The sequence below is a fragment of the Passer domesticus genome, chromosome 13 (assembly GCF_036417665.1).
Source record: "Passer domesticus isolate bPasDom1 chromosome 13, bPasDom1.hap1, whole genome shotgun sequence".
Classification (NCBI taxonomy): domain Eukaryota; kingdom Metazoa; phylum Chordata; class Aves; order Passeriformes; family Passeridae; genus Passer; species Passer domesticus.
The window spans coordinates 20488654-20628569 of NC_087486.1; the positions used below are offsets into that span (position 1 = coordinate 20488654).

The following is a 139916-nucleotide window of genomic DNA, read 5'->3' on the forward strand; positions in this document are numbered from 1 at the left end:
ACAGTCAGCTGTCCGAGGCTGCAGGGACCTCCTTTGATCTTTGATGGGATCCCTGCCCACACTCTGTCACTGCAGATAAGAAACACGCCTCTCGGTGACACTCTGGGAACACCACTGGACTCAGATGGTGTGCTAGAGGTATAGTTGCACCATGTGGCTGAATTATACTTTCTGCTATTGGGTGTTACATCTTTCTGAGTTATTGTGCCTGAGACTGCAGAGTCATGCCAAATGGGTGTGTTTTGTAGATAGAAAAACCTAACACAGTATGTAGCTGGAGCAGAGCCCAAGAGATCTAACTCCTGAGGCTTTGTCTGGCATGTGGTAAAATCTTTGTCCAGGTGTCCCAGGTATCAACCGGGTTTGGTTTCTTCCCCGCATATGGATAATCTTTTTGTGACAGAGGCATTCCCACCAGGCACGTAGATAGAGGTGTGATGGGGATTTCCCCAAGCTGAGAGAAAATTTTGAAATGCTTTGGAGGTGTAACTTGGTTCATTATCTGTCTTAATCTTTTTTGGAATTCCTAGGGTAGCAAAGGCCATGTAAAAGTGCTTGGTGACATCTTTGGCTTTCTCTCCTACATGCAGAGATGCAAAGATTGTGCCAGAAAATGTATCTATAGATACGTGAATATATTTTAATTTCCCAAAAGGTGGATAATGAGTAATGTCTGACTGCCACAGCTCAAGAGCATTCAGTCCCCTAGGACTGACACCTGTAGCTACTGTTGGAAGGGCATGGGATTGGCAATTTGGACATGTGGCTACAATGGCACGGGCTTGTTCTTGTGACAATTTCAACTGATGTGCCAGGGCTGGTGTTTTGGAGGTACAACATGTGGCTCAATTGTGCTTGTTTAAAAATGTCAGGTAAAGTTGGTGAAGTAATTGTGGTGGTGACTGTCATTGCCAATGCATCTGCCCTCTGGTTCCCCTCAGTAAGGAAGCCAGGCATGTCAGTTTGGGATCTTACATGTAGAATATGATAGGGTTGCTCTCCATGAGAGATGCGCCAGATTAATTCTGAAAGCAAGGAAAACAGCTGTTTGTCTTGCACGTCTTTGAGCAGAGCATGCTCTGCTCCATCAGCAATCCTGGCAACATAAGATGAATCAGTCACTAAGTTAAATGGTTGCTGGAATTTCCTGAAGGCCCTCACAACGGCAAAAAGCTCCACAATCTGGGGAGAACCATCAATGGTCTGAACATCAGCTTCCCACTTTTGAGTGTTCAGGTCTTTCCAGGTAAATACCAATCTGTGGGACCTGCCAGCCCCATCAGTGAACACTGTGACAGCGCCTTTAATAGGAAGATGACTTTGGAAAGTTTTTGGAACTGAATGGAATGAATCTTTGAATAATTTGTGCTTTGGGTAGTGAATTGAGACTTTCCCGGGATAGCTTTCTAAAGCAATTTGGATGTTTTCATTTGTTTTTAATAAGGCGTCCAATTGATCTAACTTCAAAGGCAGGTAGATGCATGAGGGATCACAGCCTGCGGGGCTTCAGAGGCGATGGTGACTTTTGGCAATTAATTTTGCTAGCAACTCTGATGGTGTGGACACTGTTTTCACAGGCTGATGTGGGAGAAACAACCACTCGAGTATGATGAGTGGGTCTTTCTGTGTCGTGTCCCACTGAAACAGGAGCCCATGAAAGTGTGGCTTACCCAGAATGACAAATTCAATCGTAAGGTTTTTTCTGACTCGATGAGCTTGTCGTGTCCTCATTGCCTCTGCTACTTTCTGCAATGTTTCCTCTGCCTCTGGTGTCAGGGTCCATGGGGCTGTGGGGTCGGTGTCTTTCTTCAGCAAGGAGAACAGTGGAGCCAGCTCTTGCGTTGTCAAGCCGAGCAAAGGCCAGACCCAAGTGATGATCCCACAAATGCGTTGAATGTCCTCTAGGGTCTGTGGCTGTTCATTAATAGAAAAAATCTGTGGTGTTACAGTTCTCCCAGTGATGAGATATCCAAGGTATCTCCACAGTGCTGACATTTCTATTTTGTCCTCAGCAATTATAAAACCTGCTTTCTCAGCAGTAGAAACAGTCTTTTCGAGAGGGGCACTAAGGTAACTTTTGGTGGCAACACAAATAAGTATGTCATCCATGTAATGGAGTATAATTGCGTCAGGAAACTGTTTCCTGACAGGTGATAAAATCTGAGCAACATACATTTGGCATAACACGGGGGAAATTCTCAATCCTTGAGGATTGATACCCATTGATACCTTTTAAAAGGCTCACTTCTGCTCAGAGATGGTGCTGAAAATGCAAATCTGGGGGCATCTCCTGGGTAGAGTGGGATGTCAAAGAAGCAGTCCTTGATATCAAGGACAGCAAGCTGCCAATCTTGGGGAAGCATAGAAGGGGAGGGGAGGCCAGGCTGAAGGGGGCCATATCCTCAATAACCTCATTAATTTTTTCAAGGTCTTGGAGCAGATGCCAACTGCTTTTGCCAAGCTTTCGGATGACAAAAACTGAGGTATTCCACGGGCTAGTTGATGTAACTAATTGCCCGAGTTATACTTGCTCCTCAACTGATTCGATGAGCACATTTAATTTGTCTGATGGGATGGGCCACTGATCCACCCACATTGGAACATTGGTTTTCCAATTCAATGGTGGGGAAGTGCGCTCTGCAGTGGCCCATGCTAAAAATCCCACTTGGCGTCAGGGATATCAAGGCGGGCACCCCAGTGGGATAAAACATCCCTGCCTAATAGAGAGATATTGGATGACACGACAAATGGTCGGATGATGGAGACTTGCCCCTCAGGCCCCTCTACACTTACTAGATGAGGACTTTGCATGGAATTGACAGCTCCACCAACACTGGAGATTGTGCCACAAGGGGACACCAGCGCCCAGTCGCAGGGCCACTTTCCTCTGGGGAGGATAGTAACGTCCAATCCTGTGTCAGCCATGAGACAAAGTTCAATGGATTTCCCATTTTTGGAAATACAAGAATCAATCAGGGGTTTGTCTTTACAATTCTAGTGACATGCAAACACATCAAAATTTTAATCAGGGTCAACCTCTGAATCCTGGCCGGGTAAAATTAACATTTGTGCAAAAGGTGAGAATTTGAACAGTGGAAATAGTGGATTGTAACAAACAACTGCCACAGTAATTTCATTGCCTGGATTTACAGTCACAACTTCTGGTAATATACTTATCTGATCTGGAGTGTGTTCACTGTCCCCAAACAGCAGGACTGTAGTTGGTTGATCGTGGAAAGGGGGCTCAAGGTACCCAGCTGGAACTCAAACTAGATCTTTGTCGGGGAAAAGCAGATGGACACAACTTACTAACACTCGTTGGAGGCTTTGGGGAAAGTTCCGGGTTCTGCGGAACAACTGGAGTCCGTCCTCATGACTGCGGTCCTCTGCGAGGAGCCTGTTGAGGCGGGGACTCCTGGATGGCTGGCAGCTGAGGTGGGCTTTGCAGGCAAGGCTGGTAATTTGCTGTTGTCGCGCGGCGTGGCCCCGCGCTCCATCAAGCGTTTCCCTGGATCGGCTGATAATATTGCTGCTGAAAGTTGTATGTGGGCTGATAGGGCTGTTGGAAAGGAGGAGGCCTAGGAGGTGGAACATAGTTAATAAATTGCCCAACAGGAATGTGAGGACAGTCTTTCTGGAAATGTCCAAGTTGGGCACAGTAAAAGCAACGGACATTGCTAATGTTTGTCATGGCTTCCCTCACTCCCTTGCTCACTGCAAAAGACACCAGGGCCAGCACCTTTGGGGACAGAGGCTCCTGTTCAGGGTGGTGGCAGTATGTCCCTAGCAACAAGCTGATAATGCAGCTGTGGCAGGGATGTTGGACATGGCTTGGGGATGGCTGATGAGAGGCGCAGGTACAGGTACAGGTCTCCCTGATGGAACTCTTTGGCCGGTTTTGTGAAGCTGCAGAGGCGCTCCTGTGGAGAGAGGAGGTGGCTGAGGCCCCAGCTGCCAGTGGCACACAGGGACCCTCGTGCACAGCAGGGCCCAGAGCTGGCAAGGCTCCCCAGCACAGCTGGAGCTGCTGGCACAGCTGGGCCCAGCTGGACAGCTGCCCCTCAAGGCCCCGGCCAGCAGGGACGGCTTTGGGCAGGGTCCCTGGCCAGGAGCGGGCCCCAGAGCACCTCTGCCTTTCAAGGGCAATCTCGGCCCTGCTCTTTCTCCTCCCCACCTTGCTCTGCCTCTGCCCCGTGCCCCTGAGGCTGCTTTTGGCCACAACTGCTAATACGTGATTGTTCTCTCAGGAAAGGGACATGGAGAAGTTGCCTCCAGTATGCAGCATGATCTTCACACTGTGACTGGCCAGGACTTCCAGTCAATCTATCTCTCAATCCCAGTGTCCATGGGAGCACAGTTCAGAAGCAGTTTCCATGCCATGCTGGCTTGCCCACGTGCTTTAGGAACTGGGCATTGCAAGGAGCTCCTTCCTCAGTGGGAGCAGGCACGGCCTCAGCTGCAGCCCCGGTGCCGCCTGTGGCACAGGGAGCGGCCGTGGCTGTCCCTGTGCTGGGCTGCAGCACAGGGCCAGGCCGGAGCAGGGCCCTTGTTGTGCCTCCGCTGCTGCTCAGCAGTGCTGCCGGAGCCCGGGGCTGCGGCCCTTCCCCGCCGGGGCCGGGACCTGCCCGACAAGGGCGCGGCGGCTCCAGAGGCCCCGCCCGACCCCCAAGGATGGGCTCCGCCCGCCCGCTGGCCACAGGGCTTGGCAGGAAGCTTTTTGCCCACTTTGCACAGCCTCCACCCAGAGTGGCCCTTTGCTGCGCTGAGGAGACTGAAAAACCCTGCTGCACATCTCATGAGGGATCCCTGCACACCTTAGTAGAGACCATCAATACTCCTTTGTGCCTCCTGAGGGATCCCTGCACCCCTCAGCAGAGACCCCAAGATAGCCCTGTGTGCCTGGCAGGGAATCCGTGTTCACCAATGCAGAGACCCCAGGACAGCCTCATGTGCCTCACAAAAGAGCCCAGCCTCCTGCCCATCTTAGGAAGGACTCAGCTCCTCTCCAGGCCTTGACGGCAAGCACTAAAGCGTCACGTTAATCATGAGGTACTCAAGCCCCTGCCAGCCTTACAGATGTCTCCAGTCACCTGTACGCCACAGAAGAGATCTCAAATCCCCTAAGAACCTCACGAGGAACCCCAGCCCCATGCACCACTTACAAAGGACGCAAAGCCCTGCATGCCTTACTGCAAAACCCAACACCTACAAAACCCCCCCTCCAGTTCGTGTGCCACATGAGGGACCCCGGCCAAGTGCCATCCTTACAGGGGTCCCCCAATGCCCTGCATGCCATAGAAAAGCCAGGCTTGGCATTAACTCTAGCCAGCAGTGTGTTCCCTGGCAGAAACCAATTCCCTTCTGGGCATCGGGAAGACATCTTGTGGTGCCGGCTGCATCTGTGGGAGCGATGGAGAGCGTGAGCCTGTGCTGAGATGCACTGCTGAGCTGGCAGCACGGTGGATACGGGCAGGACGTTCTCTGTTTCCCCCAGAGCTGGGGCCTGCAGGCACCTTGCCGGCCCTTGGCACAGGCTGTGCCAGCCAACAAAGGCCAGCAGGCTGGGAGGAGAGCCCGGGGGCAGCAGGAAGCTGAGAGAAGCCCCTGCTCTGGAACTGAGGCCGTTCTTGCACAAGCAAACAAAGATGGTGACTTGAAGAGATTCCCACTGTGCTCAATGTTTGCCTCTGAAGACTAAGAGGTGAGCTTGTCAAGAATCCCAGGAAATATCTGGGAACAGGTTTTAAGTAACGTGGTTGTGACTAGGTACAAAGTTCTTGTGGGAAAAGATCTTTGCCTCTGCAGCAGGCTGGGTGTCTTAGGGTGCCTTACGTCTTTGCAGAGTAAAGATTACCACTGAAATGCCACTTTATTTTTTATTGTATAAGTGCAAAAAATTTTCCAGAACTGTAAAATTACTTTCAAAAATAGAAACATATTGTGGAAAAATGGGTGAACAATGTGGTGAACTGTCTCTACAAGAAGTACTTCTAAATATTTCTAAAAATTAGAAGTGAAGATAAAATAGGGTTGCTTTTTCAGGATTCTAAAACTGCTTTAGGAGTGAAGTCCTTAGTCCTTGAAAAATCCTGAACTACTGCAGTACACAGGAAGAAATATTTAGGGATGTCTCTCTACAGTAAATACATTTTAAAATATTTCTAAAACTTTCTCATTTCTAAAAATTAAAAACAAAGGCAAAATGGGGTCGCTTGTTCTTAGGAGCCCCATGCTGCTGCCTGCCCCCTGGGCTCCCCCATCCCCTCGGGGCCCCGCCGCTGGGCACAACAGCCCCTGCCTGGCTCCTGCCTGCCCACACCGTGGCCATCCATAGCTGCTCCTGGGCATGGAGCTCAGCCAGTGCTGCTGCCAGGTGGGCTTTGCTGCTGCTACCACCCAGACACTGGGGTGACAGCTCCATCTCTCTATTGCAACAGAAGAAGGGGCCATCACCTACCGATTCATAGAATCACAGAATCACAGAATTTCTAGGTTGGAAGAGACCTTTAAGATCATCAAGTCCAACCCATGTTCTAGCACCTCAACTAGATCATGGCACCAAAGTGCCACATCCAGTCTTTTTTTAAACACATCCAGGGATGGTGACTCCACCACCTCCCTGGGCAGATGATTCCAGTGTTTGACCACTCTTGCTGTGAAAAACTCCCTCCTTAAGTCTAGCCTGTATCTCCCTTGGTGCAGCTTGAGACTGTATCCTCTTGTTCTATCTGTTGTTGCCCGGAGAAAGAGACCAACCCCCAGCTCACCACAGCCACCCTTCAGGAAGTTGAAGAGAGTGGTAAGGTCACCTCTGAGTCTCCTTTTCTCCAGGCTAAACAATCCCAGCTCCCTCAGCCGTTCCTCACATGGCTTGTGTTCCAAGCCCCTCACCAGCCTCGTTGCACTTCTTTGGACACACTCAAGCATCTCAACATCCCTCCTAAACTGAGGGGCCCAGAACTGGACACAGTACTCAAGGTGTGGCCTCACCAGTGCCGAGTACAGGGGAAGAATGACCTCCCTGCTCCTGCTGGCCACACTATTCCTGATACTGGCCAGGATGCCATTGGCCTTCTTGGCCACCTGGGCACACTGGTGGCTCATGTTCAGCCGACTGTCAACCAGCACCCCCAGGTCCCTTTCCACCTGAGCACTGTCCAGCCACACTGTCCCCAGCCTATAACGTTGCAGGGGGTTATTGTGGCCAAAGTGCAAGACTCGGTACTTGGATTTATTGAACTTCATCCCATTAGATTCTGCCCATCCATCCAACCGTTCCAAGTCCCTTTGCAAAGCCCTCTGTCCCTCTAACAGATCCACACATGCTCCCAGCTTAGTGTCATCTGCAAATTTACTAATAAAAGACTTTAAACCCTGATCCATATCATCAATAAAAATATTAAACAGAACTGGCCCCAGCACAGACCCCTGAGGGACACCACTGGTGGCTGGCCGCCAGCTGGATGCAGCACCATTCACAACCACTCTCTGGGCCCGGCCATGCAGCCAGTTCCTCACCCAGCACAGAGTGTTCTTGTCCAAGGCACGGGCTGCCAGTTTATCAAGGAGTATGCTGTGGGAGACGGTGTCAAAGGCCTTGCTGAAATCCAAATAAACAACATCTACAGCCTTCCCTGCATCCACTAGGTGGGTTACCTGGTCATAGAAGGTGACCAGGTTGGTTAAACATGACCTACTCCTCCTAAACCCATGCTGACTGGGCCTGATACCCTGGCCATCCTGTAAATTCTGTGTGATGGCACTTAATATAAACTGTTCCATTATTTTGCCAGGTACTGAGGTCAGGCTGACCGGTCTATAATTACCAGGATCCTCCTTTGCACCCTTTTTGTGAATGGGTGTCACATTGGCCAGCTTCCTGTCATCTGGAACCTCACCAGTGAGCCAGGACTGTTGGTAAATGATGGAGAGTGGCTTTATAAGCTCATCTGCCAGCTCTCCCATTACCCTGGGCTGGATCCCGTCAGGTCCCATAGATTTATGAACATCCAAGCATTTCAGTAGTTCTTTGACTGCCTCCTCTTGGATAATGGGAGGGACCATTCTGCTCCCTGACACCATCAACCAGCCCAGGCGGACAGGTGTCTTGAAGGCAAGTCCTCTTCCCACTAAAAACTGAGGTAAAGTAGGCATTAAGCACTTCTGCCCTCTCCTCATCTGCAGATACTGAGTTCCCTCCCTTGTCCAATAAAGAACAAAGGCTGGTTTTACCCTTCCTTTTAGCATTAATGTATTTGTAAAAATATTTTTTATTATCCTTTACGGAAGTCGCCATTCTAAGTTCCAACTGAGCTTTGGCCTCCCTAATTTTTTTCCTTCATGCTCTAGCAGCCCTCTTGAATACTTCCTTAGAGACCTGACCCTCCTTCCAAAGCTGATACATGCTCTTTTTATTCTTAAGTTCCTCCTAAACCTCCTTGCCCAGCCAGGCTGGACGTTTACCCCACTGACTTATCTTTCGGCACACAGGGACAGTCTGTTCCTGTGCCCTCAAGATCTCTGTTTTGAGGCATGCCCACACTTCCTGGACTCCTTTGTTTTTAAGGGCTGCCTCCCAAGGGACGCTCTGAATCAGTCTCCTAAACAGGCCAAAGTCTGTCCTCTGGAAGTCCAATGCAAGAGTCTTACTGGTGCTCCTCCTGACTTCACCAAATATTGAGAACTCTATTATGTCATGATCACTCTGCCCCAAGTGACCTCCAACCACCACATCTCCCACCAGTCCATCTCTATTTGCAAACAGCAGATCTAGCATAGACCTTCCCCTGGTGGGTTCACCCACCAGCTGTGACAAAAAGTTGTCCTCCATACACTCTAAGAATTTCCTGGACTGCCTCTTTACTGCTCTATTAAGTTCCCAGCAGATGTCTGGTAGGTTGAAGTCACCCACAAGAACAAGGGCTGATGATCCTGAAACATTACCTAGCTGCTTATAGAATAAGTCATCTACCTCTTCTTCCTGCTTGGGTGGACGATAACAGACTCCCAGTAGGGTGTCAGCCTTGTTGGCCTTCCCCTTAATTCTTACCCATAGACATTCAACTCCAGCTTCCTTAGTTTCAATTTCTATGGCATCAAAAGTCTGCTCAATATAAAGGGCCACCCCTCCACCTCTTCTTCCTTTCCCGTCTCTTCTGAAGAGCTTGTAGCCATCCAGTGCAGCGCTCCAGCCATGTGAGGCATCCCACCATGTTTCCGTGATGGCAGCTACATCCTAGCTCTGCAACTGCACCATGGCCTCCAGCTCTTCATCTTTGTTGCCCAAGCTGCGTGCATTGGTATACACGCATCTCAGCTGGGCTACTGACTTTACCCCTAACTTAGCCTTGTAACCCTTGGGCCTGCTTCCAGACAGCCCAGCTGCATCCCCTTCCCCTTTCAAACCTAGTTCAAAGCCCTCTCAATGAGCTCTGCCAGTTCATGAGCTAAAAACCTTTTGCCCTTAACAGAGAGATGTACCCCATCTGGTTCCAGCAGAGCAGATGCTGTAAAAGTTTCCCCATCATCAAAGAATCCAAATGTTGCCGATGACACCAACCCTTAAGCCATTTGTTGGTGATGCGGATTCTCCTGTTTCTTTCATCATTTTCCTCCGCCACCAAAGGGACTGAGCAGAACACTACCTGTGCTCCTGCCCTATCAACTACCTGACCCAGTACCCTAAAGTCCTTTCTAATTGCCTTGACACTCCTCTTTTCAATCTCATCATTGCCAGCCTGGAGTATCAGCAGTGGATAATAATCAGAGGGCTGAATCAGCCCAGGAAGTCTCTCAGTGATATTTTGTACCCGGGCCCTGGGGAGGCAACAGACCTCCCTGTGGGATGGGTCTGGTCGACATATGGGGCCCTCAGTTCCCTTCAGAAGGGAATCACCTACTACGATTACCCTTCTTTTCTTCTTGATGTTAGAGGTAGTGATCCATCTTACAGATGAATCATAATTGGGGGGCTCACTGGGCAGACAGTTTTCTTCTAAATCATCTAGTTGGGTCTTTAGTTCCAGGACCTCATACCTATTCTGTAGTGGGACCTGCCAGGATGATGGGGATGGGGAGGAGTTTTTGTTATTACCTCCCCAAATGGGGACCCATTTCCACTCCCCTTCATCCACCAGGTGCCCTTCTATTGCCTGACAGCGGGAGGCATACAAGTCCTCAGTCTCTCGGTCAGAGGCCTCCCTTAAAGATGGAAGGGCCGAGCTCCACCAATCTATTTCCCTTTCACTTTCCCTGATACTCCTTAACCTTTCAACTTCCTCCCTAAGCTCAGCCACCAGTGAAAGGAAGTCGTTCACCTGTTCACACCGCAGGCGGGTCTCCTCCACAACACTCCCTGAAGCCACCAATAAGCTCAAACATTCTGGGCTTGGATGGATCTGTACAGACACATCCTTTTTGGAGGACTCAACTCACTCACTTACACTTATACCAGACACAGTTTTTGACCGTGTAGAAACCATTACTAACAGACACCTCAAACACAACCAGGCAGCAGAAAAACCTCAAACAACACAGAGGACTCCTTACTAGCAAGAAAGTTGGCAACCCTGTCTGTTTGCCCTGCCTGCACGAACTGCCGCGCAAACTGCCTTGTATAAGCCCCAGAGACTCACCACACCCCTGTTTGCTCGCTCCTGTTCGTCCCGCTCCCCAGAGACCTCTCATAATCAGCCACTGAGCAGCAACTCAGATAGCTGCACCCCTTGCTCCTCACTGACTCAGAATGGCCCAATGGCGGGGCAGCAGGGCTTAACTCCAGTGTTGTTTAGAGGGCAAGTCCAGGGAGCTCAGGGGCAGAGGAAGGGATGCGTTGGTCTCAGGAGGGGCTGGAGGCTGCTCGGCTAGTCTTGGAGTCTCTAGAAGAACTTGAGAAATGGCTGGGACAGGATACAGGGAGACCAAAAAAGGGATGAAGGCATCTTGGGGAGACCCATGGGGAGAGCAGCTGGCAGTGGGACTTACAGGGTAGGAGGAGGTTTCCTTGCAGATGGCTGTTCTGGGGGCCGTTCACAGAGCACTTGAGAGGGCTGTCCAGGCCCTCATTACTGCTGGAGGAACTGCTCATGCTGTCTGGGTGTGAGGTGCTGCCACCGTCTTCCAACTCCTGTCCAGAGCTGCCCCTGTGGAGAGAGGAGGTGGCTGAGGCCCCAGCTGCCAGTGGCACACAGGGACCCTCCTGTACAGCAGGGCCCAGGGCTGGTAAGGCTCCCCAGCACGGCTGGAGCTGCTGGCACAGCTGGGCCCAGCTGGACAGCTGCCCCTTATTGCTGGCTGGGGATCTATGTAGAAATCACAAACAGGACAGTACTACTCAGGAATGTGCCTTGAGCCATTTCATTTTCCAGCATCAGTCTCATTATATGGTTATGACAATGGGAAGAGGCAAGCATCTCACATCCCAAGCAGCAGACCAAGAACTTAATGTTGCAACTTACTTTAAAAGTTTCCTGGCCAATCACAAAACCCAAAACCTATTGACAGTAGTTCCATCCAATTACTATAAGTACACATTCCTTTGGTTAAAATAATGCTTGCTTATTTCAAATACAATATCTGCTTAAAATACAACGCACAGAGCTTCATTATGAAGCTTAGAACTTCCTCATGTTCACCTAGATAGACTTTTCTGCTGGTTAGGGAGTTGTTTTAGTCAAGTGTTAATACATAGACCATTGCTCTCTAAGTCTTTGCTTGCCTACTTCTTATACAATTTTTCTGCTGATAAATCTTATGATTACTTTTTAGCTCTAATTGCAGTTCTGCTGTCACTGAGGCTTGCCTTTTGCAGCTTTCCCAAAACCCTCAGATTTTATGGATTCCCACAATTCCCCCTCTTGGTTCAACTAAAAAGAAACTTTCCTAACTGTCTCCTTTATTAACTCCCTTGCGTTTTGTAGCTTTCCTATAATATATCTGCTTGTTACTTGCTTAAAGCTTCCTTTTTGCTCACATTAAGTATTGCTATATTACAACACAGCAATTTCAATGCTGTGAAAGTCCAGTCAGTTCACGGGGCATAAGTCATGTCTGATAACAATTACAAGTCATTGTTCAAAAAATCTCGCCTGTTCTAAGGTTTTAATTCAAAACCTTTTTCTATGGCTATACCTTCATCTACCATCTCTGTAAGATTTGGAGAACTTTCTGTGAATCTATTTCCTACTTTTCTCTCTTGTATGATAAAAACTTCTTTGATAGTTTTGTCCATCATTTGTCGCACAGAAGTCTGCAAGGTGTCACTACTAGTATGGCCACCAAAACACTCCGCACATATAGACCTATCTTACAGAGTTCCCTTAGCCAAGGTGCAAAGCTCCATTCTTGGAACAAATCATCTAACTATGACAGACCATCTTCTTTACCTTGAGCTGTCAAATCTTTCAGCTTTTGTATGCTGTTTGGATGGATTCAGAATGCTCTGACAGGATCATGCAACAGAATCCTTCAAATTCCTCACAACCGTGTCCATGTGCCAGTAAAAGAAAATCTACTGCTGCCCTGTTTTGAAGGGTAGCATGTCTAACACTATTAACATCTGTCAGCATATCACTGATTGCAGTGGATGTGGCATTAGTTTCTTTACTCAGCCAATATCCAACTCAATCTCATTGTTTCAATGCCTTTGCTGAAGCCAGTTGGGGTAAAAACAAACCTGGCAGCCTGGGCAGCCCTGGCAGGCAGGGCCACGGCCAGGTGGAGCAGGAGGAAGAGGCACAGAGCAAGGGCCATGGTGCCTTGCCCTCTGCCAGTCCCGCAGCTCTTGCTGCTACCGCTGTCCTGACACCGTTGTCCCAATGTCAGCACCGCTGCTGCCACCGCCGCTGCTGCCGCAACAGTTGTGCTCAGGGACTGACTGCTGGCTCCTTGTGCTGCTGTGCAACCACGGGGTCTGGGACCTCTGGCACCTCAGAGCCTGCTCTGACATCATGGCCAGGGTGGAATTGTTTGGGAAGGTGGATCTGCCTTCTTCGGGAGCGAGCTCATCCTGCCCAGCTGCTCTGCCCAAGGGGTGTGACACAGTCCCAGCCCAGCTGATCTCACAGGCTGGGACATGAAGGGATGCAGAGCAGCTCTGCCAGGATGGACTTGGGGTTGCTGCTAGAAGAGAGGCTGGACGTGAGGCAGCCATGTGCATCCAAAGGAGAGTGCCCAGCAGGTTGAAGGAGGTGATTCCACCTCTCTGCTCTGGTGAGACCCCACCTGGAATACTGTGGAGGAGGTTTTACAGTGGCCTCTGTGAGCCATCAAGAAGTTTGATAAGAGGATCCATGTTAACCCTGGAAATAATTTTCTGCCAATTTTCTATGTCATTGACATAGAAACCAAGAAAGAAAGAAGGATAAATAAGAGAAACCTGCAATGGCCTATTCCAAGAAGAGCTTTGTAAGAATGTAGAAAAGGCATGCAGGCTAGAATAAAAACAGGGTTTGAAGCCTTCTGGAAATGGAGTGTGTTTCTTGTAGTGTCTCGGTCTCTACCACGACAGAGTATTGCATCCTGCTGTGGGTCCCCAAGACAGGAAGGATCAAGTCCAGAGGAGGGACAAAATGCTCTGAGGGCTGGAGCCCTTCTGCTTTGGCAACAGGCTAGGAGAGCTGGCAGTGTTCAGCCTGGAAGAGAGAAGACTCCAGGGAGACCCGATTGCTGCCTTTCAGGGCCTTCTGGGGGCTTGTAAAGAAATGGGACAGAATTTTGAGTAGAGCCTTTTGTGACCAGACCGAGGGTCTTTTAATCTAAAAGATGGTCAATTCAGACTAGATGAATGAAGCACATATTTTACACTATTGCTTTTGAAACCCTGGCACAGGTTGCCCAGAGAGGTAGACACCCATCCCTGCAGACATTCAAGCTCCTGCTCTGAGCAACCTGACCTAGTTCAAGGTGTCCCTGCTCACTGCAGGCCATTGGGACTAGATGGCCTTTAAATGTCCCTTCCAACCCAAGCCATTCCGTGCTCCCGTGCACCATCAAAGCAGTGCTGCATTAGTGCTGGGCTGATTATGCTGGCACCTGTATTTTGGTACTTGTGCCATTTAGCAATTGGCCATGAGAGGATTGATGGGTTGGGCAGTGAAGTCTGCAAATAACACACAGTGTGCTCAAGGAGAAACAGGAGAGGAACACGCCTTCCAGTTCAGATAAATGCCAGCATTTTGCTGCCCATTTCCAGTTAAGAAATATAGGAATGTCCTGAAGATCCCTTCATGTGGGTGCATTATTGGCCATATCAGTACTTGTGTTCTGTAAAACAGGTAAGTTGTTACAGCTTCTTGCCACATTTATCCCTGGATAAAACCCAAATACTGCATTGCTCCTTGTATACTTTCTTCCAAGTCAAGGCAAATTTTGTTCATTACTGTGTGGGACATATTCATCTTTTCACAAGCAAATTCCTCTTGCCATTCACACAATGGCAAGACTGCTTTGTTGATTTGCTCTAATCAGACTGTAATTAAGGCCTACCTCTCACTAGAATTAAAGCTGATGCATTGGGAGGCAAAGTGTTCAGTCATTTCTCCTGGAGTCTGGCACTGTAGAGAGTTGTTCTGTAAGTAAAAGACATTTGAATACAGGTGTAGTCTACCATACTTCTGGCATACTAAAAGTGAGAAAAAACCCTTTGAATCAGGATTTTATCCTTTCTTCCTCCACCTCCTCCTCCCAGGAATTTTAATCTCTGACGTCTAAGCTCTTCAGCTGCCTCACAAACATTGTTTTAATTCAGACAGTCATCCATGCAGTGAGCCACAAATCAGGACCGTGGTGTGAACCTTGAAGCAATGTAGGTTTATAGCACTGAAAATAATAATCCAATACCCAGGTTAAGCCAAGCCAATTGGTTATTTCCCAAATAACTCTACCTATCCTCAGTGATGTTTCAAAAACGATCATTGTAAAAGCTAGGAGCGTGGAGAGTGAATGTTATCAAAATTAAAAATAGAGCTTTCTGAGATCTTTATATTCCTATAAAAAGAGAGTCCAAACTGTTCATCTATGGAACATTAAGTAAGAAGTGAACAAAAGACTGTCAAAATAATTGCTTGGGGACCAAAAATAACCATAAATAAAAACAAGTTTAAATGTAGATAATAAGTAAACCATCATGCTGAGAAAAAAAGCAGACCTGCCAAAACTAAAACCAATAAGGCTGTTTCATCTGTCTCAATTTAAAAAAAAATAAAAAGAAAATAAAACCTGAAAATAATCAGAGATTCTCAAGGGCATTACTATATATAGAAACTTCCTGGTATTGGGAAAAACATGAAGGAAAGTGTAGCATGCAATTCACAGATGTAACCTAGAATTTGTTAGGGAGGGCCAGGGGTGGCAGTGGCTGCTCAGGGATGGCTTTGGCCCGTGTCCCTGGCAGCAGCCACTGCCCAAGCAGCTGCGCTGCCCCCGGGCTCTCCTCCCGGCCTGCTGGGCTTTGTTGGCTGGCACAGCCTGTGCCAAGGGCCGGCAAGGTGCCTGCAGGCCCCAGCTCTGGGGGAAACAGAGAACGTCCTGCCCGTATCCACCGTGCTGCCAGCTCAGCAGTGCAGCACAGCACGGGCTCACGCTCCCCATCGCTCCCATAGATGCGGCCGACCCCACAACACGTGTTTCCCATTCCCAGAAGAGCCTCAGAGTGGGTTGCTGTTGGGGAACCCTCTGTTTGCATGCAATAAGGGCAAGTCTGGCTATCTGTTTCTGCCAGGAAATTATTTGGAAGTGCTCAGCTGAACTTCAACTCAGAGCTTCGGCACTGCAGTTCATGTCTTTGATTGTAATTCGGTCCTAGCAGTCAGTTTTATACCTCTCCCCTTATTTTCTATTGTTATAACATATTTTATTACCAAGGGGTTGCTCCTTTACCCCATGTGTTGGTTTTGCCCCACTTGTCCATCTCTCCAAAGACCTGCCCTTTTGTTCACTGTTCCTCCTCCCATTGCATGTCAGTCCCTCTCCAAGCCTGCCCCTTGCTCTAGAAACTCCCTATCAATTTTGTATCCTTCGGAACCCCATTGGTTTGTTTAAGTTCTTCCCCTCCCCTGTAATCCCCAATTGGTTTAAACATTGTATTCCCCGCCTGGTGTTCCACCCTCAGTTTCTCCCAATTGGCTAAAGATTGGATCCTGCCCTGGGACCCTGCCAAGTTTGTAAGTTGGTGTATGCCTTTAATGCAGTGTTGGTCTGGCCCTGATCGTCTGTAGAATAATCACCTTCGGAAAACATAGAGCAGACCTCACCCCGTTCCTTGTCCCTACCCTCAGTGCAGTCCTACCCCCAAGGCAGTCCACCTGTGCTGTAGAGCAGCTGTGCCCTGAAGCCACAGCCCAGATTCGACAGTTTTCTGGGGGCGGCCCAGTGCCACTGTGGGTGTGGGCAGCTAGTAGGGCTGAAGAAATGGGGCAGCACAGCACTTCCCAAATCAGCTCTTCTGCTGCAATAAAGAGCTGCAGCTGTCACGCGAGTGCCTGGGAGGTAGCAGAGCAAAGCCCACCTGGCAGCAGCACTGGCTGAGCTCCATGTCCAGGAGCAGCCGTGGAGGCCAGGACTGGGCCCAGCTGTGCAGGAGGGTCCCTGTGTGCCACTGGCAGCTGGGGCCTCAGCCACCTCCTCTCTTCACAGGTGCTCCTCTCCATCTCCAGAAGACCAGCCTAACAACGCAGGCAGCGAGAATTTGAGCCATGACCTCAGCTCTCCACTTCTGCCCCTATCTGCCCTGCCATGGCTGCAGCAGTGTCACGAGGCCATCCCAAAACGCACCGCTCCTCAACGAGAACCTCTGCCCCCGAGCCCCCTGGTCCTGTTCCCCGGCCAGGACTGAAGGTGTGCAGCCCTTGCCTGGCAGGGCAGGGCGTGGCCCACATTTTATATTCAAATAAAGAGTTGGAGTTTTCACAGTTATGTCCGGGTGGTAGCAGCAGCAAAGCCCACCCGGCAGCAGCACTGGCTGAGCTCCGTGCCCAGGAGCAGCCATGGATGGCCACGGTGTGGGCAGGCAGGAGCCAGGCAGGGGCTGCTGTGCCCAGCGGCCGGGCCCCGAGGGGATGGGGGAGCCCATGCTGAGCATCCCTGGGCTGAGGGCACATTTCCTTCTGTGGGATCATCTGGGCCTGGACCTGAAGAAACACAAAGGGATATTTTGGGGTGCCTGATGAGGGTCCCAGGAGTCCCGCATGTTTTAAATGAATTAGCTTTTTTTGATTAATAAGGAGAATGTATTCCATAATTAAATTCAGTCATAGAAAATCTAGAAGCAAATATCAGATTGGCCCTGAACCAGGCTAACAGCGTCATGTGAGACAGGTGGGGCATTTCTCTCCCCTCTGCATCACGAAGGGACAGCTCTCTCAAAGTCTTTTTTGTCCATTTCCAAGCTCCAAGCGGTGTGGAGGGCAGGAGTTTTTCTGCTTTCTTATGGTTGTTTTTATCCTTTTTGCATATTCATGTATTTTTTCCTTTCTTGCTGCAGCTCTTGCTGAGAGTTTCCCCAAAACTGGTAAAAAATTCACTTTGTTAGAGGAAAATCTCCTGCAATATGCATTCTAGGAGGCACACATTTATCTTATAGATGATGCAAATCGAATGCACATTGCTGAGGTTTGGTCAGAGAAATAATCTTCTGGAATCAGCATTTCTGGGGACAAATATTCAGGCTAGGATTTTGGTGCATGTTGATTGCCCTGAACCCTCCTTTGTTATGCTAGGATTTTCATTAGGCAAGATTACTGTAGTCTCAGCATGAATTTGTGCATACAATCTATCAGAATCCCTCCCTTTCTCTACTAATTTATTAAATTTGTACTTTTAGGATACACTTTGACAAAGCTTACTTATTTTCTAATTTTATGTTTAGTATTTATAAAACTTAACAAGTACACTTTCATACTACTAGTCAGGGTATAAAATTAACAGCTCTTCTCATTAGGTAGATTATTTTAAATCTTTAATTTCTTTTCTTTGGATTGTCAATTATATTTTTTTATATCAATGCATGTGCTTATTGTAATTTAGATATATTTTGACTCCATAGTCATTCAAGGCTGGTAATATTTGTAAAATAAGTTTTTCATGTTTTTTTATGTTGCCTGCTAAAATGTGTCTTTATAACTGTCTCATGTTCTTGTTTTCTAATGCTTGAGAAATTTGCTTTATTCTACTCTCAGGATTTATTTCTTCTCTATCTCTTCCAGAACAAAAAAGTTCTAATATATTGCTTACAAATTTTGCCATTTTATTCTTTTTGCTATATTTCACATTTTCTTTATTCCAGTGTCTTTTACTACTCATAGTGCACATTCTGAATTTGTTAAAATTATAGTGTACTACACTAACTTGGGAGTGTGCATATGGCTCATTCTTTTTAGGCTTGGATGACTAATACAGTGACAATAATCCTCTGCAGTTTTAACTCTCTAGCTCTCTCAAATCCCCTTCGGGTTGCAGCCAAAGGGCCAAGATGTGTATCTTCTTGGTAGCAGAGCTTACACCTTGGGATCTAGTCACTGATGTCATTCGTCTCATTCTCAGTATTTACTTCATAAGATTTATAAGAGCCTTTTAAATTGTTTTTCAGGATTTAGGATAGCATCTGCTTATTTCTAATTGTTATAGTTTTATTTCTTTGACATTTTAGCTCTAAAGTTGTAATTAGTCTGTACACTTCTCTTTCTTTCAGCTATACTTGGCTTTTTTCCTTTATTTTAATTTGATCCTTATTAAATATCTAACGGCTTTTGTTATATCCTATCTGATTTAATGTTACTTTTAGTGTTTCTTGGAACGTAAATCTGGTTTGTATCTTATATACTTAATTTTTTTCCAATTTTTCACGAGTCATATTGTTCTAATATATTCTTTACAGTGTTTCATTAGCTTTTACTTCTATTTCTTTTCTCTGTTATAACAAAAGCACTAAAATATTTTATTTTTTGAAATAAATTTGCATATCACACTCTAAATATTCAGTTCACTTAAAACAACCTCATGAATAATACAGTTTAAAATAAAATATTTTACTTCTCATAACAATGGGTTTTACAGCTTACAAGCTTAGGTATTAACATGCATCATTCTATTTTACTTCAAGGAGTAGTGGTGACTTTTTAGTGAGGTTTGGCTGGTGTTTCTGTTGGTGGATTTACAGGTCTTCTGTCCTGCCTTTCTTTGCAGCTGAACCTGCTGGTGAAGGTGGTGCAGCTTCCCAAGCCATGTCCAGGACAGAGCCTCTGGGAGATGCTGAGGGTAGGTCAAGGCCTTTCCCCTGGGAGAGCTGCCAGCTCAGAGCCCAAAGCTGGGCCAGAGGGGCATCGCTGCAGGTGCCAGCACAGAACCATGCACGTGTGTGCCCTCGCCCTGCACGATCCCCTCACACCTCCTGCGGCTCAGTGGTGCCTGTGCAGATCAGCAGAGATGGCAGAAGCTTCTGTGGCTGTTGTGTTACAGGTGTGTCTGCAGGGAGGACTTCTCCAGCTCCTTTGCTGATTCCTACACAGAAGCCTGGCAACCATCGCAGAGGTGAGTAGTGTGTCCCTGATGACCCCACAGGCTGAGCCCTGCTTTTGTGGGATCCGTTCCTGGGAAATGGAATTCTGTTGCTCGAAGGTCCTCCGAGGGGGAAGGACCTAGCTACAGGACACCAGAAACCCCATGATCCATCCGAAAACATGAGGCAAATGCTGAAGGAAATGCAGCAGGCAGGAGAAGGTGGGTGCATTTCTCTCATGCTTCCCCTGGGTCTCAGCATCTGGGGGCTTTGGCTGCACGTCTGGACATGCCGTGCCTGGCACAGTGGGAAGGGATCCATGGCAGCCTCGCTGCCCTGCTGCTGCTTTCACACCCTGCAGAGCTGTTTCCCAGCCTGGCCTGGCTGCAGCTTCTGCCCAGCCCCTGCAGGAAGGCATTTGGCATCAGCTGACAGGCCGCCTAATTGCACCACAGGCCTGAGATCCCCTGCAGTTTTCCAGTCGCCGAGTAGAACAGAAAGGGCACCAGTTTGGAGAAGGGAGGGCCCTGGCCTTCCCAAAATGTTTATAGGGATTTCCTGATTCTTAGCCATGTCTTTGACAAGCATTCCCTCCTAAAGGCGCCACCTCCCCAGTGGGGAACAGCCCCACCTGATCCAGCTGTCCCTCTTCCTCTCTCCAGAAGTGGATGGAGAGGCTGGGCATAAGGCGGCATTTCCTGGAGGAAGCAGCGGTTCCGTGCCAACCTTTGCTGTAGGAAGAGAGGCGATGCCAGGCACAGGCACAGGAGGTAATTGCTGTGCCTCTGGGCCTGAGCCCTGCTGAGGCTTGAGCTGCTCTCTCTGCTGCCTGGCAGTGCAGGGACAGCCTGGACTAGAGCGGCACAGCCCAGGGGAATTATCCTGAGCAGGCTCAGGGCACTCGGGTACTGAGCAGTCCTGCTGGGGTCCCTCTGTGGGAGACACTTCCTGAAACCTGGGAGCGACTGCATGGGGTGCCCATGGTGGGGAAAGGGCCGAGGGGGAGAGCAAGGCTCCAGTGTGTCCTGAGAGAGCTTGACTATGTGCCCTTGGGCTATAGGATTTGTCCCAAGGGAAAAAGAGAGATGGAGAGACAGAAGAAGATAGAAAGGGAGGGAGAAAGAGGCCGGAGGGATGGAGGGATAGAGGGTTAGTTGTGGCACTGCCTGCTGCAGTTTTCCCCAGTGCTTTAGCAAGAATTTCAGGTGTGGGAGTGGGAGAGAGCTCCAGGGCCCTGGGCTGCTCCAGCAGCCCCTCCAGGGATGTTGCAAAGGGCAGGGAAAGAGGCACCAGGAGCCAGCCCAGAGTTCCTAAGGCCCCTGTGCAGCTTTGGCCATGTCCATTCATATCCGGCTCGCACGGCCTTACCCGGCCCCCTTGCAGTGCCCAGTTCCCTGAGGCAGAAGGGGATCCCAGCACACCCTGAAAAATGTTCTCATCTGTGCTCCGATCTAGCTAAAGGTTGCTCGGAAGGCTTCTCCATTAGCTTGGCTGCATAAAGTTTTGAAGCCCTTGGAGTCTCCTGCAGGTATGTTCTCAGTGTGCCACCAAGGAATAATTGTTGACAACCTGTGAGGAAGCTGGTGACAGAAGCTTCTGTGTCTCTTGTGTTGCAGATGTGTCTGCAGAGAGGACTTTTCCTGCTCCTTTGCTGACTCCTATACGGAAGCCCGGCTCCCATGACAGGGGTGAGTAGTGTGCTCCTTCTGACCCCACAGGATGAGCCCTGCTTTTGTGGGATCCACTCCTGGGAAACAGAACTACTTTCTCTTAAGGTCCTCTGAGAGGGAAGAACAAAGGCAAAGGACAGAAGAAACCCCACGAGCCAAACAACATCCTGAAACAAATCGTGACAGAACTGCACAAAGGGCATGGTGAAAGCATTTCCATTTCCTTCTGCCTTCCCCTGGGACTCAGCAGCCAGGGGCTTTGGCTGCACATCTGGACATGCCGTGCCTGGCACAGTGGGAAGGGATCCATGGCAGCCTCGCTGCCCCGCTGCTGCTTTCACGCCCTGCAGGGCTGTTTCCCAGCCTGGCCTGGCTGCAGCTTCTGCCCAGCCTCTGCAGGAAGGCATTTGGCATCAGCTGACAGGCAGCCCAAACTGCACCACTGGCCTGAAATCCTCTGCAATTTCCCAATTCCCAGGCCCATCCGGAGGGGTGGCTGCTTGGAGGGGGAGGGCCATAGCCAGCCCCAAGGCATTGGAGGGATCAGGATTTTCCTGATCCTTCTCCATGACTGGGACGTGTGTTGCCTCCTGAAGAGGCCACCTCCCCGGTGCATAATGATTCCATCTGATCCAGCTGTGCCTCTTCCTTTCTCAAGGGATGGACAGAGAGGCTCTGTGGAAGGTGGCATTTCCTGAAGGAAGGGAGGCCATGCCAGGCACAGGCCCAGGAGGTAATTGCTGTGCCTCTGGGCCTGAGCCCTGCTGAGGCTTGAGCTGCCTACCATCTGTGCTGCCTGGCAGTGCAGGCACAGCCCGGACAAGACAGACACAGCCCAGGGGAATTATCCCGAGCAGGCTCAGGGCACTTGGGTACTGAGCAGTCCTGCTGGACTCCCTCCATGGGAGACACTTCCTGAAACCTTGGAGCGACTGCACGGGGTACCCATGATGAGAAAAGGGCAGAGGAGGGGAGCAAGGCTCCAGTGTGTCCTGAGAGAGCTCGGATATGTGCCCTTGGGCTGTGGGAGCTGTTCCATGAGCAGGTGGGCAAGCAGGAGGGAGGGACAAAGGTTGGGAGGGATAGTTGTGGCACTGCCTGCTGCAGTTTTCCCCAAGCATTTAGTGAGGGGTTCCTGTGTAGGAATGAGGGAGGACCAGGACCCTGAGCTGCTCCAGCAGCTCCTCCAGGGATGTTGCAAAAGGCATGGGAAGAGTGTGGAGAGTGACCAGGAGCCACAGGCTCCCACAGCCTTACCCAACCCCCTTGCAGTGCCCCATTCCTTAAGGCAGAAAGGGATCCCAGCACACCATGGAAATGGTTCTGATCTCTGCTCCCTTATAGATTGGGATCACGGCTTAGATTACTTGGAAACACTGGTGAATGGTGGTTTGAAGTCCTTGCCAGATGTTGGAGGCAAGTTCTCAATGTACATTTCCTGACAGAATAATCAGTGTCAATGTGGCAAGAGCTCAGTCAAGTGGCATTTCCCTTAAGTTCCTCTGAAGGTTGATCCGTTCAAGAAATCTTGCCCTGCTCCATTCTGGAGCTCTGAAGGATCCCACAGGATTGCTGTGAGTGGGAGCATTTAGCTGTCCATCTTCCTCTTGTGTGCAATGACAGTGTGTCCTTCCATGTGCTCTGTGCAGCCAGGGAGAAGGGCAGAGAGGGAAGGGGCCAGGCCCAGGGCCCTGCCCTGGGGCTGAGCCTTTGGCAGCTCCTTTGCCAGCCCCAGGGAGCCTGAGCTGCTCCTGCTGCCACTGCCAAGCCCTGGCCCTGCCTGGGGCTGGCTTTAGAGCTGCTGGCAGCTCCAGGGAGTCCTTTCTGCCCCGACTGCCCCGCAAGGGGCTCCTTCCATCCCAGTGTGGGGCCACTGCAGGCACATCCTCCCCCTGCCCCTGAGTGGAAGGCAGAGATGAGGGAGTGCCTTGGAGGGCACCAATCACAAAGGTGCCCTCACTGCCACTCGGGCCTGAAGGAGAAATTCAATCACTCTCCATTAAGGTCTTCCTAGATGGAAGAACCAAGACGCAGGAGACAGCAAGTCGCTGGAGGGAGCCAGACTTCTGGACAAGATGCTGAGTGACCTGGAGAGACGTAGTGGTGGGTGCATTTCCTTCATGCTTCCCCTTGGACTCAGCAGCCGGGGGCTCTGGCTGCACATCTGGACACGCCGTGCCCGGCACAGCTGCCCCACTGCTGCTGCTGCTGCTTTCATGCCCTTCAGGGCTGTTTCCCAGCCTGGCCTGGCTGCAGCTTCTGCCCAGCCCCTGCAGGAAGGCATTTGGCATCAGCTGACAGGCTGCCCAAACTGCACCATTGGGTTGAGATGCCCTGCAAATTCCCGGTCACCAGGCAGATCAGGAATGGCAGCTGTTTGGACAAGAGAGTGCCCTGTCCAATCCCAAAAGTTTTTATGATTTCCAGATCCTTATCCATCAGTTTGACCAGTATTGTCTCCTGAAGATTCCAACTCCCAGAAAGGGGAACATCTGCACCTAATCCAACTGTTCCTTTTTCTTTCTGCAGAGATGAAACAAAAGGCTCTGCTGAAGACTGAGTTTCCTGGAGGAAGCAGTGGCTCATTGCCAGCCTCTGCTGCAGGAAGGGAGGCGATGCCAGGCACAGGCCCAGGAGGTAATTGCTGTGCCTCTGGGCCTGAGCCCTGCTGAGGCTTCAGCTGCCCTCTCTACTGCTTTGTGTCAGTGCCTGCCCCTCCAGGGATGTTTCACAGGGCCTGCAAAGTGGGTGGAGAGTGACAAGGAACCAGTCCAGAGCTCCCCAGGCCCCTGTGCAGCGTTGGCCTTGTCCATTGACATCTGGCTCCCACAGCCTTACCCAACCCGCTTGCATTGCCCAGTTCCCAAAGGCAGAGGGGGACCCCAGCACACCATGGAAATGGGTTCTGATCTCTGCTCCCTTTCTAGGTGAGGGTGCTGAAATAGGTTCTCCAGCAGCTGGGATGAAAGTTGGTTTGGAACCCTTGGGAGCCTCTGCAGGTAAGTTCTCAACTTCCCCTCAGAGAATAATGATTGACAAACTGTCAGGAACCAGGTGACAGGAGCTTCTGTGGCTGTTGAGTTACGGATGTGTCTGCAGGGAGGACTTTTCAAGCTCCAGGGCTGGTTGCTGCACACAAGCCCAGCTCCCATCGCAGGGGTGAGTAGTGTTTCCCTGCTGATGCCTCAGGCTGAGCCCTGGTTCTGTGGAATCCATTTCTGGAGAAATGGAAATACTTTCTCTTAAGGTCCTCTGAGAGGGAGGAAAAATACTACCAAACAGAGTAAGTCCCTGGAGGAATCCAAACAAGCAGACCAAATCTTGACTGAACTGGAGAGACAACAGGGTGGGTACATTTTCTTCAGCCTTCCCCTGGGACTCAGCAGCCGGGGGCTTTGGCTGCACATCTGGACACGCCGTTCCTGGCACAGTGGGAAGGGATCCATGGCAGCCTTGCTGCCCCGCTCCTGCTGCTTTGACACCCTGCAGGGCTGCTTCCCAGCCTGGCCTGGCTGCAGCATCTGCCCAGCCTCTGCAGGAAGGCATTTGGCATCAGCTGACAGGCAGCCCAAACTGCACCAAAGGGCATGCCCACCCTGAGATCCCCTGCAATTTCCTGGTCTCTGGGTAGATCTGGAAAGGCAACTATTTGGAGAAGGGAGGGCCCTGGAGCAGCCCCAAGGGCCTTGGCCTTTCCCTGATACTTATCCATATCTTTGACAAGTACTGTTTCCTGAAGATGCCACCACCCTAATGGGGAATGGTTCCACCAGATCCAGCTGTCCTTTTTCCTTTCTCCAGACGTGGACCAAAAACCTTTGCGGAAGGCAGCACTTCCTGGAGGAAGCGATGGCTCAGTGCCAGCCACCGATGCACAAAGGGAGGAGATGCCAGACAGTGCCACAGAAGGTGATTGCTGTGCCAGGCTCAGCCAGGCTCAGCATTCCTGCTGGGCTCCTTCCATGGGAGACACGTCCCAAAACCTGGGAGCAGCTGCACAGGGTGGCCATGGTGGGGAAAGGGCAGAGGGGGAGTGCAAGGCTCCCATGCCTCCTGACGGGGTCTGAGCCTGTCCCCTGGGGATGGGGGAGCTGTCACGGGGCAGGGAGGGCCAGGGGTGGCAGTGGCTGCTCAGGGATGGCTTTGGCCTGTGTCCCTGGCAGCAGCCACTGCCCAAGCAGCTGCCCCCGGGCTCTCCTCCCGGCCTGCTGGGCTTTGTTGGCTGGCACAGCCTGTGCCAAGGGCCGGCAAGGTGCCTGCAGGCCCCAGCTCTGGGGGAAACAGAGGACGTACTGCCCGTATCCACCATGCTGCCAGCTCAGCAGTGCAGCACAGCACGAGCTCACGCTCCCCATTGCTCCCACAGACGTTATCAATGAAACAGGAATATATGCCCCAGATCCAGTGTGCCTCCCAAGAGCTATTTGTCCCCAGGATGTGCGCAGGTCTTGCATGATAGGCACGGTGGTGACAGTGTTCACTGTGCCACTTGTGCTGATAGGCTGCTATCTTGGCATTCGCAAGCTGTACGAGCTCAGACGGTCAGTTGTTGATTTTTCTCCACAGTTTTCTTATAATTCTGCTCTTGGCACTGGTAGCCTGACTGGGAATCATGCTGCTGTGGCGTTGTGGCCAGTCCATGCTTTTCCAAATAAGTCTGCTGAGGGTTCTGCTGCTGCCCAGTGCTTCCATTGGCCTCTTAATTACTGGGCCTTGTCCTGGGGCCCCGCTGGGGCTGCAGCCAGTGCTGGCTTCCTCTGAGGCTGCCTGGCCAAGAGCAGCCCAAGGGGCACAGGGTAGGGGCAGAGCAAATTCTCAACAGTATTTGGGCAGCACAGCTCAGGACAGGACAGGACAGTGCTTATTTAGTAGCTCATGTAAATATTCCTGGTAACAGTGGTGTTGCAGGGGAAGCAAATTTGCTCCAGATCAGTGTTAAAACAAATCCAACATGATGAAGGTTTGGCTTTGGCCTTGAGACTTTGCTCTTTGTGTGAGCCCTGCTCTGGATTGATTCCAAATCAGTCTTGGAGCCGCTTTTGGACAAAGGCTCATCCCAGCCCTGAGCCTTGGCAGTTCTCTGGCCTCAAATGGAGAGCTGAGGCTGCACTGCACATGACTGGGGTTCAGGGCTCCATCATCAAAGAGCTTTGAGATGTTTAAATTACTGTATTCTTACTGCATGGTTTTCTTGATGAAATTCATTCAATATTTTTTAAAACTTAGTTGTAATAAAACTTCTTTTCCAGTGCTTTTTCCAGTTATTTGATATAGTCAGTGATGGCCTAATTATCCCATGGCTAAATTAAAAGACTGTAAATATTATAAAATGAAATAATGTTGACACTCTTAGGTCTTTCACAGATTCCTGAAACTTATGTTGGTTTGATGTGACCAACAGAAGAGTTTGGCTCTGTTTTTAACTGAAACAAGCAGCAGAGCTGGAACCTGTTGAAAAGAGTCTCTTCGCTTCATAGCTAAAGCCAACTGCCAGGATTCTTTGTTGAGGAATATAATATCTATATTTCATGTATATACTCCCGACAAGTAGCTGATAGAAATGAGGGACTTGGACTCTTTGGGAAGTACTGACCAGTTGGGCATTGGCTCTCTGAAGATCAGTCTGTAATAACCAATCTTTTTCAATAGAGAATGTTCAGTTTCTTCCTGGCCCTCACACTCTTTCATTTGTGTTCAAAAACACTTCTTGAAAGAAATTTACAACAGCTCTTTGTGGTCCCTTAGTTGACTTTTCTCTCTTTCTCCACAGATGCCAATGAAAACCTGGATCATTCCATTAAAAAAGCTGGAAAGCAGATCCTGGAGAAGAGGGCATAAATCTGCTCTCACCCTCTGGACAGGCCCTTCTGATTCCTCCCTGAGAGCAGGCAGTCATGAATGTCAGTCAGGGAGGAATTTGCTGCAGTTCCAGAATGTGGCATCTTAAAAGCATCTGCTATTTAATGTATTTGCTAAATATAACTGTAAAAAATAAAATCTCTTTCTAATCAAAACTTCATACAAGAAGGATAAAAAAAGAGATTTTTTTTTTAAAGCTGCTTATTCATTGAGCAAGGCTGAAAGACTTGGGGAATGCGAACAGTTCTGTTTGGGAGGCACCTCCAGCTTTCTTGTCCAGCAGCACCATCAGGACATTGAGTTCCCAGTGTCCAGGGATGGTTTTGCTGTCGCCCTGAGAGACACCACTGGTCACTGACATCCATTGGGCCTCTGAGCCATTGTCCTCAACCCCGTGGATGTGACCAGCCAGGCAATGCCTCATTTTCCAAACTGTGCCTCCGTCAGATCCACAGCTCATCAGATGCGGGACAAGGATGCTGGGCAGGGCTGATGTGTCCAGGGCATTACAGAAGTGCAGAGTGGTGGCATCTGTAGCTCTTCCCTTGTGCACTGAGGCAGCCACTCCATCATGGAAGGCCTCTGGCTTGGTCAGGCAGCACAGACCCACCGTGTGCTCCTCAAGGTTTCCTTTGCCATTTCAAAGCCTTGAAGAGCTCGGATGGTTTCCCCCGCTGTGTTATTGACTGACTGTGTCCTTTGAGGACCACAAGAGGAAGCAGAGCCTTCCATTGCACATGAAGAGCAAATGGTGAAGAAAAGGCTTCACCCTTTCCTATGAAACAAAAGGGCTGTGTGAGCCAGGGTCCTCCCAAGGTGCCAAACTTCCAGCTGGGAAGCTGCTGACAGGAGGGAATGTGGCACTCATCTCCAGCCAGAGATCATTCGCTCCTCAGCATTGTGGGCTGTGACTGACAGTGCCTGAGGAGCTCAGAAATCCTTGGATGTGATCTGCTGGGCCAGTGTGCAGAACACAGAGCAGTGAGCATGACTGGGGGAACTGGCCCAGCCCTTGGACACAACTGCCAGGCAGGACAAGCTCCCTCCCAGAAAGGAAAAGTCCAGCCCTGAGATCCATCCCAAGCCAGGCCATGAAGTGACAGGAGGATTGTGAGGTCACAGCAGGATTGTGAGGTCACAGCAGGCTCTGGGGTCACAGAGCCCTGTGGTTCTACAGCATCACAATGTCCAGCCCCTCCGTCCTTAACAAGTGGTGCTGACGTTGGGACAGCGGTGACAGGACAGCAGTGGCAGCAAGAGCTGCGGGACTGGCAGAGGGCAAGGCACCATGGCCCTTGCTCTGCACCTCTTCCTCCTGCTCCTCCTGGCCGTGGCCCTGCCTGCCAGGGCTGCCCAGGCTGCTCCGCTGCAAGCGCGGCGAGCAGGTGAGCCAGCAGCCTGGCTCCCCTTTCCCGGCACAGCGCTCCATGCTCCCCGGGAAGCGCTGGGGATGGTTTTGCCCAGGGCTTTTGGGAGGGTTTCCTCTGTGGGAGGGAGAGAGCCCCCACGGGCCCTGGGCTCCTCCAGCCACCCCTCCCAGGATGTTTCACAGGCCTGCAAAGAGGATGGAGAGTGGCCAGAGCCATTCCAGAGCTCCCCAGGCCCCTGTGCGGCTTTGACCTTGTCCACTGACATCTGGCAGCCAAGGCCTTACCCGACCCCCTTGCAGTGCCCAGTTCCCTAAGGGAGCAACGGATCCCAGCACACCATGGAAATGGGTCTGGTCTGTGCTCCCTTCTAGACTGTGGTCATGACATTGGTTATATCAGAAAGCTGGTGAATGACACTTGGAAAATTCTACATCATGCTGAGGCAAGTTCTATGTGTGAACTTCCCGACTAAATAATCGATGTCCATGTGGCAAGAGCTCACTCATGTGCCCTTTCCCTTAACATCAGCTCCCACTGAGGCTGCCTGGCCAAGAGCAGGCCAAGGGGCACAGGGCAGAGGCAGAGCAAATTCTCAACAGTATTTGGGCAGCACGGCTCAGGACAGGACAGGACAGTGCTTATTTAGTAGCTCATGTAAATATTCCTGGTAACAGTGGTGTTGCAGGGGAAGCAAATTTGCTCCAGATCAGTGTTAAAACAAATCCAACGTGATGAAGGTTTGGCTTTGGCCTTGAGACTTTGCACTTTGTGTGAGCCCTGCTCTGGATTGATTCCCAATCAGTCTTGGAGCCGCTTTTGGACAAAGGCTCATCCCAGCCCTGAGCCTTGGCAGTTCTCTGGCCTCAAATAGAGAGCTGAGGCTGCACTGCACATGACTGGGGTTCAGGGCTCCATCATCAAAGAGCTTTGAGATGTTTAAATTACTGTATTCTTACTACATGGTTTTTGTTATGAAATTCATTCATTAGTTTTTAAAACTTCGTTGTAATAAAACTTCTTTTCCAGAGCTTTTTCCAGTTATTTGATATAGTCAGTGATGGCCTAAGTATCTCATGGCTGAATTAGAAGACGGTAACTATAATAAAATAAAATAATGGTGATGCTTTAATGTCTTTCACAGACTCCTGAAACTTATGTTGGTTTCATGTGACCAACAGAAGAATTTGGCTCTGCTTTTAATTGAAACAAGCAGCAGAGCTGGAACCTGTTGAAGAGAGTCTCTTCACAGCTAAAGCAAACTGCCAGGCTTCTTTTTTTCCAGCTCTGGGCAGCAAGATAAAAATCTCTCCACAGTAAATCCTCCTGACCAGTAACTGATATAAACTAGGCATTTGGGCTGTTTGCTGCCTAACCCCTGAGTTCCTCAGAGCTGCAGCTCCCTGTTCTCTTGGCAGACAGGGGCTGGCTATGGATGACAGTCACGTCTCTGGCCTGGTACACACCAGGTCTACACATGAGCTGAGGGATCATCCTTGCACACCCCATCCTGGAAGAGCCCAGGTCAGTGATGAGTCTGACACAGTTTGATGCATGGACGCAAAAGAAGGCAAAATAAAGGCTAGAATTGGTACCATTCTTTTGCCATTGGTACCATGCTTTTGCCACCAACATTATCCAAGTTCCTGTGCTTGTTTTCCTGGAGAATTTACACTCAACAGAGCTTCAGTGCCTTTGATTAAAACAGTCTTAAGAGCAGCTTGGGGCTGGTCAGTCATTTAGATGTGAGCACTGCCTGGGGTCCAGGCAACAAAAGAACATTAGCTGCTGGCCACCCATACAGCTTTTCATCTTAACGAGCACAAAGCCTTTATTTTTGCAATCTGAGGGATGTTGGAGGGATTTTTGCACCATTGGGCCAAGGCACAAGGCTCTGGATCTACACAGCATTTTGGTAAGGAGGGGAACACAGGTGGGGACAATCCAGGCTGTTAGCAGTGCCCCCACCCCCTGATTAGGGACAGCACAATTGCTTTTAGAGCTTCTTAACCAGCTGGTGAAACACTGATCTTCTTTTCTTGCCCCCTGCACACTCACAGGCAAGTTGAACAGAAAATCTGCCTTTTCCTCCATGATTTCTGAGCGCCAAAGCAAAGAAGCAGGAAAAAAAAAAAAACCAAAAACAAAACAAAACAAAAAAAAACAACAACAACAACAAAAAAAACAAACCCAAAAAACCCATAACCCCCAAACAACAAAAATACAAATAATTTTTTGCCCAGTCGGAGCTTTTTTTAGAACTTTATAAGACTGACTAAGCCAGTGCTGAATTAAGAGTGGCACATGTTTTGTGCCTTGCACAAAGTGTGGGACAGCTGCTGCCATGCAAAGGTGGGTGCAGGGTCAGACCCTTCACTTCAGACCCAGCCCCGCCTTCCTGAGGGACAGAAATTCATCTGTTAGAATCCCTTGGAGCATCTGGAGCAGCTCTTGGCCCTCCTGTGGAAACTGGGCTGCTGTGGAGCACTGGAGAACTTTCAGCTTGGTTCCTGTTATGTATATTATGGTAATTCATACTGATAGAACACAAATATATATATATATAAGAATAAAATATCAAACCTTGAAATCACAGTAGCAAGGGAAGAGGGGATTGCTTCACAGGCTGAGGAAACCGCAGCTGGCAGTCGGGTAGGAGGAGTGTCATTAACATAGGAAGTGAACCCAGCTGGCACAGGAGATTGTCGTTCTCACTGGTGTGAACAGGAGGAGGCCCAGCGATGGTGGCCCATGGAGATGTTCATCTTAGACAGAGGGGACCATCGAGGACATACATCTGCATACGGGATTCCGGTAACCGAAGAGTGGATACACATCAGTTCCCGGACAAGGTTCTGTCCAGCACAGGACGGAGAATAGAGACATCATGAATATGAAGAACCCTGAGGAAAGACAAAGGGACTCTGCCACGGGCTAGAAAAAGAGTATAAGAACGGACTCTGTCAAGCGGCATTGGTGAACAGAGGGGATTGGGTGCGATAGAAGGCGGATCTGTGTTCACCCAGCTTCCATCCCGGGGTCGGTGCTGTTCTTGATTGTTGGCTGTTGGGACTGTATATCGGTTGTGAATAAATTTTTTTTTTTTTTTATTAAATTGGCTGGATCGATTTTTACCTATAACAGTATCCATGTATGGGGGCCTGCAGAATCTAAGCAGCATCTTCCTTGGCCAATAACAGACTGGAAAGGAAAAACCAGCATCAGAAACCTGAGAGATGGAAAACTTTGGGCTGTTAGAGATCAAAAATGTCACTAAAAATCTCAATGGCGAAGAACAACCTTTCTCACAAGGATTCCAGTAGAACAAATGACACAGGTGTTGGAATAACAGCCAGTGCTCACAGCAATGACAATTCCTTGGTGAGGAGGGTCCCACAGAGAGTCGGCCAAGTAACGACACTCACAGCCAATGTGGCTACACGTCGTCCTCCTTTATTAAGCAACATTGGCATATTTATCCTTCTCTATACACTGTCGCACGCCACTGGTGCTTAATGCTGATTGGTTAAGTAGCTATATTCACACATACATCTTAATTACTGATTGGTTGTCACACTATAAGCATCTTTAGCTAAGGTGTGCCAAATGAGCAGTTCCCACGATGAGCTTGGCGCATTTGGTTTCATCCTGGCACAATGCTCATTCTTCCTTGTTGTACCTATTTGAGGACAGTACATGGTCTATCTTGTTCCTGTTCGAGGACGGTACATGGTTTTCAGAGTAACTCTGTAATCTGCAGGCCAGGGCTCTCCAATTCCCACAGGAGAATATCATGGCCTTGTTCAGCCAAGAATCCTTCTACACCTTGGAATAAAAGGCAGTGCCCACTGCAAAGACATTTCCCTGTCCTGTGGGCTCCATAAACCACACAAGAACATGGCACTTTTCCTGAGTGCTTCCCAAAGCTTCTCTGCAAGAAGCACTGGAGAAGTGCATGGGGCAAGAGTTCTGCAAGTGCCAGGCTCTTGTGCAGCAGAAACGTCGTAAAATATGAAAGATTCTAGTAACCCCAATAAATCCATCCTTTATGGCTTGTAAATACTCCAGGGAATCTCAGTTACTTCAGGGCAAAAAGAAACACAGGGCAAACTTTCCCAAGTATGGTTTCATGACAAAATTCCTGTTTGTCTGCTCATGTTTTTGGGAGAACACGAGGTTACAAGCTGCCCAGCTCAAGAAGAAAAGGAGGGTCTACACTTCCCTGTCATATTTTCCTACTGACAAAGGAATTAAGACAGAGGATTTGGGTAAATGGAGTGATAAGACTGGAGTATGGATGAGGGTTTACATCCTAAGATACTTCATTTGCTAAAATAGAAGAACTTTTGTTGTACATGGATCTCCTTGCTAAACCTCTTTGTCTTCAAACTCCCTTCCTCCATGGCAGAACTGAACAAGCTGCATGTGTCAGAGCTTCGAGTTAAAACCTCTGTGATGAGTTAGTTTTAATGGACCCATTACCAGTCCGTGGGGTTGCTGTCATGAGGAGCTCAGGTGGCTTTTTGTTGAGATCAAAATCAATGTGCCATTTGTCCCAGCTCCACCTGTCCTGAGGCAGCACTGGCTCCACTGTGCCATTTCTAAATGAAAATTGAATCTCCTAAAGAAGCCAGGCCAAAATCACGAAAGAGTAGTCACGAAAATTAATTTCAGCAGTTTGCTGGGTATTGATCTAACAGCTACCACCTTCCCAAAGTCCAGGCTACACTAAACAAGGCTCGTTGCTCTTTAAGCAGCCTTTGAATTGGTAGTGTTTCATACCCATGCAGAAGAACAAAAGGCTACTTCCACTGTAGAAACATGAGTGGCAGCTATGCAGTCAGCTGTGCTCAGTAGCTGACCTGCTGCTTTAGTTTTGAGGCAGTTTTAGGCAGGAGATACTGCTATAAAATTTCACAACAAAACTATCAAGTATCTAAACTATGCAGTATTATATTATTTTCTACCTCCAATATTACCAGCACATAGCTTAATGAAGAAAGGTATTTACCAGCAACCATAGATGAAAAAAATTAAAATGAAAAAAGGGCTTTCAAGGATATCAGAGTTGTGGCCAGCAGTCATTTTCCAGCTTTGCAGGATTTTGGTTCAAAGTCAATCTAAATAATCCAGGATATGTCTAGCAAGAAGGAAATCACAGCTCAGGTTTGCTCCTACACCCAAGCTTTGATATATCAAAGATGGGTGGTATTCTTTTCCAGCTCTCAAGAGATGTCATAATTTCCAAATAAACAAAATATCATGCATAGAAATATTTCATAGATTGTAGCAGTTCCTTTGAGGGGAGCTCCCCGGGGAATCCCCAGAGGGCCCCCTGGGCTGTGAGTTCGCTGGCAGCAGCAGGCACACAGGGAGACTCCACACGGCTTCTGAGGGTGCTGATTAGATGAGGGTTTATTGGGGGTCCCAGCCCTGGGTGTAACATGGTTTGTGAGGGAGAAGGGGGAACGGGAAAGGGAGGGGGAGAGAGGGGGAGCCTAGGGGAGAGATGGGCTATGAGAGAATCTGGTCTTCCTCGCACAGCTTGAGGGAAATTCAAAGTGGGTGTGAAATAAGATTTGGGCCAACGGGATTGCAGATTGATGAGACTTCAGGGGAGGAACACAGCTTGGAATAAATCATATATTTTCAAGAGGTGCATTTTCGAGATAGAGCATACTAATTGAATAAAATGCAACACCACAATAGATTAGTAAGATAGATGATAGATAGATAGATAGATAGATAGATAGATAGATAGATAGATAGACAGATTGAGAAGGAAGATAGAGATATATGAATGCACTTGCCTGTATCCCTTTATATAGAAAGGGATGGGGAAGTGACAGGTTATTCTTTTCCACACATGGGAAACAATCTTTTTCCCAGAAAAATCAGCCTCCTTCTTCGGTGACCACCAGGGTATCTGAAGACCCCACCAAGAAGGCCCTGTGATGCCAATGGCCTGTGCATCCAGCAATCCAAGAAAGTAAGGCCTGCCTCTTAATATTACAGTGGTGTTAAAGAGGTTTATTCTCGGTTTTTGGTACCAAGAGGAACAAACTGAAGCCAGTTACTGTAAAATGCCTGCACAAGCACCAGTGCACATCACAGCCAAAGAAAGGATGAAGCCAAGGTGTCCCACAACCATGGCCCAAGCGGCCAGAGATCCTCCTTCAACTGCGGCTGCATTGAAGCCCCACTGACTGCCAAGAAGAAAAGCGCCCTATTGAGAGCAAGCAAACTAATCCCTCTGCCAGGACACAAATTTAGAGGGAAAAAATTTAAAATCCCTACACCACCAGACACACTTCCCAGTGAGAAGGGTTGGAACACTCTGCCCCCCAGCACTTCCCCAGCAGGCAGGTTCACAAAGGTGCTGGGAGCTAAGCTGTGCCCTCCGAGGGAACAGAGCCAGCCTCCCTTCAGTGGGAGAAGGCGCGGCCTCAGCTGTAGCCCCGGGTGCCTGCGGTGGTCCAGGGCACGGCCATGGCTGTCAATGTGTTGGGCTGCAGCACAGGGCAGGCCGGAGCTCAGCAGCCTCAGCAGAGCCCAGGGCCGTGGCCCTTCCCTGCCGGGGCCTGAGCCTGGCCTGGCCCGGCCCGGCCTGAGCAGCCCGGACTGGCCCAGGGGATGGGCTGCGCCCGCCCGCTGTGCCCACAGGCTGGGCCCAAGGCGTTGCAAGAGGCTTTCTCCCAGCTTGGCAAAACCTCGGCCAAGTGTCCCTGTGCTGTGCTGAGAAGAGTAAAAGACCCCCTCAAATTTAACCCTGCTGCCCAACGCATGAGGGATCCCTGCACACCTTAGGAGAGGCCAACAATACTCCTTTGTGCCTCATGAGGGATCCCTGAACCCCTCAGCCGGGACACGAAAATATCCCTTTGTGCCTCTTCAGATCCAGTCCCAGATGATCCCCCAGAAGGAAATGTGCCCTCAGCCCAGGGACGCTCAGCATGGGCTCCCCCATCCCCTTGGGGCCCCACCGCTGGGCACAGCAGCCCCTGCCTGGCTCCTGCCTGCCCACACCGTGGCCATCCATGGCTGCTCCTGGGCATGGAGCTCAGCCAGTGCTGGTGCCGGGTGGGCTTTGCTGGCGCTACCACCTGGACATAGCTGCGAAAACTCTAATTCTTTATTTAAACATAAAATGTGGGACAAGCCCTGCCCTGGAAGACAAGGGTTGCCCAGCTTCAGTCCTGGCCGGGGAACAGGACCAGGGAGCTCAGGGGCAGAGGGTCTCGTTGAGGAGGGGTGGGTTTTGGGACGGCCTCATGGCGGGGATGCAGCCATGGCAGGGCAGATAGGGGCAGAAGTGAAAAGCTGGGGTAAACTGCCAGGTTGTCATTGCCTCTGTTTTTATGTTTGTCTTCTGAAGATGCACAGGAGCACCTGTGAAGAGAGGAGGTGGCTGAGGCCCCAGCTGCCAGTGGCACACAGGGACCCTCGTGCACAGCAGGGCCCAGAGCTGGCAAGGCTCCCCAGCACGGCTGGAGCTGCTGGCACAGCTGGGCCCAGCTGGACAGCTGCCCCTCAAGGCCCCGGCCAGCAGGGACGGCTCTGGGCAGGGTCCCTGGCCAGGAGCGGGCCCCAGAGCACCTCTGCCTTTCAAGGGCAATCTCGGCCCTGCTCTTTCTCCTCCCCACCTCGCTCTGCCTCTGCCCCGTGCCCCTGGTACTGCTTTTGGCCAGGCAGCCTCAGTGGGAGCCAGCACTGGCTGCAGCCCCAGCGGGCCCCCCAGGACAAGGCCCAGCAATTGAGAGGCCAATGGAAGCACTGGGCAGCAGCAGAACCCTCAGCAGAGATATCTCGACAACCATGAACTGGCCACAGCTCCACTTCAGAGTCTCTGGGAAGGTTCCCTGAGTATGAGCAGCCTTTAAAGGAAGCTGTTTGAGGCAGAGAATCGCAAAACACTCACCGTTTTGTCTTCCAGCAATACCAGATTCCGGCAGAGCACAAAAGCAGGCACAGTGCTGCACCAGCCACAATGGCCATCAACTTAATTAAACAAGCTGTTCCCCAGCAGAAAACTCTTCTCATGCTTTTCCAAGTGTTGTCAGAATGTGTTGAGGTCTCGGCTGCATCTGTGGGAGCGATGGGGAGCATGAGCCCATGCTGAGCTGCACTGCTGAGCTGGCAGCATGGTGGATACGGGCAGGACGTTCTCGCTCCCTGTTTCTCCCAGAGCTGGGGCCTGCAGGCACTTTGCTGCCCTTTGGCACAGGCCTGCTCAGTACCCAAACCCCTGAGCCTGCACGCCATAATTCCTCTGTGCTGTGCCATTCTGTTCAGGTAACACTTGTCAAAGACATGGATAAGGACAAGGAAAATGGCCAGGATTTTGAAGCTGCTCCAGGGCCCTCCTTCCTGCAAAGGCTGGCCCCTCCAGATGTGCTCAGAGACTGGGAAATTGCAGGGGATGTTAGTGTGTGCATGGCCTGTGGTGCATGGATGGTTTCCCACTGTGCTGGGCACGGCGTGTCCACATGTGCAGCCAAAGTCCCCGGCTGCTGAGTCCCAGGGGAAGGCTGAGGGAAATGCACCCACCAAGCTGGCTGTCCACACCACTTCGTTTTTGTTCCAGATGTTTGGAATCCTCCAGGGACTTACGAGCTCCTATAGGATTCTTCTTCCTTCTTGGAGGACCTTAAGAGAAATATTTCTGTTTCCCAGGAATGGATCCCACAGAACCAGGGCTCAGCCTGTGGGGTCAGCAGGGACACATTACTCACCCCTGCCATGGGAACTGGGCTTGCTTGCAACATCCACCAAAGGACCTGGGAAAGTCCTCCCTGCAGACACACCTGAAACTCAACAGCCACAGAAGCTTCTGCCATCTCTGCTGATCTGCACAGGCACCACTGAGCAGCAGGAGCGGTGAGGGGATCGCGCAGGGCGAGGGCACACACGTGCATGGTTCTGTGCTGGCACCTGCAGCGATGCCCCTCTGGCCCAGCTTTGGGCTCTGAGCTGGCAGCTCTCCCAGGGGCAAGGCCTTGACCTACCCTCAGCATCTCCCAGAGGCTCAGTAATGGGTACAGGCTGGGAATTCAGATCGTCCTCATCAAAAGTATTATCTTCGTCATCAGGATCGTCTTCATCATCAGGTTCATCTGCAAAGAAAAGCAGGACAGAACAGCTCCTGTTACACTGCAGAAGATCCTCCTTCAGGCCCGAATGGCACTGAGGGCACCTGGGTGATTGGTGCCCTCCAAGGCATTCCCTCAGCTCTGCCTCCAACTCAGGAGTAGGGGCAGGGGGACCTTGTGCCTGCAGTGGCCCCACACTGGGATGGAATGAGCCCCTTGCAGGGCAGTCAGGGCAGAAAGGACTCCCCGAAGCTGCCAGCAGCTCTAAAGCCAGCCCTGGGCAGGGCCAGGGCTTGGCAGTGGCAGCAGGAGTAGCTCAGGCTCCCTGGGGCTGGCAAAGGAGCTGCCAAAGGCTCAGCCCCGGAGCACAGCCCTGGGCCCGTCCCCTTCCCTCTCTGCTCTTCTCCCTGGCTGCACAGAGCACATGGAAGAACACACTGGCATTGCCCACAGGAGGAAGATGGACAGCTAAATGCTCCTTTCTTCCACGGACAGCAATCCTGTGGGATCACTGTTGGGTACAATAGTACAAATTTGGAGGCCAGGATTTTCAGAATCCATCAAACTTCAGAGGATCTTAAGGGAAATGACAGAGGAATATTACTCTGGACAATGATTACACTTGGACAATGATTGCTCTGTTAGCAAAGAGTTGCTGAAAACCTACCTTCACCAAGCTCCAACATCCTTAAACTGTGCTTTAACAGCGTTTCCCAGTGATGGAAGTCATGTTCCCAGTCTAGAAAGGAGCACAGATGGGAACTGTTCCATGCTGGGCTCGGATCCCCTTGTATAGGGAACCGAGCACTGCAAGGGGGTCAGGTAATGCTGTGTGCCTGCACTGCCAAGCAGCAGAGAGGGCAGCTGAAGCCTCAGCAGGGCTCAGGCCCAGAGGCACAGCAATTACCTCCTGGGCCTGTGCCTGGCAGTGCCTCCCTTCCTGCGGCAGAGGCTGCCATGGAGCCACTGCTTCCTCTGGGAAACTCAGCCTTCAGCACAGGCTCTCCTTCCATGTCTGCAGAAAGGAGAAGGGAATGCTGAATCAGGTGGGGTTGTTTCCCAATGGGAAGGCGGCATCCTCATGAGGCAATGCTTGTCTAAGTAATGGATAACATTAAGGAGAAAGACCAGGGCCCGCCCTCCTCCAAAGAGCAGCCCCTCCAGATGCGCTCAGAGACTGGGAAATTGCAGGGGATCTCAGGGTGGGCACAGCCCCGGGTGCAGTTTGGGCTGCCTGTCAGCTGATGCCAAATGCCTTCCTGCAGAGGCTGGGTAGAAGCTGCAGCCAGGCCAGGCTGGGAAACAGCCCTGCAGGGCATGAAAGCAGCAGCAGCAGCAGCTGTGGGGCAGCGAGGCTGCCATGGATCCCTTCCCACTGTGCCGGGCATGGCGTGTCCAGATGTGCAGCCAAAGCCCCCGGCTGCTGAGTCCCAGGGGAAGGCTGAGGGAAATGCACCCACCACGTTGTCTCTCCAGGTCACTCCAGATCCTGTCCATCTGTTTGGATGCCTCCAGGGACTTGCTGTCTCCTCTAGGTTTGTTCCTCCCTCTTGGAGGACCTTAAGAGAAGCATTTGCATTTCAGGTGAATGGATCCCACAGAACCAGGGCTCAGCCTGTGGGGTCAGCAGGCACACACTACTCACCCCTGCGATGGGAGCGGGGCTTGTGTGCAGCAACCAGGAAAGGAGCCTGAAAAGTCATTCCTGCAGACACACCTGTAATTCAACAGCCACAGAAGCTCCTGTCACCTGCTTCCTGCCAGGTTCTCAATGATTATTCTTTTAGGAACATTGACAACATACCTGCTGGAGGGTTAAGACCCTGGAAATCTTCATTAAGCCAAGCTGCTGGAGAAGCCTTCCTAGCATGCTCATCTAGAGGGGAGCACAGATCTGATCAGACCCATTTCCATGGTGTGCTGGGATTCCCCTCTCCCTTAGAGAACTGGGCACTGCAAGGGGGTTGGGTAAGGCCTTGGCTGCCAGATGTCAGTGGACAAGGCCAAAGCTGCACAGGGGCCTGGGGATCTCTGGACTGGCTCTGGTCAATCTCCACCCTCTTTGCAGGCCCTGTGCAACATCCCTGAAGGGGTGGCTGGAGGAGCCCAGGGACCATGGGGGCTCTCTCCCTCCCACAGAGGAAACCCTCCCGAAAGCCCTGGGCAAAACCATCCCCAGCACTTCCCGGGGAGCAGGGAGCGCTGTGCCGGGAAAGGGGAGCCAGGCTGCCGGCTCACCTGCTCGCCACACTTGGAGTGGAGCAGCCTGGGCAGCCCTGGCAGGCAGGGCCACGGCCAGGAGCAGCAGGAGGAAGAGGCGCAGAGCAAGGGCCATGGTGCCTTGCCCTCTACCAGTCCCACAGCTCTTGCTGCCACCGCTGTCCTGACACCGCTGTCCCAATGTCAGCACCGCTGCTGCCACCGCCGCTGCTGCCACAACAGTTGTGCTCAAGGACTGACTGCTGGCTCCTTGTGCTGCTGTGCAACCACGGGGTCTGGGACCTCTGTGATCTCAGAGCCTTCTGTGACCTCATGGCCAGGGTGGAATTGTTTTTGGAGCTGGATCTGCCTTCTTCGGAAGGGAGCTCATCCTGCCCAGCTGCTCTGCCCAAGGGCTGTGACACAGTCCCAGCTCAGCTGATCTCACTGGTTGGGGCATGAAGAGATGCAGAGCAGCCCTGCCGAGAAGGACTTGTTGTTGCAGCTAGATGAGAGGCTGGACATGAGGCAGCCATGTGCATCCAAAGGAGAGTGCTCAGCAGGTTGAAGGAGGTGATTCCCCACCTCTGCTCAGGTAAGACCCTCCTGGGAGTACTCTGGAAGACGTTTTAAAGTGATTTCTGTGAGCCATCGACTAGTTTGATAAGAGGATCCATGTTTACCCCTGAAAGAATTTCCTACCAATGTTTTTGACATGAAAACCAAGAAAGAAAGATAAATAAGAGAAACTTGCAACTCCCTATTCCAATGAGCATTTTGCTTGTCTCTCGTGACCAATGAATAAAGTGTAAACATAAGAGCTTTGTAAGAATGGAGAAAAAGCATGCAGGCTAGAATAAAAACAGGGTTTGAAGCCTTCTGAAAATGGAGTGTGTTTCTTTGTAGTGTCTTGGTCTCTCCCACGACAGAGTACTGCATCCTGCTGTGGGTCCCCAAGACAGGAAGGACATGGTCCTGTTAGATCTAGTCCAGAGGAGGGACAAAATGCTCTGAGGGCTGGAGCCCTTCTGCTTTGGAGACAGGCTGGGAGAGCTGAACACAGGCAGTGTTCAGCCGGGAAGAGAGAAGACTCCAGGGAGACCTGATTGCTGCCTTTCAGGGCCTTCTGGGGGCTTGTAAAGAAATGGGACAGAATTTTGAGTAGAGCCTTTTGTGACCAGACCGAGGGTCTTTTAAACTAAAAGATGGTCAATTCAGACTAGAAGAAAGAAACACATATTTTACACTATAGCTTTTGAAACCCTGGCACAGGTTGCCCAGAGAGGTGGACATCCATCCCTGCAGACATTCAAGCTCCTGCTCTGAGCAACCTGACCTAGTTCAAGGTGTCCCTGCTCACTGCAGGCCATTGGGACTAGATGGCCTTTAAATGTCCCTTCCAACCCAAGCCATTCTGTGCTCCTGTGCACCATCAAAGCAGTGCTGCATTAGTGCTGGGCTGATTATGCTGGCACCTGTATTTTGGTACTTGTGCCATTTAGCAATTGGCCATGAGAGGATTGATGGGCTGGGCAGTGAAGTCTGCAAATAACACACAGTATGCTCAAGGAGAAACAGGAGAGGAACACGCCTTCCAGTTCAGATAAATGCCAGCATTTTGCTGCCCATTTCCAGTTAAGAAATATAGGAATGTCCTGAAGATCCCTTCATGTGGGTGCATTATTGGCCATATCAGCACTTGTGTTCTGTAAAACAGGTAAGTTGTTACAACTTCTTGCCACATTTATCCCTGGATAAAACCCAAATACTGCATTGCTCCTTGTCTACTTTCATCCAAGTCAAGGCAAATTTTGTTCATTACTGTGTGGGACATATTCATCTGTTCACAAGCAAATTCCTCTTGCCATTCACACAATGGCAAGACTGCTTTGTTGATTTGCTCTAATCAGACTGTAATTAAGGCCTACCTCTCACTAGAATTAAAGCTGATGCATTGGGAGGCAAAGTGTTCAGTCATTTCTCCTGGAGTCTGGCACTGTAGAGAGTTGTTCTGTAAGTAAATGACATTTGAATACAGGTGTAGTCTACCATACTTCTGGCATACTAGAAGTGAGAAAAAACCCTTTGAATCAGGATTTTATCCTTTCTTCCTCCACCTCCTCCTCCCAGGAATTTAAATCTCTGACGTCTAAGCTCTTCAGCTGCCTCACAAACATTGTTTTAATTCAGACAGGCATCCATGCAGTGAGCCACAAATCAGGACCATGATATGAACCTTGAAGCAATGTAGTTTTATAGCACTGAAAATAATAATCCAATACCCAGGTTAAGCCAAGCCAATTGGTTATTTCCCAAATAACTCTACCTATCCTCAGTGATGTTTCAAAAACGATCATTGTAAAAGCTAGGAGTGGGGAGAGAGAATGTTACCAAAATTAAAAATAGAACTTTCTGAGATCTTTATATTCCTATAAAAAGAGAGTCCAAACTGTTCATCTATGGAACATTAAGTAAGAAGTGAACAAAAGACTGTCAAAATAATTGCTTGGGGAACAAAAAACCCATAAATAAAAAGAAGCTTAAATGTAGATAATAAGTAAACCATCATGCAGAGAAAAAAAGCAGACCTGCCAAAACTAAAACCAATAAGGTTGTTTCATCTGTCTCAATTAAAAAAAAAAAAAAACACCAAAAAAAACCCAGAAAAACAAAAACCAAAAAACCTAAAAAGAATCAGAGATTCTCAAGGGCATTATTATATATAGAAACTTCCTGGTATTGGGAAAAACATGAAGGAAACTGTAGCATACAATTCACAGATGTAACCTGGAATTTGTTAGTGGATTTGTTTCAGAATTTCTGAAAGCAGACTGGAAAAGCATAGGGGCTGATCAGACCACATGTGGACGTTTACAGCAGTCTGAGGGATTTACAACTGGAGGGAGGAAAAGCAGCACACAATTCCTGGGGCAATCTCTTTGCTGGCTGTGGACTTTTTGACAGTCTGTTGCCTGGGGCTGGGGGAGCTGTCACGGGGCAGGGAGGGCCAGGGGTGGCAGTGGCTGCTCAGGGATGGCTTTGGCCTGTGTCCCTGGCAGCAGCCACTGCCCAAGCAGCTGCGCTGCCCGCGGGCTCTCCTCCCGGCCTGCTGGGCTTTGTTGGCTGGCACAGCCTGTGCCAAGGGCCGGCAAGGTGCCTGCAGGCCCCAGCTCTGGGGGAAACAGAGAACGTCCTGCCCGTACCCACCATGCTGCCAGCTCAGCAGTGCAGCACAGCACGGGCTCACACTCCCCATTGCTCCCACAGATGCAGCCGGCACCACAACACGTCTTCCTGATGCCCAGAAGGGCCTCGGAAGGGGCTTCTGTAAGGGAGCAGGCTGCTGGGCAGGGTTAATGGCAGGCCTGCTTTTTTGGGAGTTAATTTCATCTTATGCTGGGTCCAAATTCATTTTTACTGGAAGACAAAATGGTGAGTGTTTTCTTCATCTTTCTCTGAAACAGCTTCTTATGAAAATCTAATGCAGACACGAAACATTCGCAGGGAGGCCGCGATGGAGTTGTGGCCAGTCCATGGTTGTCCAAATAACTCTGCTGAGGGTTCTGCTGCTGCCCAGTGCTTCCATTGGCCTCTCAATTGCTGGGCCTTGTCCTGGGTGCCCGCTGGGGCAGCAGCCAGTGCTGGCTCCCACTGGCTGCCTGGCTAAGAGCAGCCCCAGGGGCACAGGGCAGAGGCAGAGCGAGGTGGGAAGGAGAAAGAGCAGGGCCGAGATTGCCCTTGAAAGGCAGAGGCTCTCTGGGGCCTGCTCCTGGCCAGGGACCCTGCCCAGAGCCGTCCCTGCTGGCCGGGGCCTTGAGGGGCAGCTGTCCAGCTGGGCCCAGCTGTGCCAGCAGCTCCAGCTGTGCTGGGGAGCCTTGCCAGCTCTGGGCCCTGCTGTGCACAAGGGTCCCTGTTTGCCACTGGCAGCTGGGGCCTCAGCCACCTCCTCTCTTCACAGGTGCTCCTGTGCATCTTCAGAAGACAAACATAAAAACAGAGGCAATGACAACCTGGCAGTTTACCCCAGCTCTTCACTTCTGCCCCTATCTGCCCTGCCATGGCTGCATCCCCGCCATGAGGCCGTCCCAAAACCCACCCCTCCTCAACGAGACCCTCTGCCCCCGAGCCCCCTGGTCCTGTTCCCCGGCCAGGACTGAAGGTGGGCAGCCCTTGTCTGGCAGGACAGAGCTTGTCCCACATTTTATATATATTTAAATTTATATATATTTAAATAAAGAATTAGAGTTTTTGCAGCTATGTCCATGTGGTAGCAGCAACAAAGCCCACCCGGCACCAGCACTGGCTGAGCTCCGTGCCCAGGAGCAGCCATGGATGGCCACGGTGTGGGCAGGCAGGAGCCAGGCAGGGGCTGCTGTGCCCAGTGGCCGGGCCCCGAGGGGATGGGGGAGCCCATGCTGAGTGTCCCTGGGCTGAGGGCACATTTCCTTCTGGGGGATCATCTGGGACTGGATCTGAAGAGGCACAAAGGGATATTTTCGTGTCCCTGCTGAGGGGTTCAGGGATCCCTCATGAGGCACAAAGAAGTATTGTTGGCCTCTCCTAAGGTGTGCAGGGATCCCTCATGCGTTGGGCAGCAGGGTTAAATTTGAGGGGGTTTTTTACTCTTCTCAGCACAGCACAGGGACACTTGGCCGAGGTTTTGCCAAGCTGGGAGAAAGCCTCTTGCAACGCCTTGGGCCCAGCCTGTGGGCACAGCGGGCGGGCGCAGCCCATCCCCTGGGCCAGTCCGGGCTGCTCAGGCCGGGCCGGGCCGGGCGAGGCTCGGGCCCCGGCAGGGAAGGGCCACGGCCCTGGGCTCTGCTGAGGCTGCTGAGCTCCGGCCTGCCCTGTGCTGCAGCCCAACACATTGACAGCCATGGCCGTGCCCTGGACCACCGCAGGCACCCGGGGCTACAGCTGAGGCCGCGCCTTCTCCCACTGAAGGGAGGCTGGCTCTGTTCCCTCGGAGGGCACAGCTTAGCTCCCAGCACCTTTGTGAACCTGCCTGCTGGGGAAGTGCTGGGGGGCAGAGTGTTCCAACCCTTCTCACTGGGAAGTGTGTCTGGTGGTGTAGGGATTTTAAATTTTTTCCCTCTAAATTTGTGTCCTGGCAGAGGGATTAGTTTGCTTGCTCTCAATAGGGCGCTTTTCTTCTTGGCAGTCAGTGGGGCTTCAATGCAGCCGCAGTTGAAGGAGGATCTCTGGCCGCTTGGGCCATGGTTGTGGGACACCTTGGCTTCATCCTTTCTTTGGCTGTGATGTGCACTGGTGCTTGTGCAGGCATTTTACAGTAACTGGCTTCAGTTTGTTCCTCTTGGTACCAAAAACCGAGAATAAACCTCTTTAACACCACTGTAATATTAAGAGGCAGGCCTTACTTTCTTGGATTGCTGGATGCACAGGCCATTGGCATCACAGGGCCTTCTTGGTGGGGTCTTCAGATACCCTGGTGGTCACTGAAGAAGGAGGCTGATTTTTCTGGGAAAAAGATTGTTTCCCATGTGTGGAAAAGAATAACCTGTCACTTCCCCATCCCTTTCTATATAAAGGGATACAGGCAAGTGCATTCATATATCTCTATCTTCCTTGTCAATCTATCTATCTATCTATCTATCTATCTATCTATCTATCTATCTATCTATCTATCTATCATCTATCTTACTAATCTATTGTGGTGTTGCATTTTATTCAATTAGTATGCTCTATCTCGAAAATGTACCTCTTGAAAAGATATGATTTATTCCAAGCTGTGTTCCTCCCCTGAAGTCTCATCAATCTGCAATCCCGTTGGCCCAAATCTTATTTCACACCCACTTTGAATTTCCCTCAAGCTGTGCGAGGAAGACCAGATTCTCTCATGGCCCATCTCTCCCCTAGGCTCCCCCTCTCTCCCCCTCCCTTTCCCTTTCCCCCTTCTCCCTCACAAACCATGTTACTCCCGGGGCTGGGACCCCAATAAACCCTCATCTAATCAGCACCCTCAGAAGCCGTGTGGAGTCTCCCTGTGTGCCTGCTGCTGCCAGCGAACTCACAGCCCAGGGGGCCCTCCGGGGACTCCCTGGGGAGCTCCCCTCAAAGGAACTGCTACAATCTATGAAATATTTCTATGCATGATATTTTGTTTATTTGGAAATTATGACATCTCTTGAGAGCTGGAAAAGAATACCATCCATCTTTGATATATCAAAGCTTGGGTGGAGGAGCAGACATGATCTGTGATTTCCTTCTTGCTAGACATATCCTGGATTATTTAGATTGACTTTGAACCAAAATCCTGCAAAGCTGGAAAATGACTGCTGGCCACAACTCTGATATCCTTGAAAGCCCTTTTTTCATTTTAATTTTTTTCATCTATGGTGGCTGGTAAATACCTTTCTTCCTTAATCTATGTGCTGGCAATATTGGAGGTAGAAAATAACATAACACTGCATATTTTAGATACTTGATAGTTTTCTTGTGAAATTTTATGGCAGTATCTCCTGCCTCAAAACTAAAGCAGCAGGTCAGCTACTGAGCACAACTTACTACATAGTTGCAGCTCATGTTTCTACATGGAAGTGGCTTTTTGTTCTTCTGCATGGGTATGAAACACTACCAATTCAAAGGCTACTTACAGAGCAAAGAGCCTTGTTTAGTATAGCCTGGACTTTGGGAAGGTGGTAGCTGTTAGATCAATACCCAGCAAACTACCTAAATTATTTTTCGCGACTACTCCCTCGTGATTTTGGCCTGGCTTCTTTAGGAGATTCAATTTTCATTTAGAAATGGCACAGTGGAGCCAGTGCTGCCTCAGGACAGGTGGAGCTGGGACAAATGGCTCATTGATTTTGATCTCAACAAAAAGCCACCTGAGCTCCTCATGACAACAACCCCACAGACTGGAAATGGATCCATTAAAACTAACTCATCACAGAGCTTTTAACTTGAAGCTCTGACACATGCAGCTTGTTCAGTACTGCCATGGAAGAAGGGAGTTTGAAGACAAAGAGGTTTAGGAACAGATCCATGTATAACAAAAGTGTTTGTATTTTAGCAAATGAAGTATCTTAGATGTAAAACATCATCCGTACTGCACTCTTATCCCTCCATTTACCCAAATTCTCTGTCTTAATTCCATTGTCAGTAGGAAAATATGACAGGGAAGTGTACATCCTCCTTTACTTCTTGAGCTGGGCAGCTTGTAATCTCGTCTTCTTCCACAAATAGGAGCAGAGAAACGGGAATCGTGTCATGAAACCATACTTGGGAAAGTTTGCCCTGTGTTTGTTTTTGCCCTGAAGCAACTGAGATTCCCTGGAATATTGACAAGCCATAACGGATGGATTTATTTGGGTTGCTAGAATCTTTCATATTTTACGACTTTTCTGCTGCACAAGAGCCTGGCACTTGCAGAACTCTTGCCCCATGCACTTCTCCAGTGCTTCTTGCAGAGATGCTTTGGGAAGAACTCAGGAAAAGTACCATGTTCATGTGCGGGTTATGGAGCCCACAGGACAGGGAAATGTCTTTGCAGTGGGCACTGCCTTTTATTCCAAGGTGTAGAAGGATTCTTGGCTGAACAAGGCCGTGATATTCCCCTGTGGGAATTGGAGAGCCCCGGCCTGCAGATTACAGAGTTATTCTGAAAACTATGTACCGTCCTCGAACAGGAACAAGATAGACCATGTACTGTCCTCAAATAGGTACAACAAGGAAGAATGAGCATTGTGCCAGGATGAAACCAAATGCGCCAAGCTCATCGTGGGAACTGTAAATTTGGCACACCTTAGCTAAAGATGCTTATAGTGTGACAACCAATCAGTAATTAAGATGTATGTGTGAATATAGCTACTTAATCAATCAGCATTAAGCACCAGTGGTGTGAGACAGTGTATAGAGAAGGACAAATATGCCAATGTTGCTTAATAAAGGAGGACGACGTGTAGCCACATTGGCTGTGAGTGTTGTTACTTGGCCGACTCTCTGTGGGACCCTCCTCACCAAGGAATTGGCATTGCTGTGGGCACTGGCTGTTATTCCAACACCTGTGTCATTTGTTCTACTGGAATCCTTGTGAGAAAGGTTGTTCTTCGCCATTGAGGTTTTTAGGTGACATTTCTCAAACAGCCCAAAGTTTTCCATCTCTCAGGTTTCTGATGCTGGTTTTTCCTTTCCAGTCTGTTGTTGGCCAAGGAAGATGCTGCTTAGATTCTGCAGGCCCCCATACATGGATACTGTTATAGGTAAAAATCGATCCAGCCAATTTAATAAAAAAAAAAAAAAATTTATTCACAACCGATATGCAGTCCTGACAGCCATCAATCAAGAACAGCACCGACCCCGGGATGGAAGCTGGGTGAACACAGATCCGCCTTCTATCGCACCCAATCCCCCCTGTTCACCAATGCCGCTTGACAGAGTCCGTTCTTATACTCTTTTTCTAGCCCGTGGCAGAGTCCCTTTGTCTTTCCTCAGGGTTCTTCATATTCATGATGTCTCTATTCTCCGTCCTGTGCTGGACAGAACCTTGTCCGGGAACTGATGTGTATCCACTCTTCGGGTACTGGAATCCCGTATGCAGATGTATGTCCTTCATGGTCCCCTCTGTCTAAGATGAACATCTCCATGGGCCACCATCGCTGGGCCTCCTCCTGTTCACACCAGTGAGAACGACAATCTCCTGTGCCAGCTGGGTTCACTTCCTATGTTAATGACACTCCTCCTACCCAACTGCCAGCTGCGGTTTCCTCAGCCTGTGAAGCAATCCCCTCTTCCCTTGCTACTGTGATTTCAAGGTTTGATATTTTATTATTTTATATATATATTTGTGTTCTATCAGTACGAATTACCATAATATACATAACAGGAACCAAGCTGAAAGTTCTCCAGTGCTCCACAGCAGCCCAGTTATCCATAGGAGGGCCAAGAGCAGCTCCAGAAGCTCCAAGGGATTCTAACAGATGAATTTCTGTCCCTCAGGAAAGCAGGGCTGTGTCTGAAGGGTCTGACCCTGCACCCACATTTGCATGGCAGCAGCTGTCCCACTCTTTATGGAAGGCACATAACATGTGCCACTCTTAATTCAGCACTGGCTTAGTCAGTCTTATAAAGCTCTTTTAAAAAAAACAGACTGGTCAAAAAATTATTTGTATTTTAGTTGGTTGGGGTGTTTTCGGCTTTTTTTTTTCCTTGGTCTTTGCTTTGGTGCTCAGAGATCATGATGTAAAAGAGATTTTCTGTTCAACTTGCCTGTGAGTGTGCAGGGGGCAAGAAAAGAAGATCAGTGTTTCACCATCTGGTTAATGAGCTCTAAAAGCAATTGTGCTGTCCCTAATCAGGGGGTGGGGGCACTGCTAACAGCCTGGATTGTCCCCACCTGTGTTCCCCTCCTTACCAAAATGCTGTGTAGATCCAGAGCCTTGTACCTTGGCCCAATGGTGCAAAAATCCCTCCAACATCCCTCAGATTGCAAAAATAAAGGCTTCTTGCTCATTAATGTGAAAAGCTGTATTGGTGGCCTGCAGCTAATGTTCTTTTGTTGCCTGGACCCCAGGCAGTGCTCACATCTAAATGACTGACCAGCCCCAAGCTGCTCTTAAGACTGATTTGGTCAAAGGCACTGAAGCTCTGTTGAGTGTAAATTCTCCAGGAAAACAAGCACAGGAACTTGGATAATGTTGGTGGCAAAAGCATATTACAGAATGGTACCAATTCTAGCCTTTATTTTGCCTTCTTTTGCGTCCATGCATCAAACTGTGTCAGACTCATCAATGAACTGGTTCTTCCAGGATGGGGTGTGCAAGGATGATCCCTCAGCTCATGTGTAGACCTGGTGTGCACCAGGCCAGAGACGTGACTGTCATCCATAGCCAGCCCCTGTCTGCCAAGAGAACAGGGAGCTGCAGCTCTGAGGAACTCAGGGGTTAGGCAGCAAACAGCCCAAATGCCTAGTCTATATCAGTTACTGGTCAGGAGGATTTACTGTGGAGAGATTTTTATCTTGCTGCCCAGAGCTGGAAAAAAAGAACCCTGGCAGTTTGCTTTAGCTGTGAAGAGACTCTCTTCAACAGGTTCCAGCTCTGCTGCTTGTTTCAATTAAAAGCAGAGCCAAACTCTTCTGTTGGTCACATCAAACCAACATAAGTTTCAGGAGTCTGTGAAAGACATAAGAGCGTCAACATTATTTTATTTTATTATACTTACAGTCTTCTAATTCAGCCATGGGATAATTAGGCCATCACTGACTATATCAAATAACTGGAAAAAGCACTGGAAAAGAAGTTCTTTTACAACTAAGTTTTAAAAACTAATGAATGAATTTCATAAAGAAAACCATGTAGTAAGAATACAGTAATTTAAACTTCTCAAAGCTCTTTGATAATGGAGCCCTGAACCCCAGTCATGTGCAGTGCACCCTCAGCTCTCCCTTTGAGGCCAGAGAACTCAGGACTGGGATGAGCCTTCACCCAAAAGCGGCTCCAAGACTGATTGGGAATCAATCCAGAGCAGGGCTCACACAAAGAGCAAAGTCTCAAAGCCAAAGCCAAACCTTCATCACATTGGATTTGTTTTAACACGGATCTGGAGCATATTTGCTTCCCCTGCAACACCACTGTTACCAGGAATATTTACATGAGCTACTAAATAAGCACTGTCCTGTTCTGTCGTGAGCTGTGCTGACCAAATGATGTACAGAAGTTTCTCTGCCTCTGCCCTGTGCTTTTGGCCAGGCAGCCTCAGTGGGAGCTGATGTTAAGGGAAAGGGCACATGAGTGAGCTCTTGGCACATGGACCTCGATTATTTTGTCAGGAAATGCACACAGATCATTTGCCTCCAGCATGCTGTAGAATCTTCAAACTGTCATTCACCAGCTTTCTGATATAAGTAATGTCACGATCCCAATGCAGGAGGGAGCACAGACCAGACCCATTTCCATGGTGTGCTGGGATCCCCCTGTGTCTTGGGAAACTGGGCACTACAAGGGGGTTGGGTAAGGCCTTGGCTGCCAGATGTCAGTGGACAAGGCCAAAGCTGCACAGGGGCCTGGGGAGCTCTGGGTAAGCTCTTGTCACTCTCCACCCTCTTTGCAGACCCTGTGCAACATCCCTGGAGTGGTGGCTGGAGCAGCCCCAGGCCCGTGGGGGCTCTCTCTCTCCCACAGAGGAAACCCTCCCCAAAGCCCTGGGTAAAACCATCCCCAGCACTTCCCGGGGAGCAGGGAGCGCTGCGGGAGGCCAGACTAGCTTCCCCAGGCAGGTGCTGTCGGGGTGCCTGCAGCACCAAAAGCGTCTCCGCTTCGGGCAGCCTTGACAACTCCCCCAGCCCAGCAGACGCCTGAGCCCGGATGGAGTAATGACAGCCTCACCAGACAGACGAGGGCACTCTTGGCTTGGCAGATCCAGCAGGGTTTGTTTAGGGAAGATCCAGGGCTCCAGGTGGGGTGAGGGTGAGGAGAACAAACAGGAGCACAACCTCTGCTGAAGGGAACCAGGGGCCAAGAGCGAGCAGCAGGGGATGGGCCAGGGTACATCACTGGGGGAAGGTAGGAGGGGTCAGGGTACAAATCATCAATGGGGAAGGGAGTCAGGGGAGGAGTTGAAATGGGGTGACTGGGGGTCCACCAGAGGGAGAGCAGAGTGGGGGTGGTTTCCCAGGGAAAGCCAGCGGGGGGAGAGGGGGCACAGAACTCTCTAGAACAGGGAACAAACAGCCGTTGAGTGACAACAGCACATTAACGACCAGAGACTCCTGGGGATTTGTGCCAGTCTCTCACTCTAACTAAACAGCACTGTCCTCCCAGGGCATTCCAGCCCCATCATTCCCATGACTGTCACCCAAAGAGCACTGTCCCAGGAAAGGGCAGCCAGGCTGCCGGCTCACCTGTTCCCCGCGCCTGCAGCGGAGCAGCCTGGGCAGCCCTGGCAGGCAGGGCCACGGCCAGGAGGAGCAGGAGGAAGAGGTGCAGAGCAAGGGCCATGGTGCCTTGCCCTCTGCCAGTCCCGCAGCTCTTGCTGCCACTGCTGTCCCAACGTCAGCACCGCTTTTTAAGGACGGAGGGACTGGACATTGTGATGCTGTAGAACCACAGGGCTCTGTGACCCCAGAGCCTGCTGTGACCCCAGAGCCTGCTGTGACCTCACAATCCTGCTGTGACCTCACAATCCTCCTGTCACTTCATGGCCTGGGTGGAGATGGATCTCCGGGCTGGACTTTTCCTTTCTGGGAGGGAGCTTGTCCTGCCTGACAGCTGTGTCCAAGGGCTGGGCCAGTTCCCCCAGTCATGCTCACTGCTCTGTGTTCTGCACACTGGCCCAGGAGATAACATCCAAGGATTTCTGAGCTCCTCAGGCACTGTCAGCCACAGCCCACGATGCTGAGGAGTGAGTGATCTCTGGCTGGAGACAAGTACCCCACTCCCTCCTGTCAGCAGCTTCCCAGCTGGAAGTTTGGCACCTTGGGAGGACCCTGGCTCACACAGCCCTTTTATTTCATAGGAAAGGGTGAAGCCTTTTCTTCACCATTTGCTCTTCATGTGCAATGGAAGGCTCTGCTTCCTCTTGTGGTCCTCAAAGGACACAGTCAGTCAATAACACAGCGGGGGAAACCATCCGAGCTCTTCAAGGCTTTGAAATGGCAAAGGAAACCTTGAGGAGCACACGGTGGGTCTGTGCTGCCTGACCAAGCCAGAGGCCTTCCATGATGGAGTGGCTGCCTCAGTGCACAAGGGAAGAGCTACAGATGCCACCACTCTGCACTTCTGTAATGCCCTGGACACATCAGCCCTGCCCAGCATCCTTGTCCCGCATCTGATGAGCTGTGGATCTGACGGAGGCACAGTTTGGAAAATGAGGCATTGCCTGGCTGGTCACATCCACGGGGTTGAGGACAATGGCTCAGAGGCCCAATGGATGTCAGTGACCAGTGGTGTCTCTCAGGGCGACAGCAAAACCATCCCTGGACACTGGGAACTCAATGTCCTGATGGTGCTGCTGGACAAGAAAGCTGGAGGTGCCTCCCAAACAGAACTGTTCTCATTCCCCAAGTCTTTCAGCCCTGCTCAATGAATAAGCAGCTTTAAAAAAAAAAAATCTCTTTTTTTATCCTTCTTGTATGAAGTTTTGATTAGAAAGAGATTTTATTTTTTACAGTTATATTTAGCAAATACATTAAATAGCAGATGCTTTTAAGATGCCACATTCTGGAACTGCAGCAAATTCCTCCCTGACTGACATTCATGACTGCCTGCTCCTCAGGGAGGAATCAGAAGGGCCTGTCCAGAGGGTGGGAGCAGATTTATGCCCTCTTCTCCAGGATCTGCTTTCCAGCTTTTTTAATGGAATGATCCAGGTTTTCATTGGCATCTGTGGAGAAAGAGAGAAAAGTCAACTAAGGGACCACAAAGAGCTGTTGTAAATTTCTTTCAAGAAGTGTTTTTGAACACAAATGAAAGAGTGTGAGGGCCAGGAAGAAACTGAACATTCTCTATTGAAAAAGATTGGTTATTACAGACTGATCTTCAGAGAGCCAATGCCCAACTGGTCAGTACTTCCCAAAGAGTCCAAGTCCCTCATTTCTATCAGCTACATGTCAGGAGTATATACATGAAATACAGATATTATATTCCTCAATAAAGAACCCTGGCAGTTGGCTTTAGCTATGAAGCGAAGAGACTCTTTTCAACAGGTTCCAGCTCTGCTGCTTGTTTCAATTAAAAGCAGAGCCAAACTCTTCTGTTGGTCACATGAAACCAACATAAGTTTCAGGAGTCTGTGAAAGACATAAGAGTGTCAACATTGTTTCATTTTATAGTACTTAGAGTCTTTTAATTTAGCCATGGGATAATTAGGCCATCACTGACTATATCAAATAACTGGAAAAAGCACTGGAAAAGAAGTTTTATTACAACTCAGTTTTAAAATCTAATGAATGAACTTCATAATAAAAGCTATCTAGCAAGAATACAGTAATTTAAACATCTCAAAGCTCTTTGATAATGGAGCCCTGAACCCCAGTCATGTGCAGTGCACCCTCAGCTCTCCCTTTGAGGCCAGAGAACTGCCAAGGCTCAGGGCTGGGATGAGCCTTCACCCAAAAGCGGCTCCAAGACTGATTGGGAATCAATCCAGAGCAGGGCTCACACAAAGAGCAAAGTCTCAAAGCCAAAGCCAAACCTTCATCACATTGGATTTGTTTTAACACGGATCTGGAGCATATTTGCTTGATCTGCAACACCACTGTTACCATGAAACTTTACACGAGCTACTAAAAAAGCGCTGTCCTGTCCTGTCCTGAGCTGTGCTGCCCAAATGATGTACAGAAGTTTCTCTGCCTCTGCCCTGTGCTCTTGGCCAGGCAGCCTCAGTGGGAGCCAGCTCTGGCTGCAGCCCCAGCGGGCCCCCAGGACAAGACCCAGCAATTGAGAGGCCAATGGAAGCACTGGGCAGCAGCAGAACCCTCAGCAGAATTATTTGGACAACCATTGACTGGCTACAACTGCACAGCAGCATGACTCCCAGTCAGGCTACCTATGCAGGAGCAGAGTTATAAAGAAAACTGTGGAGAAAAATCAACAACTGACCGTCTGAGCTCGTGCAGCTTGCGAATGCCAAGATAGCAGCCTATCAGCACAAGTGGCACAGTGATCACTGTCACCACCGTGACTATCATGCAGGTCCTACGCACATCCTGGGGGCAGACAATTCTTGGGAGGCGCACTGGATCCGGGGCATATATTCCTGTTTCATTGATAACGTCTGTGGGAGCAATGGGGAGCGTGAGCTCGTGCTGTGCTGCACTGCTGAGCTGGCAGCATGGTGGATACGGGCAGTACGTCCTCTGTTTCCCCCAGAGCTGGGGCCTGCAGGCACCTTGCCGGCCCTTGGCACAGGCTGTGCCAGCCAACAAAGCCCAGCAGGCCAGCCAACAAAGCCCAGCAGGCCGGGAGGAGAGCCCGGGGGCAGCTGCTTGGGCAGTGGCTGCTGCCAGGGACACGGGCCAAAGCCATCCCTGAGCAGCCACTGCCACCCCTGGCCCTCCCTGCCCCGTGACAGCTCCCCCATCCCCAGGGGACAGGCTCAGACCCCGTCAGGAGGCATGGGAGCCTTGCACTCCCCCTCTGCCCTTTCCCCACCATGGCCACCCTGTGCAGCTGCTCCCAGGTTTTGGGACGTGTCTCCCATGGAAGGAGCCCAGCAGGAATGCTGAGCCTGGCTGAGCCTGGCACAGCAATCACCTTCTGTGGCACTGTCTGGCATCTCCTCCCTTTGTGCATCGGTGGCTGGCACTGAGCCATCGCTTCCTCCAGGAAGTGCTGCCTTCCGCAAAGGTTTTTGGTCCACGTCTGGAGAAAGGAAAAAGGACAGCTGGATCTGGTGGAACCATTCCCCATTAGGGTGGTGGCATCTTCAGGAAACAGTACTTGTCAAAGATATGGATAAGTATCAGGGAAAGGCCAAGGCCCTTGGGGCTGCTCCAGGGCCCTCCCTTCTCCAAATAGTTGCCTTTCCAGATCTACCCAGAGACCAGGAAATTGCAGGGGATCTCAGGGTGGGCATGCCCTTTGGTGCAGTTTGGGCTGCCTGTCAGCTGATGCCAAATGCCTTCCTGCAGAGGCTGGGCAGATGCTGCAGCCAGGCCAGGCTGGGAAGCAGCCCTGCAGGGTGTCAAAGCAGCAGGAGCGGGGCAGCAAGGCTGCCATGGATCCCTTCCCACTGTGCCAGGAACGGCGTGTCCAGATGTGCAGCCAAAGCCCCCGGCTGCTGAGTCCCAGGGGAAGGCTGAAGAAAATGTACCCACCCTGTTGTCTCTCCAGTTCAGTCAAGATTTGGTCTGCTTGTTTGGATTCCTCCAGGGACTTACTCTGTTTGGTAGTATTTTTCCTCCCTCTCAGAGGACCTTAAGAGAAAGTATTTCCATTTCTCCAGAAATGGATTCCACAGAACCAGGGCTCAGCCTGAGGCATCAGCAGGGAAACACTACTCACCCCTGCGATGGGAGCTGGGCTTGTGTGCAGCAACCAGCCCTGGAGCTTGAAAAGTCCTCCCTGCAGACACATCCGTAACTCAACAGCCACAGAAGCTCCTGTCACCTGGTTCCTGACAGTTTGTCAATCATTATTCTCTGAGGGGAAGTTGAGAACTTACCTGCAGAGGCTCCCAAGGGTTCCAAACCAACTTTCATCCCAGCTGCTGGAGAACCTATTTCAGCACCCTCACCTAGAAAGGGAGCAGAGATCAGAACCCATTTCCATGGTGTGCTGGGGTCCCCCTCTGCCTTTGGGAACTGGGCAATGCAAGCGGGTTGGGTAAGGCTGTGGGAGCCAGATGTCAATGGACAAGGCCAACGCTGCACAGGGGCCTGGGGAGCTCTGGACTGGTTCCTTGTCACTCTCCACCCACTTTGCAGGCCCTGTGAAACATCCCTGGAGGGGCAGGCACTGACACAAAGCAGTAGAGAGGGCAGCTGAAGCCTCAGCAGGGCTCAGGCCCAGAGGCACAGCAATTACCTCCTGGGCCTGTGCCTGGCATCGCCTCCCTTCCTGCAGCAGAGGCTGGCAATGAGCCACTGCTTCCTCCAGGAAACTCAGTCTTCAGCAGAGCCTTTTGTTTCATCTCTGCAGAAAGAAAAAGGAACAGTTGGATTAGGTGCAGATGTTCCCCTTTCTGGGAGTTGGAATCTTCAGGAGACAATACTGGTCAAACTGATGGATAAGGATCTGGAAATCATAAAAACTTTTGGGATTGGACAGGGCACTCTCTTGTCCAAACAGCTGCCATTCCTGATCTGCCTGGTGACCGGGAATTTGCAGGGCATCTCAACCCAATGGTGCAGTTTGGGCAGCCTGTCAGCTGATGCCAAATGCCTTCCTGCAGGGGCTGGGCAGAAGCTGCAGCCAGGCCAGGCTGGGAAACAGCCCTGAAGGGCATGAAAGCAGCAGCAGCAGCAGTGGGGCAGCTGTGCCGGGCACGGCGTGTCCAGATGTGCAGCCAGAGCCCCCGGCTGCTGAGTCCAAGGGGAAGCATGAAGGAAATGCACCCACCACTACGTCTCTCCAGGTCACTCAGCATCTTGTCCAGAAGTCTGGCTCCCTCCAGCGACTTGCTGTCTCCTGCGTCTTGGTTCTTCCATCTAGGAAGACCTTAATGGAGAGTGATTGAATTTCTCCTTCAGGCCCGAGTGGCAGTGAGGGCACCTTTGTGATTGGTGCCCTCCAAGGCACTCCCTCATCTCTGCCTTCCACTCAGGGGCAGGGGGAGGATGTGCCTGCAGTGGCCCCACACTGGGATGGAAGGAGCCCCTTGCGGGGCAGTCGGGGCAGAAAGGACTCCCTGGAGCTGCCAGCAGCTCTAAAGCCAGCCCCAGGCAGGGCCAGGGCTTGGCAGTGGCAGCAGGAGCAGCTCAGGCTCCCTGGGGCTGGCAAAGGAGCTGCCAAAGGCTCAGCCCCAGGGCAGGGCCCTGGGCCTGGCCCCTTCCCTCTCTGCCCTTCTCCCTGGCTGCACAGAGCACATGGAAGGACACACTGTCATTGCACACAAGAGGAAGATGGACAGCTAAATGCTCCCACTCACAGCAATCCTGTGGGATCCTTCAGAGCTCCAGAATGGAGCAGGGCAAGATTTCTTGAACGGATCAACCTTCAGAGGAACTTAAGGGAAATGCCACTTGACTGAGCTCTTGCCACATTGACACTGATTATTCTGTCAGGAAATGTACATTGAGAACTTGCCTCCAACATCTGGCAAGGACTTCAAACCACCATTCACCAGTGTTTCCAAGTAATCTAAGCCGTGATCCCAATCTATAAGGGAGCAGAGATCAGAACCATTTCCATGGTGTGCTGGGATCCCTTTCTGCCTTAAGGAATGGGGCACTGCAAGGGGGTTGGGTAAGGCTGTGGGAGCCTGTGGCTCCTGGTCACTCTCCACACTCTTCCCATGCCTTTTGCAACATCCCTGGAGGAGCTGCTGGAGCAGCTCAGGGTCCTGGTCCTCCCTCATTCCTACACAGGAACCCCTCACTAAATGCTTGGGGAAAACTGCAGCAGGCAGTGCCACAACTATCCCTCCCAACCTTTGTCCCTCCCTCCTGCTTGCCCACCTGCTCATGGAACAGCTCCCACAGCCCAAGGGCACATATCCGAGCTCTCTCAGGACACACTGGAGCCTTGCTCCCCTCCTCTGCCCTTTTCTCATCATGGGTACCCCGTGCAGTCGCTCCAAGGTTTCAGGAAGTGTCTCCCATGGAGGGAGTCCAGCAGGACTGCTCAGTACCCAAGTGCCCTGAGCCTGCTCGGGATAATTCCCCTGGGCTGTGTCTGTCTTGTCCGGGCTGTGCCTGCACTGCCAGGCAGCACAGATGGTAGGCAGCTCAAGCCTCAGCAGGGCTCAGGCCCAGAGGCACAGCAATTACCTCCTGGGCCTGTGCCTGGCATGGCCTCCCTTCCTTCAGGAAATGCCACCTTCCACAGAGCCTCTCTGTCCATCCCTTGAGAAAGGAAGAGGCACAGCTGGATCAGATGGAATCATTATGCACCGGGGAGGTGGCCTCTTCAGGAGGCAACACACGTCCCAGTCATGGAGAAGGATCAGGAAAATCCTGATCCCTCCAATGCCTTGGGGCTGGCTATGGCCCTCCCCCTCCAAGCAGCCACCCCTCCGGATGGGCCTGGGAATTGGGAAATTGCAGAGGATTTCAGGCCAGTGGTGCAGTTTGGGCTGCCTGTCAGCTGATGCCAAATGCCTTCCTGCAGAGGCTGGGCAGAAGCTGCAGCCAGGCCAGGCTGGGAAACAGCCCTGCAGGGCGTGAAAGCAGCAGCGGGGCAGCGAGGCTGCCATGGATCCCTTCCCACTGTGCCAGGCACGGCATGTCCAGATGTGCAGCCAAAGCCCCTGGCTGCTGAGTCCCAGGGGAAGGCAGAAGGAAATGGAAATGCTTTCACCATGCCCTTTGTGCAGTTCTGTCACGATTTGTTTCAGGATGTTGTTTGGCTCGTGGGGTTTCTTCTGTCCTTTGCCTTTGTTCTTCCCTCTCAGAGGACCTTAAGAGAAAGTAGTTCTGTTTCCCAGGAGTGGATCCCACAAAAGCAGGGCTCATCCTGTGGGGTCAGAAGGAGCACACTACTCACCCCTGTCATGGGAGCCGGGCTTCCGTATAGGAGTCAGCAAAGGAGCAGGAAAAGTCCTCTCTGCAGACACATCTGCAACACAAGAGACACAGAAGCTTCTGTCACCAGCTTCCTCACAGGTTGTCAACAATTATTCCTTGGTGGCACACTGAGAACATACCTGCAGGAGACTCCAAGGGCTTCAAAACTTTATGCAGCCAAGCTAATGGAGAAGCCTTCCGAGCAACCTTTAGCTAGATCGGAGCACAGATGAGAACATTTTTCAGGGTGTGCTGGGATCCCCTTCTGCCTCAGGGAACTGGGCACTGCAAGGGGGCCGGGTAAGGCCGTGCGAGCCGGATATGAATGGACATGGCCAAAGCTGCACAGGGGCCTTAGGAACTCTGGGCTGGCTCCTGGTGCCTCTTTCCCTGCCCTTTGCAACATCCCTGGAGGGGCTGCTGGAGCAGCCCAGGGCCCTGGAGCTCTCTCCCACTCCCACACCTGAAATTCTTGCTAAAGCACTGGGGAAAACTGCAGCAGGCAGTGCCACAACTAACCCTCTATCCCTCCATCCCTCCGGCCTCTTTCTCCCTCCCTTTCTATCTTCTTCTGTCTCTCCATCTCTCTTTTTCCCTTGGGACAAATCCTATAGCCCAAGGGCACATAGTCAAGCTCTCTCAGGACACACTGGAGCCTTGCTCTCCCCCTCGGCCCTTTCCCCACCATGGGCACCCCATGCAGTCGCTCCCAGGTTTCAGGAAGTGTCTCCCACAGAGGGACCCCAGCAGGACTGCTCAGTACCCGAGTGCCCTGAGCCTGCTCAGGATAATTCCCCTGGGCTGTGCCGCTCTAGTCCAGGCTGTCCCTGCACTGCCAGGCAGCAGAGAGAGCAGCTCAAGCCTCAGCAGGGCTCAGGCCCAGAGGCACAGCAATTACCTCCTGTGCCTGTGCCTGGCATCGCCTCTCTTCCTACAGCAAAGGTTGGCACGGAACCGCTGCTTCCTCCAGGAAATGCCGCCTTATGCCCAGCCTCTCCATCCACTTCTGGAGAGAGGAAGAGGGACAGCTGGATCAGGTGGGGCTGTTCCCCACTGGGGAGGTGGCGCCTTTAGGAGGGAATGCTTGTCAAAGACATGGCTAAGAATCAGGAAATCCCTATAAACATTTTGGGAAGGCCAGGGCCCTCCCTTCTCCAAACTGGTGCCCTTTCTGTTCTACTCGGCGACTGGAAAACTGCAGGGGATCTCAGGCCTGTGGTGCAATTAGGCGGCCTGTCAGCTGATGCCAAATGCCTTCCTGCAGGGGCTGGGCAGAAGCTGCAGCCAGGCCAGGCTGGGAAACAGCTCTGCAGGGTGTGAAAGCAGCAGCAGGGCAGTGAGGCTGCCATGGATCCCTTCCCACTGTGCCAGGCACGGCATGTCCAGACGTGCAGCCAAAGCCCCCAGATGCTGAGACCCAGGGGAAGCATGAGAGAAATGCACCCACCTTCTCCTGCCTGCTGCATTTCCTTCAGCATTTGCCTCATGTTTTCGGATGGATCATGGGGTTTCTGGTGTCCTGTAGCTAGGTCCTTCCCCCTCGGAGGACCTTCGAGCAACAGAATTCCATTTCCCAGGAATGGATCCCACAAAAGCAGGGCTCAGCCTGTGGGGTCATCAGGGACACACTACTCACCTCTGCGATGGTTGCCAGGCTTCTGTGTAGGAATCAGCAAAGGAGCTGGAGAAGTCCTCCCCGCAGACACACCTGTAACTCAACAGCCACAGAGGCTTCTGCCATCTCTGCTGATCTTCACGGGCACCACTGAGCAGCAGGAGCGGTGAGGGGATCGTGCAGGGCGAGGGCACACACGTGCATGGTTCTGTGCTGGCACCTGCAGCGATGCCCCTCTGGCCCAGCTTTGGGCTCTGAGCTGGCAGCTCTCCCAGGGGAAAGGCCTTGACCTACCCTCAGCATCTCCCAGAGGCTCCGTCCTGGACGTGGCTTGGGAAGCTGCACCACCTTCACCAGCAGGTTCAGCTGCAAAGAAAGGCAGGACAGAAGACCTGTAAATCCACCAACAGAAACACCAGCCAAACCTCACTAAAAAGTCACCACTACTCCTTGAAGTAAAATAGAATGATGCATGTTAATACCTAAGCTTGTAAGCTGTAAAACCCATTGTTATGAGAAGTAAAATATTTTATTTTAAACTGTATTATTCATGAGGTTGTTTTAAGTGAACTGAATATTTAGAGTGTGATATGCAAATTTATTTCAAAAAATAAAATATTTTAGTGCTTTTGTTATAACAGAGAAAAGAAATAGAAGTAAAAGCTAATGAAACACTGTAAAGAATATATTAGAACAATAATATGATTCGTGAAAAATTGGAAAAAAATTAAGTATATAAGATACAAACCAGATTTACGTTCCAAGAAACACTAAAAGTAACATTAAATCAGATAGGATATAACAAAAGCCGTTAGATATTTAATAAGGATCAAATTAAAATAAAGGAAAAAAGCCAAGTATAGCTGAAAGAAAGAGAAGTGTACAGACTAATTACAACTTTAGAGCTAAAATGTCAAAGAAATAAAACTATAACAATTAGAAATAAGCAGATGCTATCCTAAATCCTGAAAAACAATTTAAAAGGCTCTTATAAATCTTATGAAGTAAATACTGAGAATGAGACGAATGACATCAGTGACTAGATCCCAAGGTGTAAGCTCTGCTACCAAGAAGATACACATCTTGGCCCTTTGGCTGCAACCCGAAGGGGATTTGAGAGAGCTAGAGAGTTAAAACTGCAGAGGATTATTGTCACTGTATTAGTCATCCAAGCCTAAAAAGAATGAGCCATATGCATACGTCCCAAGTTAGTGTAGTACGCTATAATTTTAACAAATTCAGATTGTGTACTATGAGTAGTAAAAGACACTGGAATAAAGAAAATGTGAAATATAGCAAAAAGAATAAAATGGCAAAATTTGTAAGCAATATATTAAAACTTTTTTGTTCTGGAAGAGATAGAGAAGAAATAAATCCTGAGAGTTAGAATAAAGCAAACTGCTCAAGAATTAGAAAACAAGAACATGAGACAGTTATAAAGACACATTTTAGCAGGCAACATAAGAAAACATGAAAAACTTATTTTACAAATATTACCAGCCTTAAACGACTACAGAGTCAAAATATATCTAAAGTACAATAAGCACATGCATTGGTATAAAAAAATGTAATTGACAATCCAAAGAAAAGAAATTAAAGATTTAGAATAATCTATTTTATGAGAAGAGCTGTTAATTTTATACCCTGACTAGTAGTATAAAAGCGTAGTTGTTAAGTTTTATAAATACTAAACATAAAATTAGAAAATAAGTAAGCTTTGTCAAAGTGTATCCTAAAAGTACAAATTTAATAAATTAATATAGAAAGGGAGGGATTCTGATAGATTGTATGCACAAATTCATGCTGAGACTACAGTAATCTCGCCTAATGAAAATCCTAGCATACTAAAAGAGGGTTCCGGGCAATAAATATGCACCAAAATCCTAGCCTGAATATTCGTCCCCAGAAATGCTGATTCCAGAAGATTATTTCTCTGACCAAACCTCAGCAATGTGCATTCGATATGCATCATCTGTAAGATAAATGTGTGCCTCCTAGAATGCATATTGCAGGAGATTTTCCTCTAACAAAGTGAATTTTTTACCAGTTTTGGGGAAACTCTCAGCAAGAGCTGCAGCAAGAAAGGAAAAAATACATGAATATGCAAAAAGGATAAAAACAACCATAAGAAAGCAGAAAAACTCCTGCCCTCCACACCGCTTGGAGCTTGGAAATGGACAAAAAAGACTTTGAGAGAGCTGTCCCTTTGTGATGCAGAGGGGAGAGAAATGCCCCACCTGTCTCACATGACGCTGTTAGCCTGGTTCAGGGCCAATCTGATATTTGCTTCTAGATTTTCTATGACTGAATTTAATTATGGAATACATTCTCCTTATTAATCAAAAAAAGCTAATTCATTTAAAACATGCGGGACTCCTGGGACCCTCATCAGGCACCCCAAAATATCCCTTTGTGCCTCTTCAGGTCCAGGCCCAGATGATCCCACAGAAGGAAATGTGCCCTCAGCCCAGGGATGCTCAGCATGGGCTCCCCCATCCCCTCGGGGCCCTGCTGCTGGGCACAGCAGCCCCTGCCTGGCTCCTGCCTGCCCACACCGTGGCCATCCATGGCTGCTCCTGGGCACGGAGCTCAGCCAGTGCTGCTGCCAGGTGGGCTTTGCTGCTGCTACCACCCGGACATAACTGTGAAAACTCCAACTCTTTATTTGAATATAAAATGTGGGCCACGCCCTGCCCTGCCAGGCAAGGGCTGCACACCTTCAGTCCTGGCCGGGGAACAGGACCAGGGGGCTCAGGGGCAGAGGTTCTCGTTGAGGAGCGGTGCGTTTTGGGATGGCCTCGTGACACTGCTGCAGCCATGGCAGGGCAGATAGGGGCAGAAGTGGAGAGCTGAGGTCATGGCTCAAATTCTCGCTGCCTGCATTGTTAGGCTGGTCTTCTGGAGATGGAGAGGAGCACCTGTGAAGAGAGGAGGTGGCTGAGGCCCCAGCTGCCAGTGGCACACAGGGACCCTCCTGCACAGCTGGGCCCTGTCCTGGCCTCCACGGCTGCTCCTGGACATGGAGCTCAGCCAGTGCTGCTGCCAGGTGGGCTTTGCTGGTGCTACCTCCCAGGCACTCGCGTGACAGCTGCAGCTCTTTATTGCAGCAGAAGAGCTGATTTGGGAAGTGCTGTGCTGCCCCATTTCTTCAGCCCCACTAGCTGCCCACACCCACAGTGGCACTGGGCCGCCCCCAGAAAACTGTCGAATCTGGGCTGTGGCTGCAGGGCACAGCTGCTCTACAGCACAGGTGGACTGCCTTGGGGGTAGGACTGCACTGAGGGTAGGGACAAGGAACGGGGTGAGGTCTGCTCTATGTTTTCCGAAGGTGATTATTCTACAGACGATCAGGGCCAGACCAACACTGCATTAAAGGCATACACCAACTTACAAACTTGGCAGGGTCCCAGGGCAAGATCCAATCTTTAGCCAATTAGGAGAAACTGAGGGTGGAACACCAGGCGGGGAATACAATGTTTAAACCAATTGGGGATTACAGGGGAGGGGAAGAACTTAAACAAACCAATGGGGTTCCGAAGGATACAAAATTGATAGGGAAGTTTCTAGAGCAAGGGGCAGGCTTGGAGAGGGACTGACATGCAATGGGAGGAGGAACAGTGAACAAAAGGGCAGGTCTTTGGAGAGATGGACAAGTAGGGCAAAACCAACATCACAGGGGGAAAGGAGCAACCCATTGGTAAAAAAATATGCTATAACAATAGAAAATAAGGGGAGAGGTATAAAACTGACTGCTAGGACCGAATTACAATCAAAGACATGAACTGCAGTGCCGAAGCTCTGAGTTGAAGTTCAGCTGAGCACTTCCAAATAATTTCCTGGCAGAAACAGATAGCCAGACTTGCCCTTATTGCATGCAAACAGAGGGTTCCCCAACAGCAACCCATTCTGAGGCTCTTCTGGGAATGGGAAACACGTGTTGTGGGGTCGGCCGCATCTATGGGAGCGATGGGGAGCGTGAGCCCGTGCTGTGCTGCACTGCTGAGCTGGCAGCACGGTGGATACGGGCAGGACGTTCTCTGTTTCCCCCAGAGCTGGGGCCTGCAGGCACCTTGCCGGCCCTTGGCACAGGCTGTGCCAGCCAACAAAGCCCAGCAGGCCGGGAGGAGAGCCCGCGGGCAGCGCAGCTGCTTGGGCAGTGGCTGCTGCCAGGGACACAGGCCAAAGCCATCCCTGAGCAGCCACTGCCACCCCTGGCCCTCCCTGCCCCGTGACAGCTCCCCCAGCCCCAGGCAACAGACTGTCAAAAAGTCCACAGCCAGCAAAGAGATTGCCCCAGGAATTGTGTGCTGCTTTTCCTCCCTCCAGTTGTAAATCCCTCAGACTGCTGTAAATGCCCACACGTTGTCTGATCAGCCCCTATGCTTTTCCAGTCTGCTCTCAGAAATTTTGCAACAAATCCACTAAGAAATTCTAGGTTACATCTGTGAACTGCACGCTACAGTTTCCTTCATGTTTTTCCCAATACCAGGAAGTTTCTATATATAATAATGCCCTTGAGAAGCTCTGATTCTTTTCAGTTTTTATTTTATTAAGACAGATGAAACAGCATTATTGGTTTTAGTTTTGGCAGGTCTGTTTTTTTTCTCTGCATGATGGTTTACTTATTATCTACATTTAAGCTTGTTTTTATTTATGGGTTTTTTATTCCCCAAGCAATTATTTTGACAGTCTTTTTTCACTTCTTACTTAATGTTCCATAGATGAACAGTTTGGACTCTTTTTTTATAGGAATATAAAGATCTCAGAAAGCTCTATTTTTAATTTTGATAACATTCGCTCTCCCTGCTCCTAGCTTTTACAATGATCATTTTTGAAACATCACTGAGGATAGGTAGAGTTATTTGGGAAATAACCAATTGGCTTGGCTTAACCTGGGTATTGGATTATTATTTTCAGTGCTATAAACCTACATTGCTTCAAGGTTCACACCACGGTCCTGATTTGTGGCTCATTGCATGGATGACTGTCTGAATTAAAACAATGTTTGTGAGGCAGCTGAAGAGCTTAGACGTCAGAGATTAAAATTCCTGGGAGGAGGAGGTGGAGGAAGAAAGGATAAAATCCTGATTCAAAGGGTTTTTTCTCACTTCTAGTATGCCAGAAATATGGTTCTTGCTTAGACTTTGATTCCTGGTGCAAGGACACGAGGCTTGACTGCATTTTGATCAGAAGGCTGATTTATTATGTTATATATTATTCTAAAATGCTACATTGCAACTATACTAAAAGAACAGAGAGAAGAAGCTCAGAAGGCTACAAAGACAAGAATAGAATAGGAATGAATAACAAAAATCCTGTGACTGCTCACAGCCTTGGCACAGGTGGCTGTGATTGGTCACTGATTGAAAACAATCCACATGAACCAATGGAAGATGCACCCGTGGCATTCCACAGCAGCAGATAGCCATTGTTTCCATTTCTTTCCTGAGGCCCTCAGCTCCTCAGGACAGGAAAAATCCTAGCAGAGGCTTTTTCCCTAAATTATCATGGCAACATCTCACCCTTTTAAATTATTAAATTAAATAGAAAAAGAAATGTTTGCAGTCTCTTCTACTAGGGCTTTACAGAGGAGAGAACAACACCTCTTGAGGTTCATCTGTTGCCAATCAAAATCTCAATCATCTGCTGATGTGGAATGGTCAGGGAAATTCTTCACCTGTAGAACATTCAGGGAAATTCTTCACTTATTAAACATCTAATTATATCATATCACTAAAACAATCTTAAAAAATAAGAAAATGCAAAAACTCATGCAAAGAAAGTTCATTGTTTCAAGTCCAAACAGCTGAGTTTCAGGACAGAGTCCATGGACTGAAGATGTTCTTCTTTGACATCTCTGGAAGTCCCCTTTGGTCCTGAAACAGGCTTGCAGAATTCTGAAACAAAGAACTGCTAAAGAAAACAAGAATTATCAAACAATTCATTGACAGTCATGAAACAATTCAGAGTGAAAATTCTGGAATGCCCTGGCCACAGTCCCTCATTGAACCACTTGGGCTGAGGCTAATTTGTGGCTTTTCAATGCTTTTGAGCTGCTAGCTCTTTCCACTTTTCTTTATTAATTTTTTTTTTTTTCCAAAAGAAGAGTAGCAGCAGCAGAGGGTCTCTAGGACCCTTCGGTGGCCCTGGTCCTGGTGGACAGACCAGAGACCCAGACCTGGCCCACAGAATGGTGGCCCAGGTCCCTGTGGGGAAAGCAAAGTCCCCAAACCCAGCACTGGGCGGGGCAGTGGCCCCGGCCCAGGGAAATGAGCCAAACGGCCCAGAACCAGCCTGTGAGGCGGGCTCTGCATGCTCAGAACCTGGCAGGACCCTGCTGCCAGTGTCTTCAGAGCAGAAATGACCCAATGCTTCCTCCCCCCAGCAGCACCGGTGCACACCGGCAGCTGGAGAAGAGAAGCTTTCTCAGGAATTTTCATCCCAGATCTGAGGGTTTCTTGTCCCCAGAGCAAGCGAGCAATGCTTGCTTTGCTCTGTTTCTCTTGCTCCTGCAATGAAAATGCCACTGCTCCTGCGTTCTGCCCCTCAGCACCACCCCCATCCCCACTGGGCTGGGAACCAGAGGCAGAATTTCCAGGAGCCAACTCCCCCACGCCGCTGGGGCGCTCGAGGGGAGGCAGGCACCCCAACCCCCAGGGAGAAGCCCCCGAGCACACGCGAAATGACCTGTGAACCACGCTGAGTTTGAAAACAGGCAGCCGAACTGCAGCCGTAGTCACCTGGCGAGCCATGCCCCCTCCACGGAAGGACAGGCTCTTCGCAGGGTCTGATGCAAAGGACAGAGCTCCGGAAGCCAGTGGGACAGCTGGGGTGGACGGTGCGGGCAGCACGGGCGCTAGTGTCGGCTCTTGAGGCAGTCCCATGGGCTCAGCACCATTCTCAGCAAGCTCTTGCACTGCAATCGGGTCGGCTGGAAGCAGCAGGACCGGCATGGGCGGCGGGGGCCCATCCCCCGCCGGGCTGGGCGCAGCAGCTGAGTCTCGTCCGGAGTCTGGACAGTGCAGTGCAGGGGCAGCCATCAAGGCCGGCCGAGCTGGCCCAGGCAGCAGCAGGGCCACGGGCGGAGCCGCAGGGTCCAGTGCCTCCCGTGGGGCTGGCTGGAGCGGAATTGGTTCTGCGCCCTCCCAGAGTGGGAGGAGCGGAGAATGCAGCGGTGGAGCGGGTGGAGCCGGCCTGGAAAGTGGCAGGGCCGGCTCCCCATCCCTCCCAAGAGAAAGAGCGGGGGAGGAAGGCAGGTCTGTCTGCTCATGCTCCAACGGAGCAGAGGAGAACTTTTGCTCAGCAGCCATGGGCAATGCGGGGGGGGGGGGGGGGGGGGGGGCTGGGAACCCGTGGTTCGTCTTCTTCGAGAGGCTCCTCTCGTGCCAAACCTGGTGGAAACAGGGCGTGGCTGCGCCACCGAGCCACGAGTCCCCCCCACAGCCTCTCTTCATTTCAAAACAGGGAAGAGGCCTAGGTGCACTCCACACATTATCGGGAGTTCAACACCTTGGCCCTTTGTCCACTCAAAAACAGACTTCATGAAATCCCAAAGATCTAAATCGAGGGAGTGTACCACATTTGTAAAAAATCTATGAAATTTTGCCCATCTGGAAAACTCATAATACAGTTCCTTATAAAAAATCAATCCGTCCCTGTGTCCCCATTTGCGCCAGAGTTTAATAACTTTCTCCTCTGGCACAGTAAATAGAACCTGAGCTTCCGAAGGCACATTTTTCCAACATTCCTCCCACATTCTGTGAATGGCAGGATCTTCAGGAAGGGAAAAAATAACAGTACTTTGAGACAGTGTCCTTGTGGATCCAGCTGTGCAGCTCTGCTGCTCTGCGGTCTCTGGACACAATGTCCAGGAAAGTCCAAAAGGTTCTTGTTCTTGCCTTGGCTGTGAACTCTGCCCATCTTCAGAGTCTCGTTTCTTCAGATCCAGGCTGGACTCCGTGGTCACTCCTGGGGTGACCATCAGTGCCACACATTTGGAGGTCACCGATTGTTGGTAACTCCCCATGTGTGGAGACACGAGGCTTGACTCCATGTTTCTCAGAAAGCTGATTTATTATCTTATGAGATATTAAAATACTACATTAAAACTATACTAAAAGAACTGAGACAAAAGATCATTGGAAGGCTACAAAGAAAAAGAATAGAATGCTTAACAAAATCTTGTGACTGTTCACAGCATCGACACAAGTGGCTGTGAATGGTCATCAAGTGAAAACAATCCACATGCATCAATGGAAGATGCACCTGTTGCATTCCACAGCAGCCGATAGTTATTGTTTCCATTTCTCTCCTGAGGCTCTCAGCTCTCAGGAGGGGAAAAATCCTAGCAAAGGATTTTTGATAAAATATCATACCTACAAACAGCCTCAGCACAGGGGTGGCTGTTGCAGGTGCCCAGGTTTGGAGGGAAGGCTGCAGCTCCTGGGGGTGTGTTGGTGTTGGGCTATAAGGTTTGTGCTGGGTCCCTGGAGCAGTGGGAACACTTCACGGGGAGATGCACATCAGGAAATGGGTGCAGAAAGGGCCTGAAGTATGACCAGCTTTGGTGAAGGCTTCCATAGGAAATAATATTTTTACTGAGATTTTGGATAATTTGAGGATCCTTCTCGTGTTGTTTGCCCGATGAACATTCCCCCTTTGCAAGAGCTTGGGGAATCCTGAGCTCACACAATGAAAATCCCTGATAATTATATCTCTTTTCTGTTTTTTGATGTTGTCATCCCAGCAGGAGTCAGAGGAAGAGAATATGTGTGACCTGCCTGGCTTTAACTTTGTGCCAGGAGCAATGCCATGGGGAAGCTGGTCAGAGGAGCATCTGAGAAGTGTGTGCTACATCAGTGATGTCCTACTACTGATCTTTGCACAGAGATGAAAAAGTATCAGTTTGCATGGCCTGAATGTCTGTCTCTGGACATTCTGCATTACACAAGATGTGCTGAGCTCATCTGGCTCTGAAATATCATCTCTGCACCTTAGCCAGGAACAGCATCAGAGTTCTGAACAGATTCATCAAAATCAGTCATAAGCCAGAAGCAAAACCTTGGCAATACACATCTGTGGCAGGTGAGGAGACCAAAAGCTTCCATTCTTGTTCTTGGAGAATGAATTCAACAATAAAATAATCCTCTCTCTTGGCATGAAAATACTTGTTTCAGCTCTGCCCCAGACTGTCAGTGTCAAGTATTTCTCGGGGTGGTTGGGGGTAGGTTCTCCACCTGTAGCTCTCTGCAGGTTGGTGCTAATGCCAGATTTTCCCCCAGGTTCAGATGTTTTGCTGCCTGAGCAGAGAGTGCAGAACAGGGATTACAAGCACTGACATTTGCTGTGCTAGAAAGTCCAAGGGACAAATTTGTGCCAATGAACTTCACACCTTGAACTAGGAAGATCAATTCTTCTTATGCTCAGCAGAGTCTGGAGACAGGGGGTTTCCAAAGGAAATCTTGGTCCATGTAGGGCTGAGGCTCCCTCCAGGCTGGCTCCAGCCCCTCAGGGTGCCCAGGAGCAGGGCTTGCCCACAGCCCAGTGCTCCCACCTTAGCCCTGGGGCTGCCCAGGGAAGAGGCATGGCTGAGGCTCTGCAGGAGCACACAGGCTCAGCCCTCCCCAACATGGGATCCATGGGCCAGGGCACGCTGGGCTTTGCCCCTACAGCTCCCAAGTGTATACAGAGAAACTGCAAGCAGAGGGTCACCTCTGTCACTGGGACCCCTCTGTGCACAGGGACCCCCACTCCTGGGGAGGCTGTGCCAGGGACCTCCAGCCCTGGGAACCTGGAGCAAGTGGAAAGAAAAACTTTGCAAAATGCTGCCTGTGCCTGAAGCAAATGCAAAGAGAAATGGGGGGTGAAAAGTAAATTTTGTTTATTACAGAAGAACAGCAGCAAAAATACAGAACATATTTACATTCTAAGAATATTTGTAACAACAACAACAGTCGAGAGAACATGTATCCATAAGAAACTATCTAAAAAAAAAACAAAACCACATTTACAGAAGACACATATAGGCCCAAAAACTTCTATCCTAAAGACAACAACAAAGTCTAAAACGTATGTACAAAAGGGTGGCATCTCTCTCCATGATGTCCATCGCACCTGGAAGAAAAGCAAATGGCATGGTCACTCCAGTCAGGCACACAGGGCTCTTGCATGTGCCCCCAGGCTGGCACATGCTGGCCCAGCAGCAGGACTCTGCTACCAGAACTGAGCCTGGCTGGGTCTGGGACGGAGCTTGTGTGGAGCAAAGCAGGCACAGGACAGGCTGTGGATGGCCACCAGAATCCAGTGCCCTGGCTACAATGTCCCTGAGCAGGGAGCACCCAGCCCAGCCCCAGCCTGGCAGCAGGAGACCCACTCTGCCTGTCCTGCTGCTGGCATTGCTCTTCATGCCAAGATCATGGCCTCTTCCTCACCTTTTTATCAATATCCATGTCCTCAATGGACTCTTCCATATCCACATCCATATCTTCGTCCTCATGCATATCCACATCCATCTCTTCCTCTCCAGGGTCTTCTCCGTCTATTTCCATCTCCTCCTCCATATCAATCTTGGTGTCTACCTCCATCTCCTCCTCTCTGTCTGGGACAGCCTGCAGAGGTAGCAAAACCTCAGAGTGGGGTCCCTGTCCCACTCCATCCCCACAGAGCTCCAGCCCACCTGGGCAGGTGGGGGGTGTCCACCTCCATGGAATGGCACCATACCTCCCTCAGGACAAAGGGGAGCATCCTGCAGGGCTGGATGATGAAATCCTGGCACTCAGGAGCTGTCAGGAATGATCGGATTATCGGGGGGATAAGAAGAGTGAAAGGCGAGGGCAGGAGCGAGGTGCAGAGCGTGTCAACACAGTGGCCAAGGGTTGTGTTGTGCCCTTTGCTGGGCGCTGGACGTTCCAGCTGGAGCGTGGGCTGTGACATCACAGTTCCCAGGCTCCATCTGAAGTGGACAGTGGAGACCATGGAATGATGGAGTCCCTGAACGGTTGGGCTTGCAAGGGAGCCTGAAGAACAACATCTTGTTCCCAGCTGAGCAGTCTTCCCCCAGAGCGTGCTGCTGAGGGCCCTGTTGCCAAGGATGGGGCATGCACAGCCTCTGTGCACAGCCTGGGCCAGTGCCCCACCACCCCCAATGGAAAAGAGCAGCTTCCTTAGATGCAGCTTCAATCAACCTGCTGCAGTTGAAAGCCATCCCCCCTTGTCCTGTCAGCACAGGCCCTGCTGAACACTCTGTCCCCTTCTTTCTTGCGGGATCCTTCCAGTCCTGCAGAGCCACAGTGAGGCCGCCCAGTGTCTCCTCTCTCCAGGCTGAGCATCCCCAGCCCCACTTGCCCAGCAGTCAGTCACATCAGGGCCAGTCAAGGCTGCAGGGTAGCAAATAGCATCAGGAACTGAGAGATGCAAGCCTTAGACCCAGGTTTGCCTCTAAATGTACAAAACTAATAACAGTGGAGAGGAAGATGGTGGGACACTGGTTCTGTTCTAACTGGTGATTTATTTTTTCTTCTTTTCTGTCATGCTGTCCCAGGTTTCTCTTTTTGAAAGGAAGCCTGGCACAATGTTTATTGTCTTCTCCATTTGTGAAACACCAAGCAGAGACTGGGCAGGCTGATGATGCTGGGAAAAACCTGAAAATATACTAGTGATCCTGAGCCTGGGGGATGCAGCTAAACCCAGCCAAAAGCAATTTCTGGAAGGTCGAGCCTTACATTTTCTTGAGTTTCGCTATGCCAACTTCACCAGTCATTTATGAAAAAGCAAACAAAAAACTCAAACCAAAACAGACAAAAACCTAAATCATTAAATCAAACAAACAAACAAACCCATGCAGCAAACCAATCAAAGAAATAGATAAAAAACGCCAAATAAAACCAAAGGAAATGAAGAGTTAGTATTAGTTGCGAGGAGAGCACAGCAGGCAAAGGGCTGCTTCCCACAGGATCACCATCAAAAGCCACATAGAACAGCTGCTCCAAAATATACCCAAGAGGAGAAAAAGTGATCCATGGCAACTTTGGGGGCAGTTCCACATTCAGGTGAAGGACGAGCATGCAGTGGTACAGATCCAGCCTTGCCCACCCTCCAGGCTGCTGTTTGCTCCTGATGAAAGCCCCTTGCAGGACTGTGGCCCCTCTCAGTGCAGTGTCAGTCACTGCCAGAGCTCTCAGCTGAGCCACTGGCATTGCCAGAGTGACATCCAGCCGCAATCCTACTGCCTGCTGAGCATCTGTGAAAGATCCTGAGTATCTTCATGCCTAGGACCATGTCCTGGCTTGTAAAATAAGCATGTATTCTATTTTGCCATCTGTTGGGGGTTAGGCAGTTTTTTTCTTATCTCTTTCAGGAACAATGACACTGCCCGGAAGACAATGTCCTGCTAATGGGCTATATAATGTCCTGGCTTGTAAAATAAGCATGTATTCTTTTTTGCCATCTGTTGGGGGTTAGGCAGTTTTTCTTATCTCTTTCAAGAACAATGACACTGCCAGGAAGACAATGTCCTGCTAATGGGCTATTGAATTACTCACTGTGGCTGGTAAGATTAGTTACATCATCCCATTGGGAGATGCTCCACCCAGAGGGAGGAGCCAAGCATCCCTACCACCATAAAACAAGCATTTCTGAGACCACAGACAGCCTTCTTCGCTGGATTTCCGAGAGGAATCAGGAACCAAGGCCCAGCTGCTCCTTCGCCGCATTTTCGGAAGGGATCTACACCCTTCTGCAGATCGCCGCTCCAGGAGGAGCAGCCACCATTTGGCTGGACTGCTATCAGCACCCTGACTTCTCAGGGTGCCAGGTTTTTCTCACTCTGCCAGTGGTTGTTTTGCTTGTGTTAAATTACATTGTTATTTAGTTTTTGTTTCTTCCAGTAAAGAACTGTTATTCCCGTTTCCCATATCTTTGCCTGAGAGCCTTTTTTAATTCTGAAGTTGTGATAATTCGGAGGGAGGGGGTTTACCTTCTCCATTTCACAGGAGGCTTTTGCCGTCCTTCACAGGCTCCTGTCTTTTCAACCCAAGACAGACCACAAAACAGCTCAGACTTTCTCTGAACTGCTTTTCAGGGCAGGTTTCCATATCCCCGTGAGATCTGTTCATCCCTCAACATGTATGACTTGATGTACAATGATGCATTTGTGTTCCTTCCTTCCTCCTGTGTGCCAGTGAGAAACCATCCATGGCAATGGCAGATGTTGTGTGCAGGGCAATGTATTCCTGGCTTGCCATTTTGCTTCACTGTCACTCAGCTGAACATGGTCCTTATCTAAGAAGGACTTAGAACTTGCAAGAAGTGATGAATTAACCTGCTCCACTCTCCTTAGCATGGGATTTGATGAGTGTTAAGGAAAGCAGCGAGCGCTTGCCAGGATGGGAGCTTGTTCTTTGCCAGGGAGGAGGGAGAAAATCTTGCTTGGAGTAAATAAAGCAACTCTGCTACCTCAGGAAGAGAAGCAATTAAATATGTGAGTGCTGCATGGAATGATTTGCACAAGGATTGTCTACTATGCAGGAATGTTCCCAATAAACCATGCTTCTCCTGACCTTTATTTTTCTGGGTTTCCACCACATGATAGAAGAGACTCTCAATGAAAAAAAGCAAAACACCTTGTGGGGAGACGTTTTTTCCTTCCCTCAGGCTTCCTCTTTCTTTTGTTCCCTCCAGAGCTCCCACTACATTTCTGCTGTTGTTTGGGGCACGTGCTTCCCTCTTTCCTGATCCCCTGGGCTTCTTTTGGCTCTGGGTGTCATGGACACTCTTAATTGTGGGTTTTTTTCCCCTTCATCTACTTCTGACCTCCAGCCCTGGGAACCTGGAGCAAGTGGAAACTACAACTTTGCAAAATGCTGCCTGTGCCTGAAGCAAATGCAAGGAGAACTGGGATGTGAAAAATAAAATTTGTTTATTTCAGAAGAACAGCAGCAAAAATACAGAACATATTTACATTCTAAGCATATTTGTAACAACAACAATCGATAGAACATATATACAGAAAAACCTACCTAGCAAAACTATGTGAAACGTATTTACAGAAGTCCTAAAATCTATATTCTAAAGAACAACAACAAAGTGTAAAACATATATACAAAAGCGTGGTGCCTCTGTCGGTGATGTCCATCGCACCTGGAAGAAAAGCAAATGGCACGGTCACTCCAGTCAGGCACACAGAGCTCTTGCATGTGCCCCCAGGCTGGCACATGCTGGCCCAGCAGCAGGACTCTGCTACCAGAACTGAGCCTGGCTGGGTCTGGGACGGAGCTTGTGTGGAGCAAAGCAGGCACAGGACAGGCTGTGGATGGCCACCGGAATCCAGTGCCCTGGCTACAATGTCCCTGAGCAGGGAGCACCCAGCCCAGCCCCAGCCTGGCAGCAGGAGACCCACTCTGCCTGTCTGGCTGCTGGCATTGCTCTTCATGCCAAGATCATGGCCTCTTCCTCACCTTCTTAATCAATATCCATGTTCTCAATGGACTCTTCCATATCCACATCCATCTCCTCGTCCTCAGTCACATCCACGTCCATCTCTTCTTCAACATCCTCATCCACATCCATCTCTTCCTCTCCTGGGTCTTCTCCGTCAATTTCCATCTCCTCCTCCATATCAATCTTGGTGTCTACCTCCATCTCCTCCTCTCTGTCTGGGACAGCCTGCAGAGGTAGCAAAAGCTCAGAGGGGGTCCCTATCCCACTCCATCCCCACAGAGCTCCAGCCCACCCGGGCAGGTGGGGGGTGTCCACCTCCATGGAATGGCACCATACCTCCCTCAGGACAAAGGGGAGCATCCTGCAGGGCTGGATGATGAAATCCTGGCACTCAGGAGCTATCAGGAATGATCGGATTATCGGGGGGATAAGAAGAGTGAAAGGCGAGGGCAGGAGCGAGGTGCAGAGCGTGTCAACACAGCGGCCAAGGGTTGTGTTGTGCCCTTTGCTGGGCGCTGGACGTTCCAGCTGGAGCGTGGGCTGTGACATCACAGTTCCCAGGCTCCATCTGAAGTGGACAGTGGAGACCATGGAATGATGGAGTCCCTGAACGGTTGGGCTTGCAAGGGAGCCTGAAGAACAACATCTTGTTCCCAGCTGAGCAGTCTTCCCCCAGAGCATGCTGCTGAGAGCCCTGTTGCCAAGGATGGGGCATGCACAGCCTCTGTGCACAGCCTGGGCCAGTGCCCCACCACCCCCAGTGGAAAAGAGCAGCTTCCTTAGATGCAGCTTCAATCAACCTGCTGCAGTTGAAAGCCATCCCCCCTTGTCCTGTCAGCACAGGCCCTGCTGAACACTCTGTCCCCTTCTTTCTTGCGGGACCCTTCCAGTCCTGCAGAGCCACAGTGAGGCCGCCCAGTGTCTCCTCTCTCCAGGCTGAGCATCCCCAGCCCCACTTGCCCAGCAGTCAGTCACATCAGGGCCAGTCAAGGCTGCAGGGTAGCAAATAGCATCAGGAACTGAGAGATGCAAACTTTAGACCCAGGTTTGCCTCTAAATGTACAAAATTAAGAACAGTGGAGAGGAAGATGGTGGGACACTGGTTCTGTTCTAACTGGTGATTTTTTGTTTCTTCTTTTCTGTCATGCTGACCCAGGTTTTTCTGTTTGAAAGGAAGCTTTGCACAATGTCCATTGTCTTCTGCATTTGTGAAACACCAAGCGGAGTCTGGGCAGGCTGATATGCAGAGCAAAACCTGAAAATATACTAGTGATCCTGAGCCTGGGGGATGCAGCTAAACCCAGCCAAAAGCAATTTCTGGAAAGCTGATCCTGGTTTACATTATCTTGAGTTTGGCTTTGCCAACTTCACCAGTCATTTATGAAAAAGCAAACCAAAAACTCAAACCAAATCAGACAAAAACCCAAACAAACAAACAAACCCATGCAGCAAACCAATCAAAGAAATAGATAAAAAACGCCAAATAAAACCAAAGGAAATGAAGAGTTAGTATTAGTTGCGAGGAGAGCACAGCAGGCAAAGGGCTGCTTCCCACAGGATCACCATCAAAAGCCACATAGAACAGCTGCTCCAAAATATACCCAAGAGGAGAAAAAGTGATGCATGGCAACTTTGGGGGCAGTTCCACATTCAGGTGAAGGATGAGCACGCAGTGGTACAGATCCAGCCTTGCCCACCCTCCAGGCTGCTGTTTGCTCCTGATGAAAGCCCCTTGCAGGACTGTGGCCCCTCTCAGTGCAGTGTCAGTCACTGCCAGAGCTCTCAGCTGAGCCACTGGCATTGCCAGAGTGACATCCAGCCACAATCCTACTGCCTGCTGAGCATCTGTGGAAGATCCTGAGCATCTTCATGCCTAGGACCGCAAAACAGCTCAGACTTTCTCTGAACTGCTTTTCAGGGCAGGTTTCCATATCCCCGTGAGATCTGTTCATCCCTCAACATGTATGACTTGATGTACAATGATGCATTTGTGTTCCTTCCTTCCTCCTGTGTGCCAGTGAGAAACCATCCATGGCAATGGAGGATGTTGTGTGCAGGGCAATGTATTCCTGGCTTGCCATTTTGCTTCACTGTCACTCAGCTGAACATGGTCCTTATCTAAGAAGGACTTAGAACTTGCAAGAAGTGATAAATTAACCTGCTCCACTCTCCTTAGCATGGGTGTGATGAGTGTTAAGGAAAGCAGCGAGCTCTCACCAGGATGGGAGCTTGTTCTTTGCCAGGGAGGAGGGAGAAAATCTTGCTTGGAGTAAATAAAGCAACTCTGCTTCCCCAGGAAGAGAAGCAATTAAATATGTGAGTGCTGCATGGAATGATTTGCACAAGGATTGTCTACTATGCAGGAATGTTCCCAATAAACCATGCTTCTCCTGACCTTTATTTTTCTGGGTTTCCACCACATGATAGAAGAGACTCTCAATGAAAAAAAGCAAAACACCTTGTGGGGAGACGTTTTTTCCTTCCCTCAGGCTTCCTCTTTCTTTTGTTCCCTCCAGAGCTCCCACTACATTTCTGCTGTTGTTTGGGGCACGTGCTTCCCTCTTTCCTGATCCCCTGGGCTTCTTTTGGCTCTGGGTGTCATGGACACTCTTAATTGTGGATTTTTTCCCCTTCATCTACTTCTGACCTCCAGCCCTGGGAACCTGGAGCAAGTGGAAACTACAACTTTGCAAAATGCTGCCTGTGCCTGAAGCAAATGCAAGGAGAACTGGGATGTGAAAAATAAAATTTGTTTATTTCAGAAGAACAGCAGCAAAAATACAGAACATATTTACATTCTAAGAATATTTGTAACAACAACAATTGATAGAACATATATACAGAAAAACCTACCTAGCAAAACTATGTGAAACGTATTTACAGAAGTCTTAAAATCTATATTCTAAAGAACAACAACAAAGTGTAAAACATATATACAAAAGGGTGGTGCCTCTGTCGGTGATGTCCATCGCACCTGGAAGAAAAGCAAATGGCACGGTCACTCCAGTCAGGCACACAGGGCTCTTGCATGTGCCCCCAGGCTGGCACATGCTGGCCCAGCAGCAGGACTCTGCTACCAGAACTGAGCCTGGCTGGGTCTGGGACGGAGCTTGTGTGGAGCAAAGCAGGCACAGGACAGGCTGTGGATGGCCACCAGAATCCAGTGCCCTGGCTACAATGTCCCTGAGCAGGGAGCACCCAGCCCAGCCCCAGCCTGGCAGCAGGAGACCCTCTCTGCCTGTCTGGCTGCTGGCATTGCTCTTCATGCCAAGATCATGGCCTCTTCCTCACCTTCTTAATCAATATCCATGTTCTCAATGGACTCTTCCATATCCACATCCATCTCTTCGTCCTCAGTCACGTCCACGTCCATCTCTTCTTCAACATCCTCATCCACATCCATCTCTTCCTCTCCTGGGTCTTCTCCGTCAATTTCCATCTCCTCCTCCATATCAATCTTGGTGTCTACCTCCATCTCCTCCTCTCTGTCTGGGACAGCCTGCAGAGGTAGCAAAATTCAGAGGGGGTCCCTGTCCCACTCCATCCCCACAGAGCTCCAGCCCACCCGGGCAGGTGGGGGGTGTCCACCTCCATGGAATGGCACCATACCTCCCTCAGGACAAAGGGGAGCATCCTGCAGGGCTGGATGATGAAATCCTGGCACTCAGGAGCTGTCAGGAATGATCGGGGTATCGGGGGGATAAGAAGAGTGAAAGGCGAGGGCAGGAGCAAGGTGCAGAGCGTGTCAACACAGCGGCCAAGGGTTGTGTTGTGCCCTTTGCTGGGCGCTGGACGTTCCAGCTGGAGCGTGGGCTGTGACATCACAGTTCCCAGGCTCCATCTGAAGTGGACAGTGGAGACCATGGAATGATGGAGTCCCTGAACAGTTGGGCTTGCAAGGGAGCCTGAAGAACAACATCTTGTTCCCAGCTGAGCAGTCTTCCCCCAGAGCATGCTGCTGAGAGCCCTGTTGCCAAGGATGGGGCATGCACAGCCTCTGTGCACAGCCTGGGCCAGTGCCCCACCACCCCCAGTGGAAAAGAGCAGCTTCCTTAGATGCAGCTTCAATCAACCTGCTGCAGTTGAAAGCCATCCCCCCTTGTCCTGTCAGCACAGGCCCTGCTGAACACTCTGTCCCCTTCTTTCTTGCGGGACCCTTCCAGTCCTGCAGAGCCACAGTGAGGCCGCCCAGTGTCTCCTCTCTCCAGGCTGAGCATCCCCAGCCCCACTTGCCCAGCAGTCAGTCACATCAGGGCCAGTCAAGGCTGCAGGGTAGCAAATAGCATCAGGAACTGAGAGATGCAAACTTTAGACCCAGGTTTGCCTCTAAATGTACAAAATTAAGAACAGTGGAGAGGAAGATGGTGGGACACTGGTTCTGTTCTAACTGGTGATTTTTTGTTTCTTCTTTTCTGTCATGCTGACCCAGGTTTTTCTGTTTGAAAGGAAGCTTTGCACAATGTCCATTGTCTTCTGCATTTGTGAAACACCAAGCGGAGTCTGGGCAGGCTGATATGCAGAGCAAAACCTGAAAATATACTAGTGATCCTGAGCCTGGGGGATGCAGCTAAACCCAGCCAAAAGCAATTTCTGGAAAGCTGATCCTGGTTTACATTATCTTGAGTTTGGCTTTGCCAACTTCACCAGTCATTTATGAAAAAGCAAACCAAAAACTCAAACCAAATCAGACAAAAACCCAAACAAACAAACAAACCCATGCAGCAAACCAATCAAAGAAATAGATAAAAAACGCCAAATAAAACCAAAGGAAATGAAGAGTTAGTATTAGTTGCGAGGAGAGCACAGCAGGCAAAGGGCTGCTTCCCACAGGATCACCATCAAAAGCCACATAGAACAGCTGCTCCAAAATATACCCAAGAGGAGAAAAAGTGATCCATGGCAACTTTGGGGGCAGTTCCACATTCAGGTGAAGGATGAGCACGCAGTGGTACAGATCCAGCCTTGCCCACCCTCCAGGCTGCTGTTTGCTCCTGATGAAAGCCCCTTGCAGGACTGTGGCCCCTCTCAGTGCAGTGTCAGTCACTGCCAGAGCTCTCAGCTGAGCCACTGGCATTGCCAGAGTGACATCCAGCCACAATCCTACTGCCTGCTGTGCATCTGTGGAAGATCCTGAGCATCTTCATGCCTAGGACCGCAAAACAGCTCAGACTTTCTCTGAACTGCTTTTCAGGGCAGGTTTCCATATCCCCGTGAGATCTGTTCATCCCTCAACATGTATGACTTGATGTACAATGATGCATTTGTGTTCCTTCCTTCCTCCTGTGTGCCAGTGAGAAACCATCCATGGCAATGGAGGATGTTGTGTGCAGGGCAATGTATTCCTGGCTTGCCATTTTGCTTCACTGTCACTCAGCTGAACATGGTCCTTATCTAAGAAGGACTTAGAACTTGCAAGAAGTGATAAATTAACCTGCTCCACTCTCCTTAGCATGGGTGTGATGAGTGTTAAGGAAAGCAGCGAGCTCTCACCAGGATGGGAGCTTGTTCTTTGCCAGGGAGGAGGGAGAAAATCTTGCTTGGAGTAAATAAAGCAACTCTGCTTCCCCAGGAAGAGAAGCAATTAAATATGTGAGTGCTGCATGGAATGATTTGCACAAGGATTGTCTACTATGCAGGAATGTTCCCAATAAACCATGCTTCTCCTGACCTTTATTTTTCTGGGTTTCCACCACATGATAGAAGAGACTCTCAATGAAAAAAAGCAAAACACCTTGTGGGGAGACGTTTTTTCCTTCCCTCAGGCTTCCTCTTTGTTTTGTTCCCTCCAGAGCTCCCACTACATTTCTGCTGTTGTTTGGGGCACGTGCTTCCCTCTTTCCTGATCCCCTGGGCTTCTTTTGGCTCTGGGTGTCATGGACACTCTTAATTGTGGATTTTTTCCCCTTCATCTACTTCTGACCTCCAGCCCTGGGAACCTGGAGCAAGTGGAAACTACAACTTTGCAAAATTCTGCCTGTGCCTGAAGCAAATGCAAGGAGAACTGGGATGTGAAAAATAAAATTTGTTTATTTCAGAAGAACAGCAGCAAAAATACAGAACATATTTACATTCTAAGAATATTTGTAACAACAACAATTGATAGAACATATATACAGAAAAACCTACCTAGCAAAACTATGTGAAACGTATTTACAGAAGTCTTAAAATCTATATTCTAAAGAACAACAACAAAGTGTAAAACATATATACAAAAGGGTGGTGCCTCTGTCGGTGATGTCCATCGCACCTGGAAGAAAAGCAAATGGCACGGTCACTCCAGTCAGGCACACAGGGCTCTTACATGTGCCCCCAGGCTGGCACATGCTGGCCCAGCAGCAGGACTCTGCTACCAGAACTGAGCCTGGCTGGGTCTGGGACGGAGCTTGTGTGGAGCAAAGCAGGCACAGGACAGGCTGTGGATGGCCACCAGAATCCAGTGCCCTGGCTACAATGTCCCTGAGCAGGGAGCACCCAGCCCAGCCCCAGCCTGGCAGCAGGAGACCCTCTCTGCCTGTCTGGCTGCTGGCATTGCTCTTCATGCCAAGATCATGGCCTCTTCCTCACCTTCTTAATCAATATCCATGTTCTCAATGGACTCTTCCATATCCACATCCATCTCTTCGTCCTCAGTCACGTCCACGTCCATCTCTTCTTCATCATCCTCATCCACATCCATCTCTTCCTCTCCAGGGTCTTCTCCGTCTATTTCCATCTCCTCCTCCATATCAATCTTGGTGTCTACCTCCATCTCCTCCTCTCTGTCTGGGACAGCCTGCAGAGGTAGCAAAATTCAGAGGGGGTCCCTGTCCCACTCCATCCCCACAGAGCTCCAGCCCACCCGGGCAGGTGGGGGGTGTCCACCTCCATGGAATGGCACCATACCTCCCTCAGGACAAAGGGGAGCATCCTGCAGGGCTGGATGATGAAATCCTGGCACTCAGGAGCTGTCAGGAATGATCGGGGTATCGGGGGGATAAGAAGAGTGAAAGGCGAGGGCAGGAGCAAGGTGAAGAGCGTGTCAACACAGCGGCCAAGGGTTGTGTTGTGCCCTTTGCTGGGCGCTGGACGTTCCAGCTGGAGCGTGGGCTGTGACATCACAGTTCCCAGGCTCCATCTGAAGTGGACAGTGGAGACCATGGAATGATGGAGTCCCTGAACGGTTGGGCTTGCAAGGGAGCCTGAAGAACAACATCTTGTTCCCAGCTGAGCAGTCTTCCCCCAGAGCATGCTGCTGAGAGCCCTGTTGCCAAGGATGGGGCATGCACAGCCTCTGTGCACAGCCTGGGCCAGTGCCCCACCACCCCCAGTGGAAAAGAGCAGCTTCCTTAGATGCAGCTTCAATCAACCTGCTGCAGTTGAAAGCCATCCCCCCTTGTCCTGTCAGCACAGGCCCTGCTGAACACTCTGTCCCCTTCTTTCTTGCGGGACCCTTCCAGTCCTGCAGAGCCACAGTGAGGCCGCCCAGTGTCTCCTCTCTCCAGGCTGAGCATCCCCAGCCCCACTTGCCCAGCAGTCAGTCACATCAGGGCCAGTCAAGGCTGCAGGGTAGCAAATAGCATCAGGAACTGAGAGATGCAAACTTTAGACCCAGGTTTGCCTCTAAATGTACAAAATTAAGAACAGTGGAGAGGAAGATGGTGGGACACTGGTTCTGTTCTAACTGGTGATTTTTTGTTTCTTCTTTTCTGTCATGCTGACCCAGGTTTTTCTGTTTGAAAGGAAGCTTTGCACAATGTCCATTGTCTTCTGCATGTGTGAAACACCAAGCGGAGTCTGGGCCGGCTGATATGCAGAGCAAAACCTGAAAATATACTAGTGATCCTGAGCCTGGGGGATGCAGCTAAACCCAGCCAAAAGCAATTTCTGGAAAGCTGATCCTGGTTTACATTATCTTGAGTTTGGCTTTGCCAACTTCACCAGTCATTTATGAAAAAGCAAACCAAAAACTCAAACCAAATCAGACAAAAACCCAAACAAACAAACAAACCCATGCAGCAAACCAATCAAAGAAATAGATAAAAAACGCCAAATAAAACCAAAGGAAATGAAGAGTTAGTATTAGTTGCGAGGAGAGCACAGCAGGCAAAGGGCTGCTTCCCACAGGATCACCATCAAAAGCCACATAGAACAGCTGCTCCAAAATATACCCAAGAGGAGAAAAAAGAAAAAGTGATGCATGGCAACTTTGGGGGCAGCTCCACATTCAGGTGAAGGACGAGCACGCAGTGGTACAGATCCAGCCTTGCCCACCCTCCAGGCTGCTGTTTGCTCCTGATGAAAGCCCCTTGCAGGACTGTGGCCCCTCTCAGTGCAGTGTCAGTCACTGCCAGAGCTCTCAGCTGAGCCACTGGCATTGCCAGAGTGACATCCAGCCGCAATCCTACTGCCTGCTGAGCATCTGTGGAAGATCCTGAGCATCTTCATGCCTAGGACTGCAAAACAGCTCAGACTTTCTCTGAACTGCTTTTCAGGGCAGGTTTCCATATTCCTGTGAGATCTGTTCATCCCTCAACATGTATGACTTGATGTACAATGATGCATTTGTGTTCCTTCCTTCCTCCTGTGTGCCAGTGAGAAACCATCCATGGCAATGGAGGATGTTGTGTGCAGGGCAATGTATTCCTGGCTTCACTGTCACTCAGCTGAACATGGTCCTTATCTAAGAAGGACTTAGAACTTGCAACAAGTGATAAATTAACCTGCTCCACTCTCCTTAGCATGGGTGTGATGAGTGTTAAGGAAAGCAGCGAGCGTTTGCCAGGATGGGAGCTTGTTCTTTGCCAGGGAGGAGGGAGAAAATCTTGCTTGGAGTAAATAAAGCAACTCTGCTTCCCCAGGAAGAGAAGCAATTAAATATGTGAGTGCTGCATGGAATGATTTGCACAAGGATTGTCTACTATGCAGGAATGTTCCCAATAAACCATGCTTCTCCTGACCTTTATTTTTCTGGGTTTCCACCACATGATAGAAGAGACTCTCAATGAAAAAAAGCAAAACACCTTGTGGGGAGACGTTTTTTCCTTCCCTCAGGCTTCCTCTTTCTTTTGTTCCCTCCAGAGCTCCCACTACATTTCTGCTGTTGTTTGGGGCACGTGCTTCCCTCTTTCCTGATCCCCTGGGCTTCTTTTGGCTCTGGGTGTCATGGACACTCTTAATTGTGGATTTTTTCCCCTTCATCTACTTCTGACCTCCAGCCCTGGGAACCTGGAGCAAGTGGAAACTACAACTTTGCAAAATGCTGCCTGTGCCTGAAGCAAATGCAAGGAGAACTGGGATGTGAAAAATAAAATTTGTTTATTTCAGAAGAACAGCAGCAAAAATACAGAACATATTTACATTCTAAGAATATTTGTAACAACAACAATTGATAGAACATATATACAGAAAAACCTACCTAGCAAAACTATGTGAAACGTATTTACAGAAGTCTTAAAATCTATATTCTAAAGAACAACAACAAAGTGTAAAACATATATACAAAAGGGTGGTGCCTCTGTCGGTGATGTCCATCGCACCTGGAAGAAAAGCAAATGGCACGGTCACTCCAGTCAGGCACACAGGGCTCTTACATGTGCCCCCAGGCTGGCACATGCTGGCCCAGCAGCAGGACTCTGCTACCAGAACTGAGCCTGGCTGGGTCTGGGACGGAGCTTGTGTGGAGCAAAGCAGGCACAGGACAGGCTGTGGATGGCCACCAGAATCCAGTGCCCTGGCTACAATGTCCCTGAGCAGGGAGCACCCAGCCCAGCCCCAGCCTGGCAGCAGGAGACCCTCTCTGCCTGTCTGGCTGCTGGCATTGCTCTTCATGCCAAGATCATGGCCTCTTCCTCACCTTCTTAATCAATATCCATGTTCTCAATGGACTCTTCCATATCCACATCCATCTCTTCGTCCTCAGTCACGTCCACGTCCATCTCTTCTTCATCATCCTCATCCACATCCATCTCTTCCTCTCCAGGGTCTTCTCCGTCTATTTCCATCTCCTCCTCCATATCAATCTTGGTGTCTACCTCCATCTCCTCCTCTCTGTCTGGGACAGCCTGCAGAGGTAGCAAAATTCAGAGGGGGTCCCTGTCCCACTCCATCCCCACAGAGCTCCAGCCCACCCGGGCAGGTGGGGGGTGTCCACCTCCATGGAATGGCACCATACCTCCCTCAGGACAAAGGGGAGCATCCTGCAGGGCTGGATGATGAAATCCTGGCACTCAGGAGCTGTCAGGAATGATCGGGGTATCGGGGGGATAAGAAGAGTGAAAGGCGAGGGCAGGAGCAAGGTGAAGAGCGTGTCAACACAGCGGCCAAGGGTTGTGTTGTGCCCTTTGCTGGGCGCTGGACGTTCCAGCTGGAGCGTGGGCTGTGACATCACAGTTCCCAGGCTCCATCCGAAGTGGACAGTGGAGACCATGGAATGATGGAGTCCCTGAACAGTTGGGCTTGCAAGGGAGCCTGAAGAACAACATCTTGTTCCCAGCTGAGCAGTCTTCCCCCAGAGCATGCTGCTGAGAGCCCTGTTGCCAAGGATGGGGCATGCACAGCCTCTGTGCACAGCCTGGGCCAGTGCCCCACCACCCCCAGTGGAAAAGAGCAGCTTCCTTAGATGCAGCTTCAATCAACCTGCTGCAGTTGAAAGCCATCCCCCCTTGTCCTGTCAGCACAGGCCCTGCTGAACACTCTGTCCCCTTCTTTCTTGCGGGACCCTTCCAGTCCTGCAGAGCCACAGTGAGGCCGCCCAGTGTCTCCTCTCTCCAGGCTGAGCATCCCCAGCCCCACTTGCCCAGCAGTCAGTCACATCAGGGCCAGTCAAGGCTGCAGGGTAGCAAATAGCATCAGGAACTGAGAGATGCAAACTTTAGACCCAGGTTTGCCTCTAAATGTACAAAATTAAGAACAGTGGAGAGGAAGATGGTGGGACACTGGTTCTGTTCTAACTGGTGATTTTTTGTTTCTTCTTTTCTGTCATGCTGACCCAGGTTTTTCTGTTTGAAAGGAAGCTTTGCACAATGTCCATTGTCTTCTGCATGTGTGAAACACCAAGCGGAGTCTGGGCCGGCTGATATGCAGAGCAAAACCTGAAAATATACTAGTGATCCTGAGCCTGGGGGATGCAGCTAAACCCAGCCAAAAGCAATTTCTGGAAAGCTGATCCTGGTTTACATTATCTTGAGTTTGGCTTTGCCAACTTCACCAGTCATTTATGAAAAAGCAAACCAAAAACTCAAACCAAATCAGACAAAAACCCAAACAAACAAACAAACCCATGCAGCAAACCAATCAAAGAAATAGATAAAAAACGCCAAATAAAACCAAAGGAAATGAAGAGTTAGTATTAGTTGCGAGGAGAGCACAGCAGGCAAAGGGCTGCTTCCCACAGGATCACCATCAAAAGCCACATAGAACAGCTGCTCCAAAATATACCCAAGAGGAGAAAAAAGAAAAAGTGATGCATGGCAACTTTGGGGGCAGCTCCACATTCAGGTGAAGGACGAGCACGCAGTGGTACAGATCCAGCCTTGCCCACCCTCCAGGCTGCTGTTTGCTCCTGATGAAAGCCCCTTGCAGGACTGTGGCCCCTCTCAGTGCAGTGTCAGTCACTGCCAGAGCTCTCAGCTGAGCCACTGGCATTGCCAGAGTGACATCCAGCCGCAATCCTACTGCCTGCTGAGCATCTGTGGAAGATCCTGAGCATCTTCATGCCTAGGACTGCAAAACAGCTCAGACTTTCTCTGAACTGCTTTTCAGGGCAGGTTTCCATATTCCTGTGAGATCTGTTCATCCCTCAACATGTATGACTTGATGTACAATGATGCATTTGTGTTCCTTCCTTCCTCCTGTGTGCCAGTGAGAAACCATCCATGGCAATGGAGGATGTTGTGTGCAGGGCAATGTATTCCTGGCTTCACTGTCACTCAGCTGAACATGGTCCTTATCTAAGAAGGACTTAGAACTTGCAACAAGTGATAAATTAACCTGCTCCACTCTCCTTAGCATGGGTGTGATGAGTGTTAAGGAAAGCAGCGAGCGTTTGCCAGGATGGGAGCTTGTTCTTTGCCAGGGAGGAGGGAGAAAATCTTGCTTGGAGTAAATAAAGCAACTCTGCTTCCCCAGGAAGAGAAGCAATTAAATATGTGAGTGCTGCATGGAATGATTTGCACAAGGATTGTCTACTATGCAGGAATGTTCCCAATAAACCATGCTTCTCCTGACCTTTATTTTTCTGGGTTTCCACCACATGATAGAAGAGACTCTCAATGAAAAAAAGCAAAACACCTTGTGGGGAGACGTTTTTTCCTTCCCTCAGGCTTCCTCTTTCTTTTGTTCCCTCCAGAGCTCCCACTACATTTCTGCTGTTGTTTGGGGCACGTGCTTCCCTCTTTCCTGATCCCCTGGGCTTCTTTTGGCTCTGGGTGTCATGGACACTCTTAATTGTGGGTTTTTTTCCCCTTCATCGACTTCTGACCTCCAGCCCTGGGAACCTGGAGCAAGTGGAAACTACAACTTTGCAAAATGCTGCCTGTGCCTGAAGCAAATGCAAGGAGAACTGGGATGTGAAAAATAAAATTTGTTTATTTCAGAAGAACAGCAGCAAAAATACAGAACATATTTACATTCTAAGCATATTTGTAACAACAACAATCGATAGAACATATATACAGAAAAACCTACCTAGCAAAACTATGTGAAACGTATTTACAGAAGTCCTAAAATCTATATTCTAAAGAACAACAACAAAGTGTAAAACATATATACAAAAGGGTGGTGCCTCTGTCGGTGATGTCCATCGCACCTGGAAGAAAAGCAAATGGCACGGTCACTCCAGTCAGGCACACAGAGCTCTTGCATGTGCCCCCAGGCTGGCACATGCTGGCCCAGCAGCAGGACTCTGCTACCAGAACTGAGCCTGGCTGGGTCTGGGACGGAGCTTGTGTGGAGCAAAGCAGGCACAGGACAGGCTGTGGATGGCCACCGGAATCCAGTGCCCTGGCTACAATGTCCCTGAGCAGGGAGCACCCAGCCCAGCCCCAGCCTGGCAGCAGGAGACCCTCTCTGCCTGTCTGGCTGCTGGCATTGCTCTTCATGCCAAGATCATGGCCTCTTCCTCACCTTCTTAATCAATATCCATGTTCTCAATGGACTCTTCCATATCCACATCCATCTCTTTGTCCTCAGTCACGTCCACGTCCATCTCTTCTTCATCATCCTCATCCACATCCATCTCTTCCTCTCCAGGGTCTTCTCCGTCTATTTCCATCTCCTCCTCCATATCAATCTTGGTGTCTACCTCCATCTCCTCCTCTCTGTCTGGGACAGCCTGCAGAGGTAGCAAAATTCAGAGGGGGTCCCTGTCCCACTCCATCCCCACAGAGCTCCAGCCCACCCGGGCAGGTGGGGGGTGTCCACCTCCATGGAATGGCACCATACCTCCCTCAGGACAAAGGGGAGCATCCTGCAGGGCTGGATGATGAAATCCTGGCACTCAGGAGCTGTCAGGAATGATCGGGGTATCGGGGGGATAAGAAGAGTGAAAGGCGAGGGCAGGAGCAAGGTGCAGAGCGTGTCAACACAGCGGCCAAGGGTTGTGTTGTGCCCTTTGCTGGGCGCTGGACGTTCCAGCTGGAGCGTGGGCTGTGACATCACAGTTCCCAGGCTCCATCTGAAGTGGACAGTGGAGACCATGGAATGATGGAGTCCCTGAACGGTTGGGCTTGCAAGGGAGCCTGAAGAACAACATCTTGTTCCCAGCTGAGCAGTCTTCCCCCAGAGCATGCTGCTGAGAGCCCTGTTGCCAAGGATGGGGCATGCACAGCCTCTGTGCACAGCCTGGGCCAGTGCCCCACCACCCCCAGTGGAAAAGAGCAGCTTCCTTAGATGCAGCTTCAATCAACCTGCTGCAGTTGAAAGCCATCCCCCCTTGTCCTGTCAGCACAGGCCCTGCTGAACACTCTGTCCCCTTCTTTCTTGCGGGACCCTTCCAGTCCTGCAGAGCCACAGTGAGGCCGCCCAGTGTCTCCTCTCTCCAGGCTGAGCATCCCCAGCCCCACTTGCCCAGCAGTCAGTCACATCAGGGCCAGTCAAGGCTGCAGGGTAGCAAATAGCATCAGGAACTGAGAGATGCAAACTTTAGACCCAGGTTTGCCTCTAAATGTACAAAATTAAGAACAGTGGAGAGGAAGATGGTGGGACACTGGTTCTGTTCTAACTGGTGATTTTTTGTTTCTTCTTTTCTGTCATGCTGACCCAGGTTTTTCTGTTTGAAAGGAAGCTTTGCACAATGTCCATTGTCTTCTGCATGTGTGAAACACCAAGCGGAGTCTGGGCCGGCTGATATGCAGAGCAAAACCTGAAAATATACTAGTGATCCTGAGCCAGGGGGATGCAGCTAAACCCAGCCAAAAGCAATTTCTGGAAAGCTGATCCTGGTTTACATTATCTTGAGTTTGGCTTTGCCAACTTCACCAGTCATTTATGAAAAAGCAAACCAAAAACTCAAACCAAATCAGACAAAAACCCAAACAAACAAACAAACCCATGCAGCAAACCAATCAAAGAAATAGATAAAAAACGCCAAATAAAACCAAAGGAAATGAAGAGTTAGTATTAGTTGCGAGGAGAGCACAGCAGGCAAAGGGCTGCTTCCCACAGGATCACCATCAAAAGCCACATAGAACAGCTGCTCCAAAATATACCCAAGAGGAGAAAAAAGAAAAAGTGATGCATGGCAACTTTGGGGGCAGCTCCACATTCAGGTGAAGGACGAGCACGCAGTGGTACAGATCCAGCCTTGCCCACCCTCCAGGCTGCTGTTTGCTCCTGATGAAAGCCCCTTGCAGGACTGTGGCCCCTCTCAGTGCAGTGTCAGTCACTGCCAGAGCTCTCAGCTGAGCCACTGGCATTGCCAGAGTGACATCCAGCCGCAATCCTACTGCCTGCTGAGCATCTGTGGAAGATCCTGAGCATCTTCATGCCTAGGACTGCAAAACAGCTCAGACTTTCTCTGAACTGCTTTTCAGGGCAGGTTTCCATATTCCTGTGAGATCTGTTCATCCCTCAACATGTATGACTTGATGTACAATGATGCATTTGTGTTCCTTCCTTCCTCCTGTGTGCCAGTGAGAAACCATCCATGGCAATGGAGGATGTTGTGTGCAGGGCAATGTATTCCTGGCTTCACTGTCACTCAGCTGAACATGGTCCTTATCTAAGAAGGACTTAGAACTTGCAACAAGTGATAAATTAACCTGCTCCACTCTCCTTAGCATGGGTGTGATGAGTGTTAAGGAAAGCAGCGAGCGTTTGCCAGGATGGGAGCTTGTTCTTTGCCAGGGAGGAGGGAGAAAATCTTGCTTGGAGTAAATAAAGCAACTCTGCTTCCCCAGGAAGAGAAGCAATTAAATATGTGAGTGCTGCATGGAATGATTTGCACAAGGATTGTCTACTATGCAGGAATGTTCCCAATAAACCATGCTTCTCCTGACCTTTATTTTTCTGGGTTTCCACCACATGATAGAAGAGACTCTCAATGAAAAAAAGCAAAACACCTTGTGGGGAGACGTTTTTTCCTTCCCTCAGGCTTCCTCTTTCTTTTGTTCCCTCCAGAGCTCCCACTACATTTCTGCTGTTGTTTGGGGCACGTGCTTCCCTCTTTCCTGATCCCCTGGGCTTCTTTTGGCTCTGGGTGTCATGGACACTCTTAATTGTGGGTTTTTTTCCCCTTCATCTACTTCTGACCTCCAGCCCTGGGAACCTGGAGCAAGTGGAAACTACAACTTTGCAAAATGCTGCCTGTGCCTGAAGCAAATGCAAGGAGAACTGGGATGTGAAAAATAAAATTTGTTTATTTCAGAAGAACAGCAGCAAAAATACAGAACATATTTACATTCTAAGCATATTTGTAACAACAACAATCGATAGAACATATATACAGAAAAACCTACCTAGCAAAACTATGTGAAACGTATTTACAGAAGTCCTAAAATCTATATTCTAAAGAACAACAACAAAGTGTAAAACATATATACAAAAGCGTGGTGCCTCTGTCGGTGATGTCCATCGCACCTGGAAGAAAAGCAAATGGCACGGTCACTCCAGTCAGGCACACAGAGCTCTTGCATGTGCCCCCAGGCTGGCACATGCTGGCCCAGCAGCAGGACTCTGCTACCAGAACTGAGCCTGGCTGGGTCTGGGACGGAGCTTGTGTGGAGCAAAGCAGGCACAGGACAGGCTGTGGATGGCCACCGGAATCCAGTGCCCTGGCTACAATGTCCCTGAGCAGGGAGCACCCAGCCCAGCCCCAGCCTGGCAGCAGGAGACCCACTCTGCCTGTCTGGCTGCTGGCATTGCTCTTCATGCCAAGATCATGGCCTCTTCCTCACCTTCTTAATCAATATCCATGTTCTCAATGGACTCTTCCATATCCACATCCATCTCCTCGTCCTCAGTCACATCCACGTCCATCTCTTCTTCAACATCCTCATCCACATCCATCTCTTCCTCTCCAGGGTCTTCTCCGTCAATTTCCATCTCCTCCTCCATATCAATCTTGGTGTCTACCTCCATCTCCTCCTCTCTGTCTGGGACAGCCTGTAGAGGTAGCAAAAGCTCAGAGGGGGTCCCTATCCCACTCCATCCCCACAGAGCTCCAGCCCACCTGGGCAGGTGGGGGGTGTCCACCTCCATGGAATGGCACCATACCTTCCTCAGGACAAAGGGGAGCATCCTGCAGGGCTGGATGATGAAATCCTGGCACTCAGGAGCTATCAGGAATGATCGGATTATCGGGGGGATAAGAAGAGTGAAAGGCGAGGGCAGGAGCGAGGTGAAGAGCGTGTCAACACAGCGGCCAAGGGTTGTGTTGTGCCCTTTGCTGGGCGCTGGACGTTCCAGCTGGAGCGTGGGCTGTGACATCACAGTTCCCAGGCTCCATCTGAAGTGGACAGTGGAGACCATGGAATGATGGAGTCCCTGAACGGTTGGGCTTGCAAGGGAGCCTGAAGAACAACATCTTGTTCCCAGCTGAGCAGTCTTCCCCCAGAGCATGCTGCTGAGAGCCCTGTTGCCAAGGATGGGGCATGCACAGCCTCTGTGCACAGCCTGGGCCAGTGCCCCACCACCCCCAGTGGAAAAGAGCAGCTTCCTTAGATGCAGCTTCAATCAACCTGCTGCAGTTGAAAGCCATCCCCCCTTGTCCTGTCAGCACAGGCCCTGTTGAACACTCTGTCCCCTTCTTTCCTGCGGGACCCTTCCAGTCCTGCAGAGCCACAGTGAGGCCGCCCAGTGTCTCCTCTCTCCAGGCTGAGCATCCCCAGCCCCACTTGCCCAGCAGTCAGTCACATCAGGGCCAGTCAAGGCTGCAGGGTAGCAAATAGCATCAGGAACTGAGAGATGCAAGCCTTAGACCCAGGTTTGCCTCTAAATGTACAAAACTAATAACAGTGGAGAGGAAGATGGTGGGACACTGGTTCTGTTCTAACTGGTGATTTCCTTTTTTCTCCTTCTTCTTTTCTGTCGTGCTGACCCAGGTTTTTCTGTTTGAAAGGAAGCTTGGCATACTGTCCATTGTCTTCTCCATTTGTGAAACACCAAGCAGAGACTGGGTAGGCTGATGATGCTGGGCAAAACGTGAAAATACAATAGTGATCCTGACCCTGGGGGATTCAACTAAACCCAGCCAAAAGGAATTTCTGGAAAGTCAAGCCTGCTTTACATTATCCTAAATTTGGCTATGCCAACTTCACCACTCATTTATAAAAAAGCAAACAAAAAACTCAAACCAAAACAGACAAAAACAAAAACAAACAAACACACAAGAAACCCCTGCAAACGAATCAAACAAATAGATCAAAATCCCCAAATAAAACTTCAGGGAATGAGGAGTTAGTATTAGTTGCGAGGATAGCACAGCAGGCAAATGGCTGCTTCCCACAGGATCACCATCAAAAGCCACATAGAACAGCTGCTCCAAAATATACCCAAGAGGAGAAAAAGAAAAAGCGATGCATGGTAACTTTGGGGGCAGTTCCACATTCAGGTGAAGGATGAGCACGCAGTGGTACAGATCCAGCCTTGCCCACCCTCTAGGCTGCTCCTTGCTCCTGATGAAAGCCCCTTGCAGGACTGTGGCCCCTCTCAGTGCAGTGTCAGTCACTGCCAGAGCTCTCAGCTGAGCCACTGGCATTGCCAGAGTGACATCCAGCCGCAATCCTACTGCCTGCTGAGCATCTGTGGAAGATCCTGAGCATCTTCATGCCTAGGACCCCAAAACAGCTCAGGATTTCTCTGAACTGCTTTTCAGGGCAGGTTTCCATATCCCTGTGAGATCTGTTCATCCCTCAACACGTCTGACTTGATGTACAATGATGCATTTGGCTTCCTTCCTTCCTTCCTCCTGTGTGCCAGTGAGAAACCATCCATGGCAATGGAGGATGTTGTGTGCAGGGCAATGTATTCCTGGCTTGCCATTTTGCTTCACTGTCACTCAGCTGAACATGGTCCTTATCTAAGAAGGACTTCGAAGAAATGGGTAGGAATTTTGGCTCTGAGAGGAGCAGAAAGCACATTTTCTACACCACATTCCGAGCAGATGCCCTTTCCTTGGCAGAACAGTGATTGCCATTCATTATCCTGGGAAGAATGGGAAGACCCATTCAGAGATCCCAGGTTCAGCTGGCCTTTGGCTTTGTCTCCCTCATTTCACATGTCCAATTTCAAGGGCCATTAGAAGAGCCACATGTTTGCCTTGCTGCCCAGAAGTGCTCTAGTTATTGCCAGGGAAAAACCCAAAACTTGGCTGTCCTGTGGTGTGGTAGAAATCCCACCACAATTGTGACTCTGTGAGCAAAGACAGCCGGTGCTTTTTGGGGCTGTAACAGCTGAGAGTGTGGCAGAGCAGGTTTGATATTATTTTTAGAGTCCTGAAATCATTGTTCCCAAAACAATCTTTCTCTCCTGTCTTCTGTTATCAACTGTGGAACAGAGAAAATGGAAAAGAGCTGAGTTTTGTTTAAATTGGCTTTATTTTTAAGTCTTCAAATAGTGTCAGTTCGATGCATGATACTTTAGAAATTGGATTAGTAGCAGCTATTTCATCCCATCAGAGAGGTGGGATTGAAGACTTCCAACAACAGAAACACTGGATATGCAAGAGCTCAGTTTCCCACCCCTCACAAAAGTAACTTGCTGTACTCTTTTCAGCAGCCTCAGCCAGATCTATTAAAACACTGCTCCAAAAAACAATATAATGAAAATGTTCCAGCAAATGAAAAGGAAACAGGACAGGCTGTGAGGATCAGGGCCAGAGCAGAGCCAGGGAGAAGAATGATTGTTGCATTGGATGGAGCTGTGCCTTCCCTTGGCCTTGTTGGCTGACAATAAATGAACATCCCTCTGTGTCTTGGGCAGCTCCTTCTCCAAGGAAAGCAGGTGGGATTTGGAGCCAAAGAGCTGAAACCTGCAGGACCAGCCTGGGCTGGAGGGAGTTCAGATTTGCACAAGGCTGCTCTGAGCACCAGGGCTTGGATGGGGGAAATGGTGGGGTGGAGGTAGGGACAGAGTCTGATTGATTGTCAGCCATGAAGGGTCTTGATTTTCATATCTATTCAGACTGCATGAGGAGGTACTTGGATTCAGTGCCAATTGGAGATTGCATATATCAATGAATTAACAGGAAAAATACCTAAACAGGATCTGAAAAATGTTTTCTGTCTTTAAATAGAATATATTCAGTTTGAATAGGCTTCTGAAATCTCTCTAATTAACCACAAATTCTTTAAACACTTAAATAAAATTATTCCCAGAGGATGAGCTTATTAAGGTGTTCGGAATGTTAATGAGCCCTGGGACACTGAATTCCTTAACTAAAGAACTGAAGGCTGAACAAGCCTCTAGAGCAGTGAAATCCAGCAGCAGCCTCCAAGTTGCTGAGGATGTCAGCAGCCCCCACTGAGGCCATCCCTGCCCAGAGACCGTGGGGGAATGGGCAGACAAGGACAGCGTCCCTGGGACTGGGCCAGCAGAACTCAGAGGCACCAGCGGCTCCAGCTGGGAAATGGAGTGTGGAATGTGGCTGGGAAAGCCCTGCCTGGGCTGTGCCAAGCAGGACAGACAAGGCCCTGACTCCCATCCCCCAGACAACTCTCTCAGTGAGACATTTAAAAGGAATTACAATTGTTTGTCTTTTCTGAGTTGGATGTACTGGAGAAATACTGACAACAGATTCTCAGGAGCTCAAAACAACAAAACAGCCTTTACAGGGAACTTTAGAAAATCAGAAACACTTTAGCAAAATTTTTCATAGGACATTCAATCACCGAAATACACTTCTCAAAGCATTAACTTGGCCCATTCATCTTCACAAACTCTAAGCGTGTTCCATTTTAATTTACTCAATATTTTCAAATGGATCGAAATAGAAGACAGAAAGGGAGAAAGACAAAAAAGATATAGAGCAGCACACACAGAGCTACCAACTCCTGGATTCCAGCGGTGCTCATATGGAAATTCCAAGAGGAGGTCAGGTCAAGATGTGTGCTTGCCTTGTGGTCAGCCTTCAATACCCCTTGATCTTCCTGGGCCCTTTCCCCAGGTGGGACTTGGGCTCATTTGGTCACTCAGGAGCTGGGCTGGGGCTCCAGAGGTGGCTGTGGAGCATTGCCTGTGCTGTGCCAGGGACTGGCAGCCACTGCTGGGCTGGGATAGAGGCTCTGGGGGGATTGGGGTTCCAGGGCAGGGCAAGGCTGGATCTGCCCCTTTCTCCCCCACACACAAAATGTTTGGAGCCAACAATCTCCTCCATTCTGTCACAGTAGGCAATGTTGGAGGTGAAATCCCAGTTCTGGCCATGGGCACCTGGATGTCAAGGACAGTTCTTTTCCATTGGAAGCAAAGCACAGAGCCCCAGTGTTTGGAAGGCAAGTGAGAGCCAAGGCCTGCCAGAGTTGTCAGTAATGGCAGATTTTTCTGGGAGTTCTCGCTGGATATAGGGAATTTTGGAGGTGGAAGCCCAGTGGTGGCCATGGGAGCCTGGAGAAGCAGGACAGTTCTTTCCCATAGGAAGGAAAGCACGGAGCCTTCCCCAGGCTTTTGGGGACAGATGGGAAATGACCATGAAACCATTGCCAGCCAGACTTGTCCTGGCAATATTCCTGTGGGAACAATCCCTGGATATAAGGAAATTTGGAGGTGAAATCCCAGTTCTTTTCCATGGGTGCCTGGAGGAGAAGGAGAGTTCTTTTCCATAGGAAGGAAACCACAGAGCCTCAGTATTTCAGTAGGAGGTGAGAAGAGATTCTCAACATGTCAAGGACTGCTGGACCAGTCAGGGGACCTGGGAGGCCAAACCAGCCAGATCTGTACTGTGTTCCCTTAGTTTTATGGTGCCTCATAGTGTCACAATGATGCCTGGGTTCCATGAAGCCTTGCAGTGTCACAATGGTCCCAATTATTCCATAAGGCCTTGCAGTGTCACAATGGTCTCCATGGTTCCCCAGGGCCTACAATGACACGTGACTCCTCTGCTCCATGAGCCCTGCAATGTCACAATGGACCTTTGCACCCTGGATGTTTGTGGTGTCAGAATGGTCTCCTTTGGCACCCCAGTGCCACAATGGACCATTGATGACAGGAAGCCTCTCTGTGTCACCCTGGAGCTTTGGTTCCATGCAGCTCTGCAGTGTCACAATGGTCTCCTTTGATTATCCAGTGTCACAATGGACCACTGATGACATCAGGCCCCACAACGTCACAATGGACCTTTGGCTCCATGCAGCCTTGCAGTGTCACAAAGACCTCTTGGTTTCACAAGGCCCCATAGTATCACAATGGTCCTCTTGGTTCTGTGGGGACCCCCAGGGTCACAATGGTCTCACTAGTTCCATGAGGCCTCACAATGTCACAATGCTTTGCTTATTCCATGGGGCCTCATAGTGTCACAATGGTCTCCATTATTCCATGAGTACCCTCAGTATCACAATGGTCTCCTTGCTTCCATGGTGCCCCTTAGTGTCACAATGGTTCCTTGGTTCCACGAGGCTGTGAAGTCTCTTAATGGTGTCTCCATGGTTCCATGAGGCCTTGCAATGTCACAATGGACCTTTGGCTCCATGGAGTCTCTCAGTATCACAAGGGCCCCTTGGTTCCATGACACCTCAAAGTGTCATAATGTTCTCCACACTTCCATGAGGCCCCAAGTGTGTAACAATGGACACCTGGTTTGATGGGTCCTCTCAGTGTCACCACGATCCCTACATTCCATGGAGCCACACAGAGTCAGTACTGTTCCCTTGGTTCCAGGAGGCTCAGCAATGTCATAGTCCTCTCCATGATTCTATGAAGCTCTGCAGTTTCACAATGGTCCCTCGGTGTCACAGGGGCCCACAATGTCACAATGGTCCCTTGGTGTCACAGGGCCCCACAGTGTCACCATGGTCCCTTGGTTCCATGGGCCCTGTGCTGCTGCATTCCCCCCTCCCCTTCTGAGCCCTGCCAGCTCAGAAATGCTCCTTGGGCCTCGGCCTTGGCCAACAGCCCCTGGGCTCAGCTCCTCTGCAGCTCAGCACAAACACTGTCTGCTCCAGCCACTGCTGCTGCCCAACCAGCTCCTGGTTTCTGTAGGAGCAGCCCTGGGAACTGGTTTTGTTCCCTCAGTGGCACAACATCCCTGTTCTCACACTGCCAAAGAAAGCTGTTGATGCCAAGTGCGGCCAGGATGAACCATTGCTGGGACTGAAGCCCCTCTCTTGGGGCCCTACAAACAGCGCTCCAAAAGGAGCCCCTTGGAGCTCTCCTGGGCCAGCGACTCCGTCTGAGTGGGGCCTCTCCCAGCTGGGAAATCTCCCGTTTGCTGCACTCAGGGATCCCAAACAACGAGGGAGCCTGGGCCGATCCCCCCACTCCTCCAGCCTCAACCCTTCACCTGCTGGGTAGATGCCAAAGCATCCACAGGGAGCATTTCCTGCCCTCAGGGGAATTTCTCACAGGTGCCTTGCACTGACTCTTTGTGTCTGTGTGCACACAGGAGTGCCTGTGCTGGGGAAATGTGGCAGAAATGCTGCTCTCTGAGGGGTTGGAGTGCCTTGGATAGCTGAGTCAGTCAGGCCCGTAAGTGAGGTTAAATCATAAGCTGTAAGTGAAATTAAATGCTGCTAAGAATTGTTCTTTTGCTAAGTTGTTACATTTAATATAAGTTATTAGCTAAGTTAAATATTGTTACATGTTATTCCTCTTTTAAATTGATAAGTCATCGGTTATAAGTTAGGTTAAATACTGTTAAGTGCTGTTCTTTTGCTTCATTGTGAAGTTTAAGGTATCAGTTAAGGTTAAGGTATAAGTTAAGTCCTGTTAAGCTTGAGCTCTGTTTAGTCCTGTTCAGCTTTTAGGCCGTATTCCTTTTGTCCTTGCCTTCACTGTCCTGTTGTCACACACACACACACCACACACACACACACACAGGGTCAGGTCTTGGTTTATTTCTGGTTTGATTGTCGGGATTTTGTATGGTTTTGTTGTTGCTTTGTTTCCTTGGTGTGCCTGAAGTGTCCAGTCAAGAGTGACTCTTACCAAGGAACTTTGTGGTGCTGTCACTTAATATTAAATCTGGTTGTTGCTGATCTCTTGCTGGGGATTTTTTCAGTGCTCTCAAGCCCTCGTTTGTAACAGGGTGAAGGAGCCCTGGCCCAGGCTCTGGCCCTGGGGGACACGGGGAGGCTGCCGGGGGGTCCCTGTCCCCCTGTTCCACCCCCCATGGCCCCGGCCCCCTGTCCCCGTGTCAGGCTCTGGGGTCAATCTCATGGAACATCCTCTGGGAGAGGCTGCGGCGCTGGGGGCGGGGGGACCCTGGGGGACAGGGGACCCTGCTGTGCACGAGCAGCGTTGGACTGCTCTGGGGGAACTGTGAGGGGGGCTGGGGCAGAGTGACCTCCCCAGTGACCTCACACAGCCCCTGTGACCTCACACAGCTCCTGTGATGTCACAAAGCCCCTGTGACATCACACAGCCCATTTGTGATGTCACAGCCCACATTACGATGTCACAGTTATTGTAGTGATATTACACAACCTACCCTGGGATGTCACACAGCCATTTTGTGATGTCACAACCCCTCTCTGATGTCACACAGATACCCTGTGATGGCAGAATCCATTCTATGATGTCCAGCCTATGATGTCACAGAGCCTACTCTATGATGTCACAGGCAACTCAGTGATGGCACACAACTGCTCTGTGATGTCACAGCCTGCTCTGTGATGTCACAAAGCAGCTTCATGATATCAAAGGGCCAGTGCTGGGATACCATTCTGTGATATTATAAATCTGCACTGTGATGTCACAGAAGATTTGGTGATGTCACAAACTCACCATGTGATGTCCCAGTCTGTTCTGTGATGTCACAGCTGGCTCTATGATGTTACTCCATCACGCGGTGATGTCACAACCCACTCTCTGATGTCACAGAGTCACCTTCCATGATGGCAGAGGCTACTCCATGGCCTCACACCCTACTCTATGATGTAACAGACAGCTTTGTGATGTCACAACCCCCTCCGTGATGTTACACAATCCTCTCTGTGATGCCATATTGCCACTCTGTAATGTCACAGCACACACTTTCACATCACAACCCGCTCTATGATGTCATACAGAATCCCCTCTGTGATGCTGTTGCTACTCAATGACCTCACACAAGAAACTCTGTGATGTCATAGCCCAACCTGTGACCTCACACAGCCCACTCTGTGCTGTCACACAGCCCCTTGCTGACATCACAGCTGCTCTGTGCCTCTAGGACACAGCCACAGAGGTGCCGCTGTGACACAGCCCCTCTGGGACATCCCCCAGCCCCTGCCAGTGCTGAGCCCCTCTCAGCTCTGTCTGTGCCTAGCTGGTGTCCCTGAGCTGCCCTGCCAGTGCCCCAGCCCTGCTGGGCTGTGCACAGGAGCTGCTTCTGGCCAGAGCTGTCTCTCTGCAGCGCTGCCCTTGCCAGGAGCTGCCTCTGGGCCAGGAGCCCGGCCCAGCTCAGCAGCACAGACACAGCACAAGGACTTTAATGACCCTCTGGGGCTTTGGTGCTCTTTGTGTCTGCACAAGTTGGCTGTGTCAGGGCCTTGCAGCTGCTGCCCATCCCTGTGCCCTGTGCAGCCCAGGCTGTCCTACGGTGTCCCTGCCCTGTGCCTCTGTCCCTGCAGGCTGTTGTCATCCCCCGGCTGCCCCACCTGGCTGGCCCCTTCCTTTGCTGACAGCTCTGCCTCCTGCCTGCCTCTGCCTGCCCACACAAAGCCTTGGGCTGCTCCAGGGTCCTTCTGGGGGATGTGTTGCATCCCAACCCTGCCCTGGGAGGGGAATTCTTTTGTCCTCATGTCCAGTCTGGGGCTCCCCAGCTGCCCCTGTGTTGTGTTCCACCACAGTGAGGGGCGCAACAATTCCCTCAGGGCCCCGGAGTCTCAGACCTCAGGCAGGCACGGATGACCAACAGGGAAAGGATGGCAACAGGATGGATCTCGTTTAGGAAAACCCAGGATCCTTTATTGTGCCAGGGAACCAAGACAAGAAATGAAGGGGGTGGGGTCATGGGTTTAGAGGTGAAGTTTAGGGTCGGGGTCCAACAGCAGAGGGAGCAGGGGACTGGAAATGGGTGGATCGAGGAGGACAACCAAAAAAAAAATCTAAGCTGGAGACATTGCAGTAGAATTTAAACCAATAAGGGTACAGAAAAGGAACAACATTCTGGGCCCATTCCTTATTTTACCAAATGGGGTGGAGTGTCTTTTCCCGGGATTGCAGAGGCACACCCCACAGGGTGGAGGGGTGGAATCTGCTTTCAATTACACCCATCGCCCGATGGTGTCTGTCTGGGTAGAATCCCTACCTCATGGGGCAGGGGCACTCCACACCCTTGGTGCCATTATTTCTTTCTCTAGCTGCTTTTTACAAGAAAAACTCCTTTCTGATACAACCCTTCACTCCCTCCCGGACTACTCCTGTTCTGTCCTCAGACACCACACCACTGAGCCCAGATCCATCAGCCTCTCCATGCTGGTTATGTGATGAGGCCTCCAAACCCCATCTTGGGAGATTTTTCAGTATTCTCCAGGTCTGTGAAAATGGAAAAATAGTGGTCAAAGTTATTTTCTCCCAAATCTTGCAGTGACAGAACAAGGGTCAATATCTCTAAACTAAATGAGGGTGGATTTACATTTCTTAAAAGGAGGAAATATTTTACAATGATGAGAGTGGCACAAAACTGCAACTGTTTTTCCAGAGAAGTAGATGCCTCATCCTCGGAATTGTCCAAGAGCAGGAGCTTTGTGCAACTGGACCCATTGAAACCCCCTCATCCCAAAGGACAGAATTCCTGTTGTGTGGGTTCTCTGATGTGCTGGGTGCCCTCACAACGCTTCTGGCCAGAACGTCTGCTGAGGGCAGCCAGGCTGCTGCAGGGGCAGTGACCTCACAGCCATCACCATGGCAGCCCTGTCCCCTGGGCCTGGCTCTGCCTTTTCCTCTGCCCCTGCCTTGTCTCTGCTGGCATGAAGAGTTTTGTCATTCATATCTTGTCCCCAAGGTGCAGGGGCCAATGGCTTCCCAGCCAGGCTCCTGGAGCAGAAGTGGCTTTTCAGAGCCCAGGCAGAAATGAGCCCTGAGGCAGCAGCGCTGCAGTGCTGGCCACCAGGCCGGGCTGCCAAGGGAGGCTTCTGGCCATGCCCTGCAAGCAGCTGCTGCTGCCAAGGTGCCTTTGGTGCCTCAGGCTCTGCCTGGCACAGCTCCCAGCACGGCACTCTGCCCTTGTGCCCGAGCCCTTCCCTGTGCTGGGGCTGGCCTGGGGCTTTTCCTGCAGCGGGACCTGCCCTGCTCCTGGCACAGGAAAGGCAGTTCCTGCTGGAGCAGGAGGCTCTGCCTACAATGGGCTCCGTTTGCAAAGCCCCCAGTGGGAAATGAAGGAGGAGGGTCATGCTGCTTTTCGGGTGAATAAAGCTGAAACCAGCCTGACTTCTCCATCCCAAAGTTCAACATCCTCAGAGGGAGCTGAAGCTGTGGCAGAGCGGGAAAAATGCCCAGAGAAAGGAACAACCAAGGGACAGCAATGAAAGCTTCTGCAGAGCTGCTGAGCTGGCCCAGCCTGGGCACATCTGACTGACAGGGCAGCACTTCAGACTAGAAAAGCCCCATCCCAGATTTTAACAGCAGCATGTCCTGACATTTCCCTTCTTGGGGAGTGTGGAGATTCCTCCCTGCAGTGGAGACACCCCTCAAGGTCACTCCTCAAGGCTACACCAAAGAGATATGCCCATGATCATTGGTCTGGGGGAGAGACATCAATCTCTGTTTAATTACTGGTTTTGTTTTAATACAGTTGCTTTGAAATCACTTCGGAGTGGTCTATATAAATTAATATGTTACTCTTATATCTTGGTGTAAAAATTTCAGATTAAGATAATTTTGCCTCATCATTACCATAGTAGATACTTATATAAATATCTTTGGTTTGCTATCCTTCATCCTGTGGGACAAATTCTATAAAGGCTTAATTCCACTTTGATAATTCTTTACACATGAAGGCTTGAAAAGTCTGGAGATGACATTGGAACCAGCTCCTCCAATGTTGTTCTCACAGAAAGAATTTCGAAAGCCTGGAGGTCCTTGGGGGAATTTGGGTGTGGATATGGCACTGTGGTCAGAGACAGAGATAACAAGATAAGGTTTCTCATTAATTGGTCTGGGAACATTTAGGGAGCTGGAGAGAAAGAATTGTAAACTATCCACAGGTGGTATTTGTAATAAGATGTTTTTTTCCATAAAGATGTTTAATGAATGTGTTGATTAAATGACCAATGAGGTCCACCTGTAGCAAACCAAGGTATGAAAGAAGAGGATTGAATAAATAGGCAGCTTTTAGCCCTTAGCTTTCTGGTCCATGTCATCTCTGAATCAGTGATGACATTTGGGAATCTATGAGGGCTATTGGGGATCCTCTCTGCACGTTGTGTCCTAAAAGGAGCTTCTCTAGTAAACTTTGCCTGAAGCTCCCACTGTGCCTATGACAGGAACCCCTGTGAGTGTCTGGGACATCCCGGCTCTTTGGCAGCCTGGGGACTCCTGGGATGTCACTGTGGAGCCCCCGTGACAGATCGGTGCCTTTGCAGCCCAAGGTGCCCTGGGATGTCACTGTGGAATGGCTGTGACAGCCTCTGAACACAGGGCTCTTTACCATTCCCAGAAACCCCTGGGAGGTCTCCATGGAGCCCCTGTCTCTGCCTGTGACATTCCAGCTCTTGAACAGCCTGGAGACTCTTGGAAAGTGACTATGGAGCCCCTCTGAGTGCCTGTGACAAATGTGATCCTTGGCAGGAAACCATCCCCAGCCCCCTGTTGCTATGCTCAGTTTCCATGGCAACCATCAGCAGCCCCCTGTTGCTATGGTCAGTCCCTTGGCAGCTCCATGCAGACCCCATGCCAGGGGTGGTTGCCATGGACACCAGCACAGGCCTGCAGCCAGAGCCCGTTGCCATGGCAACCATTGGCAGTCCCATCCCCAGGGTCATGGGATCCCAGATCCACAGAATTGGCTGAGCTGGGAGGGACCCATCAGGATCCTGGAGTCCAACTGCTGGCCCTGCACAGGACACCCCAACAATGCCAGCCTGGGCCTGGCAGCGTTGTCCAAACACTGCTGGAGCTCAGAGAGCCCTGGAGCTGGGAGCCTTCCCTGGGGAGCCTGGGCAGTGCCCCAGCAGCCTCTGGGGAAAAACCTTTTCCTGAGATCCAACCTGAGCCTGCCCCGACTCAGCTGCAGCCGTTCCCTCCAGTCCTGTCCCTGGGCAGCAGCGGGAAGAGGTTCCCACAGCCCCAGCCAGGGACCCGCTCCCAAGGCTGTTGCCATGGCCACCAGGGCTTGGTTTCCACGGGCTGAGGTTTAGGACTTCGGGTCCCCAGTTTCCTGCTCCCGCTAAAACCGCGCTGCCCTCACTGCCCTCCCACCTCCCATCGAAAGCACAAAAGGCAAAGATCAGAGGCTGGGATAAGAACAATGTATTGGGAATAGCAACAAGACAAAGAACAAAGAGCAACAGAAACAATATCGATAACAGCAGGGAAGAAGAGAAAGGATTTGCAGGAAAAACTACATTACCACTGACTGCCTCTACCCAACCATGTTTATCCTCGCTCCTGGGAAGGACACCCTTCTCTTCAGGGAGACAGGGAGTCTCGTTCGTGCTCCTGGCACTGACTAGAAATGGGAGTGAATGTAATGACAGGGCCATGGCCTGACCCTCATGTTATTTGATCCCACATCATGTCGTTGGCAAGGGTAGGAAAAGGTACAGGTGTCTTCCCAGCATGTATCACAGGGACCATCGATCACCAGGGCTCTTCCCAACGTGGGTCTTACAATGGGGGATGAAGCTGCAACTGGGCATGAAGCTCTTCCTGCAACTACGGCATTTGCAGGGCTTCCCTTACTGGTGCCTCCGTTGGTGTTGGGTCAAGTGAGAGCTCTGGGTGAAGCTCTTCCCACACTGGGGACACTCGTAGGGCCTCTTCCCAGTGTGGATGCGCCAGTGGGTGATGAGGGTCAAGTTGTGCTTGAAGCCCTGCCCGCAGTCGGGGCAGCGGAAGGGCCTCTCCTCTGTGTGAATCCGCTCATGCAGGAGGAGATTGAAGCTGGTCTGAAACTTCTTCCCACACTGGGGACACTTGTAGGGCCTCTCCCCGGTGTGGATGCACCAGTGTCTGATGAGGTTGGAGTTGTTCTTGAAGCCCTTCCTGCAGTCAGGGCAGCAGAAGGGCTTCTCCTTGGTGTGAATCTGCTCATGCAGGAGGAGACTGGAGCTGGTGGCAAACCTCTTCTGGCACTCGGGACACTCATACGGCTTCTCCCCAGTGTGGATGCGTTCATGCCTCACAAGTTCTGAGCTGCACCTGAAGCCCTTCCCACATTCCCCACACTCACAGGCTCATTCCCCAGTGTGGATCATCTGGTGGCAGAGAAGGTGGGAGCTCTGCCTGAAACTCTTCCCACACTCCAAGCACTTGTAAGGCTTCTCCCCATCATGAAGCTGCTCATGGGAGAACAGCTTTGAGCTCTGGCTGAAGCTCTGTCTACCTTCCTGGAACAGGGCGGGTCTTTCCCCCTCAGAGCAACCTGGGCTGGATTTGCAGGCCCTCCTCCTGTGGGATCTCTGAGGCTTTTTCTCCCCCTTGGGTTTCTGCCCTGTGGCATCGCTCAGAACAGCCTCTGCCATGAGGTTCTGCCATGGGGATTTGTCCTCCCTGGTCTCCATCCTCAGATCATTGTCTGGGGGAGGAAGGACAAGGAGAGGATGGGATTTGACTCTGTGCAATAGGGAAGGGGAAGGAGATCTCCCCAGTGCATCCCCAGCAGGATGGCGTTAGCAGCGAGGTTGTCTTACAGCCATGATGGGCTGGAAGATGGAGCAGGAGAGAGAGGGAAAGGGGCAATGACTTCTGCCTCACCTGTCTCAGTGTCACGGGGCTTCTTCCTCTTCCTCACAGCCACCCCCTCCATTTGGCCAAGGTTTGGGAATGGGAAATCCTGGTTTGGGGAAAAACATAATGTATGAGCACATTGGGTTAGGGGGTTCCTCCTGCCCAAGTCCATCTCTAGTGCTGCAGCACATCCACAACGAGCCCCTGTGAGCAACCTGCACTCCCAGAGCCTGGAGTACGCTTGCTTAATCTGCTGATGGACAAGGCCAGAGGCAGGTCTGTGTGCACAGTTCCAAACACAGTTTATTGCAATGCAGAGGGTCCAGGGACAGAGACAAAATGGGGCTGAGGACACAGGGTTTGATAAGGGGGGAAGGGGCGGGTCTGAGGGCCAAGGGCCAATGGGAACTGAGCACAGGTGGCGCAGAGGAGGGGCAGCCAACTGGGGAACCAATGAGGTAATGGGGCGGAGCATTGCAGTAAACCGGGACCAATGGGGGACAAGAGAGGAGAGAACATTCTAGGGGGAGTACATATAAGGAAAAAAGGGCAGCTGGACTGGGTGATACCAATGAAGCCTGCTGCATTCACATGAGCCTGCAAATGCTTATGGTGAGACCATTGTCCTCAGAGGGGTGTCTCTCTCTGACCCTGGTCACCTTTGCCCTGAGGTACTGCAGTTCCAATGTTGGCCCCTGTGCCTGCACACTCTAGAAGTCACTGGGAATCTGGTGCCCGTGTAAACCCCCAAAACACTGAGATTTAGTCCCCCAAAATACACAAATGACCAAAATTCGGCAAAGAAACCAACCCTGGATTTCCCCTCCCTGGTCTCTCCACTTTGGGCTCCTGTAGGCCCCCCTGTCTGGGTTGCTGCGGGTCAGGTTTGTATTGCTGTTCCCCTCTCTGGACTGCTGGGGCTGCTGGCAATCCCGCAGGTTCCCCTTCTCTGGGCTCACCACTTTGGCATCATAGGCATCCCAGGGGTCAGCATTGTCTGGGGTCCCTGTTTCAGAGTCCTGGGGTATCCAAGGGTCCACCCTGTCCATGCTGCCAACATGTCCAGGCTTCTGGAGCACCCCCAGCTCTCGCATTGCCCGTTTCTGCTCCCCCCAGTGCCGGTTTCCCTGCCAGCCCTGCCGGTCCCGGGCGATCCCCAGGTGGCTCTGGGCTGACAGTGCAGCCCCTGGGCCGGGCAGAGCCAGCCCCAGCACGGGGGGACCCTGCATCCCCCGCTGCCTCGGCAGCCGCGCCCAGCGCCGGGCACAGAGCTCGGGCAGCCCCCGCCGCCCCCTGCCCAGGGAGCCCCGGGACCCCCGCAGCCGGGGCTGGCTCTGAGCGAGGCGGCCCCGAGCCCGGCTGCGTGGCCAGGAGGGCACGGCGAGCCCGGGGCCTCTGTGCCAGCGCTTCCCCCGCTCTCCCTCAGCCTTTGCCCGGCCCGGCCCCCGAGCACAGAGCTCTGCCCGGGGCTCCCGGCCCGAGGGGAGGCTCCGGGCCCGCCCGGCCGCTCCCGGCTCCCACAGCCCGCCCGGGGCCGCCAACAAAACATCCCAGCAACAAATCCACAAACCAACCACTGCCACCCTGTCCTGCTGCGCCTTCCCAGGGACCCCAGCCCCGCAGCAATGCCCCCGGTGCATCGGGACAAAAAGCTGCTCCAGCCCAGCCCCTCGGAAGCCCCAGCTGCGATCCCGGCAGCTTCCCCGCTGTCGCAGCTGCGGCTCTGGAGCAGGGAGGCTCTGCGGGACCCCCGGCCTGGGCCCCCTCCCAGCCCGTGCCCGCCCCGCACCTTCAGCCCGGCCTCTCTCGCTGCTCCGGCTCCTGCACAGTGCCCGCTCTCCATTCCTTGGCCCCCTGGGCTCTCCTCTGGGGCTCCTACAACACCCGGCAATGGAAGACAATCGATTCTGGTGCTCCCTGGCCAGGCCACAACTGAAACTTTGTTCCCTTTGCTTGGCTGCAGAGACCCCCCAGGGCGTTTTCTGCACACAGTCCCAGCCCCCAGCGCTTGCTGAAGGCGCTCCCTGCAAATGTCACTGTGCCAGGGCCCTGTCCTTGCTGTCACCTGCTGGGGCTGGCCATGCACAGAGCTCCTGGACTTGCATTTCCAGCTGCTGTGCAGCCAAAGCTGAGCCATCTGCAGCTGCCTGAATGCAAAAACTGCAATAGGAGCCTCTCTCCAGGGGGAAATCTCCCCTCCTGTGCTAGCCCGTGGCAATGCTGCCATTCTCTGCTGTTGCTGCTGGGGCACTCGGGGCTCTGGCTGAGCAGCAAAGGTGACCCTGAGCCAGGAGATTTCCTTGGCTGCAGCAAAGCCTCGGCACACAAAGCCCTTCCCGGTGCTGTGCCCTGTGCCAGCAGGGATTGTACCAGCCGAGCTGACCCGAAATTTCTTCTCCCAGGCAGCTTTAGGACACGCACCATGGAGAAGCCAGAGCCCAGTCTCAGCTTTGCGTGGTGCTCCAGAAGAATCCTGTGTGTGAGGCAGCCTGGGAACAGGGTTTGGTGTCAGGGGAGGGGAGCTCAGAGCCCTTTTCTGCCCTGTGAGCTGAGGCTCTGCATTTCCAATGGCTCTGCAGCTGCCAAAGGGGCTCAGCTGAGAACAGTTCTGCTGAGAGTCTGTCCTACACCTGCTTTTCCTGCAAATGGGCCCAATGAACCCTCATTTTTTGCAGCCCCAGGCCTTGCGTGAGTGCAGGTGTGACAGTTGAAGGATGGAACAGCTCTTGTGGGAGGGTGTTCTCTTTTTCTTGTTTTGGTTGTTCTTTTGTTTATTTTGGTTTGGGTATTTTTGTTTTGCTTTCGTTGGTTTGTTTGGTTTTATTTTATTTTTTTTTGTGGTTGTTTGGCTTTCTTTCTTTTTGTATGGGTGGTGGTAGTTTTTTTGTTTGTTTGTTTGTTTTGGTATGGTTTTGTTTGGCTATTTGTTGGGGTTTTTTTGTTTGTTTGTTTTTTGTTGTTTTTTTTTTTTTTTTTAACGAACTTTCCCTGTCATCTCTGGGCAGAGCTCTGTAACTGTGTCTGACACTTGTCTGTGGCACTGTGCAGGTGGCCAGGGGGACCTTCCCCGAGCTGTGTGCAGAGGAATCCACATCAGCCCAGGCTGGGCTGGGCTGTGGCCGGTCAGTTCCATGGACTGGACGCGGCTCTGGACGCTTCCCTTGGAGCGTCTGCAGGGAGGGAACGTTGGGGCTGTCACCGCTGGGGTGTCACACACAGGGGAACGCTGGGGCTGTCACCGCTGGGGTGTCACAGACAGGGGAACGCTGGGGCTGTCACCGCTGGGGTGTCACAGACAGGGGAACGCTGGGGCTGTCACCGCTGGGGTGTCACACACAGGGGAACGCTGGGGCTGTCACCGCTGGGGTGTCACACACATGGGAACGCTGGGGCTGTCAGCGCTGGGGTGTCACACACAGGGGAACGCTGGGGCTGTCAGCGCTGGGGTGTCACACACAGGGGAACGTTGGGGCTGTCACCGCTGGGGTGTCACACACAGGAGAACGCTGGGGCTGTCACCGCTGGGGTGTCACAGACAGGGGAACGCTGGGGCTGTCACCGCTGGGGTGTCACAGACAGGGGAACGCTGGGGCTGTCACCGCTGGGGTGTCACAGACAGGGGAACGCTGGGGCTGTCACCGCTGGGGTGTCACACACATGGGAACGCTGGGGCTGTCAGCGCTGGGGTGTCACACACAGGGGAACGCTGGGGCTGTCAGCGCTGGGGTGTCACACACAGGGGAACGTTGGGGCTGTCACCGATGGGGTGTCACAGACAGGGGAACGCTGGGGCTGTCATCGCTGGGGTGTCACACGCAGGGGAACACTGGGGCTGTCACCGCTGGGGTGTCACACACAGGGGAACGCTGGGGCTGTCATCGCTGGGGTGTCACAGACAGGGGAACGCTGGGGCTGTCACAACTCCTGCCCTGTCCCCAACAGCTCTGCCAGTGCCTCGAGGTGACACAAAGGCTGAGCCAAAGGGTGAGAATTGCAGAAGGGGCTGAGCTGGCAGGGGCCCATTGGGATCACCAAGTCCAGCCCCCAGCCCTGCACAGACCCCGCAACAATCACAGCCTGAGCAGCCCTGGGAGTGGTGTCCAAAGGCCTCTGGAGCTCCAGCAGCCTCAGGGCTGTGCCCATTCCCTGGGGAGCCTGGGCAGTGCCTGAGCCCTCTCTGGGAGAAGAAGCTTTTCCTGATCTCCAGCCGAGCCCTAACCTGGCCCAACTCCAGCCATTCCCTCAGGTCCTGTCCCTGCCCACCTGGACAGAGATCAGAGCTTGCCCAGAGCAGCTGTGGCTGCCCCTGGATCCCTGGCAGTGTCCAAGGCCAGGTTGGACAGGGCTTGGAGCAGCCTGGGATAATGGAAGGTGTCCCTGCCCATGGCTGGTGGTGCGATGAGATGAACTTTAGGGTCTCTTCCAAGCCAAGTCATTCTGTGATTTTGGGAGAGATGCTGAAGCTCTGGCTCAGCTTTATCTCCCCAGATGTCTGGGCCCAGCAGCAGCCATGGGTGGGATCATCTCCTCCTCCCTCTCCCTGTAGCTGGAACTCACCCAACAGCAGCAGCTGAATAATGTCCCTCATGGGCAGTGAGTGCCAGAAAGGAATGTTCCTCCTTGGGGAAACACATTATCCTTGGAATTCAGCAGAGCATTGAAATGGCCCCCTTGGCACCTCAGCACCACTGACATCTCCTCTTACTGTACTTGGCCCGGGAGATCTCCCGGAGCAGCTGCAGAGGAGTCGCTGTCAGGACGAGGGACGTTTATCAATGGTTGATGTAGATCAAAACAAGCTCTGGCATCATACCAAATATTTATTTGTCACTGGGAAATAAATGCAGATGTCCCCATGCCACAATCTCAGTCCCCCCGGGGTTCCTTTGTTTAGTTTTATCCCCTGATATGGAGACACAGGAGCTCTCCCAGCTGGACAGGGTGTCAGGAGTCCCTTCCTGAGCTTGACACCCTTGGGGAGGGTGAACAAGGAGGTTCCTTGCTGCAGGAGACTGTATGGGTTTTGGAAAGAGGCCAGACCTGGAGAAGCTCCTTCTACAACCCCTCAGCACCGGCAATCTCACATCTTTATTTGTGTGACTGTCTTGTCAGGGCAGGGAGAGGGGAGAGAGGAGCCTCCTTTGGGCAGGGAGAGGAGGCAGAGACATCAAAAGCAGGAGTCCCAAAGGGATCTGGGCAGATCTGGATCCCATGGCTGCAGTAGGTGTGCCATTCCTAAATCCAGTTTGGGAGAGCCACGGCTGTGTTGCTGTGTAAGCTCTGAGGTATCTGCTGGTGGGAGGTGTTCAGGTTCATCCTGTTTGCATCCCCAGTTCCTGCAGAGCCACTGTTAAACAGTGCCAGGAGATGCTCCTGGCACTGACCCTGGCATGGCTCAGGCCTCAGGTTTCCTCCATCAATCCCACCTCAGAGCTTCACTCTGGTGGGCAGGTGTTAGTGGGTCAGGAGCAGCACAATCCAGAGAATTGGAGCATGGTTTCATGTTGGCAGTTCTGGGAATGGGTTTCTCTGGCAGGATGCTGGACACCAGGGATTTCTGCCCTCCTTTCTCAGAAGAGTTTGGGATTCTCCTGTTAGTGCTGTTCCACAGCTTCCACCATCCCTACTCCTTTCCTTGACACTTCCCCAGCTCCCAGTGTCCTTTCTGAGGGGGAAGAAAGGAACGTCCATGGTGGCACCACCTGGCTGCCTCGGACTCGAGCTGCTCCTGGAGTTCCAGCGTGTCCGGCACAGCTGCTCTCCGTGGGGCTGGGACTTGGTTCAGGCCCCACAGTCCCTGTCAGTGGCCACTCCCCGCTGGGCTCACGCTCTGGCCGTGTGGGGCTCCTGAAGGGTCAGCGGGTCTGGCTGAGCACTCCCAGCTCTGCAGCTCCTGACTCAATGGGGTCCCGCAGTCCCGCTCGGTGCCGTGTTGCCAACGGGGCCGTGTTTTGGGGTGGCCACGGGTACCTGCTGTTCCTCCACCCTCAGCAGCCCCACAGCAGAAGGGTTCTCTGGGAGCCCAGGTAAGGGATTCAGCTGTGGAATTCCCTCTGTCTCCACAGCATCTCTCCCAAAAGTCCTTTGGGCTTCCTGAAATACTGTCTCCTGAGGTGATCCATGCCAGGGAGTCCCAGGGCCTCTGGACCAGTACCAGTGGGGTGTTTTTGCCATTCCCAGTCGTGGTCACTTCAGCTTCTGATGTGCTCAGGCCTAAGTGGCAGCCTCAGCCAGAGCTGGGTTACAGGACAAAACCTGGGCATTATGTGACTAACACCATCAGTTTTATTGAGCTAAAAAGAGATGACCCATATGATTCTGCTGCTGTTTAAAACCAAACCAGCTGCTGTGGAGACTTCCACATAATCTTGTGTAGTTACCTGCAAGAAATACATCATTCTAAGAAATTTCCCCAATTGACATGAATAGAGGCTTGTAGGATATTTTAGGGGAAACCCTCCAAGCTGACGACTGTACTCTGGCCAATCCCTGGCCCCTCCTGGCCAGGAAAAGTGCCATGAGACCCAGGAGTTTATGTGCTAAAAATATAATCAAGTCACTTTGGCTTGCTGATTTGGGCCTATAAAAGCTGGACCTGCATTTGGAACAAATTTGGAGAACTCACCTATGGGTGGATGCACCACATGGGATTTTCCCAATCTCTTGGAAGAGTTCTCCAGGTCCTTGCTGTGAAATGGGACCTTTCAGCAACTGCAGACTCTGGATGATGGTAAAGTATTTAGGCAACTGGTGATGTGTCTTTCTCAATCCCTATCCTTTCTCTCCTATAATAATGATTTAGTGCATTACCTTGCTTCTTTTTGCTTGTTGCTAAATCCAAGCATGTAGTTTTATTGAATGCATAATTTAACTTTTGTGTTGCCTTAACACTCCCAGTAAATAAGACCATTCTTCCCATTGGTTTCTGTGTTCTTTAAATCACCCCAGTCAGCTGGCAGAACAGGTATCAGAACCTGATGAAAGCCAGGCTCTGCTGTGATCTAGCTGGGCCCCATGGAATGCAGAGGGCCACTGTCAGTCCCTGGAACCCATGGAAGCAAGGCTCAGATGTGAAAAAGGCCTGCACCCAAGAGCCCCTCATGGAAGCAGGGCTGCAGTGTGTCACCGAGGGAGGGACCTCATGGCAGCAGGAGAGCATTGTGAGGCTGTGCAACAACAGGGCACCAAGGTTCCACTGTGACTTGACAGAACCCCATGGATGTGAATGGCCCCAAACCAGGCCAAGAGACACTTCCCAGACAAAGCCCAAGGAGAGGGATTTGCTTTATTCAGCACACCGGGTGTGCGGGGATATCTCCTCCTGACAGCGTACACAGGAGATTACAATATATGGTTATACTCTATGCATATTCATGTTCCTCCTCAGAAAAGGTGAGGTTATGTAAACGATTTCTCAGCACTCATTACAATCATTAGCATACACGAGGCACAGGCACAGTGCACACTGGTGATGGCACTGAGGAAGGCTCCACGACTTCCTCGGGGGTCTCCTGATGAAGGCTGGACATCTTCATCGCCGTGCCCTTTTCACCTTTCTCCTCTAGGCATGTGCAGTCTCTTGTTGGCAGTCTCAGCAATTTCCTCACTGGTTTTAGCAAGCTCTGCCCTTCATTTCTGCCAGTTTTGTTCCCTATTTCTTGCCAAGTTTCATCCTGTGTCTTTAGCTTGTGGCTGAATTTTTGCAAGCTTCCATTTTGAGTACAATGTCTCTTATTCTTGCCCAAGTATGCCTAGGCAGTGCTTTTAACCCTTTCACAGCCACGGACTGGAGAGCCACTCCTGGACACTGGGAATTCCTGCAGGTGCCTCCACCTTTGGAGCCAGTGAGGCTCCAACCTCGCTGTGAGAGGCCCCAGCTTTTACACTGTTAAACAAACAAGCTGACATCAGTGCTAGTGTGGGAATAACTGGTTTAATTCTCCTGTTTGGCTTCTTCCAAAGCCTGGCCAGGACTCAAGGAGGAGCCAAGGGAGGTGACTTTGATCCCACAGCCCCAAACAAAGCCAGATGGGGCCTTGTCCAGTTTCCAAACACAGAAAGGTAAATCCATGTTTCATCAATGAACACATACAGAAATCATATTGCTAATAATGATTCATTAATGAGCAGATACAAAGATAACATCTGGTTGGAAGGTTCATTTAGAGCTCAGCTTTGTCTCAGGGCCTGCTGTTTAGGCCACAGTCAGGGCCTGATGAGGCCTCAGGACTTCAATCAGTGCTTTGACCTACAGATGAACTGCAACCTTCAAAACAATTTTTTCAATAATAGAACCATAGATTTAGGTATAAGGCATAAAGGCATCAGGTCTTGTTCTTCAGCTAAGTGCTGTTCAAGTTCATTACTCAGAGCTATAATTTGCATTCCTTTTAAAAGAGCCCTAATTAGCTGCTCTTCTCTGTTCTTTATCAAATGCTCCTTTTTTCTTGAGACTATGTCTGTTTTTAGACATGTCTCAGTACTCAATTTCCAGCACAAGGTGTCACAACAACTCTAACATGGATTCATAACACACCAAGTGCTCACATTGCAATGATTACAGTGACTGCCACGAATGCATTTCACAGCAGCCTCCAATTTGGGAGCCAATCCCACCAGGAAGAATTTTCTTCTTTCTGCCACTCTTCTCCTAATCTTTCTATCAAGGAGATTGCTGACTGTTGGATCTCAAACCCAGCACTGATAGACATCCCTGCAACATTCCTGTCCTAGAATAGCCCAGGCTCCTCCCTGGCCAGCAAGCAGATAATCCAAGGCTGTGTGGTTCTGCAGAGCCCCGTTCGTGTTTGTTGAAGCTCACAGGATGTACTATTGGATATTTTCACAGCATCATTTTTTGTTTAGTCTAATAATCAATTTAGCTTGTTAATGTAAATTGGGGGCAGCTGTGCACAGCCAGGGGTTTCCATTTCCCCAGTGGGCTACTGTTAAGGGCATGGAGCACACCTGGGAGATGGTGTCTCCATGGGGACAGGTTCCCATCTCCTCATTTTGTCAACTGCTCTTTTAACAACCCTTCACCCATTTATCCAATCCTGCAGCTTGTGGATTGTCTGGGATATGAAAAACCCAGCAGTCTTAATCACTGAATTTTTTACAGTAACAGACAAAGCATTCTGCATCACAGTATCAGCAAACCCTGTAAAAATAGCCAATTTCATTCCCTCCTCCTTTTTTCATTGTATACAATTTCAAAGGTTTACCTCTGACATTAGGGTCATGGCCAATCCTTTTCTGTAGAGTATTTAGTGTTACATTCCTGAGCAGCCAAAGCTACCAAATCAGTATTGTCAGCACTATTTAACATTATTACTATTTCATACGTAGATATAGGTATTGATATAGAAATATAGATATAGCTAGATAGGTATAGACATACATAGAAAATATATATATATCAATATATATATTAAGGTCTTATTATACTATAAATATGTACATAATTATTTATCATATTAATATTTCACTTGCACAAATGCATTGGAGCTCAAGATTAAAACCTTCTTCTGTTGCTCCATGTGGGAGCATTCCAACAAGAATTGTTCCTTCTGAAGGTGCTGCTTCCAATGTACTGTTAACAAATTCATCTTTGTCTGCCCAAACCCACAAGTCCTTCTCCTTTTCCGTATGCAATTTTTGGATACATTTTAAGACATCCAGGGGTTCAGCTTATTTTAACCAACTGCCCCACTGCTCACACAGTGCTGCAACCTCAGCCCACTCCAGAGCCAGCCAACTCCAGGGAAGGGCTTCTCATCTGGGAATTTCTGATAGCACTGATTTCTCACATTTACATTTAACAAGTGACATTTTGCTGTGATCTGGCCAGACTCTGCCAGTTTCGTTTAACCAGTGGGCAGGGTCAGCACCAAAGACACAGACTCCAACTGAAGGAATCAGTGTCATTTACTGCAGCTCAAAGCAGCAAAGGATCACAAAAGGAGCAGCTCAGCAATGCACCCAATCATCAGCACCAAAGATTGCCTACAGTGATTAAGAAAGATCCAGCATCATTTACCCTCAGACTTCACCATCCCCCAGATCCACACAGCAGCAGGGGAAGCTGTCACAGCCAAGGGCTGCAGAGCCACTCCTGGACACTGGGAATTCCTGCAGGTGCCTCCAGCCACAGCTGAGGCTCCAACCTCGCTGTGAGAGGGCCCAGCTGTGACAGTGCTGAATGAACAAACTGACACCACTTCTAGTGCGGAACATCTGGTTTCATCCTCCTCTTGGGTCCCTCCCAAAGCCTGGCCAGGGCTCAAGGAGGAATCAAGGGAGGTGACTTTGATCCTTCAGCCCCAAACAAGGCCAGATGTCAGATTTCATGGCCTTGTCTGGCTTGCAAATACAAAAAGATCAATACATGTGTCACTAAGGAGTGGCTACATCTACCACAGTGCTAATGACCATGCATGTTTCATTAATAAGCAGATACAAAGATAACCTTTGGTTGGAAGGTTCATCCAGAGGCCACCTTTGGCTCAGGGCCTGCTGTTCAGGCCTTGGCACTTCAGGGACATGGTTTAGTGCCGGGCTTGGCACTGCTGGGTGACCGGCTGGACTGGATGAGCTCAGAGGTCTTTTCCAACAGAAAGGATGCTGTGATTCCATTATTATATCCACTGCATTCAGCTAGGTCTATTTGAGCAGCATTACTTTGCTCCAAAAGTGTTCAGCTCCTGTGGCCTATGGTGGCAGCTGCTTCAGCTCCTGGTGCTAAGCTGCTCGTGCTGAACGAGACGACTCGGAGAGATGAATACAGTCCATGCAATTTCTTCTGGGACACAGAGAGGGGAGGGTGTGGAAACAGGAGCATTGTTTGGTGAGGCCTCCTCTCTGCCCTTCATGGCTTACAGCACTTTGAACCAGCCAGGAGCTTTCTCCAAGAGTGCAATGGAGCAGCTGTTCCTGCTCCTGGCTCTGCCTCTTCCCAGTCTCTGACCTTGCCTGGTTTTGTCCCTCTTGCTGTGCCCTCTCTTCCCCCAGGGCTCAGTGGCTGCTACCCAGTACTGTAGGACTGGCACAGATCCAGTGGTCGAGACCCTCCTTGCTGTGGCCTTGGAGCTGCCTGGGCACAGCAGCCTTTTCCATCTGGAAGCTCCCCATGGACAGGGAGTCTCCAGCTCCGTTCCTTGCACAACCTCCAGGAGCCCAGGGCTGCCATCTCAAGTCCCTGCTGGCACTGGGGGCTCCCAGGTGCCTCAGGCTGCTGTGACACCGCTGCACACAGGAGGGAAGAGTGGCAGGGGCTGTGTTGAAAGTCAGCTCCATGTGCTGCTGCTGCTGTGGGACCATTTGTCCAGGCCTGCCCCAGAGTCAGGGATCAGATCCAGGCCCTGCTGCTGCTCCCTCGGGATCAGCCCCAGTTTGGGTGTTGCTGTCAGGGCCAGCAGGAGCGGTGGCTGGAGCAGCAGGTGCTGACAGTGCCCCAAGCCCCGGGGCTGGAGGGGTCCCTGGGCTGGGCTGGGAGGGAGCTGCCCCTTGTTCTCCCTCTGCCCCAAGCAAAGCTGGGCTGGGCACAAGTGGGGCAGCACAGCCACCAGGGAGCCTGCAAGTCTCTTCCAGCCCTGGTTGCTCAGAGTTTGGGCCTTGGAGCCTCAGGTGGCCAAAGGCAGCTGCTCCTGGTCCCTCTGTGTGTGCCCCTGTATTCAGCTGTGCTGCTCCATCAGTCTGTGCCCAGCAGTGGGGAAAAGCCTCAGCCCTGCAGGGCCAGGAGCTGCCTGGCTCTGCCTGAGCAGCTCAGCCAGCAGGAACGGAGGTACTCCACATGGGAACCAGGAGAAAAGGACACTTCTTTTACAGGACATGTTTTCTATTTAAAACAAAAAAAGGGAGAAAGAAAAAAAAATTTGGTAAAATTGTAAAAGATAAAAGTAAAATCTAAGGGTTAGTGAAAAAACTTCTGTAACTTTGCATTAAGAGGTAAAGGCTCAATTTAAAAAGAGAACTCAGGTATTTACATTGTAAATGTGCTGATGGCATGGATCCATCTTACTGACTTCAGCAGCCTTTTAAAAGATTTTGGGCTTTGTTTCCAACAGTGTTTCAAATTGTGGTCGAAGCAAGAGGAAATTGCTGTGTGCCCTTCCAGCTCCAAGCAGCACTGGGAATAAAAACTGTGTCAAACCCCAATCCTTTAGAAGATGACCTTCTTTCTCCGCCTGTTAATGAGCTGCACATTCCCTTTGAAACTGTCAGGGATTTCTCAAAGACACAAAGTCCCACTTACAGCTTTTTGCTCTGGTTTGGAAGTGCAGAAGGGCAATTCTCCATCCAGTAGCTCCAGACTGCACTGCCTCAGGAACACGGCCCACTCGCCACGTTGGCCCACTCGTGGCACTTCTAGAGGAGGAAGAAAGTGCAACTGCACAATTCCAGCCAATAAAGAAGGAAGAATGGGACAGACAAAACATCCTGTGGAGATCCAGGCATTTAGATTGGACTGGGAGAGTTTGGGTTCTTGCCAATTGGATGTGTGTCCCCAACTGCAATCTCTTGCCTTGCACCTGCCAAAGCAGAAAGCTCAGGCGCTGTGCTCGGAACGGGCTCGTCTGATGCAAAGCTGTCAGAGCAATGTGAGGGCAGAGCCAACCCAGCTGTGTCCAGGGCTGAGCCCAGCAGAGCCCTGGCAGAGCCCAGAGCAGCCTCAGCATCCGCAGAGCCCGGCTGCAAGGAGAGAAAGCAGGAACTGCCCGTCAGCTGAAGGCTCCTGTCCCCTTGTCCCAGCTGCCCACGGTGCCCAGGCCATGCTGGCCGTGCCCAGAGCTGTGCCCAGAGCTGCCCATCACTGCTGCCTTGGGGAGCAGAGCAGGAGGGCAGGACATGTGCCCAGCCTGCAGCCAGCCATGGCACATGCAGCCCTCAGCAGCTGCACAGAGCAGGATGCTCCTGTGCTTGCTGCCATCTCCCAAAAGCTCTGATCCCACCATGCCAAGCAGACAGGCACCCACCTCATGCCATCCATGGCTGGAAGAAAAGCTGGTCCCAAACAATGTCCTCAGCCTGCTCCAAGGGCACGCCACAGCTGCTCCCAAGCACTTCCCGATCCAGACTGATCCATCTAGATTGCTTCCTCTAGGAAAACAAACAACAAATTGTTGAAAAGAGGTTAGAGACAAAAAGGGAAAAGAAGAACAAAGGTAAAAATCATATCTCTGTCAGGGCCTTGAGGAAGGCCCAACCCCTACATGCTAGGGAAAAACCCAGCCATGGCTGAGGGAAGTCCGCACTTTCTCTCTTCCCCCCTGCACTGCCCCCAAAATAACCATGATCCCAAAGCAAACAAGGGCAGTGGAGCAGCCCAAGCCCTTCCTTGCCTGCACAGCAAAGCAGCTGTGCACAGGTTCTGGAATCCCACCTCTGCTCCCACCATGGGGGTTTGTTTGTGTTGGGCTGGCTGCCCCAGCCCCAGCCCCAGCCTGGGGCACGGTGGGTGCTGGGGGCTGTTGGCAGGGCCAGGAGCCCACTCCCATTTCGTACCCACCCCAGCCCATCCCACCAGCCCTGCCAAAAAGCAGCTGGGCAGCCGACTGAAGAATTAATTGCATCTGCACCAGCAAAGGGGGAACCTTTGCTTCCCAGCCAGGCTGGGCAATGCCCAAATCTGGGAGCATTTCCCCAGGTGTGGACTCATCTGCAAATTCCCTGTGGAGTCTGGCTTTGAAGAAGGTGCCAGAATCAAAGTGCATCACCTTCAGCTGTTGGTGGCCAGGTAGAGGAAGAGGTTGTCATCCTTGATGTCATCCTCGCTGTCTCCTGCAGCAGCAGCCCCACCTGGTACAGCTTCTCTGGGAGCTCCTTCTCCTTCCCTGGGCTCAGACCAGGCTGTCAGGGCTCTGCCCAGGACCCCAGCTGTCAGGGAATCAGGACAAGCAAAACCTGCTTGGATGGCAGCCACCAGTGCTGGGCAGAGCAGCTCAGCTCCAGCACAAGGGCTGCGTGTTCCCATCCCATGACCCTGGTGCAGTGACACAGGCTGGGTTCCTTTGCTTCTCATTGCCAAGGCATGTGTGCAGCTGTAACTTACCAGGGCCCTGGATCAAAGTGTGCCTGTGACTCTCTCCCTTCTTCTAGGGCAGATGAATATCCTGCATCCAAGGATGACAGAGCACCTCTTCTAATGAGGGTCTGTCCAAGGAGTGCATGGATAAACACCACCCGATCAGATTTTGGCACTCTGGGCAGAGAAACCAGAAACTGCCCGTCAGCTGGAGAAGGCTCCTGTCTGCTTTGCTCCACTATTCTCCCTGCCCAGGCCATGATGGATGTGCTCAGAGCTGGGCCTGAACTTTCCCATCAATTCTTGGTTTTGGAGGAGAGCAGGACATGTGCCACCTCCTCAGCAGCTGCCAGAGCAGGATGCTCCCGAGACCGCTGCTGTCTCCCAGCACTGGTATTTCCCCCATGCCCAGAGAAGAGGATTCACCTGGAGAGAGCCGTTGTGGCAGCGAGAGCTGGCCCCAGCTGATGTTCTGGTCCCTCCTGAAAGGCATCTTCCCACAGACCATCTGGTGCAGCAGGATGCCCATGGACCAGATGGTAGCTGGCTTGCCATAGTACCAGCCAAAATGGGTCCATTCCGGGGGGCTGTATGATGGTGTTCCTATGGAATACAGATGGAGTTCATCAGAAGGATGCTGCTGCTCCCAGAGCCTGGCCCCAGCATCCCTGGGTGTGCAGGGGCTGCCCCAGTGACACACAGGGGGACGCACTGCCCTCTCACCAGCACCTGGGACTGGTGTACAAACTTTGGGTTGGAAAAGAAGCCACTGGTGTGGGAAGGGGACAGCGGAAGCCCTGGCTAGGCTTGACCATGACACGCAAAGGAAAAACCCACTGCGTGCTGGGGAAAAACCATGCCCTCATTCTCCCTGCCTACATTGCCCCAAACATATTATGAAGCCAAGGCAAACAGGGCGAGTGGAGCAGTCCAAGCCCTTCCTTTTGCCTGCACACCAAACTGGCTGAGGCACAGGTTCCAGCCTCCCTCTCTGCTACCCCCACCCACAGGTGTTTTTTTCAGACTGGCTGCCCCAGCCCAGACCCAGTCCTGGGAAGAGTGGTGGGCAAAGGCTGCCAGCAGGGCTGGAAGATGGCTCCCCATCCACCCCTGCTCTAAAGCAACTCAGCTGCAGATTCAGTCCCCTGAGTGGCAGCAAAAGGGAGAATCCCCGCTGCCACACCCAGCTTGGGCTGTGAGATGTTGGGCTGTGAGATGCCAGGAGCGGGAGCACAGCCCTGTGTAGGCTCACCTGCAAAGTGAGTGTAGGCTGTCTCTTGCAGGTAGGTGCCACAGCCAAAGTCGATCAGCTTTGCCTGCCCGGTGGCCAGGTCAACCAGGATGTTCTCTGGTTTGATGTCGCGGTGCAGGACCCCGCAGCTGGTGCAGTGCCACACGGCCTCCAGCACCTGGTGGAACAGCTGCCGCGCCACCTCCTCGCACAGGAACCCCCGTGCCCGAATGAAATGCAGGAGGTCCTGAGACTGCTCTGGCTGCTCCAGCTCCATCACAATGTCGCTGGGGAGCTCAAGCCACTCCAGCAGCTGGACCACACCAGGGAAGCCAGTGGGCACCTTGTCCTGCAGCACAATCTCCAGGGGAGCGCTGGTGCCATCGGGCTGCGGGAGGAGCACGATGCTGTAAGTGGGGCTGATGCTGTGCCAGGGCTGGGCAACCCCTCAGCCAGCCCGGGATGCTCTGCACCCTGCGCTGGCCCCACGCCCGCTGGCCCTCGGGACGTCCTGGTGGCTTCCACCATGCCGGGGCACGGCTCATCCCCGCCCGGCACAGCCCGGCTTCTCCCGCTGTCCCTGCTCACTCACCAGCTCGCTCCAGTGCCGGATGCGGTTCCGTGGCACCCTTTTGATGGCCACCTGCAAGCCAAGGGGAGCAGCGGGCTGGGCTCAACGCCCGCCCTGCCGAGCCCCATCCTCCTCCTGCTCCTGCGCCCCCTCCTCCTCCGCCCGCCGCTGGCCCCGCCGCTCACCGAGAGCCGCGTCCCCGAGCAGACGCTGCCGAATCCTCCACGCCCCAGCAGCGAGCCCAGGCGGTACCGCTCCTGCAGGGCCTCCTGCGCCTTCCCTGCGGGCGGGACGCGGCTGTCAGCGCTCGGCCCGGGGCCAGCAACGGCCCCCGAGCGCCCTGGCCCGGCCATCCCCCGGCGTTCGCTTTTCGGAAAGCGACACGGGAGGCTCGGGGCCGGCGGCTGCGCTGCCGAGCGGCGGAGCTCGGGACGGGGGAAGCCGCAGCGGAGGCGGCGGGAGAGGCAACGCCGCCTGTGTCCTCCGCGGGCCCCGGGAGGAGCCGGGGCCGGGGTCGGGCTCGGGCCAGGCGGAGCCAAAAGCCGGCGATGCCGCCCCAGCCCCAGGCACTGATCCCCGCCCAGCAGCACCACCGCCAGCACGGCCAGAGCCGGGCAGAGGCGAGCAGCTGCGGGACGGCCGGGGGCGGGCACGGGGCAGCCCCGCCCGGGGCCGGGGGCGGGCCGGGGGCATGGCCCGGCCCGGCACGGGGAAAGGGAGGCGGGGAGAGGAGAGGGACGCCGTGAAACGGACACGGAGAAAAGGGTGCCCGACAGCGGGAAAGGGTGACAAAGAGAGAGAAAAAGAGAAAGAAAAAGTGTTTTAGACTCTCTGGTCTTGCGCTGCTTTTGTTGCCGCCACTGCCACTGCCGCTGCTGCTGTTGCTGCTGCTGCTGCTGCTGCTGCCTCTGCAGCTGAAGCCCCGGGGCCGTTTGTCAGCGTGTCCGTTCGCCGCTCGAGCCCCACGGGCAAGCCCCGCGTGCCCCGGGACAGCCCCTTGGTCTGTCCAAACACGGGAACTTGGCAGTGTTGAGCCCACATGCAGAGCCCTGACTGCTGCACGCCGACAGAGGAATCCCCTCAATCGCTGCTGTGTATTGTCCTTGCTGCGGGTCAAACACTGTCGGGGCACATTCCCTTGGTGTAGGATTCCTACCCGACCCAAGCACTGCACTTACATCTGCAGTGTTGCTTTCCAGTAAAAACAGGGGAAGGAAAACTGTTGTGTATCTCATGGTATTTTAGAGTGTCTAAAACATGCTAAGTCACTGATCTTAGAGGTGAGGTGCATTTGGAATGAATGGGATAGAGAAGTAGTGCAACATGGGAAAGGGCATCATAGACTTAAATAGAGGAAAACATCTTGGAATGTTTCTCTCACTTTCATTTCACTTCTGGAAAGCTATTTCAGTTTTCCAGGAATCTTCTCCTGTCTGCTCTTCTCAAGAACCTTTCATGGAGAGCAAGGTCAAGCTTGTGTCACAAGATTTGCCACCAGCTGCAGCTTCTCTTGGCTTTCCACATTGCACTGTGTGTGCAGCACGACTTTTGCAGCAAAGCAGGACAAATGTTTGGAGAACATTACACGTCCTTTCTTTTGCTGGTGGGCTGTGGAATTGTGCTACTGGTGAAGTTTTCATTTTAACTGTTTGTGCTGGTTTAGGGCAAATTTTGGGAGGAAACCTCCAAAAGGGGTCGGTCTAGAAAGCAAGTTCAAGCAGCCCCTCTCCCTACCAGTTCAGGAAAAGATTTCCCTGTTAGAGAGCATTTTGGGCAGACACTGTAGCCTATGTGCACAACCCTGCAGGCAAAACAATGGACATTCTGTGGATTTAGAAGTACGTTTGCAAACACTCTGTATGTGCCTGATAGCAGAAGCACACTGCCCTTGGGCAGCCAGCATGAGAAAGTTTGCCAACTGCATCCAAGAGAAAAGGATGTGAAATGTTATAAATTAGAAGCTTGACTAGGCCAATACTCAAGCAGCAATCAATTTATTAATTAATATGGTAAAGTATGAGCAATACAGCGCTGGCTACAGTGGGGGAAATTTTCCCTCCAACTACACGCTGATAGTTGGGGCTTACAGATATTTATAGGGGTACTCATAATCTTTCTCAGCAATTTCTGTTCCAAATTTTTACGTCACAGTTCTATACACTATTGTGATTTAGTTTTTCTCAGGTTGTATCCCAGAAAAGAGTATCCCTGTATGGTGGGGTCCAGCTTCCAAAAGAAGAAAGAAGTCTCCCAGCTGGTGAGGTCCAGATTCCAGATGTGGGTTCACCTTTTAATTGCAAGGACTATAAATCTCATAAGAGTGATGTCCAACTTCCCTTGGTTGAAACTATCAGTCCTTGATAGAGTTGATGTTCATCTTCCTTTCTCAAGCTGCTTTTCACTGTTTTGTTAAGGCGTTGAGATAAGCATGTTTCCTTTTGATATCTTCTAAAGCTACAGTTTCAAAGATCCTTACTACAAGCAATATTCTAAAATTATACTTCAAAAAGTTATTATTGCAAAACTCTTTTTAGCTAGAAGCAGAAAGTTCCTGTCAAGCAGCAACATCCTTAAAGCTTTAATTCGAATGCTCCTAAATCAACTGAAGAGTTATAAAGGTTAATTGTGAACAAAGGGTAGGTTCAAAGGCCTTCTTCCATGCTTTACTTCCTCAGTTATTTATTAGAATTGTCTTTGTAACTGTCCCATGGTCAGTTTCCACACATATCCCAATCACAGATACAGAGGTTGCCTGCATGTACCTGACACAAAACATAGCTTTGTATTTCACAACATAAAAACTAGGTAAGAAAAAACAATGTTATTATTATAAATAGAAATGAATATAATAAATATATATGTAGTTACATAATAACACAAAATAATTTGTTACAGAATGAAATAAAAGAATAAATTACAGCAACATTTTTGCATGTTTTAGGATGTCAGTCCCAGCTGGGCCATGTCAGACATGGTGAGGCTGGGGTGAGGAGCAGGCTGTACAAACAGGGTCAGCCCAAAAAGGGGCTTGTTCTTCTCCATGCCCAGACCTCCTAAGCAGACATTCAGAATCAAGATCACTTCAGGAATGCTTCTATCACCTCTTTTCTGAACTGAAAAATAAAAAACCACCCATATGATTAAATCCAAACATCATGTGTTTGGTGCACTTTGACATCTTCCTCCTTAACAGAACTCCAAACTGACTCCAATCACTGCACAAGCCCTGGAGACTTAAAGACAATTGAAGGGAGACAAAGAGCTCCTGAGGGCTTTCTGTGTTTTAATCAGCCCCACGGTGGATTTGGGGCTGGGTCCAGGAGCCTCAGGCACTGAGAGAAGGATGAAGAAGCTGCTCAAGGAGTCAGCAGCAAAACTCCAAGTGCCGTGGAGCATGGCTGGGCCCCAGTGAGGGCAGGGAGTGCCAAAGGCTCCCCAGGGACTGGTGAGAGCAGATCCTTGAGGCCAGGAGTGCAGGGAGCCCAAGGCTCTGGGCAGGGAACTGCAATGCTGAGCAAGGCCTGGGCTGGCTGGGGGAAGCAGAAAGGCCAAGCCCTGAGCCCAGCCTGGGCCAGCAGGGCCTGTCCCTCACAGGTGGCTCGGGGCTCTCTGTGGGGCAGGGGGATGTGAGGGGCAGCAAGGACAAATGCCATAAACCTGCAGCCCCTGCCAGCCTGGCCAGGGAGGCCAAGGGAGAGCCACAGTGCAGCCCCTGCCAGGAAAGTTCCTGCTGTGGGGCCTCCAGAGGCGCTGCCCGAGCCCAGGGCACAAAGGCCTGGGTGCCTGTGGCCCTGCCAGCCCTGCCCAGCCCTCGGCCATCTGTCCTGCAGGCTGTGCCCCCTGTGCGTGCTGCTCCTGTGCCCTGGCCGGCTGCACTCGCCCCTCTCGCTGTGCCCCAGCATTTCTCAGCCAGCGTTTCTGTGCCCTCCCTGGGCTCCCTGCACCCAGCGCTGCCGGCTCCTGGCACACAGAGCCGGCCATGGCCCAGCCTCACGCTGCCACACCTCGAGCACCACAATTCCAGCCTGGCAGGGACTTTGCTTTCTCCTCAGCTCCAGGCTGAACCTTCCAAGCTGCACATTGGGTATGTTTCCTGCAATCCCCACTCCCAAGGAAAGCTCTGTCTGCTGCTGTTCATGAACAGAGAAGGGCTGGTGGGAGATGTGCTGGTCAGAGGCTGTTTGGGGCACAGTGATCATGAAATTATTGAGTTTTTAAATATTCTGTAAAAGAAGATGGGGCATCAATAAATCTTCTACACTGGACTTTTGAGGGCAGACTTCGGCCTGTTGAGGACGCAGATTTGGGAAGTACCAAATCAGGTACTGATTTTTTAAAGAGAAACAGCCTGTAAAAACGAGTTCCAGGAAGGATGGAAACACTGCAAAAAAGAAATCTTGAAGGAGCAAGAGCAGGCTGTCCCTTTGTGCAGAAAGATGACCCTGAGGGGGAAATGACTGGCCTGGCTGGGCATAGAGCTTTTGCAGGAATTTAGAGGTTAAAAAGAAGGTGCATCACTGGGGTCGGGGCCAGAACTGGACCCTGCATCGGGGCTTGGGCCAGGCGGAGCCAAAAGCCGGCGATGCTGCCCCAGCGCCCTTGGGCGCCCTTCCTTCCTTCCGGGAGGAGGTGAGATATTTCCCTTCAGCCATGGGCTGCAGCAGCTCTCCGAGAACACTCTGGCACTGGTGGGAAGTGAGGGGCAAAATCAGAGAGAACATCACAAGAGTAAGCCAAGGCATTTTCTGCCACTGAACCAAACTTCTCTACCTCCTTCTGTACCTACTGCCTAAGAATCTGAGGGAAAAAATGTATGAATAAAAAACTGTGCTAAGCAAAGTAATCTCCAGCTGATGATGAAAATGTCTGAGATGCTTCAAAGCTACAGAAAAAGAAACATGACAATTTAAAACAAGCTATACATGGAATATGGAGTGATTCAGAAGTCTCTTGTAAATCAAAGATCTCACTCTTCTGAATAGATGACTTTCATTAATATTTTTCCTGCATGATTTTAAAATGAATGAATCAGCCTATTAAGATCAAAGAAGGGGAAGGAGGAACTGTGTGCTTAATTTTCTCTGCTATCTATTCAGTTATTAATCCAGTGCAGAAAGCAAAATCTTCACAAAACCTACTTGAGACACACTCCTTTAGACAAAATTATGTTTTGAATTAGTAGACAATATTCTATTATTAGACACCATGTTTTGATTTTTTTTTACTTTTGACTTAAAATTTTAGCAGAAATACTTTCAATAACTGAATAAACAAAATATTAACTCATTCCTAAAAGCTGTTGTCTTGCATAAATAGAAAAAAATATTTTAAAAGGATGTTAGTATTTGGGCTCCCTAAAACTTCTCTTTTAATGAAAATTTCAAAGGCCTTCAGTAGAGTCTATCCACAGAACAGAGTCAAGCAGTTCCAGTATCTGCTTTTCCCTCCATTTGTGGAAATAGATGCCTGGGGACAGCTTCTGTCAAGAGAAATAAACCTCACCAGCCTAATGAAAGTGGGTGAGCAGGAAGCACATTAGAAGCAGCATCTTGCACTGTGAAAGGAAAGTGCTAAGAGCTGGTCCTCACTTTCTATGGCAGATGATATGCTTGTAAATGAGCATTTGATTAATAGCACCTTATCTCCAGAGAACCTGTCTGGACAATATGACTACAGGTTTTTTTTTTTGCTTTGTAGCAGCATTATTTTCTGTTTTAAAGGAAAAAGAAACAGCTTTCTGCATTGGCAGAGCCTGGACTGTTCTTGTGAAGAAGGCTGGCATCATTGCATTGAAGCAGTGGTTTCATTTGTGAGCGCTTGCACTGCAGGAGCTCTTGCTCCGCCAGGCAGACTCAACCAGCCTGGATGGGCACCTGCTGCCTGGAGCCTCGCTGGCTGCTGGTACACTGCTCTGGGAACTCGGGGTGCTCAGCATGCAGGCAGGCCACAGCAAAGGTTTCTGAACAGCCAGCAGTGTTTAAATGGGAAGAAAATCTCATACTACAGTGCACATGGTGAAAGAGCTGTCCATGTCCCGGTCAGTTGTGCAGCCACTTTCAATTTGGTACCTTTGGAATACAAAGCTGTGGAAATGACATAACAACGAAATCTGGATCACAGCCTTTGTGTGCCACTGGTAGTTTTTGGAGGAATCCTTTCTGCCTGCTGCAGTTTGAGCTGCTGAGGCTCTGTGCTCTGAGCCAAGGCAGAGTGCCTCCTGATGCCCCACTGCGGGAGCCCCACCAGCAGCTGCTGCTCCAGCTCAGCAGGACACTGCCTGTGCAGCTTGCTCTGGAGTTTCTGAGTGATTGATTCAGAACCCCACTGCAGTCTTCTTGGAACACAGGAGCTCATTTTATAGCACATAATAGATCTAAGAAATGGGCTGTTGGGAATTCATTAACATTTTAAACTAAAGGAGTTATATGTGTCCACCCTCGTTCCTGTGTCCGGACAGCTGTTTCGGTAGTCAATAGCACTTGAAAAGGACCTTCCCACTTTGGGACTAAGGGTTGTTCTTTCCAAGCTCTGATTAGTACCCAATCACCGGGCTGAAATTTATGAATCTTGAAATCAATAGGAGTGGATTGAGGAAGATATCCTTTAACTCTCAGTTCTTCTAAAGTGCTGGTGATGGTCTTTATATATTTTCTTACACTCATTTCTCCTTCTTTGTATGTTCCTGCATGTCCTAGAGTTGTTAAAAATGGTAGTCCAAACATCATTTCATATGGGGAAACTCCTACATCTGCTCTTGGTCTTGTTCTTATTCTTAATAAGGCTAAAGGGAGACATTTTAGCCAATTCATTTTTGTCTCCTCTGTTAATTTGGTAAGTGTATTCTTGAGGGTTTGATTCATCCGTTCTGCTCTCCCAGAACTCTGGGGTCTCCAAGGTGTATGAAACTTCCATGTGATGTTAAGGGCTTCTACAAGCTGTTGTATTATTTTAGCTGTGAAGTGAGGACCTCTATCTGAATCGATGGTGTTTATAATTCCATACCGGGGTATGATGTGTTCTAATAAGATCTTACTTACAGTTTCTGCAGTTTCTCTGGTGGTCGGATAGGCTTCCACCCAGTGTGTCAGATGGTCTATTATTACCAATAGATATTTGTACCTTTGCACTTGCGGTAATTCTGTAAAATCTATTTGAATGCTTTGGAATGGTCTCTTTGCTAATTCTCTTCCCCCTTGAGGTGGTTTTCTCATTACTTTTCTATTTATTTTCTGACATATCATGCAGTCTCTAGTTATTATTCTGGCAATTTCCCATACTCCAATACATACATAGGTCCTCACAAAATGGTCATGTAACGCTTGAGTCCCCCAATGGGTTGATGCATGCAGGTCTTCCAATATCTTTCTGGTGAGTGCTTTGTTTAATATTTGCCTCCCATCTGGCATTTCCCATTTTCCTGTTTCCTTCAATATTGCACCTTGTTTTAGTAGCTCTTCCTGCTCTTTTTCATCAAAAACAGGAATTTCTTCTATTCCTTTATCCTCTTCCTTCCCATCTCCTATTTCATTCAACTTAAAGATCTTTTCTGTGTTCTCTAGAGCAGCCTGTTTTGCTGCCATATCAGCTAAATTATTTCCTTTTATCTCCTTAGTGTCCCCTCTTTGGTGTCCTTTCACATGAACAATAGCGATTTCCTTAGGTCCTTTCAGAGCTTCTAAAACTGCTTTTATGAGACCTTCGTGAATTAGGGTTTTCCCTTTTGTATTAATAAATCCTCTTTCTGCCCAAATCTTACCAAAGGTGTGGACTACTCCATAAGCATATTTAGAGTCAGTATAAATAGTTCCACTTTTTCCTTCAAGCTGCTTCAATCCTCTCAATAGTGCATAGATTTCACAGCACTGAGCTGACCAGTTTACAGGTAATTTTCCTTGTTCTTTTATCATCATAGTATGGCCATCTACTACTGCATACCCTGATGCTCGCTTCCCATCCACCACTCGAGATGACCCATCTACAAAAAGTATTTCTCCTTCTGGTATTGGCTGTTCCTGTAAATCCTCTCTTACTTTTATTTGCATATCTATGGTCTCGAGGCAGTGGTGTTCGAGCTCTTCCTTAGGTTCTCCGTATAAAAATTGGGCAGGGTTTTGTATCCTGGTGGTGGATAATTCTATGTTGTTACTGTTATTTAAAATCAATTCATATTTTAACAGTCGGCTGTCGGAAATCCACTGACAGGCTCGTTTGCTCAGTAGGCTTTTTAAATCATGGGGTGTATACACTTTGATTTTATTCCCTAAGGTTAGTTTGTAGCCTTCTTCTACCAGGGTTACTGTGGCAGCTACAGCTTGAAGGCACGTAGGCCAGCCTCTGACAACTGGGTCCATTAGTTTTGAAAGATAGGCTATAGGTTTCCGTACCCCGCACCAATCTTGTGTTATAACACCATAGGCTATTCCATCTTCAACGTTAACAAACAATTCAAACAGTTTATTTAAGTCCGGTAAACCTAGAACTGGAGCATTCGCTAATTTCTCTTTGAGTTCTTCTAATTTTGCATCATCATCTTCATTCCAATTAATAGGTTCATCTTCAACTAATTTATTGTATAAAAATTTGACTAATTTTGTATGACCATCAATCCACAACTTACAATATCCAATTAGTCCCAATAATTTTCTTATGTCTGTTTTTGTTTTTGGTGCTGGTAACGAAAGTATCCCTTTAATTCTATCAGCATCTAATTTCTTATAACCTTTTCCAATTAAATGTCCTAAATATTTTACTTCGAGTTCCACAAATTGCAATTTTCTTTTTGATACTTTCAACCCTTTTTCACCTAAGAAGTTCAACAAGTTAACTGTTGTTTTCTCTACTTCCTCCTTTTGTTCTCCAGAAATTAATAAATCGTCCACATATTGCAGAACTTGGGTATTGTCCTCAGGTGTAAAGTGCTTTATTATTTCCTCCAAGGTCTGTCCAAACAAATTAGGTGACTCTGTAAACCCTTGTGGCAACCTTGTCCACTGTAATTGTTGTTTCCTTCCAGTCTCTTCATCTTCCCACTCAAACGCAAACCATTTCCTGCTTTCTTTCTCTAGTGGGCACGACCAAAATGCATCTTTTAAATCTATAACACTGAACCATGCATGGGTTGATGGTACTTTACTTAGTAAATTATATGGGTTGGCAACTACAGGATACCTTGTAATTGTTTGTTTATTTACTTCTCGTAAGTCTTGAACTAAACGGTATGTACCATCGGGTTTCCTGATAGGTAATATAGGTGTGTTGTGCGGTGACATGCATGGTTCTAATATACCTTCCTTCAGCAAATTTTTGATAACTGCTTTCAGTCCTTGTTTTCCTTCTACAGAAATTGGATACTGCTTAACTCTAATTGGAGGAAGGTTTGGTTTCATTTCAATCTGAATAGGTGTAATGTCCAGCAACCCATATCTTCCTTCCTCTGCCCACACATTTGCGTTAATTCCTTTTTCATCTTCATCTTTTAATAACATCATCTTTGCTACCATATGCTTTCCTTCTGGCACCACTCCTATTTTTAGTTGTACCTGTAAGTCCCGGCCTAGGAGATTCGAATCAAGTTCTGGCAAATATAGGAGGTCAGTACAGCCTTCTCTGAAACTTCCCTTCACTGTTACATCCTCTATGATAGGTACTTCAAAAGGATTATTTTCAGCACCTCTAACTTTGCAAGTCCTATTACTCAATTTGCATCCTTTTGGGATTTTTGAAACGCTTGATCGGTCTGCTCCAGTGTCTACTAAGAATTCAGTTTCCTCGCTCTGAGGGCCAATTTCCAAGTTTACCAGGGGCTCCTTTTGATAACCTAATCCATCCCTCAGAGCATAGAGCCCCCGACACCCCTAATCGTTCCCTCTAAGCTTTCTTTCTAATTCCTCTTGTTCTTGGGACATAGCAACATCTATTTTTCTCTTTTTACAAAAGTTCCTTGTGTGTCCTTTCTCTCCACAATAAAAACATGTAATCTCTGCCCATGGTGGTCTCCTTTCCATCCACGGTGTTCTACTGTCTTTAGTATATTCACTGTTTCCTCCAAATGGCTTTTTAAATTCATTTCCTCTAGGTCCAGTATACTTATCCCTTCCCTCTCTAGTCGATCCATCATTTCCAAATCCTGCACTTTCTCTTGCTACTGCTACCATGATTTTAGCCTTGGTTCTTGTCTTCTCCTCATCTCTCCTCAAATATACCTTCTGTGCTTCTCTTAACAGTTCATTCATACCCTTTTCTTGCCAATCATCTATCTTTTCTAGCTTCCTTCTTATATCCACCCATGCTTTCGTAACAAATTGTATTTTGACTAACACTTGCCCTTCCGGGCTATCTGGATCTACACTTGAATATAGTTGAAAATTTCTTTTTAACCTCTCCAACCAAGTACTTGGAGACTCATCCTTCTCCTGTTGGCTGTCAAAAGCTAGTCGGGCATTATTGGTTCTTGGTACCGCCTCTCGTATTCCTCTGATTATTAATGTCCTGTATTGTCTCATGTTTGCTCCTCCCTCCTCCTCGTTGGGATCCCAGTCTGGTACATTAAGTGGCATTTTGTCTTCCCCTTTAGGGCCACCTCGATTTTCTCTCTCCCATATTCTCATGCCTGCTGCTCTGATCATTTGTATTTCTTCTAAAGAAAATAGTATGTCCATAATTGAATTTAGTTCCTCCCACATGTAAATATTAGGTCCTAAAAACTGATCTAATTGTTGGGAGATACCTATAGGATCTTCCAGGAGGGGTTTAATTTCCTTCTTAAAGTTTCTGACCTCTGAAGCGGTTAAAGGAGCATTCACAAACCCTATACCTCCCCTGGCTCCACCCATAGGTACTTCCCTTAGAGGAAATAATTTCTCAGTCTTTTCTAGATTTTCCTTCATCTTCTTTACTTGGAACCTTGTGTTATATGGATGACCCTCAACATGTTTGTCCTGCTCAGTTATTTTATTTTCTTCTTTATCTTTACAACAACAGGTTGTTCCTACTCTTACAGGCTCTTCCTCTATTTGACTTTTAGGGTTTTGGGGTACATGAGGTATATAGAAAGGAGTACCAAAAATGGGATTTTGGGGGATTGGTGGAAATATAGGGGAAAAATAAAAAGGGGGATTTTGGAAGGTTTTAGGAATTGCTATAGGGGTAGGGGTACTTTGGGTAGTATTTGAAGAATTTGATGCATTTGGCAAAATTAAAGATGAATTTGAGTGCTCAGGCTCAGGTGTTACTGGGAGGGGAGATGGCACAGAGGAAGATACATTTACAATATGGTGTTCTCTACTTAAGGAGGGAGGTGATTTTATTGTTTCTATATTTGTGCCTTGTCTCAATTTTTCCCTTGAGGTTGGTATTGTGGGGTATAACTCTGGGGGAGGTGGTGGCAAATCATGTATGGGTGAACTTGAGGAAGGAGGAGGTAATGGGAGGTATTCTATTGGATCTGGAGGAGGTGGAGGAGGAAGATGGTCTAATGGGTCCCACCTCCTTTCTGGTACCTTATTAACTTCTTTTTCCTTTTCTTTGGAAACCTTATACACTCTTATTTCTCCTTCTTGCTTCTCCTTTTCCAGCCAACATTTAGCATATTCAATTTCCTGTTGGCATGGCTCTACCCTGGTATTAACATATCTGTTTAAAGCCATACACAACCACTTTTCTTCAGTGCCATACCATGGCCAATATACTGGACCTTCAGCTATGCTTTCTTTAGGCCATATTTCTGTGCAATACTTTATCATTTGTATTCTATTTAATTCTTTTAAGTTCTCATTATCGTCCCAGTTATCTAACATTTTCCCCAATGGACTACTGGGAGGTATGCTCTTAAAGGTTTGCTTCACCTTTCTTTTCTTAGTTACACTCTTTCCTGCACACTGTCCCATTTTTTAGCGTTTAAACTTCTCCTCGTATTCTTTAATACACACCAGCAACACTGTTTAAAAAGATCAAATATAACTAAATATAGGCAACACCAAGCGTGGGAATTGAAATGCAATAAAATAAATATGACAACTTATGGTGGGAATTGAAATAAATATGGCGGGTTTTATAGAAATGAAATAAATATGATGATTTAAATAAAACAGATAAAATAACAGGGCACGGGAGTTAACTGTGGGAACCACTTAAACGTGGGAATTGAAATAAAGATGGCCAATTTTATGTAAATGAAATAAAATAAATATGGCTGTTTAAGGTGGGAATCAAAATAAAGATGGCGGATTTTATAGAAATAAAATAAAAATAAATATGGCGTCCTATGATAAATGAAATAAAGATATAATAAAGAAAATGACAGGATGTTGGAATTGAAATAAAGATGGCTGATTTTATATAAATGAATTTTAATAACTTTTACAATTTAAGTAAAACAGCTATAGGATAATAAATTAATCAAAATGGCAGGACGTAGGAATTAAAATAAAGATGTCGAATTTGGATTTTATGAATAAAATGGCAAAATGTAGGAATTACAACAAAATAATAAGTTTTAAAGAAATTAACTATATCTTAGATTTATAAGGAATTACAGTAAGTAATGGCTCCAATGTAATAAAATGGGAACCATTCAATTAAAGGAGTAAACTAATCTGTTTTAAGAGAATCAAAAATCTAAACAGCACTTTGTAAGGAAATTTAACTAACAATTTAATTCAACCTTTAATTAAAATAGCCACTTAGTTTTCTGGGTACTGTTTCACTTTCTCAAAATGGCCGCCGCTCGGCCAATAGCCACCACACAATAAGAACTTAAAATGGCTGCTCCACAGCCTTCACACCACAAAGCACACACTTAACTCAAAATGGCCGCCGCTCGGCTAATATCTGCCACACAGTAAGAACTCAAAATGGCTGCTTCACAGCCCACACACTTAAAAATCACCAGGACAAAGGAGCACTTAAAATGGCTGCCTACCAGCCCGCACTTAAAAAAAATCACTTGGGAGTCGTCTGGGGACTTTTGGGCTAGCCCTCACCCCAGAACCTTACTCCTTATATCCCGAACGCAATTTAAATAATAATTAAAAAAATCTTTTCCCTAGTTCCAGGCCAGTTCTAACCTCCTTTCCAGTCCTAGTGACTGGAAAGGCCCTTCCACAGCTGGTGGCCCACCTCCCCCCTGTGGGTCACCACTCCTGTGAAGATATTTTCAGCTACCCCTACGACCCTCTTTGGCTAGGATCCTAGCTCGGGGTAGCCTACTTCCTCCTATGACCCCCTTTGACTGGGGTCCTAGTTCGGAGGTTCCTATTTCCCTTAGGTGGGGCACCCTCCCCTTCCCTGGCCTGGAAAAAGGGGCACTCCCCCACACGGTGGCTGCTTTAAACACCCAGTCTCCGTGTGAGAGTATTCCTTCCCACACCTAAGGTCCTAGTTCCTCAGAGGTCAGACCTCTCTCTGTCTGCCTCTGAGGAACAGCCCTCCGGATGGTTTTAGTTAGTGGGCAGAAAAACCCCCCCACCGGGCAAATCTGCCTCACTAACCCCCACCCAGACACTCCTATGACCCCCCTCAACTGGGGTCCTAGTTCAGAGTGTCGGGCGTGCTCCCCTCTATGACCCCCTTTAACTGGGGTCCTAGTTCAAGGGGAGCAATTCGAGCCACTACCTAAAACCACCCCTAGCAGTCTCCCTACTCCTCTCGGAGGGCTTACGCTTTTGAGCTGCTGCTGTTCTCACTGGCCTCGGGAGTCGGCGCCTTCCCCTCCTCGGTCCGATGTAGTCCAAAGCTCGGCAGCCAAAAATGTGGCTGGACGCGTCTTCGGGCTCCAGGCTACCCCGGACCACCTCAGGGTCGTGGCCGTATCCCGGACGAGCCCCCAAAAGATGTTAAAAATTTGAACGAGGCTAGATTCCAGAGCAGGAACAGGTTCTCGTTTATTAAAAAAATAAGCCAGTAAGAACAAAAGGGACCTGGGAAAAGCCCAGAATCCCCACACAACAGCTCAAAAACATCTAACAACGTGTGAGACACACGTTGGGTTCTTCCACAAAACAATACACCAACAACAACAAAACTGAAAGAACCCCCAAGTAACTGAAAACCCCGCTTTTTATTACTACCCTGGTCCAGGATTGGTGGGTTTTTGGATCCGCGCACCGATTGGTGGAATTTGGGCGCTTTGATTGGTCCTTACTGGTGTTCATTCTGGACCAATCATTTCCTCAGGGCGTCGAGTGATTGGTCAGTGCCCTGGTCCAATCACCATCCACCTCCAGCCCCCACCAAGTCCTGGACACTTCCCTTCCCCCACAACAAGCAAACCCCAACTTTATAAAAAAACCAAACTTATAACAAAAGGGGTTTGCAATGTTGTGAACAGTACCACATGATGTATTTTAAAACCATGTCTGGTTTAAGTTTTCTCTCAGTCGTTTGGAAAAAGCTCCTGATGTCTAGACAATGAATAGTGAAGTCAGATGACCAAGAGCAACCTTCTCTATTGCTGAAATGAACCAGAAATATATAATATATGACTAGTCAAGGTGTCTGGCTTTCAAACTGGTACCAACAAGAATTATTCTTGTCCCTTTGGGGGGATAGATAACATCATAGCTGAGATTTTAAAATCTATCCCCTGCTCATCCCTCCCTGCAATTTATGCTGCTCTGGTTTTCTGTCTAGAGCCTTCTGAGCAGAGTCCAGCTCACTGAGCATTAGTCAGTTACTGTCATTCCTGCCTCTCTGGGCTGTGTTTTATTTTGAAATGCATGTGAAAAAGTAGACAGTGTGAGCTAACCTATACTTATCAAGGCTGACAAAGCAAGAGGAAATTCTGTTGAAGGAGGACATGGAAATTTAGCATGCAGATGACAGGCAGAAGATACATCAAATTCCCAGGGTTGTGTGGCCAGTGATGTCTCTCTTTCTCTGACAGATCCCCATTTGTTATTTTGCTTGTTGCCCTTTTGACGACAATTTGCTTCTTCATTTTGGTCATTCTCAGGCCTCCTGATGACAGGCACATGAGAAGAGGAGTGCAGAATATTTTTCTTAGCTTCTCTGGACTCCTGGGCACTTTTCAAGGAGGAAAGAGTAATGACAATTCAGCTATTCTTTTTCATTTTATTTTTTTCCCTTCTGAAAGTGCTGCTTGAACACTGTGAGGAGGAAAAGCAAGCCCCTTGTTTTAATTTCACACACTCATGTGTGCACGCAGGCACACACACCAACCCTCCCAGAAGCAGGAGAGTTATGCCTGCAGGGCTCAGGCTGAGCTGAAGAACAAACTGTTTTAATGAATATTTTGATCAATCTTGCCAAGTTGATTTAGAGTGTGAGTACAGTCTGGGGATTTTTCTCATTAGTAGTGAACTCCATGTTAGAGGAACATGGAGTGGTGAGCTCATTAGCAGCAGCCTGCCTGTGTCTGAAGGCACACACGGTGACAGCATGACACGAGTGACGAGAGACAGGGGCTGTGCTGCTGCGTGTTAAAAATATCCCTTGCAGGGCAGCTCTGAAATATCAATTTTACTAACACAGTTCTTACAATCAGTTACCAAGAATTAATAGACGAGTGAGTTGAGTTGAAAGCATTTCCCTGAAAGGAGATCTGCTGGCTTCTTTGGCGAAGAGTGAAACAAATACTGCAACATCTGCCTTGGTTTAGCAGCTTGTTTGCCTCAAAAAAAGGAGCATGCAGCAGATGTGTTGCACAGGAAATCACAGCCATTTCTCTTTACTGAGCAAAGCGTACACAAGATTGCCAGGCTGGCTTTGCCTGTAACACAAACAGCTAGCAAAACAGTGCTGCAAAGGAATAAATGAACAAAACCGAGGGCAGCAGTAGGAGCAGAGATGAAGCAGGCAGAGCTGTGATGCCACGATGGGCTGGCAGCAGCCTCACCTGCCTCTGGCTGCAGCCAAAGCACGGCAGCAGCTCCAAGGAGCCTGCAGGGGCCAGGACAGAGCAAGCTGCCAGCTGAAAACACCCCTCCTCACCCCCTGAGTGAGTGTCTGCCTCATGGCCCCAAGCATTGCACTTTGTGTCCTCTGTAAAAGCACTTTATGCTCTCTAATGTAACGAGGGAACTTCTGATTGTACATAAAAATGTCCTCTCTTTCTAAATCCTGCTGCACTCTTGACCCAGGAATACCACATGGCAACAAGTTCCAAAGGTTAATGAAAAGTTTTGTAAGAATGTCTTCATGCATTTTAAATCTGTTGCATTTAAATATTTGTGAATACCCTCTTCTTCTTCTGTTGTAGTAAAAATTATATAGAAGTATAGATGCTCTACAATATGCATTTCTTACATATATCTCAGCATTTCCCTTCTGCTATGCTTAAAATAGCCCCGAACTCACCATGAATTGAGTATTTGTTAACACCATTTTTTTAATCTCACTGCCTCTGTTCTGTCTTTGAAACTGGTAGCTCAGAAATCTGTGTGTCATCCTAAGAAAAGTTCAGCCATCTTCATCACTGGCATCATGCATAAAGCTGGTTCCTTTTTTTGCTACATCCTAATATTTGTGTCTTCCCTTTCACTGACACTTGGAGCAATATTCAGGGTGTTGCTTTATTTTTTTTCTTTCTTTTTTTTCCTAAATAGCTGCTCTGAATTTTGAAATTCCAGGTCTGAATTTATGACAGGAATGCAAAAATTATTTAATCAAGGTTAAGGAAGTGTCCTGATCTTTCTGTTCCAAGATCAATGTGGCAAACAAAGAACAACCTTTATACTTAATGTCAGTGATGAAAATGCTTAAAATATGGGGAAGTATTCTTTCAGAAGTAGTTGCTTGTTTGGGATGACAGCTTGTGAGTCTCAGCTTGTCATTGAAGAGAGACTGAGAAATAAACCCATGTATTTTCCAATTGCCTGCAAATCAAAGGTAGCTCTTGGTCAAACTCAGTTGAGTTGTTTGGATGGCACTGATTTCACATTTCAATTAAATATTTCCTGATCTTTCTAAAATAGTATTTCTTACATTTTAATAATCAAAATTAATTATTGCTAGTGAGTGTTCCTTGACTATTATTCTCACTTTTTTTTTGTTTTTAATTTAAATAAAATTTTAAAATTTAATAGAAATTTTAAAATGTCACCATTTTCTGGGGTTTTTTTCACTGTATAATAGTTCTCATTCTCTTTTATCTCTGTTGCTGCATTGTAATACTGTGCAGTTTTGCAATGTTTCACTGCTCATATTATTTGCAATTGTTAGTCTCTGAGCAGGTTCTGGTGCAACTCCATTTCTTGTTCTCCTTGTGGAAGATAACTTCCTCTCCCTCCCCAGCAGACAGGGGGATTTCTGGGTGTTATTGGCATTGCATTAGACCTGTTTTAAGAGCACCATAAAAAGTTATGTGCTAGTTTTCAACAGTAAAAAATTTATGCACAGTGGAATAATTTATTTACTGCTAATTGACGTGAAACAATTTGCAATTCTTTTTTTTTATAGTCAAATCAGTAATTATGTTGTAAACAGCCAAATCATCTGCACTAATAACTTAAACATAACTGTATATGCTTTTAATGATCAAAGATTTTTTTTCATCTTTGATTTTAGGTACTTACTTGCAAATACAACCAGGTTTAAGAGAATGCACCAATAATTAATTTTGAGACAGGATCCAAATCATTAGCTTTGATTTATAAGTAAAACTATCTGGGTTTAAGGATATACAGAATAAATCATTTTCTTAATAAAGTATTTATTTTCTAGAAGAAGCATACAGGATGAATTCTTAGCCTGTGTACTACTCAATGTGAAGTTATCAGTATGGTTTCAGACAAGCTCTGCATTCTTCTTTCACCTGTCAGCAGACAAGTTGATGTGTTTGCTCCATACAGCTCTGTCTTTAATCAGGGTGAAAAGATGTAGCTTGACAGAGTGTAATTATTTTAATTGCTGTGGAAAGATAGAGAACTGAATTATAGGAGAAATTTGATTTTCAAGCTTGTGTTCTAGAACTGAAATAAGATTTCAGACACCTAATGAAATGTTGAGCTCTGAGGGTTGTAGTTTCAGAACTACAATAACTTTTTCTAAAAGGACCCCTCCATTAATGACAATTCTTACACATGTGAACACTTCTAACTTTGGAAAAATTTGGTTTTCAAGCACTTCTAGAGTTTCTGTCGTAAAAAATAAAACCAAGCAGCTTGTTCAGCAACCACGCAATCCTTCCATTCTCATTTTTCTACCCTTAAACACTTTCTGTCATGAATGGACCTATGTTCATTTGACAGTCTCGCTAAAATGAAAATAATTTTGATGGCTGCCATCCCTCCACCCCTCTAAGATGTTTTAAATAGTCAGAAAAAAACTAGGAAGCAGTCTTTGGGCTTCAGGTTGCAAACAATCATTGTGGAATGGTGGGATTTTTGATAAACTCTGTGTTTATTTCAGACTGGGACATACTGGAGCTTCACATCCAGGTGTCCCCAAACCCAGGAGCCAGCTGCAGCCCTCCAAGGGCACTTGTGTCATTACTGTCCATATTCTTGTGCCCCAAATGAATGTCTGTGGCATTCTCATGCTCTGAACGGGATTCCTTCGCCCAGGATTTTCTCCTGGGGAGCTGAAAGGCAGCAAGAGGCCTCAGAAAAAAAGAAAAACAATTCTTATCTCATTGGCTTCTCCCGTGCTGTGCTCACGTGTGGAATGTGTTTGGAGATTGTTTACCACAGGTGATTGCCTTGCTGGATTCTGGTGTGAGTTGTTTTGACTCTTTGGCCCATCAGTGCCAAGCTGTGTCGGGATTCAGGAAAGAGCCATGAGTTTTCATGATGATCTTTTTAGCCTTCAGTAAGTATCCTTTCTGTACTCTTTAGTATGGTATAGTATTC

At 49.9% G+C, this 139916-nt stretch overlaps 5 protein-coding genes and 4 long non-coding RNA genes across 11 annotated transcripts; 1 reads left to right on the forward strand and 8 right to left on the reverse strand.

The window, feature by feature from the left end:
* Positions 1-23041: 23041 nt before the first annotated feature.
* Positions 23042-27094, forward strand: LOC135280279 (uncharacterized). Of its 3 annotated transcripts, none has more exons than XR_010347299.1 (6): positions 23042-23265; positions 23692-23799; positions 24090-24321; positions 24410-24508; positions 24964-25071; positions 26933-27094. It is a non-coding gene; the product is annotated as an uncharacterized LOC135280279 (long non-coding RNA). The 3 variants fall into 3 exon arrangements; XR_010347300.1 differs by lacking the exon at positions 26933-27094 and adding an exon at positions 25529-25579; XR_010347301.1 differs by lacking the exon at positions 24410-24508.
* Positions 27095-52820: 25726 nt separating this feature from the next.
* LOC135280306 (uncharacterized) lies at positions 52821-56918 on the reverse strand. Its single transcript, XR_010347315.1, has 7 exons — positions 56695-56918; positions 56161-56268; positions 55639-55870; positions 55452-55550; positions 54889-54996; positions 54235-54409; positions 52821-53017 (listed from the first exon to the last, which is right to left on the reverse strand). It is a non-coding gene; the product is annotated as an uncharacterized LOC135280306 (long non-coding RNA).
* A 1147-nt stretch (positions 56919-58065) lies between these two features.
* On the reverse strand, positions 58066-60818 carry LOC135280467 (uncharacterized). Its single transcript, XR_010347390.1, has 8 exons — positions 60709-60818; positions 60436-60507; positions 60247-60348; positions 59698-59805; positions 58940-59012; positions 58780-58851; positions 58594-58692; positions 58066-58139 (listed from the first exon to the last, which is right to left on the reverse strand). It is a non-coding gene; the product is annotated as an uncharacterized LOC135280467 (long non-coding RNA).
* Positions 60819-74310: 13492 nt separating this feature from the next.
* LOC135280445 (ribosomal RNA processing protein 1 homolog) lies at positions 74311-75328 on the reverse strand. Its single transcript, XM_064388357.1, has 3 exons — positions 75187-75328; positions 74868-75075; positions 74311-74550 (listed from the first exon to the last, which is right to left on the reverse strand). The coding sequence occupies exons 1-2, from the start codon at positions 75208-75210 to the stop codon at positions 74872-74874; spliced, it is 228 nt and encodes a 75-aa protein (XP_064244427.1). The 5' UTR covers positions 75211-75328; the 3' UTR covers positions 74311-74550; positions 74868-74871.
* A 2256-nt stretch (positions 75329-77584) lies between these two features.
* LOC135280425 (ribosomal RNA processing protein 1 homolog) lies at positions 77585-78603 on the reverse strand. The gene is made up of 3 exons (XM_064388298.1): positions 78460-78603; positions 78142-78349; positions 77585-77824 (listed from the first exon to the last, which is right to left on the reverse strand). Exons 1-2 carry the CDS (start codon positions 78481-78483, stop codon positions 78146-78148), a joined length of 228 nt encoding a protein of 75 aa, XP_064244368.1. The 5' UTR covers positions 78484-78603; the 3' UTR covers positions 77585-77824; positions 78142-78145.
* A 2254-nt stretch (positions 78604-80857) lies between these two features.
* LOC135280156 (ribosomal RNA processing protein 1 homolog) lies at positions 80858-81873 on the reverse strand. The gene is made up of 3 exons (XM_064387900.1): positions 81733-81873; positions 81415-81622; positions 80858-81097 (listed from the first exon to the last, which is right to left on the reverse strand). The coding sequence occupies exons 1-2, from the start codon at positions 81754-81756 to the stop codon at positions 81419-81421; spliced, it is 228 nt and encodes a 75-aa protein (XP_064243970.1). The 5' UTR covers positions 81757-81873; the 3' UTR covers positions 80858-81097; positions 81415-81418.
* A 2252-nt stretch (positions 81874-84125) lies between these two features.
* Positions 84126-85143, reverse strand: LOC135280155 (ribosomal RNA processing protein 1 homolog). The gene is made up of 3 exons (XM_064387898.1): positions 85001-85143; positions 84683-84890; positions 84126-84365 (listed from the first exon to the last, which is right to left on the reverse strand). Exons 1-2 carry the CDS (start codon positions 85022-85024, stop codon positions 84687-84689), a joined length of 228 nt encoding a protein of 75 aa, XP_064243968.1. The 5' UTR covers positions 85025-85143; the 3' UTR covers positions 84126-84365; positions 84683-84686.
* Positions 85144-87394: 2251 nt separating this feature from the next.
* On the reverse strand, positions 87395-88412 carry LOC135280469 (ribosomal RNA processing protein 1 homolog). Its single transcript, XM_064388389.1, has 3 exons — positions 88270-88412; positions 87952-88159; positions 87395-87634 (listed from the first exon to the last, which is right to left on the reverse strand). The coding sequence occupies exons 1-2, from the start codon at positions 88291-88293 to the stop codon at positions 87956-87958; spliced, it is 228 nt and encodes a 75-aa protein (XP_064244459.1). The 5' UTR covers positions 88294-88412; the 3' UTR covers positions 87395-87634; positions 87952-87955.
* A 23148-nt stretch (positions 88413-111560) lies between these two features.
* LOC135280094 (uncharacterized) lies at positions 111561-112425 on the reverse strand. The gene is made up of 3 exons (XR_010347161.1): positions 112096-112425; positions 111911-112005; positions 111561-111665 (listed from the first exon to the last, which is right to left on the reverse strand). It is a non-coding gene; the product is annotated as an uncharacterized LOC135280094 (long non-coding RNA).
* Positions 112426-139916: the final 27491 nt, after the last annotated feature.

Bases quoted from the DNA above. Each gene is read 5' to 3' on its own strand.
- LOC135280445 (XM_064388357.1), bottom strand. From the start codon at position 75,210: ATGCTCCCCTTTGTCCTGAGGGAG. The intron at 75,076-75,186 runs GTATGGTGCCAT...CTACCTCTGCAG, and splicing joins TCCCCTTTGTCCTGAGGGAG to GCTGTCCCAGACAGAGAGGA.
- LOC135280425 (XM_064388298.1), bottom strand. From the start codon at position 78,483: ATGCTCCCCTTTGTCCTGAGGGAG. The intron at 78,350-78,459 runs GTATGGTGCCAT...CTACCTCTGCAG, and splicing joins TCCCCTTTGTCCTGAGGGAG to GCTGTCCCAGACAGAGAGGA.
- LOC135280156 (XM_064387900.1), bottom strand. From the start codon at position 81,756: ATGCTCCCCTTTGTCCTGAGGGAG. The intron at 81,623-81,732 runs GTATGGTGCCAT...CTACCTCTGCAG, and splicing joins TCCCCTTTGTCCTGAGGGAG to GCTGTCCCAGACAGAGAGGA.
- LOC135280155 (XM_064387898.1), bottom strand. From the start codon at position 85,024: ATGCTCCCCTTTGTCCTGAGGGAG. The intron at 84,891-85,000 runs GTATGGTGCCAT...CTACCTCTGCAG, and splicing joins TCCCCTTTGTCCTGAGGGAG to GCTGTCCCAGACAGAGAGGA.
- LOC135280469 (XM_064388389.1), bottom strand. From the start codon at position 88,293: ATGCTCCCCTTTGTCCTGAGGGAG. The intron at 88,160-88,269 runs GTATGGTGCCAT...CTACCTCTGCAG, and splicing joins TCCCCTTTGTCCTGAGGGAG to GCTGTCCCAGACAGAGAGGA.